This window comes from Polyodon spathula, chromosome 10 (genome assembly GCF_017654505.1).
Source record: "Polyodon spathula isolate WHYD16114869_AA chromosome 10, ASM1765450v1, whole genome shotgun sequence".
Lineage (NCBI taxonomy): Eukaryota > Metazoa > Chordata > Actinopteri > Acipenseriformes > Polyodontidae > Polyodon > Polyodon spathula.
Genome location: NC_054543.1, coordinates 20082927 through 20226651, shown reverse-complemented (window position 1 = coordinate 20226651; position 143725 = coordinate 20082927). Strand labels below are relative to the sequence as shown.

Below are 143725 nucleotides of genomic sequence, written 5' to 3'. Positions count from 1 at the left end.
ATTGTTCTGATAAATGAATGACAACTGTGAGTGTTTATATGACTAATGAAGAAACCTCCTAAAAGATCAGTAAGAAAAAATCAACCAACATACCCTTGAACTTGAAAATTATAATATTCATATAGCTTTCCCCCATAAATGGCTCAACATTATAAACATAAGCATACCAATAGTGTTTAACGTCTTCATGTAGTGTTAAATAAAAATAACACGGTGACGTTCTAATATTATGGTCATCATTAGGTTCTGTAAAATGCTTTCGATTCAAAGGGAATTGTCGGCTTTTAACTGGCCAATTATCATGCATGTTTGTCTCATCTCAATTTAAAACTTTCAAACCTCAACATCAATAGATCGAAGAACTGTAACAAGAGGGATTTTTTTTCAAACCCTACCTGAAGACACTACACTCTATTTTTATTCTTATGTGTTCATAATGTGGATCTGCATCGGACATGCAAAACTCACCTGTTTACAAATTAAAAGGTTATAATTTGTTTAATTGAAAACACTTTGGAGATTATACACACAGTACAACCTAATGGTGTGATTTAAAAGTTTAACCTGCTTTCAACTGAAATGTGTACATTTCTAGGTCTACTCTACAGTAGAGAGCCACAAGAAGATGGGACTCCCTCGGGATCACTGCGGTACGGGAAAAAACTGTTACATTTTGTGTGATGGGATGGTGAAGTGAAGTGAAGTGAAGCTCAATGGAATGGGTGGGACCGGGAAATAAAAGCCAAATAAAACTGTCAGGATGGGCAAGAACAGGATTTCAGCTTCAGAGAATGGGAAGAAACAGGACTACTCTGCCACCAGCAGACAGGAAGAGTGTTTTTTGCTCTTTAAATTCATTAAAGAGCCTATGACATGGAATTTGACTGTTCCCATAAACATAAAACATAATATTAACATGTCTCACTTGAACATATAGTCATATTAATTTTACCAAATTTAATCGCACTACAATTAATCAAATAATACCCGGCAATACACAGAGGATGATCTCCATGTCCTGGTTTAGGGCCAGGAGACTGACCTCACAAGGGAGATACCCACAGGCTACTTGCATCTGCGATTATGGCTGACAGCGACAGTGAAAGTGAGAGTAGCCTAATTTGATCAGTTTCAGACACCTCTTATGAATGTGAATCATGTAGTGATGGATCTCACGTAGAGAGAGAAAACGGATTGTCTCCAGTATCAATTTGAGCCGTATGCCTCCGAATAAAAAGGGTCAAACTCGGAGACAGACCAACAACACCAACACTGACAGACCTGAGGGACAGCAGATGTCCGCAGGGAATCAATGTCTTGGCAGCAAGGGGTGGTTAATAAAAACCCTTATGTTTAACATAAATTTATACTTAAAGTATTTCAAAGTACCCATAATTGTGTAGTTATGTCAATCCTTTAATTACCAAAATATTGATACATTAATTATTGATACTAGCAGAATAACTGAACGATGTGGATTGCTACTGGCAGGTATTTAACATATATCTCTCTATATATACATATGTACAGTATATTAAGAATGTGCATATTTTCAGTTTTTATGAATATTACCCCTAATCATAATCCGCTACAATTTGGCCATGGCAGCTACTATTTTGGAGGTTCTGCTACGGCGCTACCTTGAAAGGATATGTATAATACTATGGTTTTTAAATGATGGATACTCCCTGACTTTTATGAAATATTATTGCAATGCCATGTTTTTTTTCTTTTTCTTTTTTTTTTTCTTTAATGAATTAATGGTTTGTGATACTGAATTTCACTGACATACTGAAATCTCTGAGCTGGGTTGCTTACTAACTGGTATTTGCATTAACTGCTGCACAAAACTCTAAACAGTTTTTATATTACTGAATTAATATATTACATCATTATATTGCACATTGTGCTTATAAAGACATTATGCTTACACTGTATTTTGTTCTGAAAAAAACAAAAACTAAAAACAAATTACTAGTAGTACACTGGTAGTGTTTAATGCAAAACCCTATAAACCCTCACCCTTATACTTGAATACAAAAATATCTGTACCTCCAAATAATAGTTGATCTCTGTATATCACGGGACGGGATTGGACGGGATTTTTTTTTGACAGGACGGGACAGCACAGGAATTGAAAAAAAAAAAAAGACACATGACGGGACAGGAAAATTTGGACATTACAGGATGGGACAGGATTGGAAATGATGACTCTTTCATGGGATGGAACGGGACAGGAACATTTTTGACAGGACAGGATGGGACAGGACTGAAGTTTCATTCCTGTGTGACTGTCTACAGGATGTTACATGTTTATGTCGGCTAGTGACATCTTTCATTACTATTCTTGACACATTGACCAAGTCTTGAAAGGTTAGGGTGTTGACAGTAAGATGTGCTTGAATAGTTTCCATGCTTACTACCTTGATGTATCTCTATAATTTTTAAAACATTATTATTATTATATTATTATTATTATTATTATTATTATTATTATTATTATTATTGGAATAGGATTTTTGGGGTGTTTTACTAATTTGGACATGTTTGCTGTTTTAGTTTTGAAGTATGCAACATTGGGTTATACAGATACATTAGAGAAATGCTGCAGCACTAGTGTTTTTACAGTGCAGGTTAGCGCCTGGACCATTTCATCTGTGTGTTGTAAGGGAATTAGAGAGGCTAGAATTTGCTGTCACAAATATGCAAACCCTAAATAATGTAGAGGCAATGGAGACGAAAGACGGCACTTTGTGAATCTGAATGCTGCAGGGCAGATCCCGGGGTAAGTCATTGTTGTTCAGAATAAACACATTTGCACAGGTGCTGAATGTAATTCCCATAAAGTCTCCAATAACTTGTATGGTGAGGGATAAATAAATATACCAAACACATTCCAATTTCACACACTAAACTTGAAAAGTTCATATGGATTTTCTTAATGTAAGAAACATGTATTTATTTATTTACTTTATACAAAGTATTTGGAGCTTGTTTTACTTCATGTTATAACTACATATGTGAAACAGACTCTGGGAGATCAGGGCTGCATTCCAAACCGCGCCCTTGCTCACTCGTTACCTGCACTTTGAAGTGTTTTTTGTGCTTAAGTCCCAGAACTCATTACGTTAAAGGGGGAGACAGGTGGGAACAATTTGCAAATACGGTAGTCGCGACTGCACATAAATATAATGTAACTGTAGTTAGCTAGGAAATTGTAGATAATGTTAAGTTATTTAACAAACAAATTATTTGAGAAATGTATGTTGTATTGAGTCGCTTAGCTAATAAAATTAATCTTTTTAAATCTATGATCATGATTTAAATATATGAGTAGAAAGTACAGTGAAAAATCTTTTCAGTACATATCGATTGCTGGAATTAATTATCTATCAATTAATTAATTAATTAATTAGATAGGTACCTGCAAAACTAGGAGATGATATAAGTGAGCAATATAGTTCAGTTTTTATTCTTTTCATGAAATACGGGGAGAGGAAGAGACCCTAAAGCTGCGTGCAACAAACAATGTCCTTCCTCTTCACGGGGAAAAGATACGCCACGAAGCTGGGCTGGGAGTGACATTTGAAACTCTTATGAAGCCTGCACACTTATCATTTCCATTACATGTGCAGTCAGTGTGACGCTAGGACCATGCAGAACGCGGTTGCTGGGACTTCCTGTTAAGAGTGCGTTCTCTTTGAGGCAGGAATGATGAATGCTGGATCTGTCTTTTGTCTTCCGGGGTCATTCTGAAATCAAACTACTATCAGATAAGCCGGTTGCACTGCGGCTGTTTTTTAAAATTTTGATTGTTTTTTAGAAACGCATTTCTTTGTTTTAAACTTTGTTGTATTCGGTACTCTGTAGGGTGAGCTGTGCGAGACGTTTGTCACTAGTAGTGCAGCTTATTAATAACTACCCGTGGTATGTGTTTGCTTTTAAAATAGTCGTTATTTTGTTTTGTTGTTTTATTATTGTATTAATATACTAATAGTTATTTGATGGGGCAAACTGCAGGGAGCTGTTTCGTTTAAACAGTACACGCAGTGTGCCTGAGGTAATGTTTTATATTTTTCAGGTGTATAGTGTTTTGTTTTATAGTGGTATATCTTGTTCTTATTCTGTGTTTATTTTGCTTCTTAAGAGCTGATTATTGTTTATTATTTGTTTGTTTTGATTGCATTTATTTTGTGAAATTACCAATCCTCTCTTTCTCTATATGTATTGCTGTGTTGGATTAGGCCTACTGATCGTTTAAGTTGTCTTTGTTTATTTTCTTTTAAATATATTTCCTTATACATGCCTTGGGTTTTCAGTTAGTGTAACTTATTGTGCCTTTTGTACTTCATTTGCAACAAAGTGCAAGCCTACCACTGATCGTATAGACGCAGGGAATAGTCACGTTTGATTTCTATTTTTGGATTTGAAGTTGTTTGCACGTTTATTACGTTTCTAATTGAGTTTGCACTTGGTGTTTTGTGTGGATTTATATTGATTTCTTTCACGATTTCGTCTTTGTGTAGTATCACCTTTCCTCTGTCTGGTGTCCTCTATGCTTTCTGTGGTACGGTTGTCTTTGTATATAAATAATCCGTACTGACCCTGGTTTTTCATGAGCTTCAGTTTTAGTTGTTAAACTACAGGATCTAGATACTTGTCTGCCTCAATTTCAGATCGTTCTGATATAGCTACCTGTGGCGGAGTGTCCCGTCCCTTTATGTTTATTAGTGTTTTATGTTGCCTGTAGTGTGTTAATGTTGGTGATTATGTATAAACTACACAGGATATAAATACGGGTTACGAGCAAAAGTGTTTAAAATTTGTATTTAGGCACGAGGATTACACAGCACTTCACGTGGAAGAAAAATGTGAGCACGGAGAATTGCACTTTTAATTCATGTGCAGTTTTACCGAGACTCCAATTGAGTGAATGATTACACCGTGTAACAAATTTATGTATTTATTTTTGGTTCCTGGGTAGTAAGTGTTATTTCCTAATTGCTTATGCCTCAAGTATAGAAAATGGCTATTCCCCACAAACTTTGCTTTTGTGACCAGGACAGTGATATTTTGAAATGTACCTATTTTCCAGAACATTCCAGGTAGATTAAGTGCTGAGTAAACTTGGAGGAACTTTCTAGAACTTTCCAGTAATATAAATAGTAGTATAAATACAGGAGCCTTAAGCCCACCAGTTCAGTTTAGTGCCAGCTGCCTAAGTGGATACTTATCTGCATTTTTCTGAGATGGCATCAAGAGGCTGCAAGCAACCGGCAGACGCATTTTGCTATGTCTGCGGCCAGTTTATCAAGACAAGAGCGAAAAAGTACTTGGTGGAAACATCTGCTAAGATGTGTGAGGCCTACAAGGCATATTTCGGCATGCCTGTCAGGGATCAAGACAAACCCTGGGCACCTCATTTCACCTGCGAGCACTGCAAAAAAACTCTGGAAGGTAAGATGGGCAATTGTTGCTCGGAATTTTGTTATAAAATTTGTTAATTTAAAATTGTAAAAGTTTTTAATTCTAAAATGTTTTACAATTTTCAGTGTTATTGAAAAAATATCTTATATGAAAAATGTTGCGAGAATCTCTTACACATTAGTCATGGGTGAAATAAAAAATGTGTTTTTGTAGGATGGTACAGAGGGGAAAAGAGAGCCATGAAGTTCGCTATCCCAAGAATTTGGCGGGAACCCACTGAACACTCAAGCAACTGCTACTTCTGCATGGTGGACCCTTCCAAACGTCGGACTGGCAAGAATGCACCTGCTATCACGTATCCGGACCTTCCTTCATCCATCGCCCCAGTGCCACACTGCCATGAGCTCCTCGTACCCACTCCTCCGGAGAGAGAGCAGCCGTCTTTAGAAGAGAGCAGCAAGTCAGAGAGCGAGGAAGATGTTGTAGATCCAGATGACAATTTCAGAGGTGGAGCTGAGGAGAGAAACCCATACTACCCCAACCAAAAAGACCTCAACGACTTGATTAGAGATCTTGGTCTCACCAAGTCCAATGCCGAGCTTTTGACGTCTAGGCTCAAGCAGTGGAACTTGTTGGATGAAAGTGGCAAAAATGTCAAAAACAAACAAAAAAAAGTGTGTTGACACCAAATCTACCATAGGGCATATATGCACGAATGTAGACCTGCTTGTGCAGTTTTGCTTCTTTTAAGATTAATTGCCCAGCTGTGTATCCTTTAATCAACACCATAGAACTGGGAACTAATGCAGGCCAGCTCAGGAGTTTTTGAAAGAATTCCCTTCTGAAGGAAACTGGTGCTCTTTGTTTACAATTCTACTTGGGTCATGATGTTTTTATATTGTGGTTTTAAGGTTTCTTGTAATGCTGACTGAGTTTCAAAGCTTATTGTTCACAGAAATTAAAACAGGACAATAGATAAAAAGCTTCATTAATATGTAGATTGACAAAATTAAAAATATTCCAACAGGTGTTACATGACCAATGTAAACTGGTCTTAAAGGCTATGCTGTGCTAATTAAACTTACAATGTTAATCAAAGCTATTTCTAAGCACATATTAGAGGTGTCTTAGGAACACAAAAGAGTATGCCTTGTTGTTATTTAATTAGTTTAACTGGAGTGATTAACTTGTTGCCACGAAGATCCAGGAAACTTATTTTTGATCGATGGTTGCAGTCTTCAAACTGATACATTTAGTTGAAAGCAAAATAGTTTTTTCTCTTGAATTTAGTCATGTCAAGCAAGATTTCCATTTTGTCTTGAACAATTTTCATTTAGAAAGAGTTTCTCAATTAGGAAAGAAGTTTTCAAACTGCAGTTAAACCTCTATTATCCAAAATAACTGGGACCAGAGGAGTGTTCATATAATCAAATTGTTCTGATAAATGAATGACAACTGTGTCTATATGACTTTCCTAATGAAGAAACCTCCTAAAAGATCAGTAAGAAAAAAATCAACCAACATACCCTTGATCTTGAATATTATAATTCATGTAGCACTGAGCTTTGCATGTCAGTTACAGAGAACTGAATGACAACAAGGCTGATTTTGGTTGTTTTACTGGGCATAACTTGAAAGGAACCTGCTTAATAGAATACAATATATACAAATAATTATAAGAAAGAGTTCCATATCATCACAAGGGTAGTTCATTGCATATCTGTCTATTCAAGAACGGTAACCTCTGTTTGTAGAACAGTCCAATTTGATAATGGGACTACACATCTGAAGCTGCAAATAGTTAAAACTGCAACTGCTTTATGGACATAGCCAGCCATTGTTCCACTGTCCCTGTGTGCAGTCTTCTAAATGTACAAAAGAATAAATGCAGTTCAATGAAACATTCTGTCTTGCTCAGTCACTCTGTTGTACTGTAGCTTGAATTATTTTTTATTTGGTGCTCTGGTTGTGTATTTAGTTCTCTTACAAGATAAGTCGGACAGGATGCCAACATGCACCATGAGAGCTTCCTCAGCAGCTGTGTAATATTAATCCCAACCTTTTCCATGGATGCCTGTAGGAAGTTGTGTCCAGTGTTAAATTCCTGTTAGGTAAAGTGAAGGGATTTTAGAAAACAGCCAGCACTAAACTCTTTAAAAACCCTCCCTGTACATTTGTTATGCAAAATCATTAATTATGCTGCTAATGTATAGTAATGTGTTGACACCCCCCATACAGATTTTTTTTCCCCTTCAAAAATTACTCCTTCAAATTGTCATGAAACTTGGTATATACACTATTCAGTCAGGACCACTGTGGTAACATTTTATTATGAATGGACTCTTAAAAGGACTCTTCCCTGCATAAAGTCAAATATTTCCATCTGGTTGGAGACTGACCAATTGATTCAAGAGAGTCCACTTCATAATTTGTTGTTCCCTATCCAACATGTCAGAGGTTATTGATCAAGTACCAATTCAAATAAAAAGATAAAACAGAAAACCTTGTGTATCAAAAAGAGCATTGATATATACTGTAATGGGTAGGGTAAGTATACAAAGCAGAGCTTTCCCCCATAAATAGCTCCACGTTATAAACACATAAGCATAACAATAGTGTTTAACGTCTTCATGTAGTGTTAAAAAAAAAAAAAAAAACATGGTGACGTTCTTATATTATGTCATCATTAGGTTCTGTAAAATGCTTTCGATTCAAAGGGAATTGTCGGCTTTTAACTGGCCAATTATCATCATGCATGTTTGTCTCATCTCAATTTAAAACTTTCAAACCTCAACATCAGTAGATCGAAGAACTGTAACAAGAGGGATTTTTTTTCAAACCCTACCTGAAGACACTACACTCTATTTTTATTCTTATGTGTTCATAATGTGGATCTGCATCGGCCATGCGAAACTCAACTGTTTACAAATTAAAAGGTGATAATTTGTTTAATTGAAAACACTTTGGAGATTATACACACAGTACAACCTAATGGTGTGATTTAAAAGTTTAACCTGCTTTCAATTGAAATGTGTACATTTCTTGGTCTACTCTACAGTAGAGAGCCACAAGAAGATGGGACTCCCTCGGGATCACTGCGGTACGGGAAAAAACTGTTAAATTTTGTGTGATGGGATGGTGAAGTGAAGTGAAGCTCAATGGAATAGGCGGGACCAGGAAATAAAAGCAAAATAAAACTGTCAGTATGGGCAAGAACAGGATTTCAGCTTCAGAGAATGGGAAGAAACAGGACTACTCTGCCACCAGCAGACAGGAAGAGTGTTTTTTGCTCTTTAAATTCATTAAAGAGCCTATGACATGGAATTTGACTGTTCCCATAAACATAAAACATAATATTAACATGTCTCACTTGAACATATAGTCACATTAATTTTACCAAATTATGTTTAATCGCACTACAATTAATCAAATAATACCCGGAAATACACAGAGGATGATCTCCATGTCCTGGTTTAGGGCCAGGAGACTGACCTCACAAGGGAGATACCCACAGGCTACTTGCATCTGCCATTATGGCTGACAGTGACAATGAAAGTGAGATAAGCCTAATTTGATCAGTTTCAGACACCTCTTATGAATGTGAATCATGTAGTGATGGATCTCACGTAGAGAGAGAAAACGGATTGTCTCCAGTATCAATTTGAGCCGTATGCCTCCGAATAAAAAGGGTCAAACTCGGAGACAGACCAACAACACCAACACTGACAGACCTGAGGGACAGCAGATGTCCGCAGGGAATCAATGTCTTGGCAGCAAGGGGTGGTTAATAAAAACCCTTATGTTTAACATAAATTTATACTTAAAGTATTTCAAAGTACCCATAATTGTGTAGTTATGTCAATCCTTTAATTACCAAAATATTGATACATTAATTATTGATACTAGCAGAATAACTGAACGATGTGGATTGCTACTGGCAGGTATTTAACATATATCTCTCTATATATACATATGTACAGTATATTAAGAATGTGCATATTTTCAGTTTTTATGAATATTACCCCTAATCATAATCCGCTACAATTTGGCCATGGCAGCTACTATTTTGGAGGTTCTGCTACGGCGCTACCTTGAAAGGATATGTATAATACTATGGTTTTTAAATGATGGATACTCCCTGACTTTTATGAAATATTATTGCAATGCCATGTTTTTTTTCTTTTTCTTTTTTTTTTTTTCTTTAATGAATTAATGGTTTGTGATACTGAATTTCACTGACATACTGAAATCTCTGAGCTGGGTTGCTTACTAACTGGTATTTGCATTAACTGCTGCACAAAACTCTAAACAATTTTTATATTACTGAATTAATATATTACATCATTATATTGCACATTGTGCTTATAAAGACATTGTGCTTACACTGTATTTTGTTCTGAAAAAAACAAAAACAAATTACTAGTAGTACACTGGTAGTGTTTTAATGCAAAACCCTATAAACCCTCACCCTTATACTTGAATACAAAAATATCTGTACCTCCAAATAATAGTTGATCTCTGTATATCACGGGACGGGACTGGACGGGATTTTTTTTTGACAGGACGGGACAGCACAGGAATTGAAAAAAAAAAAAGACACATGACGGGACAGGAAAATTTGGACATTACAGGATGGGACAGGATTGGAAATAATGACTCTTTCATGGGATGGGATGGGACAGGAACATTTTTGAAAGGACAGGATGGGACAGGACTGAAGTTTCATTCCTGTGTGACTGTCTACAGGATGTTACATGTTTATGTCGGCTAGTGACATCATTCATTACTATTCTTGACACATTGACCAAGTCTTGAAAGGTTAGGGTGTTGATAGTAAGATGTGCTTGAATAGTTTCCATGCTTACTACATTGATGTATCTCTATAATTTTTAAAATTATTATTATTATTATTATTATTATTATTATTATTATTATTATTGGAATAGGATTTTTGGGGCGTTTTACTAATTTGGACATGTTTGTTGTTTTAGTTTTGAAGTATGCAACATTGGGTTATACAGATACATTAGAGAAATGCTGCAGCACTAGTGTTTTTACAGTGCAGGTTAGCGCCTGGACCATTTCATCTGTGTGTTGTAAGGGAATTAGAGAGGCTAGAATTTGCTGTCACAAATATGCAAACCCTAAATAATATAGAGGCAATGGAGACAAAAGACGGCACTTTGTGAATTTGAATGCTGCAGGGCAGGTCCCGGGGTAAGTCATTGTTGTTCAGAATAAACACATTTGCACAGATGCTGAATGTAATTCCCATAAAGTCTCCAATAACTTGTATGGTGAGGGATAAATAAATATGCCAAACACATTCCAATTTCACACACTAAACTTGAAAAGTTCATATGGATTTTCTTAATGTAAAAACATGTATTTATTTATTTACTTTATACAAAGTATTTGGAGCTTGTTTTACTTCATGTTATAACTACATATTTGAAACAGACTCTGGGAGATCAGGGCTGCATTCCAAACCGCGCCCTTGCTCACTCGTTACCTGCACTTTGAAGTGTTTTTTGTGCTTAAGTCCCAGAACTCTTTACGTTAAAGGGGGAGACAGGTGGGAACAATTTGCAAATACGGTAGTCGCGACTGCACATAAATATAATGTAACTGTAGTTAGCTAGGAAATTGTAGATAATGTTAAGTTATTTAACAAACAAATTATTTGAGAAATGTATGTTGTATTGAGTCGCTTAGCTAATAAAATTAATCTTTTTAAATCTATGGTCATGATTTAAATATATGAGTAGAAAGTACAGTGAAAAATCTTTTCAGTACATATCGATTGCTGGAATTAATTATCTCTTAATTAATTAATTAATTAATTAATTAGATAGGTACCTGCAAAACTAGGAGATGGTATTGTGAGCAATATAGTTCAGTTTTTATTCTTTTCATGAAATACGGGGAGAGGAAGAGACCCTAAAGCTACGTGCAACAAACGACGTCCTTCCTCTTCACGGGGAAAAGATACGCCGCGAAGCTGGGCTGGGAGTGACATTTGAAACTCTTATGAAGCCTGCACACTTATCATTACCCTTACATGTGCAGTCATTGTGACACTAGGACCATGCAGAACGCGGTTGCTGGGACTTCCTATTAAGAGTGCGTTCTCTTTGAGGCAGGAATGGTGAATGCTGGATCTGTCTTTTGTCTTCCGGGGTCATTCTGAAATCAAACTACTATCAGATAAGCCGGTTGTACTGCGGCTGTTTTTTAAAATTTTGATTGTTTTTTAGAAACGCATTTCTTTGTTTTAAACTTTGTTGTATTCGGTACTCTGTAGGGTGAGCTGTGCGAGACGTTTGTCACTAGTAGTGCAGCTTATTAATAACTACCCGTGGTATGTGTTTGCTTTTAAAATAGTCGTTATTTTGTTTTGTTGTTTTATTATTGTATTAATATACTAATAGTTATTTGATGGGGCAAACTGCAGGGAGCTGTTTCGTTTAAACAATACACGCAGTGTGCCTGAGGTAATGTTTTATATTTTTCAGGTGTATAGTGTTTTGTTTTATAGTGGTATATCTTGTTCTTATTCTGTGTTTATTTTGCTTCTTAAGAGCTGATTATTGTTTATTATTTGTTTGTTTTGATTGCATTTATTTTGTGAAATTACCAATCCTCTCTTTCTCTATATGTATTGCTGTGTTGGATTAGGCCTACTGATCGTTTAAGTTGTCTTTGTTTATTTTCTTTTAAATATATTTCCTTATACATGCCTTGGGTTTTCAGTTAGTGTAACTTATTGTGCCTTTTGTACTTCATTTGCAACAAAGTGCAAACCTACCACTGATCGTATAGACGCAGGGAATAGTCACGTTTGATTTCTGTTTTTGGATTTGAAGTTGTTTGCACGTTTATTACGTTTCTAATTGAGTTTGCACTTGGTGTTTTGTGTGGATTTATATTGATTTCTTTCACGATTTCGTCTTTGTGTAGTATCACCTTTCCTCTGTCTGGTGTCCTCTATGCTTTCTGTGGTACGGTTGTCTTTGTATATAAATAATCCGTACTGACCCTGGTTTTTCATGAGCTTCAGTTTTAGTTGTTAAACTATAGGATCTAGATACTTGTCTGCCTCAATTTCAGATCGTTCTGATATAGCTACCTGTGGCGGAGTGTCCCGTCCCTTTATGTTTATTAGTGTTTTATGTTGCCTGTAGTGTGTTAATGTTGGTGATTATGTATAAACTACACAGGATATAAATACGGGTTACGAGCAAAAGTGTTTAAAATTTGTATTTAGGCACGAGGATTACACAGCACTTCACGTGGAAGTAAAATAATATGTGAGCACAGGGAATTGCACTTTTATTAATTCATGTGCAGTTGTACGGAGACTCCAATTGAATGATTGATTAGCAATCGAGTCTCGGTACAGCTGCATAAAAGCAGCATGTTTCCACTCACTCGGAGTTGAGTGTTCTTGAGTGGAGAACAGGAGAGAGGAGTTTTTGAAGTGGGAAAAAAAGCAATAATAAAATGCACTTGTGTCTTCTGACTTTAATTGAAGGGACTTGTGTGAAGGAATCCATATTTTGGTCACGACTTTGAGGTCCCCCTACCTCCATATAAACAAGGGGTAGCGTAGTCACTGATTGCAAATTTAAAGATTATATTTGAAGTTTCACCTGCCCAAACTGTGGCAGATGCCACATGTTTTTGCAGTGATTTAATAAATTAGTCTAGAACCTTTAGTCTTTTCGCAGTGATACTGAATATAAAGCAAAATATATTACCTATTGGATTTAAAGTAAAGTAGGTACCTTAGATGTGACAGTTTGCATTTTATTAAGCAATATCAAAGTTTATCAAATTAAATCAAAGCTTAAAAATAACCATATACATGTAAAATGTTCTAAATACATCTTGTTCCCTCAGTAGCGCAATAGTGTGGCGAAGATGTCTTCTACTTGCTGAAATCCTTGCCACGTTTTTTTTGCAGGGGCGGTGCCACACTTGGGCCTGGGCCCACCCATTTTGCTCATGGGCCCACCCACTTATGGAGCGATTGACAATAAAAAACATTTCATGCCAACCATATCAGACTGTAATCCGCTGCAGTGAGCCTAGCTCATCCTCGTGGTTCAAAAAATATATCCGTCCCACCCACCCCAGTACCATTGTCATGCTTATGAAAAAGATGATTGGAAGACTGAGATATGAGATCTTGCGTCTTGGATAGTATAGTAACGAAATTAAGTGGCAGCAAACATACAGGAACTTTTCATTGCAAGGTATGCAAGCAACCAGCTTGTGCAGCTGCTGTTTAGTTACTTATACTGTATAAATAGGTAATTGTATGTAACAAAATAATGTTAACTTGTAACAATTGTAAGTAACCCTGGATAAGGGTGTCTGCTAACTTGTAGCTCTCTAACGTTACACAATTTGTGCTGCTATGCCTGTTGGTGGTAAATCGGATGTCTGACTGTCAATATTTTGGTAGAGCGTTCTTGGGGGGGAATATGGTGCTATTTCTGACCGTATAGTGACCTTGGTACGCATATTTGTAATTACATCATTACATAAAGTCATAAACGGCCCGTCTGTGAAAATTTGGGGCCCAGCCAGGAATTAATTCCCGCCACCCATTTAACACCTTTAGCGCCACCCTACTCCCTCGCTCACCAAAGTGCACGCTCTGATGTCAGTAAAACGTCACACAAAGTGTACACTTGTCGAAGGGTGTAGGGTGCATGGGAATGGTTTGAGACACAGCTCTCTCTACACTTCTCAAACTCCTTCTTCAAACTTACTCTGGGTTCTTACTGATTTGCAGTTAGGTGCTTTTTTTTTACCTTTCTCTCTGTCCCTCACTGTTCCTTCTCCATTCAAGTCCACACGCGCTCTTTTCTAGTGGTGGGAGCCGATTCCCAGAAGAGTAGATTCCTGATTCTTGAGTTCTAAATTTTGAGAATTGCTGCAAAGGATGAAGTGCTGATTCTCTACATGGGGTAGGGGTGCAGGGCCGGGAGTGGCATGTTTTGTATAGAGCCGACCAGCAGTCACAAAAAGTACACCCCTATTTTGGCCTAGTTTTGCTCAGGTTTTTTTTTTCTCTTGGGCTAGTCACATTTTTAAAGGCATAGGAAAGAAATGGCAGAAAGTGGAGGAGAAAAAGTGAAATCTCTTTGGAAATATTTTGTATTCGAGGATAGGAAAAAGGGGAAATGCCAAATGTGCAAGAAGATTCTTGGATATATAGAAACAACATCTCTGGTGAAACATCGGAATTTACCACAAAGAAAACACTGGGCAGGATCCACAGGTATATTTATTTTCATTTATATTTATATGTCTAATATTGCTTCCCTTATTATATAACGCTGTGACTGTAGAAGCAGTTGGGCAACTTTAAAGTGATTTGATTGGCTTTTGTAATGCAGTGAAAGCCATACTTATATCATCAATGGACAGCGCATGAAGCTCGCTTGCTCGTCTGGCTATTAAAAATGCCACTTTCAATGAAGCAGGGCGCAGTTCTGCTGACGCCATGGACTCAAATGGGGGACCCATAAGGGGCCGCAGTACCAGTACTAGATCCCACTTGGGGACCATAGTGAGGACTCCATGCCCCTTTAAGAAATTGCACTGCCAGGAAATGTGCCCCAGGAGAAACAGTCAATTTTGTCATGGCACACTGATATTGCTGCCAGGTATACCTTCAAAGTGGATGCTGATTTTCCTGCGTCACTTCTGTTGTAAGAAGTTTAATATTGTCTCAATCGGGCAAGTTACAGGAAAACTTTCCATTTATGAGTACTGGGCTCTAGTGCTCGGCGCCCTACCAGACTGTAGTGTCTCTGCTACTGCATCTGGCAAACCTCGTCTGAATAAACGGCTCTGATCAATGGCCAGAGTTGGAGCTGGGCTGGATTTGGGTGCCATAATAGCCCCTCCGCTTGGCTCAGTGGGTCCTTGCGCAGCGGGAGCTGCCACTGCTGATCCGACATGTCGAAGAGGAGAGCAAACCAGGGGCATCTCTGCCATCTGGGTGCAACCAGCAAAACCTGTGCTCTACCCAGGCTTGAAGCAGGTGCATTCTCAGTAGCCCTAGTGGAAAGATTCTTGAGGCGACTTCCATCAGCTCCAACAACCTTTGATATAGTTTGACCTGTAGGAGAGCATCCTCTCTGAATAGGAAGTGTGGCCTCCAACGACCGAATCCTGTCTTCCGACAGTGAGGCAAGCATGCTCACAGAGTTCAGTTTGATCCCCAGGAACGCTGTGGACTGAGACAGTACGAAGTTGCTATTCTGTTGATGTATTGAGAGCCTTAACTTCGTCACATGATCTATGCCCGGTTTTGTGTGTGCCTCTGTGCGTGCTTTGGAATGCGCGCAAACTAGCAATCATCCAGATAGTTCAGGATCCAGTGGAGCCAGTGCTGCACCCATGCACTTTGAAAAAGTGCGGGGCGCCAGCGAGAGGCTAAATGGCAGCATGCAGAATTTTTACACGTTGCCTTGAAAGGTGAAGCATAGATAAATTATGTGCGCGGCACCGATTAGGACATGGTAGGGTCTTGCAGGTCGATCGATGTGAACCAGTTGGACTGACTGGATGATACGCTGCGCTGTCAACATGTTGAACTTCCTCTGCTTGAGGAACAAGTTGAGAACCCTGAGGTCCATAATTGGTCTGAAACGGCTGTCCCTTTTTGGGCACCAGAGGGGTGGTCTCCCTTGGGCTTGGTAGGCGGCGGGTCATTCTTAGGCCCCGGCCTCGGTCTCCAGCCAGAGAACTGGTTACCCCTGGCCTGCAGTGGTCCCATGCTGTTGGCTCTGCCTCTGTCTTCGCCCTTCACCCCAGAGTAGTAATAAGGCAAAGTTCAGACTCTTTCACCCCGGCAGGTTGCCCATGCCACCTTTGGCACTGACGGTAAGCTGGAAGGCGCGAAAACTTGGAGGCGACCTCCATGGCCTTGTGGAACTTCTCAAGGCTCACATCAATGGTCGCCTCAGAAGTCTGCCCGGGTGTAATGGGGGGCGTCCAGTAGCACTACCTTCTTTGTCTCCACGACCTTGGCTTGTGTCAGCCACAAATGCTGGCGAGTGGCCACCAGTGCCGCCAGCGACCTCCCTGAAACCTGACCTAAATCCCCCATTAGGTCAATCATCAACTTAGCCATTGCCTGAGCTCCCCCATGTCTGCTTGTGTAGCTCTCTTCTGCAGCTTCTCGAGCATAGCATTTGGTAGAGCATAGCATTTGCTGCTTGGGCCAACAGCGCTGCCGATGCGTAAGCTTTCTTAAGCATTGCATCTGTTCTGCAAGGCTTGGACGGACAGGTTGGGTCCTTAACTGCGTGGTGAAGGTGGAACCTTGCACCAAAACCATGACAGTGTCCCCAATAGTGGGGAATATGCCTAGGCCCGCTTCTTGGGCTCTTGCAGTATGAAGTAGACTGCTGTTCTGGAGGCTGAGGGTGCAGATGCTGGGTTGCTCCAGGAGGAGTGCACTAATTCCAGGAAGTCCTGCCATAGAGGGAGGGTATGCTGTGGGTACCCTTTCTGTTGGAGGAAGCGGTTCCCCTTTCCCTCTTGTTCTGCCAGCCAGGGAACGTCCATGGCTGCAGCTGCATTACGGCCTGGAACTCTTCCCTCCCTGCGACGTGTGGCAAGGGTGTTAAGGATCCTCCCACTGTGGCCTGCCCGATAGAGGTGGCTGGGTCCGAGACGTTTGATCTGGATGCCGACAAGGTCAACTCACCTGAGACTGTTGGGGCTGGGGCTACCCGGTGGTAGGGGGCAGCCTACCTTGATTTCAGTAAGGTCTCCAATATGGTCTACTGAGCCCAGCTCCACGAAGCGCCACTCTGCCAAGCTTGGGCGGCTTCGAGGCAACTGACAGTGAACGCCTGCTTGGAGGAGGGGAGCGGTGTCTGCGTGGCAACTGCCTGTTCCCTGGTGAGCGTCCCCTCAAGTGGTACCGCCTTGGCAGGGACCATCTCATCTCCCTTGAGAGGTGTCTGTGCCTCTGTACCGGTGGTGGGGATGACTCAAATGAGTGTGAGAGCTCCCTGGTCACTGTAGCAGATGGGGTCCTGGATGACCTTTTGTGGAGGCTCTTGGACCACTGATCTCATTCTCCCCTGGTTGGAGGAAAGAGACTCTGCTGGGGATAGGGCTGCTCTCCATCGCTTAGTTCTCCTTGAACTTCTGACATGGAGAGCAGTCCAGCTCACCTGCCAGTGCTTTGGCCGTGTGTTCTAGCCCTAGGCATCTGGGGCAGGACCGGTGCTCGTCCTGCTTGGTAGTTTCGGCGCACCTTGGTCGCATTGATGGAACCCAGCGGAGGACCCAGCTGATTGGACCAACATGGTTTAGCAGATGAATTGCTCGCGCGGTCAGTGCTGGGCTGTAGAAGCTCGAGTGATTCACCGGTGCCGAATTAATCATTGCCGGTATCGGCGTCGAGTTCCAAGGTCGATGCCGGGCTGTAGATGGCCTCGAAGAGGTTACCCGGTGCCGAGTCAATCAGGATCGGGTAGGTGCTGTTTGCTCAACCTCATGATCGGCGGGAAAAACCACGGTCGATGCCGGGGTGTGCAGCCTATTCAGTCGCCGAGGGCAAGCTCAGCCGTGCTAGGAAAGCCTGAGGACTGAGAGGGGCGCTAGGCCTGAGCTGTGTTTTTTTTTTTCTTTATTGATCGCTGTGACCAATTAAATCGGTGTAGAGGACGACGCCGTGAGCCCGCGGGGTCTTCTTACAGCACCACAACAGCTCTTCACACGGTGTATCAACAACAAAAGGCCTTGTGTAGTGAAAAGAGCAATGGCCACTCGCAATCCCTTAAGAGGAGTCGAAACCAGCTCTAGTCAGAAAACTGACTCTAGAATAAAGCGAGAGCACTCTTGGACATGCTCGAATTAGTATCAGTTTTCATCAAATAAGATTTGACCTTTCTTTGGGAGAAAACTGACTTCATGTAGTGAACTTGGAGAAGTGCTTACAATGGGTGTTTCATATTAATCAATCAAAACAATAGTCTTGGAAAGAAAACAGGGTATCTGAATCCTGCTTGAGCAGGCAACTTTTAAAACAGAGAGAGGTCAGGCATAGTCCGAGAATGCCAGAGTTAAAGTTAAAGCTGGTGTACTTAACGTGTTTATTAAAGCTTAAATTTTAAATTAAACTGATTGAACTGACCACTGTATGCTTATTCAAAGGCAGTCTTTGTTCCATACTTTAACACACATTTGTATATGAATTTAAACTGGCCCATTGACAACACACTGAAAAGGTAACATAATATGCAGCAAAGAGGGACCTATAGTTTTGACCCAGGTTAATATAATCAAATAGACCTGGTGTTAAAAACATCTCATTCTCTCATTTATTTATATATAAATATACATTAAATTAGCAATTAAAAAGGAGTTGGCCAGATCCTTCTAGAAGGTATCACTAAGATAGATAGACATGTCAAGGCAGAGTAAAGATTAGATTTACTTGGGACTTCTTATATATTCAATGGAGAGGAAATCCTATATAAGTCCAGAACAAGACCCCATTTGATATTGCTCAACTTGCTAACTACAAGGTGACATGAGCCATCCTCTGAAAAACTTGCTTGGTCGAATTTAGAAGACAGTTCTTATTTTTCCTTTCCTTGTATTATATTCTACACTTCCATATGTTTTGGAAGGTAAAGAACTATTTTGAATTTACATCTCTTATAGTGATATAGTATGTGTATATATGTGTGTGTGTGTGTGTCTCTCTCTCTCTCTCTCTCTCTCTCTCTCCTCTCCTCTCTCTCTCTCTCTCTCTCTCTCTCTCTCTCTCTCTCTCTCTCTCTATATATATATATATATATACACACACATACATACAGTACTGTGAAAAAGTTTTAGGCAGGTGTGAAAAAATTCTGTAAAGTAAGAATGCTTTCAAAAATAGACATGTTAATAGTTTATATTTATCAATTAACAAAATGCAAAGTGAGTGAACAGAAGAAAAATCTACATCAAATCAATATTTGTGACCACCCTTTGCCTTCAAAACAGCATCAATTCTTCTAGGTACACTTGCACACAGTTTTTGAAGGAACTCGGCAGGTAAGTTGGCCCAAACATCTTGGAGAACTAACCACAGTTCTTCTGTGGATTTAGGCAGCCTCAGTTGCTTCTCTCTCTTCATGTAATCCCAGACAGACTGACAATGGGCTCTGTGGGGGCCATACCATCACTTCCAGGACTCCTTGTTCTTCTTCACGCTGAAGATAGTTCTTAATGACTTTCGTTGTATGTTTGGGGTCGTTGTTATGCTGCCTTGAAATTTTTGCCTGGGAGAGACCTTGCTGATGCAGTATAACTACCTTGTGTCTTCTTGCTGTGCTCAGTCTTGCCATGGTGTATGACATTTGACAGTAAACTGTCTTCAGCAACCTCACCTTGTTAGCTGAGTTTGGCTGTTCCTCACCCAGTTTCATTCCTTCTACACAGCTGTTTCTGTTTCAGTTAATGATTGTGTTTCAACTTACGTATTGAATTGATGATCATTAACACCTGTTTGGTATAATTGTTTAATCATACACCTGACTATATGCCTACAAAATCCCTGTCTTTGTGCAAGTGTACCTAAAAGAATTGATGCTGTTTTGAAGGCAAAGGGTGGTCACACCAAATATAGATAGATTTTTCTTCTGTTCACTCACTTTGCATTTAGATAATTGATAAATATAATCTATTAACATGTCTTTTTGAAAGCATTCTTACTACAGCATTTTTTCACACCTGCCTAAAACTTTTGCACAGTACTGTGTGTGTGTGTATATATATATATATATATATATATATATATATATATATATATATATATATATATATATATATATACACACATATATATATATATATATATATATACACACACACACACAGTATGTATACATTGTGTGTAATATATATATATTTTTTCAATCAAATGGTTATATTTATACTTTGATAATAATCTGTGATTTCTGACAGCTGCCACTACTGGAGGTCTACGGGAGACAGCATCCGCATTAGCATGTTGTGACTTACCCTGTGCACTACAACCCAATCATATGAGTCTAGTTCTAAGTCCCATCTGCTGCAGGGTCCTGTTCGGTCATTGTTGATAGGAATGTGTCTGAGTCCCAACAATGGTTTGTGGTCTGTGACTATTGTAAAAGGATGCAAACTAAGATACTGTCTAAATTGATAAACAACCCACACTATAGCTTCCAGTTCTGTCATATGTAGAACATCATCTTAAGGCCGCTGCAAGGGCATGGCTAGCATACACCACTACTTTCCCAAGGCCATTTTGCATTTGCGCTAACACTGCACCTACAACTGTTGGAAATCCATCAGTGTAGACAAGGAATGACTGGCTGAAGTTTGTCAAACTGATGATTGGTCGTCCACTGAAATGGGATTTTCTTCCCTGTGAGGTGATGTAGAGGTTTAGCATGTTGTGCAGAGTCCTTCATGAACCTCCTGTAATACAAACACAAGCCATGGAAGGTACGTAGATCAGTTGCTGCGCGTGCTGTCGGACGTTCCTTTATCTGCTGCGTATTTCATGGATCAGATTGGAGCCCCTGTCTTGAAATGACGTGGCCTAAAAATACAACATGGTCAAAAGCTATGACACTTTTTTAGAGTTAAGCTTCATCCACTGCTTTGAATTCTGGAAAAGACTTCATTTAAGTGGGCTTGATGATTATTAAAGGTCTTTCTGAAAATAAAGAATACACAATTGCTATGGGAGCCCATGGCAAAGTGGCTGGTGATGCAGTGCAGAAGTAAACACAAGACAATTGTAATCTGGTAGGAAAGGTGTTTTAATTTTAATCCCAGTCTGGTGACCATTAAGAAAGCGCTCCATTGTGCTGGCCGAAAAGCAACCGCTCTGGAAGGTGTTTAGCCATCTGATGATTCAACAAAAAAGACAATTACTAACACGTACAACAAAAAAACACAAATATTCTTCTCATAATCCGGTTTCTCAGGCAGTTACTACTGTGGCTCTCAGTCCTTCCAGGTATATGCACACAACCCAAGCGAAGGAAAAGATTACTGATTCTCTGGCCCTTTTGCAAACGATTGCAGCTGCTTTTATTACTTGCCAGGCTGACCGACTTCCTGACCCTGGAAATTGTCAGGCCTTTTTCTTTCACTATGTTGTGCCCTCACAGGTCGGGAGGGAGATTTCCATCCAGAACTCATATTTCCATCACATATCCCACCTCTCAGAGTGGAGCCGAAGGAACACTCTGCTGAATCTATCTTTCCCATTACTCCCCCCTCCCGGGGGAAAAATAATCCACATTGATGGTTCTCCCTGCACGGTGTGCCATGTGTTACATAAAGGGCTGCAATGCCAGATACCACAGAGTTATTCGGGCATTGCTGTCCTTCATCGTGCTTAAACACTTTAGTTGAGCATGGTATGTGACAAGATCAAATGAGTGCCCCAGCAGGTAGTATCGTAAGGAGTAAGTAGCCCATTTAATGGCCAAACACTCTTTTTAGACTACGTAATAGTTGCGTTCCCGCGGTAACATCTTTTTACCGATGTACAGTATTGGGTCCACCAGAAGAGGTGTAGTGTGACGAAGGACTGCAACGCCTCCTATCATGGAATGCAGGGGAGTCATATTGTCTTGTATCAGTCCATTGTTTATTTTCCTTTATATGTCTAACTTCAGACCTGTAAATTATCAACTTTGGCAGTAAGGTCTTCAACAGCTTTCAAAAGCTTGTTTTCTCTGTTTGAAACAGTGTGCTGACTGTGGTCATCTAGGTCCCTGACACCGTATCTGAGACTAAAGGCTGGGGTATGCCAGTCATTGGACTAGACATTTTAAGAACCTCCCTAGCACGTTCACAGCGAGCAGCAATCGAAAGAGCTTCCTCCAAATCGGTTGCTCCGAGCTCATGGCGTTTTGCCTGCAGTGCAGAATCCAAACCAGCAACAAGGCGTTTCGGTCTTAAATTGGAGAAGCTTCTAGCATAGCCTAGTGATTTTAGCTGCATAAACCTCCAAACTTTCCTTTGCTTGTCGTGGGAGAGCGGTTATACATGTTTTGAAAATAGGTTATAAACTTGTAAACGGTCACCATACACAGTTGATAGGCAACTGTACTGTCATCCCTGAGGAGATACTACTGGCCCAAATAATTAAAACTAAATAAGTCAGCAAGGGTGACTGACAGTAAAACAGGGTCGCCACAATGCGTCAGTTTCACTACACAAACACTGGTTTATTCCGAGGAACACAAAGCTTGACCAAAAGAATAAGACTACACAATTTCAGTAGAAAACAACTCAATTAGGGACAGAGTGACAAAGAAGATAATATATAGTGTAAACAAACCCAGGAAAACAGCTTATAAATGAAGATACACAGCAGAGCTTGAGAATATACCCGCAACCATTTTACAATTACTGACACAGAGGATGATTAATATGCAGAATGAATAAACAATGCAACACAAAATATAAATCAACAAAATAGTAATGAAGTCCCAACAATTAACAAAAGAAAAAAAAACAACAACGATGAAAAAGTCCATGGCCAAAGCTCACCAAACTGGTATGGAAGTTCAGATAATTAGTTGGGATGAATGTGAACAATGATGTAGAGGTCTTCAAGAGATGAAAAACATTGAGAGCGATGAAATGGATGTTTGATGTATACTGAGGTTGCAAACAGTCCAGAACAGATGCACCAAAACATACAACCACACACTCCAGCAAAACACAAAAGTAACTACCCACCTAATTAAGGAAAAAACGTTAACTAGACAATAAACTAAAGCAGCAGACAAAAAGAAAACAAAGGCTAAAGAATAATATCTAGCTAACAGTATAAAGATTAGATTTAAAAGGTAGACCAACTCACAAAAATGCTAGCTACAGAAAAAACAACCGCCACCCCAACCCCCCACAATCAGAGAAATAAGAGACAGGTGAAGATTGACTGTGTAAGAGGATTTGTAGATGAAATTTTGAATGGACCAATGGGGAGTAAGAAAAAGAAATGGATATTGGGAAATGTAGTTTTTATAGGTTGGCCTGGCCAGGCTACTGTCTTTACTTAGAGACAGGTGAGTGAAAATTACACCCACGTATGTAGCAACAGTGCTACAAACTGTCTGTGTCCAAACGCTCTGTCATAGTATCGTTGAACAGCAACAAGCAAGCTATCCCACAGCAAAAATACAGCACCATCTAAACGGGTTGGCAAAATGTTTACTAATATGCCTTCACAAACCAAAATATTGTTTGTCTCATAAGAGCACACACTGCCACTTCATAATGTCTCGCCCAACTTAGAAATGTTTGTTTGCTGTCACTCTTGAATGGTGGGGGTAGTTCAATCTTAACGTGTCAAGATTCCGGTTGTCTATTTAGTCTATGTTTTTTTTTTATTTGTATTATTACGGACCTATCTTGAAATGAAGAATACTAATAGATTCCCCTACCGGTCTTCGGTTACTGTCCTCCTGTCAAAGAACTTTTGTTTCCAGAGTCGCAAAAATGCAAAGGCAATCTTGGAAAACAAAAGCACCGCTGCCACCAATGTAGCATGATGATTAAACCGACTGGAATAAAACAAAAACAAAGAGAGACAGGCTTGCAAGATGAAATCAACAGTGGCGAAAAACTATTCTGCCCGGCGAGAACCCACACACAGCTTCTGCTTCCCCTTACTACATAATACATAATGTTATTACTCCACTAGATAGCAGAATAAGACCACGAATAGCAAGGGTTACGGTTGCCAAGTCCGTTTTTTTTTTTTTTTTTTGTAATATAGGTGACGTGACTAACGGGTCTATGACAATTTATCACCAAAAATTCATCATCAGCAGTGCTTCTAGTATTAAAATAAAGGTTTCAAAAGCAAACTTGTTGTTTTTGTTCTTTTGTTTGTTTGTTAGCTGAGTGGTCACGAACTAGTAAAAGTTAGTACTTTATGGGTTTTTGTGGCAGGCTGGCGAGTGGATAGAGGCCCAGAGACAGACTGCAGTTCAAAAAAATGACTATTTTATTATAAACACAAAAATGAAAGTGCACAAGGGCAAAATAAAGATTTAAACACAAATAACAAAACACAAAACTTACAAAATAAAGATTTCCAGGATGGGCAATGCCTTCACTGGATTTAGAAAATTCACCAAACCAAAACCAACAAACACCAACCTGCTTCCTCAGCTCCCTCCTCTCAAATGAGAATCAGAGGCCTCCTTTTATGTCAGGTGGCTGGGCGCTGATTGATCGTTAATTAAGTTAATCATTTAATCAACTAATCAACCCCAGCCACCTGAACATAAACCCAGGCAGGTAGGGGAAATTAACCCATCCCTGCCAATTTCTAAATGGCAGAGCTTTGCTCTACCACACACCTCCCCCCATGTACAACATACACCGGCCGCAATCGGCCAGCTCCCCCCTTCCCCCCCACCCCCAAGCGGGCTCATACATGAGGGGGCCCCGGATCTCCAAGGTAATACGTCGATGACGGTCCGGCTCCCTCTGGTGGCGGAGGCGGCAACGGCGGCCCGGCTTCCTCTAGTAGCAGAGACGATGGCGGCAGCGGACCCTTGGGAGGCGACGGCGGACCCTCAGCAACCCTAGAAAACAAAAAGGAGACACCAGCAGTCCCAAGCGATGCGGAGCAGCAGGCAACCCCAGGCGATCCAAATGCATCACCCCTGAGCGGAGCGGGCGTGGCATCCCTGAGCGGTGCAAGGCAGGCATCCTTGGACCATAGCTCCTCCCTTCTGGGCTCTGAGAGCAGCGGCTCCTCCCCCTCTGGCTCTGGGAGCGACGGCTCCTCCCCCTCTGGCTCTGGGAGTGGCGGCTCCTCCCCCTCTGGCTCTCAGGATGGCGGCTCCTCCCTCTCTGGCTCTCGGGTCGACGGCTCCTCCCTCTCTGGCTCTCGGGAAGGCAGCTCACCCCTCTCTGGCTCTCAGGAAGGCATCTACACCCTCTTTGTTGGAGTGACTGGGGCATCTCCCATGTCTACCGCCAGGTAATTAACCACCATGAGGGCAACCTCTGGGAAGGATGCCGGGTGGTGTTGTTCCTCCCACTTTTCCCACATCTCCCCATCTCGACGCCACAGCGTGTTGATAACTATGGGGAGATCGTGGACGAGGTCTGCCTCGGTACATCAACCAGTCCCAGATCTCCTGGGACGGTGGTGAAGGTGGTGGTGCTGGAGGTAGTGGCGTGGTCCCTGATGCCCAGGGTGAACACTGCATCTCTTCCTGGGCCTGGTTGTAGGGGCATCCTGCCCAGTTGTGGCAGTTTGCCGGTGGCATGTCTGGGCAGGACCGCCAACGATGGTCCTCCTTCCCGTACCAGGAACACCAGGGGAAAAGGCTGGCCGGGTCCTCCAGCGGTGACTGCAGCAGCTTACATTTCTTCAGCTGCTGCTTTTCCTGCCTTTGCCGCTGTCTGCTCTTCTTTCCCATAATCAAAAAAAAAAAAAATTATCCCCCCCCCCAAAAAAATGCTGCAGTACTGCTCCAAGCCTCCTGGAGGTGCTGTATCCCACTGCTGACACCAAATGTGGCAGGCTGGAGAGTGGATAGAGGCCCAGAGACAGACTGCAGTTCAAAAAAATAACTATTATAAATAAACACAAAAATGAAAGTGCACAAGGGCAAAATAAAGATTTAAACACAAATAACAAAACACAAAACTTACAAAGTAAAGATTTCCAGACTGGGCAATGCCTTCACTGGATTTAGAAAAAACACCAACACCAACACCAACACCAACACCAACCGGCTTTTTCCGCTTCCTCCTCTCAAATGAGAATCAGAGGCCTCCTTTTATGTCAGGTGGCTGGGCGCTGATTGATCGTTAATTAAGTTAATCATTTAATCAACTAATCAATCCCAGCCACCTGAACATAAACCCAGGCAGGTACTAATTAACAATGGATTATTTGAGACGTTGGTTCCAAATTAGAACCATATGTATTCTAAAGAGATGCCGTGTGCACTCTATCGCCAGAATAGTTGACAATGTTTGTAATTCTGAGATACCGTCATGTTTAGTATTGACTGGAAAAGGTTTAAAACTTTTCCAAACTGAGTGGACATATACCTGAAAGAAATGGGCCAAAAAAGTGAGTTATCAAAAAATTAATTGAAAGAAAAAAGTGGACTACATTATCCTAGGTAAGTGGTAGCTTGTAGCTCAATATTTACAACAAGGTAAAGTTGAAAGTTTCAAAAGATTTCGAAGTTTACAAAAGATTTAGAAGTGAGTAGTTTTTCAAGATTTACAATTATACTGTAAATACAGTATAATCATAAATCTCGAAAAACTACTCACTTCTAAATCCTTTGTAGTCATTTTTGTATTACTTTAGTATAAATACATGTTAATTTGGATTCATATGTTGTTTTTTTCTGACTTTATGTGAACGAAAAGACACACATTTGCCCGTTTTCCCATTGGAAATAGTGGTATTTTGAAATATCACTGTCCTGGTCACAAAAGCAAAGTTTGTGGGGAATAATAGCCATTTTCTATACTTTTGAGGCATAAGCAATTAGGAAATAACACTTACTACCCAGGAACAAAAAAAATAAATAAAAAATTGTTACATGGTGTTATGTTGTTTTTGTGACTTATGAGGTTACTGCTGTGGAGTGAGGGGAGCACATTCGGTGCACCTGCCCAAAGAGGGAGCCTGCGGCTAGGTAGGGAGAGCAGAGGGAGGAGGGTGAGAGAAATGAGAATTCAGAAAGGTGATCAGCTGTGGTGTGAGGAAGCGCCTGCTAGTGAGGTTAGGTTAAGTGAGGTAACAAATGAGGACGACTGAGAGGAAGGAACAGCAAGAGTGGAAAATATAATTATTACTCGGCAGCCAGGGTGAAGAAACGAAGTTTGTAGTCAAATCTGATAATGCTGGAATAAATGAAGTGCTAGTAGACAGAAACGATTATAGCTCAGTTCTCTAATACAATTACTAAGGAAATACTAGAAAAAGTACCAAAAAGTACCAAAAGAACATTTTTTTCTTTTTTTGCCAGCAGTCAAGAGGTGAAGGGGTACAGTGCCAAAGAGGTAAGACAGTTTTTATATAAGACTAAAGGAAAGCGGGGAGTAAATGTAAAATACTTTTTTTCCAAGATTTAGAAATGTTTTTGAGCACTTATAATGCAAAATGCTATTTTTGCAAGAGTGAAGAAACTGATGAGCAATGTACAAAATTTAGAATGGATAATAAAAAGTTTCCTTCACTGTCTTTTCTGATTTTTATTCACTCTTATCCTTCACAGTGGATGCTTTTAAGATTGTGAGTTTAAATGTAAAAGTGGCCAGAAATCCTCAAAAGAGTGGTTATTTTTTTTATTTTTTTTATTTTTACTTTTTATTTAATGCCAAAGAAATGAAATGTAATATTTGTACAACACACTTGGATGATACTAATGAGGCTGAGTGGCTGAAGGGGTAGAAGGGGGAGTTGTTTTGAAGTCACGGCACTAATGTCAGTGCAGGGGTAGCAATTCTATTTTTGAATAATTTTAAACCTGCTTTTATAAAAACAAGATGGTTAAAGGTAGAGTGTTGATGGTGCAGGTTAAGGTGGTTTTATTTTTGTAAATATATATCTCCCAGTAACAGCCAAGACAGAATTGAAGTTTTCTGCTCTGGGCGATGCACTGTCAGGCTCTGACAAAGAGGAGGTCCTGATCATTGGGGAAGATTGGAACCATGCAGAGGCTGTACAATCACCCCCAATAGTCTGTCCTATCACTGCCTGGTCACACTGCTGTATATCCCCTAGGGTATGACACACAGTGTCTACTAGCATTAACAACTGTCTTCTCCTGGACAATAATTTTAAACATTGTTTTAGTTATTTCTGGCAGGGGTGGAGAACACAGAGGTGTAGTTTTAATTCTCTCAGGCAGTGGTGGGGCATTGGTTAGACCCAGGTCAGACTCCTCTGTTAGCAGTACACTGAAGGTACCACAGGTAGTCTGAATGAGGCTATGAGGAGGCTGGAGGGGGAGATCTCATGGCTATATTTGGCTCCTAGATGGACCACAATGTCAGAATGACTAAAGATCTGAAACTCAAGCAGCAGGAGTTAGCCAGCCAGCCAGCTGGATATTAAGGTGCATGAGGGCGCTGGTGCAGTCCCGTTCCAGAGCATCACAGAGGTTGATGCTCCAGCACAGTTCTTCTTTGGGATGGAGAGGAAGACGCAGCAGAGCATGGTGATGCACTGCCTTAAGATGCCTGAAGGGCGAGTGCTGGAGAACAGGTAGATCTGTGGATTTGCTGCAGGTTTCTATAGCCGGGGGCGAGCCTGAAGCCAGGCAACTTTTCCGACAGGATCTCCCCAAGATCACAGAGGAGGAAGCAGGGGGACTGGAAACCCAGTTGACTCTACAAGAGATGACTATTGCCCTGCAATAAGGGCTGAACAACGGGCAGGCACTGTGGCTCGGTGGCTTTAATGCAGAGTTTTATAGAGGGTTCTGGGTTCTGCTGGGGCTGGGCTAGACCTGCTCTTGTTGCTGCAGGAGAGGGGCAGGCTGATGCCCCTTAGCTGTTGACGAGCAGTCATCACCCTGCTGCCATAAAAAGGATATCTGACCTCTATAAAGAACTGGTCAAGGTCCTCACCAGCCGGCTGAGAGTGGTGATGACAGTGGCAGTGCACCCCTACCAGACATTCTGTGTGCCCGGCAGGTTTATATTTGATAACATGTTTTTAATTAGGGATATAATGGCAGCTTCTAAGCTTTTTGGGTTAAACTGTTGTCTGATCTCCCTTGACCAAGAGAAGGCCTTGGACTGGGTCGATCATGATTGTTTATTCAAGGTCTAGAGGCCCGGGTTTTTAGGCCCACATACGGCTCCTGTATTGTCGTGTTTTCAGTGTACTGAAGATCAATTGTTGTCTGAATAAACTGTTTCCTGTCCAGAGAGGCATCAGGCGGGGTTGCCCCCTGCCTAGAATGCTTTATTCCCTCTCCATAGAGCCTTTATTACATAGGCTGATGCATCTGCTAACCAGCCTGCCCATCCTCACCTACCCTTTGCAAGCAGTTAAGGTGGCAGCATATACTGACGTCTTGATTGTCTGTGTGTCTGGCCAGCAGGATATAGAGGCTCTCTGCCAGTGTCAGGAGCAGTTTGAGAAGGTGTCCTCAACCATAGATAAACTGGGAGAAGCACAGCGTGCAACTGGTGGGGACCTGGAAGGGGTCCCCCCACTGCCCTCCCTGCTGGGGTTGAAGTGGACTCACTCCGGACCCAAGGTTCTGGGGGTGCTCTTGGGTGACACGGAGACCCAGAAAAACTGGACTGGGCTTTTAGAGAAAGTCCAGAGCAGGCAGAGGGCATGATGTTGGCTGCTGCCCCAGCTGTCTTCAGGGGTAGAGCACTGATTGTCAGTAACTTGGCGGCCTCTATGCTTTGGCATAGTTTCATCTGCCTGGATCCACCCCAGGAGCTCATCACACAGATCCAGAGAGTCTGGTTGGATTTTTTCTGGGACGGACTGTACCTGCCCCTCCAGGCGGGAGGGCAGGGACTTGTAGACGTCAGCAACAGGCTGGTGGCGTTCCATTTATAGGCGGCACAGAGGCTGATGTGCCCGCTGGACTCTTCTCATCTCTTGCCTTGGATAGCATTGGCTGAGGCCACCATGCAGCGTGTGGGGGGGGGCTGCAGTACAACAGGCATTTGTTTTTAATTCATTTTTAGAGGAGCCACTGGCCTTTTTTAATGACTTTTTTTTTTAAATAGACATTTTAACTTCCCAGGTTTTTATTTCTGCCTTGACCAGTGCAGGAGTTGCTAAAGTAAGGGATCTCTTAAACTTTCAACATGTTCTGTGGGTAAGTGTTGATAGCCTGGCAAAGAGGCTGGGAGTCAGGGAGTCAGGTCAGAAAGAATCGTGTCAAGGTTCATATCTACCATGCAGGAGGCAATCCCCTGTGGTGCTATAGAGAGGCTGAACCAGGTTGGCATGATAATATCCCTGAGCTCCACCCCTTACTTAAGAGCAGGAAGAGCCAGGTTGGGCATGTGGAAATGCAGAGTGTGCTCTCTGTGTAAAGACTTTAGTGGAGTCTAGGACTTTAGACTTTAGTGGAGCCTAATCTACTACATCCTCACCAAAGACATGGACACCTTTTGAGCAGGTGTGAGCCTCTAGTCTCGGACCCCTCTAGAGACACCTGGACAAAGATCATGATATTTATTATGTTTTTTTAGAGAGATCTCCCTCCTTTTTCTATTGGGAGATCAATGGCCTATGTTTGCTATAAATAAATAAAAAATCTCTCTCTTTTGAGTGTGTGGCAACTTTGCATGTTAGTTCTCTCTCTCTCTCTCTCTCTCTCTCTCTCTCTCGATTTACCCACTCGTGAGACTTATGTTTTTTGATTAGTTGTTTGATTATTCATATTTGTAATCTTAAATGGTCCAATCAAGAGTAAGTGAGGCCTATCCAAAGCCACTGTTCAAGTCAGGGGTGCCAAGCATATTTCTCACAGATCTGGGTTTCTTTTTTTGTACAGTCACTTTAATATTTGGAAGTCTCGGGTTGTGTTTTTTGAGGCTTGTTTTAATAGTAATTTTGCTTGATTGAGCACGCCACTGAGCATAATCAGTAGTAGCAGTATTTGCAAATTGATGAGAGGAATGGCAGCTCATGGCACTTCTGACAGTTGATGAAGGTGCATAGTGTGAGTTAGGTTGCAAAGAACTTAGATATATTAGAGACATCTATCAAGACGTATTCCGTTTTCTTTCAATTACTATTTACAAAAGAATGGCTTCTAAACCTGCCTTGTGCAAATGGGCTAAATGCGGTAAAAGTGGGAGAAAATTAACTGAAACCATGGATTCAGCCTGTTGCAGGGATGACAGTCTGCATGCAAATTCTGCTGAAGTACTATTCATGCTCACCATTCTGATCACCATGCAGCTTTTGAATACAGAAAAGCACAAAAAAAAAAAAATGCTGCTCTGCTTTTTTTTGTGTTTGACTAACATTGGGTTTACAGTTTCCAGGCCTGCTTCTACAATGATGCATGAGGCTGAACTAAAACTGGCCTGCTTTTTATTGTACTACACACCCATAGACAGGGAGCATTGCTGAAATACTGTACAAAATGTACATCGACATGACCAACAAATTTTACCTGCAGTTTGCAACACCTGTCACCTGGAATTCAATACATTTAATACTTTTTCAAATGGATATAGGAAATCCCTTTAGGAAGCTTGACTCGCTTTGTTTTTTTCAGAACATTGCTTGTGGGAATTCTAAAGCCCAACTGCTTGACCGTAGTTGATGCAGACCTCCTCGATATTAATTTGGAAGACAAAAATATTAATTTACCGCTTTCTGCTGTAGACTTTGGTGCACAGTTGAACATGGCAGTGGTGGAAGCAAACTCTAACAAGCAGCAGCTCCTGAAAATCAGCTGTAAAGATCTTCTCCTCAAGGCTGCCAAATGAGGTTACCTAACAACGTTGAACTTTTGGAAGACAATGTCATCATTTAGCCGCTCTGTGGTTCTTTCCAAAAAAGTCCCCATTGTCATCCTTTTTTTGCTAAAATTATTCAAGGGCGATGTGGTGAAGCTTTATATTCAGTATTGTGCAATTAACTTTACTGTCTTGCAAAACAGAGGGCAAGAATGCCCTTGAATTCTGGACCGAGGTGTTCAAATACACCGATGCAAGTTCCCAAAAACAATTTTCACAACTTGCAGAGTTTGCTCTCGCTTTGTTGGCAATACCACTAAGCAAAGCAAACGTAGAAGGGATATCTCACAGATGAACATTGTTAAATCAAAGCTGAGAAATCGACTTGGTCAGAAAACATTAACCAGTGTGTTACACGTTTGTTATAGCTTGCGAAGGCTTGGAATGTGCTCGAAGGACTTCCCACCAATGAAAGACATGCTACAATGCTTTAATGTATCAATATACAATGCACCAACAGAGGAAGCAACATGGCCGAGTTCAGACCAAAATGAGGTGGATATTCTATTGGATTGGGAATACTAAATACAGTTGTTGCATAGAGACAGTATTGGTGAGTGAGCAGCACATATTTTACCTTTTTCTAGTGTGGAAAACTTAATTACTGCCTTATACTCAGGCCATTTTAATATAGCAGATAACTAAAAATATCAACCTGTACTATGCTGTGACAGGATGACAGAGGGCTGAGGCTCAGAGACAATGTATAGTCAAAAATAAAGTTCTTTATTAAATAAAATAATCAAATAAACAGGCACGAGGGCCAACAGAAAGAGGTTCAAACACAAATAATCAAAATTAACTTACAAAATAAACGGTCAGGTTCCAAGTCTTTTAAAACAAGACACTCCTTTCTTCTAAACACAAAAACTCTCCAACACAAAGCAAACTCCCAAACAAATAAACACCTCCCAGCCAGGGCCTCTCCCCTGGCTTTTATCCCCTGTGGCTGGAGCCCAATTAATCAGTAATTACTAATCATTAATTAGAGCTCCAGCCACATTCTCACATGTTTTCCTGGCAGGGAGGAATTTAACCCCCTCCCTGCCAGTTCCAAACACATTCATATAGACGGGGCAGTTCCCCATCACATATGCTAAACCTGCTTCTATAACATGTTCTATTATGGAAGGTGTCCCTCATCCATTCAGTCATTAATATTTCACACAATGGGTGCAGAGAGGTAGATAAAGGCTATTAAAAATTAACTAGCTTTTAAATCCACAAAGGTCTCTTCTTTCTAAGAAAATGGATCCCTTCCTGTTTTCTTTTTTACAATGCACAACAGCAGCAATTCAGTGGGTCTGTTTATACAGCAGGTGCTCAAAGTTTTAGTACCGAGTTGATTTCAGTCACTTGATTGATCAACTATACAGTTTCCATCTACCTGACAGGTTTTGTCTAGAGAACACTGTGTATTCATTCAGCACAGAGAAGGAAACTGTAAGTTTATTTAATGTTTGCACTGTTTTTATTCTGTTGAATCCGCATTATCCGCTAAGGAGAGCATATTTTTGAATATATCTGAAGATCTGTCATGAAACTTAGTTTTAACATTATTTAAAGTTGTTGAAAATTTCCAATTTGTGAGATATAGGGGTGTCTGTCTGTCTGTACAAAAGGACACCTTTATGTGTAGCTACATGGGACACTCATGGGACTTGGTTTTGGTGTATGAGTATTTCACAGAAGGTCTCTGCAGCACTAGGAACACTTTGCCCATGACTTGCATACACAAGCACCCATCCCCACTGAATGTGCTCCTATCTGCTTGTAAACCTGAAACTTAACTAAAAATACTTGTTCCATTTGAGATTTACCTAGTTTCCCTTTTCTGTATCTTTTCAAGCACCCAAAAACTGGACACGGTATTGCAAGTAATGCCATGGCTATGCAGATCAATTATACTAGAAACAAAAACATTACACAACTAGCCTTGAACTTTAAATGCAAGAAAGATGTTATATTTTTTTTTTTAACCATTTTTTTTTTTTTTACTGTTTTCTTCTCCTCAGTAACAGCCTAGTACATCAATATTACAAATGGAAGTATAGAGCTAATACTCTAAAACCTGGATAAACAGGTACTTATTATTATTATTATTATTATTATTATTATTATTATTATTATTATTATTATTATTATTATTATTATTATTATTTTAGGCTGGGCCGCTGTTCTGGTGTCAAATCATTTCTTTCTCTGGTCATCTGTTTTTCTTATTAATCTCCACCTTATTTCCTATTAATACCGTACTTAATGATGCTGCCTGGTCTTTTGGTTTCTTGTGATCTCCACCTTCCTCAGTTCGGTCATGCTGCTGCAAATTCCTCTTCTCGGGGCTAGGGGGTAGAATGATTCCACCATCTCTTCCTTTTAAAAATGTCTATGCTGTTGGTGAGTTTAGTACTCATGAAATGTGATGGATAACAGACAATTGGAGATTTGTGCTTTTTCAAGTTTTTCTTTTAGTTGATAAACAGGATCCAAATTAGCTCAATCATAAATTGAGAGTACTTGCCTCTGTAAAATAATATTTCATCACAATTTGATAAGCCGTTTTCCGCATCAGTAGTCAATTATCTGATCTTTGATCAACCCCACTGTCTTATCGACCTAACGCACCTGTAATCATGTAATGAATTACATGTGGTGTATTAAGCACATGGCTTCTGTTGCTAAAAAAAGGTCCAGCAGACTGAGACAAATGAAGTTACAGAATTATTTAGACCACCAAAACCTTAGATGGAGCATTGTGTGCTTTTAAACTGTTGCAGTTAAGCAAATTAAAACAGTCACCTCGTTGTTGATTTTTCTTTTATATCATCTGTAAGGACTGGAGATCCTGTTTGTTGTTGACAGTTATGAACATTTATTTGATTCATTTAAATGTCATGTTATTACAAATTCTTAACTGCAAGTATTAAAGTATAAAAATATTTTACTGAATTGCTGAAGTTTAATAATTCCAAAAGTTCCGTAATGTGTAAAAGTTGTACTGAATTGTATTTTTTGATTTTCAAAGTTTGGTATACGATACGTTTAATTACAGTATTTCATTACCTTAGCTGTAGGTGTTTAAAGTTGTCTTTTTTTTTTAAGACGCTTTAACCATTCTACTTTCCTGCATTAAAAATGAGTAATGTAGGCTAGGTCGGCCAGTGTCTCCACATTTGTAAGTGCCAGCATCATCTAACGCACAGCAGGGTTTTGCTAGTAAAAATAAACTGTTTTTAGGTCACGTAAAATATATCTGTGGCAGTTAGCAAGAACCAAAGAGCAACTGAATGCATCAAAAAAGAAAAATACAATTTGAAGCGACTGACTCTTTAAATATGAGAATATTGATGTAAAGCACATCTGTCAATTGGATGGCTCTTAAGCCATATACTGTATGATTCAAGTCATTGAGCTCCAGTCTGGGTCTTTTGAACTATCCCATTCAGGGGTTTGGAATGGTCTTCTGTAATAGTAAATACCATCTAAATCTAGCAACATCTGTAATGAGCAGAAAACTGCTGTCATAGTGTAGTAGCTTCTATTTATTTTACTTTTGTGGTATGTGATATTGGGTATGGCTTAATTTAATTTTTTAGCCAAAACAGTTGGACTGCTCTGATATAGTATCCATTTAATAATAAATACATAAATGAATGGCTAACAAGAGTTGAAAGTTTCTCATCCAGGTAAGAGCTCATATTCTTATCTGTTTTTAGTGTCCTGAGAAAGAGAGCATGGTGCTCTCTGTAGTGCACTGAGAAGCACTGTGTATGGAGATCTCTCCAGTAAACTGACATGAGCACTGTTTATGGAGCTCTCTGTAGTATACTGACATGAGCACTGTGCATGGAGCTCTCTTTAGTACACTGAGATGAGCACTGTTCATGGAGCTATCTCTAGTACACTGAGATGAGCACTGTGCATGGAGCTTTCTGCAATACACTTTAAGAAAAACCTGGTGCTAAATTATCTCAGGGGGTGTTGAGGTCAGGACCTACTCACTCTTGCTTGCAGAACTGTGAGGGGACGCTCTCGCAGGGCCCACTGGAACCATGCCTGACTATAACCAGTGCCATTGCCCCTCATCCTTCATGAGCACTGGGAGACCATCTAAACTAAACAGTCATCTGTGTTTCAAAGGGATGATTTCATATTCCATGTATCGGAGGGTACAGGAAAAATACTTTACAGACCTGAAGGGATGTTGCCTTGTTACACTGGATACATACAATGTAAGTTCAGCAGTTTTTAAGAAACTCCTAAATTATTCTACAGAAGCAAGTCCCCAAGAGTAAAAATGTATGTGTTAACTATACATATATTTAATAATCATGATTTTTCTATCATGGCTCTTAGGGGAATGCTTGCAGTGTTATCCAGCACAATGGCTGACTGTAGTTGGCACCATTGTCCATCACAGTAAGAATGATTAGCAGAATTCGAACAAGCTTTGAGACTACTTAAAGTCACCCATATATCTTAAATATTTGTGAATCACTGTACTACGTACAGAATTTGAAGGCTACTTATTTTAGGCTAGTTGTCAAAGACTGTTGGCGACATGGCAACATCTTTCTGCATTTAAACCAAAGTCTAATGCGATAATGTCGTACGGCTTAAAAAGCTGAAAAACAAGATGATTTTTATGATTGGCTTTGCGATGCATACATGTCTGGCTAATTTTATATGGCAAGTGAATATGAATAAAAAATTTCTATACCATTATGATGGAAATTACATTCTTTTTAACAGCCTGTTTTACAACAGTGATTATAGGGTCAGGAAATCACAGAAATGATTTCCAAACAATATGTTGCAATCAAGCCTATTATGAGCAACTGAAAATGTCTTGCATCGACAAATGAATACAGGTGTGGGCTTATAAACTAGATATACAAGTGACACATTGAATGATTTTTGCTGCAATTCACTAAGCCTAAAAGGAAATGAAATATATACATTTACACTAAATTATATTTGATTGTGTTTTCAAACTGTGCCACTCAATCTTTCACCAGTGATATCTAAGATGTCTATACCAGATGCAAATTTTAAGAAAATGAGGAAAGGGTTTATCATTCAAAAAATATTTTATCTTGGGGGGCAAACATGGTGGTGTAAATCATTAAGATCTTGTATTACCTGACCTAAGGCCACAATATGTGACCTAAACATAAATAATTATATGCAGTACCTGCACATATGTCTACTATGTCCCCTTTCAGAATTTTCACCTTTTGTTGCCTTATAGCCTGGAATTAAAATGTATTCAATATATATATATATATATATATATATATATATATATATATATATATATATATATATATATATATATATATATATATCATTTATCTACACATCCTACCCCACAACTTCCAAGTGAAAAAAAATATTCTAGAAATTTGTAGAAAATTAATTAAAAATAAAAACTGAAAAAGCTTGGTTGGATAAGTGTCCACCCCCCTTGTAATAGCAATCTTAAATTAGCTCAGGTGTAACCAAACACCTTCAAAATCACACACCAAGTGGCCGCCACCTGTGTTAAATTATAGTGATTCACATGATTTCAGGATAAATTTAGCAGTTCCTGTAGGTTCCCTCTGCTGGATAGTGCATTTTAAAGCAAAGACTCAACCATGAGCACCAAGGCCCTTTCAAAAGAACTCCAAGACAAAGTAGCTGAAAGACACAGATCAGGGAAATGGGTATAAAAAAATATCAAAGGCCTTGAGTATCCCTTGGAGCACGGTCAAGGTGATTATTAAGAAGTGGAAGGTGTATGGCACCACCAAGACACTGCCTAGATCAGGCCGTCTCTCCAAACTAGATGACCGAGCAAGGAGGAGACTGATCAGAGAGGCCAATGGCAACTTTGCAAGAACTACAGGCTTTTATGGCCAAAACTGGTCAAAGCGCATGTGACAAAGCACTCCACAAATCTGGCCTCTGTGGTAGGGTGACAAGAAGGAAGCCATTACTCAAGAAAGCTCACCTTGAATTCTGTTTGAAGTATGCAAAAAAACTCAGGAGATTCTGTAGCCATGTGGCAAAAAGTTTTGTGGTTTGACAAAACTAAAATGGAACTTTTTTGGCCTAAATGCAAAGCCTTATGTTTAGTGCAAACCCAACAAAGCGTATCACCCAAAGAACACCATCCCTATTGTGTAGCATGGTGGTGGCAGCATCATGTTATGTGGATGTTTCTCACTGGCAGGGACTGGTGCACTTGTCAGGATAGAAGGGAAAATGAATGGAGCAAAGTACGGAGAAGTCCTTGAGGAAAACCTGCTGCACGCTGCAAGAAAGCTGAAACTGGGACGGAAGTTCACCTTTCAGCACGACAACGACCCAAAGCACACAGCCAAAGCTACACTGGAGTGGCTAAGGCACAAAAAGGTAAATGTCCTTGAGTGGCCCAGTCAGAGCCCCAATCTAAATCCAATTGAAAATCTGTGGCATGGCTTGAAGATTGCTGTCCATCAACGCTCCCCAAGGAACTTGACAGAGATGGAACAGTTTTTGGTCAAATATTGACAAATCTAGGTGTGCAAAGTTGGTAGAGAACTATCCCAACAGACTCACAGCTGTAATTGCTGCCAAAGGTGCTTCAACCAAGTATTATCTCAGGGAGGGTGAAGACTTATCCAATTTTGATCTTTCAGTTTTGTATCTTTTAATATATGTTTTTTTTTCTCAATAAAAACTTTTTTTCCCCTTAACAGGGTGGAGAGTGGTGTGTAGGCAAGTGGAAAAAAATCCTGATTTAAAATGAAACTCTGAGGCACTGACACAACAAAATGTGGAAAAAGTTCAAGGGGGTGTAGACTTTCTATAGGCACTGTGTGTGTGTGTGTGTGTGTGTGTGTGTGTGTGTATATATATATATATATATATATATATATATATATATATATATATATATATATATATATATATATATATATATATATATGGGCTGCTGCTGGGCTGCTGTGCGGAGAGCCTGCTTGAGAGTGTACACAAGCGTATGGGAAAGAAAGGTACTGTATGTAGCCTTTTGAAAAAGTTATTTGTAAAAACTGTTTTTTTGTTTTAGCAGGTAAACAGCTTAGCTGTCCTATTAGTTACGTTCTGTATTGTTTAGTTAGTGCTCGTATAGAGCTAGGTTTTTGTTTTCTGTTTTATTTTGCTGTATTAAAAATCTTGGCACGTAAGCACGTTAAAGAAAACTCCATCTCTGTGTCTGGGTCAGTACTTTACTTTAAAAGGGCGAAACAAACCTGCACTGCAAGTTTCGTTATATATATATATATATATATATATATATATATATATATATATATATATATATATATATATATATATATAATATTTTTGTTCCCATACCTTTTCACAATTTACTTTTTTATTGGGTTTTTTTGTCTTTAAGGTGATTTGTTCTTATCCACCATGCATACATGAATAAGAGTTCAATAGCTCCTCTTCCACTTAGATTACCTGCCATAGATTTATGTAATTCAGGCTACTCAACCAAAGTGTCTTTATATTAGTAGGAACCCATACCTTCTAGTGCACAGCAGTGTATTAGGGACAGCCAAATAATCATTTAGCGATATCAAGTTGTAGTTCAAGATATCATTGTCACGCTATCTTTAAATATTTCAAGATATCTCTGAATTATTTGTCTTGAAATGACTCAACTTACTGGGATCCATTTGAAGACATTTTGTAATTATTTGTTTGTATCTCCAAAGTGTAAACCATGGTATCAACCAAGCCAAATTGTCATTAAAAAGAATCTTAAAATGAGCATCAGGTTATCCAGTGATAACCTGGACAATCTGTGGATTGTCTTAAAAAGAAAATTGAGAGCAGAAGGTTTTGGTGGGATAAATAATTTGCCACAAACAATATGTTGGTATTGACAGCTAAGATTGGTACACCATTTAATATGATATTTGGCTTGGCAGTCATCAGGATCTGCTCTTAATCCAACACACTGTCGATCTCAAACTAGGGCAACATTGCATCAATTGTCATTTATTTAAAATACCCAGGCTGTCAACATTAACTCTAAACACTTTAGCATGGGTCTAGGGCCTGAAGGACCTCTTTTCCGACTTTTCCACTCCCACAGAACTGCAGTCTGAAAAGCAACGAGAAAATCAGTGTGAAAAACGTGTCAGCAGCACCCTCTAGTGTTCATCTGTTATATCATCTAAAATCATTGGACAGGGATAACAGTTTTCTAAAAATACTGAAAGTTAATCAATTAGCAGAATCTGCCTATGTTAACTAATATAAATTAATCTGTATTCATTTGAAACAACAGTGAGCGTTGTACAAAGAACAAAACAAATATGTTCCAGTAGTAATAATTGAGTTGAGGCAAGAGACAAACAAACTGACCAAATTCCAGTTTGTACAAGTTTAAAACAAGAAAGCAACAAGGTTAGTGTGGCTCATGTAAACTATAAGAGGTCTACATACAACTGTCTGTCCTTTCCACGCTGCAAGACCAATAACTGTGCTCCAAACTTCGGCAGGAGAGGGTTGATTTGACTGTTCTCCCAGAGGAACTTCACTTTTTGAACTTCTCCAACATCCAACTCTGTATCAATGAAGGCACTGTATGTGCTTCCGGGTTGGAGTTTTGTTCTGTAGGTAAAGACAGAAACATTAGGACCTATGTGTCTTCACTATGGTCCATGCAGCAGGTAGCCCACTGGTACCTTATTAGCTATTAACAAGTGATTTACTAACGTCTTAATACATGTTCATGTTGTGTTAATGGCTAGTTAAAGAGTATATAGATTCAAAATAGCCACCATGACCATTGTTTTTATCAGACCAAATATATAGGTTACTATTTACTAACCAAACCAGAGTTCAAACTTACTGGCTATAATAGAACAACCACTAATATTGTTGTATTGTGGAGCTCATTTGTTAGAATGCCCTGAACTAAACATTAACAAAAAACGAAACTTCTATTAGTATGTTAGCAAACCGTTTAATTGTAATGCCCCTAAAAATGAAGTGTGACCCACATTATTAATCTATTGCAAAGTTTCCTAAACTTTCTAAACTCATTACCCATTGACATTCAGCATCTTGACCCAGGACCCCCACCCAGTGAATCCATTCTTCCATTGTTATATAATGGTAGTACTGATAGCATGGGCCTGAGGAACAGAGGGATAACTAAACCAGAGTTCAGGGGGGACAGGTTAACAGTTACACTCTGGTGTACCATTGTAAAGAAACTAATTTGATATTTATAAATGAGTGTGCTCAACACCCATTGCTATTGTTATGTTAGTAAGTTTCTGTTTATCGATTTACAGTATTCAAAAGTTACACACATACAGTTTAAGCGTTATTGTTAGACACAACAATGTAGTACTTAGTCAATTACTATTGTTCTGGGAGAAGCGGTCCAGTCTGGCATCAGGAGAGGATTTCAGCTAAGCTTTCTCACTCACACTTTCAAGTGCCTGTCTTGTATATCTTGCCTAACTGTGCGTGTGTGAAGCTGAACTTTGTGAACTCTGCTTACACTCTTTTTTCCTAACAATATATAAACACAACCAGGTTCATGGTATGAGTTACAGTATTATTCCAGGCACACAACATATCTTCTACACAAGGTCAAATGTACCCCACTTTACCAATTCCTCTATATCTTGGGTTGGAGAACATCTTCCCACAACTGCCTAACTTACAACAATATTTGTTTAACCTGCATTAACCTTACACATCTGTAGATAGAGTGGACATTCAAGAGCTTTTGTTTTTTTTTAAATTTAGTCGTTGCCAAGGATTTTTACCCACTTTTCTCCCCATTTTGGAATTGTCAATTATATTTTTATTAATCGAGGTTCACCACTGCAACCCCCCCAGGCGACTTGGGGAATGGACACGCGTCCATCTTTTTTTGCACTACAGATCCACAGCAATGCTATCAGACTTATAGTGCAGAAGGACAACACAGATATGTGTGGCTCCACAGCAGACCTGCAGGAGCCCTATCAGCCTCAGGAGTTGCTGGTGTGCAGTGAACCATGGATTGCACTAGGCCAGTTGTGAGCCGCCCCCTAGGAACCCTCAGTCACGGTCGGCTGTTTCATAGCCTGGATTCGAACCTGCGATCTCCAGGCTACAGGGCGAATCCAACATTCCACACAGAGCGCCTTTAATGGATGCGCCACTCAGAGCCCCCTCAAGAGCCCTTTTGTAACCACGGGTAAAAATTACCAGGATGTGAGGATTGAACTTGTTACTGAAGTACAGTCTTTTATCCTTTTAAGCAAATGTTATCCCATTTCGAATATGATACACTTGGATTTGATAGCCCTTGGTGTAATCAGTAGAGGAATCACTCACTTGGCGATTTCATGCTGTCGTGTGTTTCCTTTTGTCCCATACAAGGATACTTTCAGAGTGCCAGACACATCTCGGTCACCGGTTATAGTTACTGTAACCTTGTAGCGCCAGCCTGCATGGAGAAAAGCGAAAGGTGCAAGTTAACAATGTAAAAATAGAAGCCATCATCCACAGCTTCCAAAATACAATCATGACGTAACAATCATAAGTCAATTATGAAAACATGAGATTTTAGTTTATAGAAAGCAAGGTGTATCTGGGACCTGTTACAGTACAGTGCATGTAGACTGGCTGGCGAAACAATCCAATTGAGCTGCTTTGAAATCATTGTTTGTGTAGAATCAGCTGTGCAGTGTCCAATACTGGAGGTTATAGTTGTTTGAACAAGAAGATGACATGCAAAGCAAAAATGTGGGCGACAGAGAAACTGTGACACACCATTTAGCAACCAGAGGGTTGTTCAATGAAGTCAGTATTTAAATAGAATTTAAGATAATACAAAACAAAATGTTGCACCAATTATGAATCGCCCTGTATAGCATGTGCTCCTGTATATTTGTAACATACTGTAGTTAATTTAATATGATGTAATTTTCATCTGATACAAGCCTTATTTGGTTGTATTGTGTCAGTATCAGGGTCTAGTATTTATTATCGAATTGTTTCTAAGGCAGTTTTATTGATATGCATACATACGCATGAAGGGCCTGGCATCGCCGGTGTTCAGATAGAACTTCAGGTTTTCAGTGCCAGCGGGTGTCTTGAATGTAGAAGAGTGGTGACCCATCACAGGACAGCCTTCAGTGGGGCACGGGAAACACTTCCCCTGGGTGTCAGAAAAGTAGCATGCTTTAGTTTATATCACTGGGTTGCTATTTAACCAATTCTGTTTCTCTAATTGTCTAAAACAACCTGCTTTGACAAATTCACCAGTATAATTGACCTAACATGAATTCCATTTTATAGGTCTCACATTTCCTGCATAAGACACATTTATTTTCTTTTTGTTTTTTACCCCAGTTTTCTCCCTAATTTAGAATGCCCAATTGTTATTTGTATCCTGGTACACTGATGCAACCCCTTGATGATTCGGGAAACGGAGGCTGGATCCTTCGAATTGTGTTCCTGTCAATCCATTATTTTTCGCACTGCGGAGCCACAGTGAGGCAGGCCACTAGACCTATAGTTGTGGAGGACAACACAGATCTAATGGCTCCAATGCAGGGGTTGCTGGTGCGCGTTGAACCGTGGCAGCGCTCGGTCACAGAAACCCCCAGCCATGGTAGGCCTGGATTCGAACCTACGATCTCCAGGCTATAGGGTGCATCCTGCACTCCACGGGGAGCACCTCCACTGGATGCACCACTCGGGAGACTCCCAAGACACATTATTTTCTTAACTTTATAACTAAGCTGTATGTTAAGATGTACTGGTATTTGTCATGCATGATTTATAATAAATAAAATGTGTAACTGTTACTGTGAAGAAGAGCTTTTTCTATTAATTGTGGATATGCTCCCAACAGAATACATTGATTTTTAAAACTATTACTTTCTAATCCTTTATCATTTGCTGTGCTGGTGATAACTTACAACCACAAAATCCTCAGTTGAATTACACTTGTATCCAACAAAGCCTCCTGGGTTTAAGATGCTATCGGCGTAATACTTATAAGATCTCAGGTGATTGCAGGCCACAAAATCCCGGGTTCCTATTAAATCAAAACAATATAAATTACAAAGAAAAAATGCTATGGACAAGAATTCAATCAACCTGTATAGGTCTTTCCACTTGAAACTGGCCACTCGAAGATAAACTAGAATTGAGATTTTTTTTTTAAACAAAAACATGGGGTAGTTAACAACTAAGGGGTAGTTAACAACTTTATTACCATTTGTGGAAATTATACATAAAAAATATTGTAGTTATCATTCAGCGTTTAAACATTATTGATGGAATGGCTATTTAGAATATAGCAAAGTGTAATGCATTTAATAAAATATATACACTTCTCCCCCCGAGACTGATAATTAAACAAATGAATTGCAGCAGTGGTGAGTGTTCCTGTCAGCTCCAAAAATGACAGCTAAAAGAAACTGTTGGGGTCCTGCCCGAATCCTTTGGCGCACATTGTGCAATGTGGGTGCAACTCTTATTCAGCTCTGCAATGTATGTGTGGAAAATTCAATAAGATCATCAGTTGTTTTGTTTTTTAAATATCCCTTGTGTCCTTGACTTTAGGCTGGGAATTGCAAGTGTCGCTTACAGAAGTCAATGAAATGTAAATGCCTTTAATGTGTAACAGGTGTGACTATTTCATTATTCAGAGTATACATAACTGCCCTTATCAAACCTGCACAGGTGGCACACCTGCCACAAACAAACATAAAACTGTACAGTGACAATCTGTCCTGGAGTCAGGCATGCTTGCTTTGATACCTGGACTACAGCAGGATCAGTTTTCCATCTTTTTTTCTTTTTTTTTTTCTACAGCCTTCATCCACAGGCACTATTGCTTGAGAAAACTTGCTTAAGATTTTGATTGTGAAAAAGATACAGCTTGGATAAAAAATAAATAAGCACAAACCAACCTTCCCATATGCCATCCAGATCTACAATTTGTGAAATAATATTCTTTTCGCATCCTGGCATGTATTCTCCTCCATTTGGATAGAAGTCAAGGTGGCCGACAGCTTGGGACATTCCCAATCCTACAATGCAGTAAGATGTGTTAGCAGATAATGTTTCACAAGGTGTCACTGTCAAACCAAATCCCTTCATTTTCTCCTTATTGTTTTTTTTCCCTTTTTGTGGGATATTTAATCCTCTGTGCCACCCTTAACTACAGGTTCAGGAGGTGTTCAAGCGGGTTATTAAGTGGTTTGAATCTCTTGTTTCCATGCTTGTGGTTTAAGTAGTTTAAATCAGGAGGTCTAACTAATGCATCCTAATATCTGCTTTTCTCTATTTTATTCTACAGGGAAATTAAGGGATTACCAGTCTGTAGAAACACATTTAAGGTGTCCCTAGTTTAAACTAAGGGAAGAATTTTATTTTTAGGGACAAATTAATGGAAAAATAAGGAGATTTTAAGGGATATACGCACTGTGGTGAGAAAGGCTAAAAAACTACACCCCTCACCAAGATTAGGGACCATGGGTGCTGAATCGGTATGGATGACATCAACAAAAACTGCATCACTGGCATCCAGTCGGACTAAAGGCGCTGCATTCTGAAAATAAGCCTCTGCAGGGTCTAGGCCTGTGGATTTAAAAATAATTTAAAAGTTAGCATATCATTATAACCCCTACAGTCCCAGTATAGGCTGACAAAAAGTCATTATTTAATACTTAATTGGATGTCCTCATTGATGGACCCAGGGTTCCATGGAGAAATGCTACTTCAATAAAAAGACACAGACACTGGTTTATGACACAGGTAAACCACTTAATGTTAGCTTATTGAAGTTCTCTATAACCAACTGTCTGTAACCAACCTATAGCGAATCGGGTTAAATCGTCACTAACAAGGGCCCACTATACGTTCATAGCCACCCAGCCACCAATCAACCTGAACAGTGATTATTAATAATTCCCATTTTACAAAAACATGAGAGCTGTCTTAGCTACTTTATATGTGTTATACATGTGTGCGCAATTAGAATTTACCAGCATTGTTTCCCATGTGTCACCCAACAAGTGGGTAAATATTGAACACTGCTGCTAAACGTTTATGAAATAATATTGGGATGATCATCTTACGCAAAGCCAGGGTTCAAGCACATGGTTTACTGATTCATGCACTTGATGCATTTTATTTAGTTTCTATAATTATTACCGTTATAATTATTTCACTGTGTGTATCTGTCTGCAAATAATTAGAAAAGCTTTCCATAGTAAAAGCATACCAAAGTGTAATAACGCACAGTGAAAGCAAGGCAAAGCATAGGTAAGCACTGTAAAACCTAGACAAGAATAGTACAACATGTACAAAAAAAATTGTAATACATTGGTATAACTTTTAGATTGCTCTGTGACAGAGTGATTGCTCCAGTTGTACTATAGATTGATGTCTTTTTAAACTATGCTACTACTGTGTTTATTTTGTGAAAGGTAACCACTGGTTGTATATATACAAGAGCTCTGAAAAACATGGCTTCTCATAGTCATACTGTACCTGTTATTCTTCCAAGACCTTTGAGTTTCCTGCCAACCTCTCCCGCACAATGGGCCCCTAAACTATGGCCAATAACATGGAAATCAGCAGGTTTCTGGTTGTAGTTTTTCTGTTTGATAAACAAACAAGTCATTTTTAAAAAGCATTACTAACAACAGCAAATAATCGGTTTTACTGAATTACTTTTTATGTATCTGTGAACAAGAATAAGTAATTCATGGGTTGCAAGTGAATCTTTTCTGTTGATCTTGTGACTACTTTGTTAATGACAGCTAGCCACCCTCTGTATTCACCTCTAAGTATTTGATCAAGTAGACAATTTCTGCCGCGACCACTCGGATGTTATGGGAACTCTGAACGTAACCGGTTTTCGACCCTCCTTGCCAGTCGACACAGATACAGTTCACATCTTCTATTTGCATCATCATCTGTGGAGTAAAGGAAGTCAGTTAAACAGCTAGGATTTAGCCTGCCAAAAAAGCATTTTAAAAACAGTAGAATACAGAATAGAAATGGTCTGATATATAAAACAGTTTATTAATACTGTTCTACTTTTTGCATCAAATTCAGATAAACCTGACCTTAAACCTGACCTTTACTTACTCTTAATGAATATGCCTATCCCAGCTTTAAAAAGCAATGATCAGTGTGTGTGTGTCCTACCTTGCACATGTCTTTGAGCCAGTTTTCATCCCCTTTGTCAATAAAACCATGGACAATGAAGCGGGTGGTTTTGTTTCCTTTGTAGTTTGATGCCAAAATGGATGATGGATTTAGTGCTGAGATTTCCTGAACAAATGACAAAGAAAAAAATGATCATTTTGTCTTAATGTGCCTGTTAGATTAATAAGAGTTTAATTGAGCAATTAAGTTATTTTATTACAAATCTAAGTTTATCAGTTAAGTTTGCTGTTGATCAGTAGTATTAATATCAGGGACTCTGAACAATGATTCAAATTAAGTGCTTCTTGATGACAATGAAAAATCAAGGGGAGAGAAACCAGGAAAGTGTTTTGGTATCATCCTACCCTTATTTTAAAATGACAGTGGTTAAAGTTTGTGAATGTAGAATAGGGATTCTGATTAACACAGTTTTTATGTTTATTTTATTGAGTTACTTTTTTCTTTTTTTTTTCTAAGCTAAAAATATCAACAGCTAAGTGGAAAAAAGGTTCAAGGTGTGCCGTCTTTGAAATGAAAGAAGACACGTTAATATTCTAATTCATGGAGAGATTCAACCTTTGCAACTATTTTGCACTACAGCAATTTTATTAAATCTAGCCCATGTTTAAAACTAGTTTGTTTACTGCTGCTCAAACTATCAAACACATTTTTGCTAATTATAGTCATCTTTATATTTTTCTTCAGTATAATTTTTATTTTTTACCTGTGTTTTCAGTCCAGTGGTTTACACTGCATCAAGATAATAGAAATGATGAAGCATTTAGAAAAATGTAAAAATAAATAAATAAATAATGAAAGATCACCATTAAGAAGGATCTTTTTGGTTAAAAAAAAAACTAGAATTGTAATTCCTTACATCCACTGGGGTAGAGTGTTGCAGGGGGATAGGTTAATGGTTACATTCTGGTGTACCAGCTGAAATGTGTATGAGCTCTATAAAGGTCACAGGGGTAAAAGTCTTCAGGGTGTGATGATTAAAACAGAAGAACACATTTGTTAAGATGACTGTGATATTTCAGATCCTTACCAAGCTGCTCTTTAAGGCTGATCTTGGTTAATAGGGTTGTGTACTAAGTTTACATTTAATTTTCTAAATGTTTAAAGGTATTGAGCATGTTTAAATGTTAACATAGTAGGGATGTTTATACCCAATCAGAAAAGCCACCATGAGAAACCCATTAAACCTCATTAAACAGTGTATTTGTATAAAAGACTGTATGTGTGCAAAATTTAATTGCATATGTAAATATTGTGCTATAATATTAAATATATGAAATAAAGTGGCCTACATTGTACACTTCTATGTTGCGTGCTTTTTTATATATACATTTTTTTAACGTTTTTCACAGCATTCTTCACTTTTACTGCTTGGGTAGCATTTAAACGCTAAACTAACACTGCTAGTTATTTCTGTTACAATAAGATATTTAAAGTTGACACCAATGTAAACAATTGAAGGCCCACAACCCTTTGCTTTACCTGGAAGGTGCTGGGGTTTTGCTTGGTGTAGAGAATAAAAGTGGTTTTGATTTTTTCTGGAGGCCAAGGCAGTTTGCCAAGAGGCCTCTCTAGAGTCCCAGCCCACGGCACAGTGTCTACGAAGCACCCCAGCCTGTCATAACAGACCTGATCAGCTGGAAGAGTACAAGAAGAGCTGAATTCAGAGACTCAAGGAGTAATTAGCTTCAAATGTCATTTTAATAGTTTATTATTAACATTCTGGCAATGAGAGTCAGAGACGTTTGTCACGAGCAATGCCGCTGTCATTTTCACAATGTGTGAGATACTTCTCCCCATTATTCTAAGATGGCAGCGTCCTCTGTCTTTTGGACTGTACACCTGCTGCATAGAATTAATTTTTTTTAAAAAGCAGTAAGATTTTCTTAGCATGCCACAAAATGACAAGGGTCATAAATTGGGAATTTTGCTTACAAGCCACGGCCAAAAATTAAATGCTTACTATGGGAGTTGCTTCACCTTTAATAGGCCTATTGTGTGTATGACAATATTGTTCATTTTATATATATATATATATATATATATATATATATATATATATATATATATATATATATATATACACACACACACAGACACACATTTTTTGTCATGTCATTTCATTAATTTTTCAAAACACAATCAAAACATATAATATTATCAGCATTGTAAACATATACTTGAAGAATCCACAATCCACAAATAGTAAGTAATCAAGACAATACATGTTAGCAACTCATGTTAGACATAATAATATATTCAATACTCATAATATAAATAGTAAATATAAAACTACGCTTCTAATCAATACATTATTTACATTTCATGAATAATCCTGGATATTACTTTTAAGCAATCCCTAGGTTCCACTGTATTTCTACATTACTAAGATAATCAATAGTTTTTTTTTTTTTTTTGCCAAAGTTGTATATAATTGTCTTTTTTTACACTCCATGGAAAGATGTATTCTTTCTAAAGATATTATATCAAATACAAAGTTCTTCCATAGAGCAGAATGTGGTGGATCCAAACATTTACATAAAAAAAAAAAAAAAACATTATAGCTTTTTTTGCCATAAGCAACAATGTTAAAACCAATATTTATTTTGTAGTTGTGTCCAATCAGTAATATTTGTGTTTCCCAGAATAGCTAATTCTAAAGTTCTGGGTTTGGAAAAATCAACTATATTAGAAATATGAAAAAACACATCTGTGCAAATTGTCTGGAAGTTTAAAGAAACAATTTTCTTAAATCAATTGTTCACAGTGATACCCAGATATTTAATATCATCCTTAGGCCAAATCAAACTATATTTGATATACAACAAAGGGTATATTTGAAGAAATTAAAAATCTATTGCCATATCCTTTAATACTATATGTATTTTATGAATTTTATGTAGAACCACTTGTGAAATTTTGCTAATTTTAAGTAAATTTTCCCTGCTTTGCATTCATTTTTGAATGTGAACTTCAGTATGTTGTTTATTATTATGAGATGTGATTAATATTAAAATGGGCCTACATAGGATTCAGTACATATGAAAAATAAATAAAAACGTGGAAATAGTTCACTACATCTAATAGTGCTGCTTATGGTTTTTTTTTTTTACCATCACTTGTAAGCAGAAACTTAGAGAGAACATTGTCCTTCCCTTAAAAACACTTTTGTAACATCACAGAAGTTTCAACAGGCATAACAAACCTTGGGTTTCATGGTGATACAGCTGCTAGAGTAAAAATTACTTTTATAATAATTGACTTACTGTAGACTGTGCTGAACAGGAAAACTGCTGCTATCCAGAATGAAAACATCTGCAACACAAAATAATCAAGATGAAAGTGTGGCTATAACATGGGGACAGACTTTCACTGAAATAATAGAATCTTTACTCACCTTGGATATGGGTTGCTGAATTAAACTCCCAGGTGCCCCTTTTATACAATGTTTTTCCATTAGCCACACAAGGGATTATTTATAGCTGAGAAGTGACCAGGTGGTAAGTAGAACGTGTACATTCCATAAATTAATATAAAAGACCATGAAACACCTGAATAGCTATACACCTTTGGCACAGATCTTGTTAGAGACCAGGGTCAGGGACATTATCCAGTACAGATGCTAGTTTACTCAAGGCAATAACTGCTAAAATGCATTGCCATTAAAAATTGCTAATATCCCAATTTGCCTTTCTTAGAATACTGAGAAAGATTTCTGGCAGAAGAGCAACATTGCTGGCAATTTTTCAAGCTCTGATGTTCTTTTCATCATCATTCTATGATGTCAGGACCCTCTGATAGACATTTTAGTGTATTTGCGCCCCATATTCTAGAAATGAGGGCAGAGATGAGATGTCGTCTTTCTATGTGTTAGTTAATACAGGATCGATCAACGATTTGCTACTATCATATCTGCTTGAAATGGAAAAGGTAAACTCACATTCAGAGATTTGGGTTTCGCAAAGCCAGTTATTCTCTTAATAGTGGAAATCCTTAGTTCATAATCAAGACGAGATGAAGATTGCAGAGATCTGAGACCGCTACAGAACCAGATAGGATGAAGAATGTGTTGCTCTGAGGCATCTGCAAAACCTATTGATTGGTCGGCAGTAGTTTATTGTCTATTGGGGATAGGAGGACATTGACTGGAACATTCATAAATCGTAGGACATGGTTCCATGACTGACTAGCAGATCTCGTTGATGAAATGATGACTTTGATGAAGCTGGTCGGATTGGAGGAGCAGCGCCAGATGAGGAAACACGAATCTGGGAACAGGAATAAGTCACAGGAATGGATGCGTGATGCAGGGAAGCAGGACGTTACTATGATGGTAGATACTGAGCATCTCAAAAACAGTTGAGTAAGGTTGCTTCATGACCAGGTCTTGAAATTGGAGAACGTCAGTTGCTACAAAAGGTTGAGGAGGAGGGGGACTTCTGTGAATCCCTCGGACTGACAACACCTGCAGGAATGTAGAAAAGCTGGAGCGTGCGAGCTTCACAGTGATAGCAAACCAGCTTAGAGACTGTATAAAATGTGTGGTGTTATACTGCCATCTAGCGGTTATGATTAGAATTAACCATTGGCTTGAGTGAAGCCGGGTATAATATATTTGGTTATTGTGATTAAAATCCTTGTCGGTGTAGAACAACAATTGCGCATTCTTTTAGATTTGAATATCTTTGTTACATGTTTTAGGACAGTTAGTCATGTATACAAATACATTAACACAGTATTTGGCGAGTTGAACGAGCCCTCGCAGATTGTGAAAGCGCAGCAGCAGCAAGCCAGAACATTGCAGTACAGTCATGCAATGAGGGCGTTGCAGTGGTAGCCACGGACTGAGAGGCGCCGGTGGAAAAGTTGCAGAACAGCAGTGTTGTTGGAGCATGTTGTGACCAGTCGAAGCCGCCACATGTTGAAATGAAGTATGAAATTGACTGGATAGGTCTTTAAAATGTTTAACGTAGCTAACAGAAATCCAGGGCAGGATCTTCTGAAGGAACGGTAATTTGTGCTGGCTCTGGGAGTGGAAGAGGGGTGCTTGATTGCAAGCGAAGAGTAAAGGAAAGTTCAGCTAACAGATCTTTATGGTGGATTAAAAAGAGGAATTATGGCAAGGCAAACGCTGACGATGGGAATGTCGATGTCTTGTTGAAGGAGCTTTAGAGGTTTTAGTGGAGGGCCAGTCTGTCTAACAAAGACGTGGATGAGTTGAGAAATGAAGCTGCAGTTTGGACAGTGCCGTTGCTGGGCTGGAGGCTGGAAAGAGCAGGAAAGACTAACGCTGGAGCTCCTGCAGCCGAATGGAGAAGCTGAATGATGAGAAGGAGCACCGGAGCAGGTAGAAAAATATCTGATAATATCTTGGGAGCGCTGCGCAGAGAACTGACCTCCAGTGAAAGGCAACGAAGTGTAGATTAACGGTGAAGCACGAAAAGACGGCGTCTGAGCGTTTGCTACAAAAACGAAACGCTAGACAGCAAAGGTGCAAGTGATCAGGGCTTAAATAGAAAATAGGTACTAATTGACAGGAAATTGGAAGCCCCCTGCTTTGCACACCCCCTGAACAACGCAGGCTAACATATAAATAACTATATTATTATTAAAGTTAAAAATGAAAGAACTTACAAAGGTATTTCATATTAATCAAATCAGTAGTCTGTTTAGAACAGACTATGCTTAGAACACATCAACATAATCTGTCAACAGTCAATCAGCTAAAAAGGAAAGGAAGGAGCTCCATGTGGCATTTCTGGATTTGGCTTATCATATCATTCGGTGCCACATGAATTTCTTTGGGCAGCATTTGATTTTTTCAGCATATCAATGACAATAACAAATTTAGTGAAAACCTATTTTGAAGATTTGCAATTTAGTTTTTCAACTTCAGAATTCAGCACTACATGGCAATGCCTAGAAGTTGGAATAAAGGCAGGATGTACCTTTTCTCCACCAGCTTTTACCATGGCAATGGAATTAATTATTAGGGCATCAAAATGGGTAGTGGGAGGAGACCGCTTGGCTTCTGGAATGCGACTACCACCAATTCGAGCATACATGGATGACATGACAACAATGACTACAACAGTAGCCTGCACTAATCGGTTATTGGGCAAATTAACTAATAACATTGAATGGGCATGAATGCGATTCAAGCCCACTAATTCAAGGTGCATCTCCAGAATTAAAGGTAAAGTAGTAGATAAATGGTTCTACATTAATGGTGAGACAATACCAACAGTGTCCGAGAATCCAGTGAAAAGTCTTGGGAGATGGTACAACCGGGAGCTAAAGAACACAGTTTGTGTGGGAAAAGTAGTGGAAGGGTTGAAGAGCATAGACAGCAGCTGAAACTCTCGTCCTTTCAGTTTGGTCTACTGCTGTGGCCACTGACTGTGTACGAGGTTTCCTTGATAACAGGTGAGAAGCTGGAAGCTTTAATCAGTTCATACGTCAATAAATGCTTGGGAGTTCCATGCTGCCTCAGCAGAGTGGGACTTTATGGTAAAGGAATACTGCAGCTACCACTCTCTGCTCTAACCGAAGAGTTTAAGTGCGCCAAGGTCCGACTGGAACTTACATTAATAGATTCACGCGACAAATGCGTAAGGGAGGCAGCACCTGTGTTAAAAACTGGAAGGGCAGCAAAGAAAGCTGTGGAAGATACTAAGGCTGCCCTTCGAATTATTGATATTATGGGGCTAGTTTAACATGGAAGAGGGAGTCTTGATCTCAGTTTAGCTCCTCCTACAGGCAAACTCAAATGGACGGAGATGCAGATGGATCACATTAGTTTACTGTAAAGCTAAGTCTTAGTTGGTGCTTATCTTGGTGAGGGCCGAGTTCAAATCAGCATGAAGTTTTAACATCTACTCTCATGTAATGGAAATCTTGGCAAGAAAACAGGGTGTCTGAATCCTGCTTGAGCAGGCAAATTTTAGAAACAGAGAGGTCAGGCATAGTCGGAGAATGGTACAGTTAAATAAGGCTATTTTACTTAACATGCTCATTATAGTTTAAAATTTAAATGAAAATAACTCAACTGACCACTGTATGCTTATTCAAAGGCAGTCTTTGTCCCTTACTTTGTTAACACACATTTGTATATGAAGTTAAAGTGGCCCATTGACAACACACTGAAAAGGTAACATAATATGCGGCTAAGAGGGTGTGGCAGGAAATGGCGCTGCGCTGACTCAGACCAGAAGGAAGCACACACAGATCAGGTAAGTGTAGTGTACCAAAAAAAAGATGCAGCGTGCACCGTTTATTAAATAACAAAAATAAATCAAATATTTAAACAAAACTAAATATTCAAACAAAAACAAATCACAAACACAAAATAAATTACACACACAGGTCAGGCTGGACAGATTGCTATCACTGATCCTGTATTATTTTAGATTTTAGATTTCTCTCCTTGCTCGCTCTCCTTCCACCTCTGAACACCCCACCACCTCGAACATGGAGAGCTGCAGGCTTTTTATACAAGTGACCATCTCCCAATTAGCAATAAATTAATCACTTAATTAATTCTGGAGAAGGCCACCTTCTGCACGGGTTTGAATTATTAACGTGGATGGGCTTCCCATCCATGCTGCACAAACAAAATACAGCCCCGTCGTCATTTATAATAAATACATTTTTAAAACAATAACAAAACAAAAATTCACGACTGTGCGGTCAATTATAAATACACAGAACGAACACAATAAACAAATACAATAAATAAATCATAATACATAAATAACACAGGGACGGAGGGGGAGACCCCGTTCTGAAAATAAACAAACAACATATATTTAAGTAGGACTTTCCTACCACCCTGCTACCAGAGGGACATATATTTTTGACCCAGCTTAATATAATCAAATAGAGCTGGTGTTACATATTAGAAGCATCTCTCATATATACACATACACGGTGCTTAATTTGTGGCGGAGCATGCCAGAGTTCAACTCCAGTACCTCTCAATTTGAGACTGTCAGTGCTCCCGGACCTCTAAGCACAGCTCCGGCTCCTGCTTGTGACATGAAAAATTAAACATGCGCGTTTACAATTTAAAAATAATTCTAAAAGACGGTCATGTTGACTCCTCGACTACATTTCCGCAAAAAAAAAAACCTGATTTGCTCACTGCAATGTGTGAATATCTTTATAGCCCAACCCATGTGTAATAGTCAATGTTGCATCATGCCCTCAACAACTGATTCAGGGCTCCCGGAGCTCCTCGCGTCATCACTGCTCGCCTCAACTTGTCTAATTGTGAAATGATTGCAACCCAGTTTATGTAAAAATGGCCAAAAGGCAGTCAAATATACTGTCTTTTTTCAGTAAAATTACCAGAACAATTTCTGATAGTGAACCTGAACCCGTGTCGAAACAAACAGAAATGAAGAAAGCCCCTTGCAGCAGGCAGGTGTGAGTTGTACTACGGATATGGTTGCGACTAATGATAATCCTCTGGCTAACAGCATGGCTATGGAAAATGAGGAGCGGGATGCACCAGATGATTCATCAAGTGAAGAAGATATGAATCTGGGTAACGAAACTCAGGCGCCACCGACCATTTGGACTACTAAACAATTTAAATTTCATCAAACCAACTACCCATGGCTAATTATGGAGAAATCGAATCTAGGCTGCACGACTTGTCAAAAGGTAGGCTCACTGGATCAGAAAAAACATCGGGCATGAAACTGGCTAAAGAGTGGGTAACATCCACTGTGACCTCCTTTGCCCCAGATGTAAAAAAAACAGCAAAGGGCACTCAGGAAAAAAGTTGTGGAACTTGCTCGAACCAAGGCGCATTTAGCCACATCTAATATTCTGGAGAAAGCTAAAGGGGACAGTTTGGTTCAGACCATCGTCCATGCTCAATCTGAAGAAATATCCACCACAGCCAGAGTTTTCCGCACAGCTTACAAAGAGGCTAAATGTCATAGACCCGCTTATGGTTTTGAACATAAAATTAACTGTCAGGAATTAAATGAGGTTGACATGGGATGGATTTTGCATTCCAATGTTGCATACTCAAATATTCAATAACACATTTCCCACCCAGGCCCACCTCTGACAAAATTTAACCCCATCCCCTATGTGAGGTCCTGGATTGCTACAGAAGTGCTACGAACACACAGAGCAAATCCAGAAAGAGGGGAAGAGAGGCAAGAGGACCCAGTAAGCCCACTACATTTTCCCTTGATTTGCACACCTGCTCATACCTTTTTCTTTTTAACCAAACATGTGTTTAAATCATGGTTTTATGGAAATAATGATGGAAATAAATAATAAGATGATAATTACATCTTTAAAATTATATATTTTTGTCAATATTGGTAACCCATGGGCATAGCTGGGCAGTATCGAAAATACATGTAATTAAAATACGTATTTTCATTACATTTGTATTTTGTAATTTTGTAATGCAAGTATTTTGTATTGAAAATATATTTCATGAGTTTTATTTTGTAATTTAAAAATACTACAAAATACATGGTCAGTAATAGTTTAAATATTAACCTGCAGCTGTATTAAATTTAGCTATAGTGATTTCGTAATTCGATTAAAAAAATGCACACACGTGTCAGTTCGTCTTGGGAGTAACTTTAAGTCAACAAGACGGTCTAGTGAAATCGTAGATGTTGGCGAAAGTTTGAGAGAGATGGGTTATTATTAGGCTTATTAGATACATACACTGAACAAAAATATAAAAGTAATTAAAGTATTAAAGTATTAATTCACGTGCAGTTGTACCGAGACTCCAATTGAATGATTGATTAGCAATCAAGTCTCGGTACAGCTGCATAAAAGCAGCATGTTTTCACTCACAATGGGGTTTGTGTGTTCGGTGAGTGGAGAATGGGATTGGAGACGGAGGTAATAGTTGTGATAGTAAATAATAATATCAGCTCACCGTGTTTGTCTGTGTAGTCCATTTTGTTTATCTCTATTTTGGCTAAAGTGCCATGTCATGTGGTTTGTTTGTCTTACAACCTTTTATTTTCTGTCTTCATTTATTAAATGCTGAGCACAAGCAAGCGCTCAGCTTCACCAGAACTCCACCTCTCTGTTTATTTTGTGTTGGTTCCTGGTCCTGGTCTGGTCTCACCCGCTGCAGCCGTCTTTGTGACACGTGGTGTCATTGTGGGATTACCAGCGCCTCCTAGAGGCAGACCAGAGCAGGAACTGCAGTTTTTGGGAAAACATTTTTTTTTTTAAATTAATAAAACTGACGTCACCCACTGCAGCCGTCTTTATGACAATGCAGCAGTCAGATTGGCTGAAGGTTTCAAGGATGCACTGCCGACCCATCCCCTGGTTGCCACACATACTCCTGCCTCCAACAAACCACGATTGGCGGGACCACCTCAGTGCTTCACCCCCACGACCCACGTACCTGCACTACAATGTCACCCCATGGGTAGCCTCCCTCCAATACAATGGAGATCAACAGCAACCCCCAGCAGGGTAAGAGCAGAGAACCCATCCCCACTGTCAAACTGGCAGCGGGACACGCAGGCTCCGTGGGTGCCCTTTTGCCCCACCTGTTACCGGTGCCAGGAGGTCGGCCACCTCACCAGGAACTGCCTGGCAGCAATGGAATGTGGCGTGACCTCTTGGGAGCAGCGGGGGAAGCGTTTGGGAACATGTTTTTGCTGCACACTGATTTATTCAATTCCTGATTTTGCTCGAAAAAAACAAAAAGAGAGTGAAGGGTTAAAAAATGGGAAGGAACGTTAATGAAACAAGGCTGGGGGAACCTCGAAATCTATCGAATGTAACGGAAAGGGGATCGGGACTTAATGTGATGTATGGGGGTGGGTTACTGAGGCCCCCAGTGCTGATGCTACTTTATCTCCGCTCAATATCTCAAAATTCTGGGACCGAGATGTTGACATAGCATAAAAAAATGATCATTCGCTGGCACACACCTGGGGCAGGTTCGGTCTATCAAGGGGAAGGATATAGAGGATAACCATATTACATATTACATATCCTCACCACATTATTGTCGGGCACTTACTATATAGAGTATACCAAGAAACGAGCACAAGTCAGACTGTAACACAATTACTCATTCCCCATTCTTTTCGATCTGCGATCATGTGGTTAGCTCACAATGTCCCATATTCAGGCCATTTAGGTAGCGATAAGACTCGGGAACAAATATTGGCTCGGTTTTATTGTGTTGGAGTTTTTAGTGAGATGACAAAATATGTAGCAGAGTGTGAGGAATGCCAGCAAGTAGCGCTAGGGCGGGTTCGCACGGCTCCACTGGTCTTACTGTCCCAGATCTCAATTCCCTTTGAATGCATTGCTATGGACATAGTGGGTCCATTGAGCCAGTCTGACTCTGGATATACACACATTTTAACAGTGGTGGACTATGCGACCAGATATCCAGAGGCAGTACCATTGAGATCCACTAGTGCTGCAGCAACTGCTTGAGAGTTAGTACAGATTATAGCGAGAGTAGGGATTCCAAAAGAAATCCTCACTAATCATGGAACAAATTTCATGTCACAGTGTTTGAAGGAATTATATAAATTGTTGCAAACTAAGTCCTTTCGAACCTCTGTTTATCACTCAAAGATTGAAGGTTTGGTGGAATGTTTTAATCAGACTTTAAAATAGATGCTGAAGCAGTTTGTCAACCAAGAGCAGAAACAATAGGCTAAACTCCTCCCCTACCTGATGTTTTGCAGTGAGATAGGTGTCTCAGAGCTTGACCGGGTTCTCTTCCTTTGAGCTGCTGCATGGAAGGCAACCACGGGTTATCCTTGATCTTGTGAAAGAAGTGTGGGAGGAGCAAACAAAAACTTCCCAAAACATAGTCAAGTAGGTAATTATGTTATTAGACCATCTAGCATTGGTTGGTCATTTGGCACAAGAAAACCTAAAACTAGCTTAGCATCGCCAGGAGCAACAGTACAACAAACAAGCACAAATTCAGACTTTTCGGCCAGGTGATAAAGTACTGTTGCTACTCCCCACATTGGAGTCTAAGATGTACGCTAAGTGGTGGGGGGTGGGGGGGCAATCAGTAATGTTCGAAAGGTTAATCAGTAATGTTCGAAAGGTTAATGCCATCTCCAAGTTCGATACATATCCAATGCCCAGAGTGGATTAACTCAACCGACTAGGTAAGGTGCAGTTAATCTCAACTTTGGATCTGACGAAGGGATACTGGCAAATTCCGCTCACTCAGAGCTTGTTTTCTCTAGTTGGCTCGTTCCATTTCAGGACCATGCCCTTCGGGTTGCATGGAGCTCCTGACAACTTTTAGAGACTAATGGACCAGGTCTTAGCATAAATTGATGATGTGGAGATTTTTAGCTCTATCTGGAAGGATCATAATATTAGACTTTCAGCCATCCTACAGTTTCTAAGGGAGGCAGGGTAAACAGCCAAGATGGGCAAGTGTGTATTTGGCAAACAAGAGACCCAATATCTTGGCTACTTTATGGGTAATGGCCAGGTAAAGCCAATTGCCTCCAAAGTCCAGGCGCTGGTGGAGACGACGATCCCAAGAACCAAGTCACAGGTGAGATCACTACTGGGATTAGCCGGCTATTATTGTCGTTTTATCCCTGAGTATGCCACCATAGTCAACACCCTGGTAGATCTCACCCAAAATGCTGCTCCAAAAATAGTTAAATGGATAGGGCAGTGTCAGGAGGTATTTGATATGATTAAGAAGCAACTCTGTCAAGCTCCTGGTCTGATTTCATCAGATTTCAGCCAGGAGTTCATCCTTCAGACCGATGCCTCCCACATTGGTCTGGGTTGGTCCTCTCCCAACAAGTTAACAAGGTAGAACACCCTACCAGAAAACTGGCTCCTAGAGAGATCAACTACTCCGTCATTGAGAAGGAGTGTTTAGCCATCAAATGGGCTACTCACACTCTTCGCTATTACTTGTTGGGGCGTTCTTTTTCTCTTGTCACTGATCATGCTCCTTTAAGGTGGTTACACACGATGAAGGACAATAACAGCAGGATAACTCGGTGGTATCTGGCGCTGCAACCCTTCTACTATAGTGTAAAACATCGTGCAAGTAAGGAGCATTAAAATGCCAATTTTTTTTCAAGGGAGGGGGGACCATTGGGGAATGTAAAATTGGCCAAGTGTTCCTTCAGCATCACTCTGAGGGGTGAGATATGTGATTGATGCTGTAAATCTCCCTCCCAACTAGAATGGGTGCTGTGTAAGGAAGGTGGTATGCTGCTTCCTAGATGGACCGCCTTGACTGTAGGTGGAAACCGGAAGGTGATCATATTAGGGGGAGTGTGTAGTTGTAAGTGCCTGGAATGATTCCATTGCAATCAGCTGCGGGGCGACCTTCTGTTGGAAAAACCATGGCGACGGGTTGATTGCAGGGAGGAGTTTGTGGGTACAAATGGAAAGCAGCTACATCAGTATGCCGCTTTGCACTGAGAACGTAACCTCGTCCGGAGTGTTGTGTTTGCCTTTTTTTGTTAAGTTCCACATATTTAGGCTACTGATAGATTATTGTAAAATATGTTTTCCCTTTTCTATTGAACATTAATGCAGCTGAACGTAGCTGGCGCCCTCTATGCCAGAAAGAAACGATGACCTTAATACTCAGCTGTGGACTAAACTAGTACGGTAACAGCGATTAGCTGATCTTCAACTCTAAAGTTTGTAGGAATTAGAACAGGTTTAAACTGCAGCTGGGGATGATCCTCAAGAAAGTATCATACTAGCTGTTCTCAGGTTAGTCTGCTAGGTGAGTACTAATTCAGAATGCTTGCTGCAATTGACCAGGTATATTTACATAATAATAATAATAATAATAATAATAATAATAATAACAAATTAATAGTGAATACATATATAAATAAAATACACACAAGGGGTGGGCACCCAAAGACCCATCAAATATTCCGGTGGCAGCCAGCTGTGCAATAATTTCAATTCCTCATTCTGAATTTCCAAAGGATGGCGTTTTTTTTACATCTGTTTCTATGGCGATGCTCATTCACATTCCATCCTCTATCTGAAGCACTCCTAAAACGCAGGTCTCTGTTGTTGGCTTCTCATATGTTATTATTATATAATTAGGCAACATATTCACCAGCTAGTCTGGACTCCAGTTATCAATAATTCATTTTGAAAGCCCTATCTCTAATAACACAGGTGATGTTCTTTCTAGTTTACAGATCGCGCAATTCAGACATCAGGCTCCCTGAGCTCAAACCTTTCCCTCTACCCCATCCCTCCACCCAGAGAACTGGTTTTCAACTAAATTGTACATTTTCAATCTTGTCTTGAGTTCATTCTAAAGCTGTTCTTCCTCCCCAATTGCATTCTCACAGTGGTGGAATCTTACATTTGCTGTTCTCTCCTCGATATTATGCCACTAAAAAAAATTATTGCTTGCAAGCCTGGAGTGGGGGCCCTCTATGATGGGCACGAGTGCTCGAATACTGAGAACTTGCCAAGGACGTTAGTATTCGTTAACATATGGAGTAATATTTTTTTTCTGTTTTTTTTTTTTTAGATAGACAACAATATGCTGGATTAATTTCATAAATTTTGTAAAATAAAACATAAAACAATGGCAATGTGGTATTGTGAAATACAAAGATAGACCATGAAATTTGAAATGATTACAGTACATTTTTAATTCAGTTTTTCCAATGGTGGTTTATTCAGAGTTGGGGGAGGGACTGTTTCAGCTAATGCTGAAATCATGTGGTTCACTACAGGCAGAATGGCAACCAGACATAGGCCTAATGATGTATGGAAATATTTCTCGAATGTGCAGTGTAAGATATGTAGTCTGAAACTTGCATATCACAGAAACACTAGTTCTATGATTAATCATCTGAAACTAAAGCACAAAGAAAAAACAGCCGAAGATGACAGTGGGCAATCTCACATCACATCCTTCGCTAGCAGTAGTACCTGACGCTGTGATCCCGCCAGAGCAGAGCAGATTACACAGCTCCTAATTAAAATGATTACTCAAGATATGCTCCCTCTAAGCTTTGTGGAGGGACATGGCTTCTGCAAACTGATGGACTTCGTTGAGCCTGAGTATAAAGTACCATCGCAGAGAACAATAAACACGAGAATGGAGAAGAGTTACGAGGAGAGGGCTGTGAAGAAAAAGTGCGACCTACAGAGTGCCGACAAGGTAGCTATTACTACAGACTAGTGGACCGCTCTCACAACCGAGTCATACGTGACAGTTACTTGCCACTTTAACAAGGACCTGGAAATGAAGAGCGCTGTGCTGCAAATATGCAGCCCTGATGACAGACACACAGCAGAGAACATAGCTGCTCATCTCAGAACAGCCACAGAGGAGTGGGGAATGTTGGAGAAAGTAAGTGTGTGTGTCCATGACAATGCCAGCAACATGGTTTTAGCTAACCAGAGCCTTCTCCAGTGTGAATCTGTCCCATGTTTTGCTCACACTCTCCAGCTTGCCATTATCAATGGCTTTAAGATTGCAAGTGTGAGTCATGTGGTAGGTGCAAGCAGTAGATTGGTGGCTCATTTTCACCACAGCACTGTTGCAACAGGTGCCCTGAAATGAAAGCAAGAACAACAGAATCTGCCCGACCATAAACTAATTCAGTATTGTTGCACTTGATAGAACTCTGTGTGTGAAATGTTTGAGTGACTCCACGAGCAAAGATGGACAGTGTCAGTGACCCTCTCGGACAGAGACATCACCAAGCTCTCCGACGCAAGAACACTGGAATTGACTGGCACTGGCAAACAATTGAGGACATTTTGCCCGCACTGCAATCGCTAAAGTGCGCTACAACAGCCCTTTGTAGCAAAACCCATGTCTGCATCTCCATGGTGCATCCAGTCGCACACAGCCTACTTACTAGGCATCTGAACGCACACAATGGAGAGTCACTCAAAGTATACGAATTCAAGACTGCACTGGCAGAATCCATGAGAAAGCAAATAACCCTTCACAGCTCAACAGATCCAGGTAAGTTGTAGATTTTATTGGTAGACTAGTTCGCCTACACAAACAACAACCTAGCCTATGAAACATTATAGCTACATTATAGCCTATGGTTTTCCTTATAGACAAGGCAGCACTTACTGCCTCTGCGCTAGATCCTAGGCATAAACATCTCCGTTTTGTGGACCCAGCACTCCGTCTGAGCATCCAAGAGAGACTGACCGAACTGCACATCAGGGTTTCTGAACTGAACACCACCAGAGCTGATACCCAGATAGAAGTGACAAGCCGCAATGACACACCCACAGCAAGCACTGCAGCGCTCAACACACTCTTTGGGGAGGATTATTGCATTGCCGACTCCAATGCCGATAGGATTGAGCAATATTTCACAGAGCCATGCATCCCACCCAATCAAAACCCATTGCTATGGTGGAAAATCAAGGAAAAAAAAAAAAAATCAGCTCCGCACTTGCCTCTCCCCTGAGCATGCAGACATGCTCATTTTTTTTTAACAAAAATTATTGATTGCTAGCAAAATATTTAGGCTATGTGAACTTTTTGTAATCTTTTGCACAAGAATGCGTCAGGTCTACGCTAAGTATTTATTCCACTCAGATTTCAGTTATTGAAATAATTTATGTTAACTTTTGACGGTTTCAGTAAAAACGGTTTAATTCTGCAATAGGCTAAATGTAGCCTGGTTACTTAGAACTGCCCCTGAAATACAAGCTCAGCTAAATGCTACTAGAAGTACAGATGTTTCAACATCAACTGTTCAGAGGAGACTGTGTGAAGCTGGCCTAAGTGGAAGAATTGCTGCAAAGAAACCATTGTTAAGCATGCAAAATAAGAGGAAGAGACTTGCCTGGGCCAAAAAACACAGAAACTGGACGTTTGAGGAGTGGAAGTCGGTCTTACGGACTGATGAGTCAAAATTTGAAATATTTGGGTCCAACCCCCAAGTATTTGTAAGACACAGAGAGGGTGAGCGCCTGAGTTCTGCATGTGTGGTTCCCACTGTCAAGCATGGAGGAGGCAGTGTCACGGTCTGGGGTTGCTTTGCTGGTGACAGAGTTGGTGATCTTTACCAAGTCCATGGCAAGCTCAACCAGCATGGCTATCATAGCATACTTCAGAGGCATGCCATTTTATCAGGATTATGGCTAGTTGGGCTGTCCTTCATTCTTCAGCAAGATAATGACCCGAAACACACCTCAAAGTTGTGCAAGAACTATCTGGCGAAAAAGGAAAGTGAAGGACAACTCAATCTAATGACCTGGCCTGCCCAGTCTCCAGACCTCCATCCCATAGAACGTATTGGACGAGCTGGACAGAAGAGTCAAAGCAAAGCTACCCACAAGTGCCCTATATCCTGGGAATTGCTGCAGAAGAGCTGGGAAGACATGTCGGGTGATTTCCTGCTGAAACTTGTTAACCGAATGCCTTGCGTTTGTGAGGCTGTTATTAAGGCAAAGGATGGCTATTTTGAGGAATCCAAGATATAGAGACAATTTACAATTTTCTTGAAGATTGCTTTGGTACTCCTTATGTTTTGTTTTGTATATTGTAACGTGTTTTCATTGTCAAGTATTTGCAGAAACGTATACGACGTAAAACATTGTCAATTATGAAAAAAAACTTAGTTTCCAGTAAGTGTACTCAAACTTTTGACTGGTACTGTATATAAAAAAAAATTGTAATTAATCAAACATTTGTAATTAACCATTAACTTTCTAACTAACAATTTTCTCTGTTTGTATTGTTGGCACCGGTGTGGACAGCCAGGGGTCCTCTTTGGTGTACTCACTTCCCAACCTTAGAGGCCGACTATGTTGCATTGTTTCCATTCTCCTGCTAATCTATTCATTTGCACCCGTGCCAGTTTCCCCCTTCAAAGAGCAGGATGCTCCCAACTTTCGAGCCAGTCATTTGACTCCTCATCGAGGTGGCTTCTACAGCTGGGTGAGAGACCCCTGGCCTTCTTTATGTGTTTATTTCTTATTCTCTCTTCCAGCACTTTTGTTCTCCATGTGTAGAGCACGAGGCTCTCCATGCGGCCTCAGAGCATCAGCCGAGTCTGACCTCTCTCAACTAGACGACTCGGTAAGCCAGGGAGACCTTCGTTAGTCTTTCTATCCTTTCTTAGTTTCCCCTTGGGGGAAGTCCTTACTTCTCAGTCTTGGAGGTCGATCGGTTCGGCCTCACCTCATCGAGGGTGGTTCTCTGAGTAGTCAAGGGGAAATCGTTTTCTGTTTCTAAGTCACAAGCACTTTGTCTTTATTCAGTAGTGCCTTACACAGGCCTGGCTCCTGCCTCATTAACAGCTTCCTCAACCATTCAGTCCCATCTGCTCAAAACATACTTGTAAACAAATAGGATATGCTTTATAACGCAGCTACACTTTAGTAACAGGGTACTTAGACATTATTTAAGACATGCACTTACAACAAAATGATCAGGGAAAATAACTTTTTGATGTGTACCCAAATCATTTTCAAAGCAAAAAATTCAAAATAAGAAGTATATATAACATAATGTATATATGTTTTTATTGTAGTAATTATATATAGGGCTTCTGTTTTTCGGTTTTTATTAATGTATTTCAGTGCTTATTTTTTTAGCTATTTTCAAGTTTCATGAAAATCGTTTTATTCGTGTATTGTTTTTTAATATACTGTATGAAATTAGTGCTTTCGGTTACTTTCTAAACTGCTTGAGCGTTTTGCTTTTACTGTCAAAATATGTATAGTAGTAACTCGACAGTACTTGCACACTTATAGGGGAACCCAAACGCCTCTACCTAACTTACTCTTTTATACATCTAAAAACAGAATTGATAAGTAGTTTTCAAATTTAGGATAAAGAAATTTTTCATTTTGAGGTTAAAAGTACATTTTTTACACTCGGGTATTTCCGTGATCAGTTGGCTCGATTACGTCACAGAGTGAACATATTTTCGTATTTCTGACTGTTACCATTGGTTTCGCAGTGTAGAGCGTGTGAGAGACAGCTAATTAAATTGATCATTATGTCCTGTCGACGAGTTGCAGGTGTATAACGATCACTGATGAAGCGCTGTCCTGTTTTGTAGATGTAATGTAATTATGTATGCAATTGATCGTGATTCGAGCCACATGAAAATGTGTGGATTAATTATCACCCCTATATAGGCGAGAGAGTAGAGAGAGATGGGAGAGACCAGACAGGAAGTAATATGTAACAGAGCAAGTGAAGAACAGAGAGACTGTTTTCTCAAACTGTACTGTCGGCGAACTTGGGCAAACTTGAACATAAGAACATAAGAAAGTTTACAAACGAGAGGAGGCCATTCGGCCCATCTTGCTCGTTTGGTTGTTAGTAGCTTATTGATCCCAAAATCTCATCAAGCAGCTTCTTGAAGGATCCCAGGGTGTCAGCTTCAACAACATTACTGGGGAGTTGATTCCAGACCCTCACAATTCTCTGTGTAAAAAAGTGTCTCCTATTTTCTGTTCTGAATGCCCCTTTTTCTAAACTCCATTTGTGACCCCTGGTCCTTGTTTCTTTTTTCAGGCTGAAAAAGTCCCTTGGGTCGACACTGTCAATACCTTTTAGAATTTTGAATGCTTGAATTAGGTCGCCACGTAGTCTTCTTTGTTCAAGACTGAACAGATTCAATTCTTTTAGCCTGTCTGCATATGACATGCCTTTTAAGCCCGGAATAATTCTGGTCGCTCTTCTTTGCACTCTTTCTAGAGCAGCAATATCTTTTTTATAGCGAGGTGACCAGAACTGAACACAATATTCAAGATGAGGTCTTACTAGTGCATTGTACAGTTTTAACATTACTTCCCTTGATTTAAATTCAACACTTTTCACAATGTATCCGAGCATCTTGTTAGCCTTTTTTATAGCTTCCCCACATTGCCTAGATGAAGACATTTCTGAGTCAACAAAAACTCCTAGGTCTTTTTCATAGATTCCTTCTCCAATTTCAATATCTCCCATATGGTATTTATAATGTACATTTTTATTTCCTGCGTGCAGTACCTTACACTTTTCTCTATTAAATGTCATTTGCCATGTGTCTGCCCAGTTCTGAATCTTGTCTAGATCATTTTGAATGACCTTTGCTGCTGCAACAGTGTTTGCCACTCCTCCTACTTTTGTGTCGTCTGCAAATTTAACAAGTTTGCTTACTATACCAGAATCTAAATCATTAATGTAGATTAGGAATAGCAGAGGACCTAATACTGATCCCTGTGGTACACCGCTGGTTACCACACTCCATTCTGAGGTTTTTCCTCTAATCAGTACTTTCTGTTTTCTACATGTTAACCACTCCCTAATCCATGTACATGTGTTTCCTTGAATCCCAACTGCGTTCAGTTTGAGAATTAATCTTTTGTGCGGGACTTTGTCAAAAGCTTTCTGGAAATCTAAATAAACCATGTCATATGCTTTGCAATTATCCATTATCGATGTTGCATCCTCAAAAAAATCAAGCAAGTTAGTTAGACACGATCTCCCTTTCCTAAAACCATGTTGACTGTCTCCCAGGACCCTGTTACCATATAGGTAATTTTCCATTTTGGATCTTATTATAGTTTCCATAAGTTTGCATATAATAGAAGTCAGGCTTACTGGTCTGTAGTTACCTGGTTCAGTTTTGTTTCCCTTTTTGTGGATCGGTATTACGTTTGCAATTTTCCAGTCTGTCGGTACCACCCCTGTGTCAAGAGACTGCTGCATGATCTTGGTTAGCGGTTTGTAAATTACTTCTTTCATTTCTTTGAGTACTACTGGGAGGATCTCATCCGGCCCAGGGGATTTGTTTATTTTAAGAGCTCCTAGTCCCTTTAACACTTCTGCCTCAGTTATGCTAAAGTTATTTAAAACTGGACAGGAACTGGATGACATGTGGGGCATGTTGTCAGTATCTTCCTTTGTAAAAACTTGTGAAAAGTAATCATTTAACATATTTGCTATTTTTTTTTCTTCATCTACGATTTTGCCATTTGTATCTCTTAAACATTTAATCTCCTCTTTGAATGTTCTCTTGCTGTTGTAATATTGGAAAAACATTTTGGAATTGGTTTTAGCTCCCTTAGCAATGTTTATTTCTATTTCTCTCTTGGCCTTTCTAACTTCCTTTTTGACTTGCGTTTGCAGTTCTGTGTACTCTTTCTGCGTACTTTCTTTTTGGTCCTTTTTTAATGCTCTGTAAAGTGCCTTTTTTCGCTGAATATTTTTTTTTATTGATCTATTAAACCATTTTGGCAATTTAGTTTTACATTTAGATTTGTCTACTTTAGGGATATAATTGTTTTGTGCCTCTAGTACTACATTTTTGAAGAACAACCATCCTTCTTCTGTGGGTGTTTTCTCTATTTTACTCCAATCTACTTCTGTTAGTCTCTGTTTCATACCTTCATAGTTTGCTTTTCTAAAATTGTAAACCTTAGCTTTAGTCATTACTTTTGGGGATTTAAAAAACACTTCAAATGAGACCATGTTGTGGTCTGAGTTTGCCAGTGGTTCTCTGACCTCTGTTTTAGTTATTCTATCTTCGTTATTTGAAAAGACTAAATCAAGGCATGCCTCCCCTCTAGTGGGTGCCTTCACAAATTGTGTTAGGAAGCAGTCATTTGTCATTTCCACCATTTCTATTTCATCCTTCGCGCTACCCACCGGGTTTTCCCATTTTATTTGGGGGAAGTTGAAATCCCCCATTAGTATGGCTTCTCCTTTGCTACACACATTTCTAATGTCATTGTATAACAGATTATTTTGCTCACCGTCTGAATCTGGCGGTCTATAGCATGCTCCTATTATTATGCCTTTTGAATTTTTGTCCGTTATTCTGACCCATATTGATTCGGTTTTATTTTCTTTGTCCAGGTTTAACACCTGGGCTTCAAGACTGTTTCTTATGTATAGCGCTACCCCTCCTCCTCTTCTGTCCTGCCTGTCTTTCCTATACAGTGTATACCCACAAATATTAAATTCGTCCCCATCACTCTCAGACAACCACGTTTCTGTAACACCTATCACATCATAGTTACCTGTTAGTGCAGTAGCTTCAAGTTCTAGAATTTTGTTTCTGATACTTCTAGCATTTAGATAAATACATTTAATGGTTGTCTTACCTGAGTTGTTGTTCTTGTTTTGATGCGGTCTCCCTTCTGTTTTTTTGTTGATTTCTCCCCCCTTCCTTTCTAGTTTAAATGCTTCCGAACCTGCTCGAGGATCTTTTCTCCGAGTAGACTAGTTCCCTTGTTATTTAAATGCAGTCCATCCCGTCTATACAGATAGTCCTCGTTGTAGAATGGTGATCAAGATAGGTGAAGCCTTCCCGTGTGCACCACGTCTTCAGCCATGCGTTTTGATTAATTATTTCCAGCTGTCCATATGGTCCTTTGCAAGGTGCGGGTAGTATACCAGAAAATACCACAGTTTTGGTTTTCTCTTTTAATTTCCTTCCTAGCTCTCTGAATTTGTTTTGCAGGGATTTTGGTCTGTCTCTTCCAATGTTGTTTGTACCAATGTGGACGACTACTACCGGGTCGTCTCCTGTTCGTTCTAGGAGCCTGTCCACGTTCTCAGTGATGTGCTTGACCGAGGCTCCCGGAAGGCAGCACACTGTTGTAGTAAGGGGGTCCAAACTGCGAATTGAACTTGCTGTGTTTCTCAATATGGAGTCCCCAACAATCATGACCTCCCTTCTTTTTGCTGTCTGGTCACCACTGTCAATGGGGTCCTGGATGTTGTTCCTTTCATTCTCTTGTTGTTGGTTCTGCTCATCAAAATTCTGAAGTGACTCAAATCTGTTGGTTGTTTTGATTTCTGGTGGTTGTGTTTGACGAAGTTTCTTTTTTTCCCTGCTTCTGCCTACCTGAACCCAGCTGTTCTGACCTTCTATCTCCCTGGTGGCTTTCAGTCTGTTAGGGGTGATGCAGACTTCCATGAATTGTGGGTGTGCCAGTTCCTCAAGATCCTGTTGCTGTCTCACTTCTTCCAGCTCCATTTCTAGCATACTTACTAGTTTATGCAAATCCTGGATCGCGCGGCACTTTACGCACACTTGGTTTAGCTCCGCTGGGTTTTCTCGGATTTCCCACATCAAGCAGGTGTCACAGATTACTGGCTTGAAGACCATGTTGAGTTTTTTTTTTTTTTTTTTTTAAGTTTAGTTTCTTCTGCAGCCATCAACCTGCTTTTAAACTGCTTCGAAACTGCTCTGTACTTTTCCACGCCTGTACTTCTCCCCCTCGCTGTCGCTTCCACTCGCTGTCGCTGGGAAGACTGCCTGGTTTAACTGCGTTGTTCTGCTGTGCTGTTGGCTCCTCCCCTCGCCCGTGTCTCAAAACGGCGCTGAATTTGAATCAGCTGCTCCGAGTTTCAGCTTGTTTGTTATCAGAAAAACACACGCGGCTGTTTGACTTTGAGCTGCTGCTGTGTTTCCCCAATGTCCTCTGTTTTCTGATTAAAGCAATTCAAGATGCAATTTCTCCTTTCTGCTTCGAAACTGCTCTGTACTTTTCCACGCCTGTACTTCTCCCACTCGCTGTCGCTGGGAAGACTGCCTCGTTTAACTGCGTTGTTCTGCTGTGCTGTCGGCTCCTCCCCTCGCCCGTGTCACAAAACGGCGCTGAATTTGAATCAGCTGCTCCGAGTTTCAGCTTGTTTGTTATCAGAAAAACACACGTGGCTGTTTGACTTTGAGCTGCTGCTGTGTTTCCCCAATGTCTTCTGTTTTCTGATTAAAGCAATTCAAGATGCAATTTCTCCTTTCTGCTTCGAAACTGCTCTGTACTTTTCCACGCACAGACCCTGTGTCGGTACAGATAACGTGACGGCCGGTGTAGGCATCATTATTATCAACAAGTCGGAATCCCTGTGGGACGTGGAGTGCAGTACGGGTGTGGCAGGTTCTCTCTCTCTCACTCTCTAATTCAATTATTTTGGTTTGTGGCAGCATATTTGTTTGGTTTCACCCACCTACTAATAGGTTTTCTGATAGCTCTGCATTTTGTCTATTCTACGCTTTATTACATTCTGCCTTAGGCTTTTCTGTTGTGTGTTCCTCCCTCCCCCCTTTCTATCACCTATTAGTTTCTGGGTGGTGGCAGCGGCGCGCTACTGATAACTAGTGGTATTCCAGGTGCTTCCCCTCCTCAGTAGTCCTGGGGTAGGGTGCATCCCTGCTAGTTAATGTGATCCAGTGTGGTCCCTCAGTAGTCTGGTGAAGGGTGAACCTTTGTATCTAAGGTCAAGTAGTTACCAAGGAGGTTCGCTACAGGTAGTTGTAGCAACACAAACGTAGGCAGATTTAAACTGCACTAGTGGCCAAAGGTTGCCAGGGTCTGGACAGCATTTGTCCAAAAAACGAAAGCCTTCTGGAGGAAGCCGACAAAATGGTCGCATTTGTGCTCAGCCCATTTTGAGTAGCAGTGCTACAAACAAAGATTGTTTGGTCCTGTGGTATCCTGCTTCGACTTAGAGTGGATGCGTATCCTACAATTAGACCAAAGAAGGCATCAAAGGTAGCAAAATCAATATCATCTCATCATAAATGTGTGAGCCTCTTGGCAAAACACGGCGTGCTGAGCGGGTCTGATTGATACCAGTGAGGGCTTGTCTGTGGGTATGCCTGCTTATGTCACCGTTAGATTTACTGGCTGCCGTTTCTGTGACCCACGAAGAGGAAGACAGTATGAATCTGGACCCCAGTTTGTCCACAGTATTCACTTCGACCCCCAAATTAAAAAAAGTTACCAGATGGAAGATCAGCATTTTGAAAGAGAAAAAGGGCCAGTTACTGTATTGCCCCTTGCATTATGTATATTTATGTAATCCGCATATTATATATTAATTATTGTAGCCTATATTCATTTTTATTTTGTTTTTTTATGTTTATTTACAATATTTGTCAGCAGACCCAGTGCGTATATTATATTCATATTAGGTAAGGATACGGTATGCAATGCACAACGTTAGAAAACAAACAAGCAGAAGTACAGCACACTGTATCACCAGATTGCAATGTAAAATGTACTATTTTAATGGAAATACATTTTCATTACACTTTTTTCTTCTATTTCTGCATTTGGGTTATTTTCCAAGTTTAAAAAGATGTTTGTCTCCAGACAGAACGTGTTTTACAGAATAAGCGTTTGTGTTTCTCACAAAATATGTGATCATTCAGTGCAGTGTGCAGTGCTTGCATCCTTCACCACGAGAGTAAAGCGATCAATTATCTTTATATAGCTAGACAAAAAAAAAAAGAAATTGTTTTGACATCACCAGATATCCTTAACTTAAGAAAAGGACATGGATTAACAATGCTAGTTACAGTTTTAAAGGGAGGTAGAGGGAACAAAAATAAACGCTGGAAAGTAACAAACCTATAACAAGAGTATTTAAAAGAAAGACATTTAACGAACTATGAACCTAAATAATAATTATTTATTTTGTAATCCACCGTAATAGGAAGGGTTTTATCCAAAGCTACTTAGATTTGTACCAATTTATACAGCTGGGAGTTTTTTACATACTGAGCAATCTGACTCAGTGATGTAAGCGGCCTTGCTCAAGTGCAATAGCAGTGCACCCAGGATTCAAAGTACATAGTGTGTGTTTTAGTTTTTTTTTTTTAATAACATTTAAAAAAAAACGAATATTCAGATCAACTGGTATGCAGTTAGTTTATACACATTGTAGTATTAATACAAATAAAATAAAAACATATCAGCCTGTGTTATGTAGGCGGTCATCTTCATCGATGTCTGACTCTCTTTCGTCAGATGCTTTCGGTTTCATACTGCTCAAATTGATATGGCTGTATGCCACACACACCAACAACGAGCCCACTGTCATCAAGAAAACTGTCCTCCCCATTACACATCACTTTCATTAACTTCTGAAGTACAGTCAGTGAAATCACAGCTTCTCGCCTACATATTTTCAATAATATTCACCATCTTTTCCCCCACAGAGTTCACTCCATGACATCACAAGTCAGATTTCACCATCTGTTCCTTGTTGGAAAGAGAGCCACTGTAACGCTGTTTGTAACCCAGAAAGGAGTCATACAAAATCCAATATTTATATTTTTATATCAAATCAGTATAGGAAGAACATTTTTTAGTGTTTTTTATAGAACAAAAAAAAATTTGGGGTTCCCCTTTAAGTTGTACATTCTTTCCTTTCCTGTCTTCCACAATGAAATCCTTATGGTTAGAGGCAGAGGGTTTTTGTGTGTAGGCATTTTTGTACATTTCACCACAATTCTGTTTTAAATCCTCTGTATGATAACTGTAATACAGCTTTAAATCCTGCTAACAAGCCTCCATTCCTGACCGTAATCTCATTTTATATCTTGCAAGCGGAGTCTCCAGTAGAAATGTAGGAATGTGCTGTCATTCAGTAGTTGGAGCTGATTAAAAAAATACTGTGTCAGTGCTTGATTAAACTTCCATTTCTAGGTCCTGGGTCCTGCTTTGAAAGGGGCAATGAACCATGGTGAGGTGCAGTTATGTTACTATATATATAAATTACTGTTCCTGTCTTCAAACCGACTACAATTGATTTAGTGTGCACCACCTCATAGCTCCAGCTCAGCAGCTTATCGCACATTAACCCAGCGTATAGCACTTTGTGCTTAGCATTTTGGGCCTTTTTTTGGTCGAACATAGCACTCCCGTGCATAGTACCCCATACATCCATCGGTACTCTGTGCCCCGAGCATTATCCGGTGCATCCCGTGCATCCCCGTACACTTCCTCAGTGTCCCCATTCCCGGTACACCACTGTACTTAGCACTCCCATGCAGAGCACCCCACATTTTTATCCATCCATACAATGTCGTTCCATGATTGTGTGAGACGTGGCACCAGCCTCCCCCTAGAGGAAGGCTATAATTTGTGCGTCCAATGGCTGGGTCCTGATCATGCCCGGCGATCGCTGGCAGATCCCACCTTTTGTGCTGTGTGTGCTAGATTTCAAAAGAAGTCCGGGGCTTAGAGGGCAGACCATGCTGAAGGTCACCCCACCTTATCTGGCCGCCACGGCCTTTGTTGATAGTCTGAGACCCTTGCATGATCCATCTGCGAGCCGCAGTGCTCGGTCTGTGTCTCGCTTTCTGGATCACAAGACCAAGAAAGCGAAGAAGCGCAGGCACTCGCCCAATGCAGATGTATCAGTCTTACTGGCATAAATGACACAGCTAGCAAGTACAGTTGCAAATCAGCAGTCGTTGTTGGAGCGTCTTGTCAATTTGACAACTCCCCATGCACCCTCTCCTGCTTTTGGGATATGGAGACCCCCTCAGCTCTCCTGCAGTCTTAGCTGATTGTGGAGGAGCAGGACAATGTGGTGTTCCTGGCTGCCTCCATGGAGGAAGGCAAATTCGAAGGGGAGACGGAGGATAAAGACTTGTATGGCTCCTCACGGTCCGCTGGCAGATCAGCTAGCAGCCCTTGTGAGCAAAACTGCTGCTTGGGTCCAGATCCTTTGGACTGAGGAGACCCAGGTCTGGTTTTTGAAACCTCGCTGTCGACTGCACAGCGCTGTAAGCCCCTCCTGGATTTTGTGGAGGAGTTACAGTCTTTGTGGGGCAGCCAAGCATCAGTGCCCACTTGCTCCAGATGGGTGGAAGCATTGTATGCCCTCCAGGGTGCAGAGAAGCTGGGGCTACAGCATTTCCTGCCCGTTGATTCCGCGGTGGCTGTCTTAGTGCAGACACCAACTATTTCAACACTGTCCCATGACTTCTACTGCCCAAATAAACAGTGTAGGGTCACCGAGACATACTTACAAAGGGTATATAGCGCGGGGGCACTGGCAGCAAGACTAGCAAACACCGTTTGACTGTGTACCAATCGCAGCTGCTGCAGGAACTGTCTGCTCAGTCTTCTCCTCATATTATTTATGAGCTGAGGCTGGTGAATGACCAGCTGCTCCGCATAGCTCAGCACAGTGGCCAAGCTATCGGATGTAACCTGGGAGCCATTGTGGTTGCACAACTCCAGCTTTGGCTCTCCCAGGCCAGGGACCCGGACATGGACAAAGCGTCACTGCTCAACGTGCCCATCTCCCCCAGCTATACCTTTGGGCCAGCTGTGGAAGAGATACTGCAGCGGTCTCACTGGGCGAGGGAGTTGTCAAAGCAGCTTGCAGAGTTGCTTCTGCGACCCACACAAACCCAGCACCAGGGGCAACAGTGATGGAGACCCAGAGCAGCTGATCAACAGACCATTGTGCGCACTGTCCCAGTGGCTGCTCCACCTGGGTCAAGCAGGCAGCACGCACCCCCAAAACCGACCCTCGGCATCGGCGGGCAGTGCTTGCCAGAGACCCCAGCAGCACCCTCAGATGAGGCAGCGGCAGCCGAAAACAGCCCAGCAGGCTCAGCTTTCCATAGAGAGTTCTGTTTGCGCTTTGCCAAGAGCGGTGATAACATTATTTTACACACTAACCCGGCTTTTCTGACTAAGGTGGTTTCACTTGAACCAGTAGGTGGAATTGGAGGCGTTCCACACACCCCACTTCTCCTCTGAAGCAGATCAGAAATTTAATACACTCTGCACTGTCAGGATGCTGAGGTGTTACATTGATAGGCCTCAATCATGGCGACAGACAACACAGTTACTGGGGTGTTATGGGTCGCATACTCAAGGTCAGGCACTATCCAAGCAGCGTTTGTTGCATTGGATAGTGGATACAATCCAGCCTGCTTATGAGCTGCTAACCTACCTTCTCCAAGTGATGTTACAGCTCACTCCACTAAAGCGACTATGACGTCTTGGGCAGTGTTTCATAGGGCATCCCTACCTGACATATGTAACACTCCGGCATGGATCACACTGCACACGTTTATAAGGTTTTACTGACTGAATGTGGCTACTTCAGCGGCACCTTCTGTGGGGTCCAGAGTCCTTGATGCAGCTTGCCCTCTTGCACAGCAGCTTTCCGGTTAGGCTCGCACCAGGGCAAGGCTTGTGTCTGCATTGGCTCACTGTGACAGCTTCAGTGTACATTTCCCAACTCGTACTGGTTGATATTTCGAGATTGAAAGGGAGCGCTAGGTTACTTACCATAACCCTGTTTCCCTGAAAAATAAATGTCAACCAATAAATTTGTGAGGTCACTAGCTCGCCTTCACTGCCATACAGAATCAAATGGCGAAGGTTGCTGTGTGACGTAGCGTCCTGTACCAGAATGCAACAGACAAGTGGTCACACCGGGCCTATCAGGCAGCTTTTTAAATATGTGCTCATGTCATGTGACACGAGGGTCATTTCCCAACTTGTAGTGGTTGACTTTTCTTTTCAGGGAACCTGAAAAGAAAAGTCAACCACTACAAGTTGGGAAATGGGAAATGGGAAATTACGTCTAATGCTGAAAACTAGATTTTAGCAACTGTAGTGACTTTGGTATACTATTTATTTATATATAAATTAGTCTCTAGGCTCACTGTTTAAGAACGTCCAAATGTTAGTAACTGAGACATACCATAATAGTTTGGTGATATCGTGTAGAACTCAGATTCCCTTGACAACAATTGACATCCACACAACATGTCAGAAATATAAAAAAATTGTTTAAGGGAAAAAGGGGTGCATAACTAATATTACAAAAAGGAAAGTCTGTTGGTTAGAGATATGCGTGAATAGTAATATGCAGTTCATTGATTCCATAGTCAAATGATTACAACGACCATAACATCATTAGCATACACAGTTAATATACTAATATTGAATATGTCTTATCACAGTGTCTACTTTGCATTAGTATTTAATACTCCTTTTGAGTTGCACATTTCAAACAAACCTAATACATTTCTTACACATTCTAAAACAGGAAGTTATATTCTATTTCTAGAACAGTTTCCACTTAGCTTGATAGCATTTGCTTCAGTTACTTTCTCGAGTCATAAAGTATTTAATATTAGACATGTTGAATATTTATCGATTTCCATATAAGATGTCAATCTGTGTCGCTGAATACTGCAGCTTTCCAGATCCGCTGTTCCAACGAAGACGGTACTCTGCCGTACACATTGCATTGCGTAGGCTCGTAATAACCATAGTTCCTTTTCAAATGAAGATCAGCTTGCTGATCTCCAAGGCTTGCAACGTTGTTTTTGTTGTTGGCAGTTTTCCCACTGGGAATAGTTCCGTTGATCAGACATAACTCAGTTCAGCTAATGCGTTGCAATTGCAAAGTTATATAGTTTGTAAGTTTTCTTGTGGCGATTCTCTCGGAATCTTCCAAAAATATAACTGACGGCTTCGCTTCAGTTCGTTTCTTGCAGATACGTGGAAACAAAGACCCGCTTTCCAATTAATGCAGTATCCCACTTACTGATCCAGTCTCTCGTAGGACAGATGGCAGGGCCCTTCCTCAGAAGACAATTCTAGCCATTATTCAGAACATTGTTCTTCCTTGCCTTCTGTGAATTCAAGCACGTGTGCTCCCATGAGCAACTTTGTTCAGAGCAGTGTAGCATCCATTTTGCCCCTCCGAACTTCAAGTCAAATCTAGTGGGTGGACACTACTTGTGCACACCTCTTCTGTGGTCATGACTGGAAGACAGCAGCACACTCTAGAAGCTTGCTCACACTTCGAAAGTCTGCGGCGTTTGTGATTCTCTTTTCAACCCTGTGACTGGTTAGTCTGGTTATTTTGGGCAGTTCCCTAGTCCACGTTAAGTGTCTTTCATTGGTTGTTCTTGTATCAACGCGCCCCCTTGTCCTCCATTGGTTCTCTATTTCGCCCCCTGTCGGCTGGATTTACGACAAGGGCTGTTTCTTGTCTTACTGTCAAGGTACTCAGAATTGTCTGGAAGTTGCCCTCAGCAAAACACTACTGGCGCCGAAATGACTCATTCAGTGATAGGTAGAGAGAAAACTCTTGTCCAGCAGTTAGACTCTTTCTAAAAACATTCTTTGTCAGTGGGGGAGTTGGAGACCAGAAACCAAGAAGACACAGAGAATTGTTTAAGACACCCCCATGTATATTCCAATTCTGTTATTTTCATGCACAGAATGATATGATGACCCCTCTTCTGATGCTGCGCAACCTAACTCAAAACAATGCAGCACTGACTTGGTCCCACCTGCTATGTACAGTACAGCAGGTCACAGAAAAGCCAGTACAGATGCACTGATAGGATGATTAAAACATTGTCATCTGAACAGTAAACAAAGTTAACTGCTTTGGAGTATTTTTTTTTGTTTCTAAGTTTTTGTTTTTGCCTAAGTGCAATGCACACAGGAAGGCGAAGGAATAAAAGAAAACAATGGGAAACAATGCTGGCAAATCCTAACTGCGCACACATGTATATAACACATTGGGAGAAAGGTGGTTTCTATTGTGTTTTATACAGCTCTACTTGCTGTTTTAGGTGTTTTCTCATGTAGATCCTTAGATGAGACATTGCAGTTTTCAATACTTTAAACAAGCTCCCACTTAACCTGCTTTGCTAAGACAGCTCTCGTGTTTTTGTAAAATGTGAATTATTAATAATCACTGTTCAGGTTGATTGGGGGCTGGGTGGGTGTGAATGTAAAGAGCCAACATTCTGACATCTGAATGTATTAGTGGGTCCTTGTTAGTGATGATTTAACCCGAATCACTATAACTTGGCTACAGGCAGTCGGTTATAGAAAACTTCAATAAGCTACCATTAAGTGGTTTACCAGTGTCTGTCTTACTGAAGTAGCATTTCTCCTTCGAACCCTGGGTCCACAATTAAGTGTTAAAATTTTTCAGACTATACTGGAACTGTAGGGGTTATAATTGTATGCTAACTAACTATTAAATTATTTTTTAAACCCACAGGCCTAGACCCTGCAGAGGCATTTTCAGAACAGTGACTTTAGTCCGATTGGATGCCAGTGATGCAGTTTTTGTTGATATCATCCATACTGATTCAGCACCCATGATCCCTAATCTCAGTAAGGGGTGTAGTTTTTTAGTCTTTCTCAGTATGGTGCATATATCCCTTAAAACCTCCTTATTTTCCATTAATTTGCCCCTAAAATAAAACTCTCTCCTTAGTTTATACTAAGGACACCTTACACATGTGTTTCTACAGACTGGTAATCCCTTAATTTCAGTTTTGAATAAAATGGAGAAAGGCAGATATTACCATTTTTGTTATCTGCACTCTGCGAAATGAGGATTTGACTTATAAAGATAGGTAAACTCATTGTTCTGAGGAGGATGCATTAGTTAGACCTCCTGATTTAAACTGCTTAAACCACAAGGTATCGAAGTAAGAGATTCAAACCACTTAATAACTCACTTAAACACCTACTGAACCTGTAGTTAAGGGTGGCACAGAGGATTAAACACCCCTTAGAATTGGTATAAAAATGGGAAAAACCAATAAGGAGAAAATTAAGGGATAAAACTTTAGCTGTTATAGGATTGAGAATGCCTCAAGCTGTCGGCCACCTTGACTTCTATCCAAATGGAGAACACATGCCAGGATGTAAGCAATATTATTTCACAAATTATAGATTTGGATGGCATTTGGGAAGGTCAGTGTGTGTATTTATTTTTTATCCAAGCTGTATTTTTGCAACAAGACTTACTAATTGGGTTTAAAATGTACTGTTAGGTTGGATCTGGTCATCCAAACGGCCAGTTTCCTCCTGATACATACCTGAGTAACTCTCAAATGTATTTTAAAAACAAACAACCACTCAATACTTTGAGTACCTTAAGGGGTTAAGGTCTGTCCAAAATTATCAAGATTATTTTCTATTTTCATTGTGGTAGTTTATTTAAAAAAAAAAAAAAAAAAAACTCTCTCTATCCTGCTGTAGTCCAGGTATCAAAGCAAGCATGCCCGACTCCAGGACAGATTGGCACTGTACAGTTTTATGTTTGTTTGAGGCAGGTGTGCCACCTGTGCAGGTTTGATAAGGGCAGTTATGTATACTCTGAATAATGTAATAGTTACACCTGTTACACATTAAAGGCATTTACATTTCATTGACTTCTGTAAGCGACACTTGCAATTCCCAGCCTAAAGTCAAGGACACAGGGGATATTTAAAAAACAAAACAACTGATGATCTTATTGAATTTTTCACACATACATTGCAGGGCTGAATAAGAGTTGCACCCACATTGCGCAATGTGCGCCGAAGGATTCGGGCAGGACCCCAACAGTTTTTTTTTAGCTGTCATTTTAATCAGCTAACGGTACTTTATTTGCTACACAATGACAATGAATATTTAGACTCCCATTTGTATCCCTCCGCTCTATTTCAAACTTATAAATCATGTTACTAGCATTTTGGCTGACTTTGTATTTAGACTTCCTCCTGATACTGTTTTTATACAACAGATCAAGGTTGTTAGCATTTAAAGTGTTTTGTGTTAAAACTTCTTACCATATTCATAGTACAGACCACTTGCTTTCAGTGTCTTTAGCTGTATTTTACAATTCTCTCAAAGTTCCATTACATGGTGGTGTCCAGTAGAAGTGAACCTCTGGATATATAAATTATACAGATTAGAATTGTTCTATTTTTATACTTTTATTTTGTATTACTGTTTTAAGTGTTTTGTCCAGTTTTAATGATTTGTCTACTTTTGTCATTGTTTTTATAACGTTATTTCCTTGCCGCCTTCTCCTGCCAGGACACCCTTATTTTCACATTTCCATTTTTGCTTCATGCTGACAGTTCGATGCTTACAGTATGCTTTATTTTTGTTAAAAGAAAATCTCAATTCTAGTTTATCTTCAAGTGGACAGTTTTAAGTGGAATTCTTTTCCATGGCATTTTTTTGTAATTTATATTGTTTTGATTTAATAGGAACCCGGGATTTTGTGGCCTGCAATCACCTGAGATCTTATAAATATTACGCCGATAGCATCTTAAACCCAGGAGGCTTTGTTGGATACAAATGTAATTCAACTGAGGATTTTGTGGCTGTAAGTTTTATCACCACTGAGCTGACTTTCAGCACAACAAATGATAAAGGATTTGAAAGTTTTAAGTGTATTTTGTGGGGAGCATATCCACAATTGAAAGAGAAAGAAAACAAAAAGATATTCTTCACAGGGACAGTGACAATGATAAGCCTGACACATTTTATTTATTATAAATCACGCATGAGAAATACCACTGCATCTTAGCATACAACTTAGTTATGAAGTTAAGAAAATAATATGTCTTATGTAGTAAAATGTGAGCTCTATAAAATGATAGTAATTCGTATTAGGTCAATTATAGTTTAATTAATTTGTCAAAGCAGGTTATATTAGACAATTAGAGAAACAGAATTTGTGAAATAGCCACCCAGTGATATAAACTAAAGCATGCTACACCCAGGGGAAGGGTTTTCCATGCCCCACTGGAGGTTGTCCTTTGATGGGTCACCACTCTTCTACATTCAAGGCACACGCTGACACTGAAAACATGATGTTCTATCTGAACACCAGCACTAATGAAATAATTCTATAATAAATACTAGACCCTGATATTGACACGATACAACCAACTTATTTGTATCAGATGAAAATTACATCATGTTAAAAACAGTTGTTTAATTTTTGTTATTTATTATAAAAAGTATTTATAGTTTAGGGTGCTGTGTCAGATACAGGCTGATTTTGATCCACTCAAAGTCAGAGCCACCAGTAAGCATCACCCTATATACAATATTAAGCCCTGCTATGATACAGGAACACAATCTTGTCTTGCATCAGTTTTTATCATTTGGAAATGTCATCATATTGAGTTTATCTGTACTATTAAAATATTGTTATTAACTATAGAGAACTATAGTCTACAGTGCTTTAAGATATAACTAATTTCCATATATATATATATATATATATATATATATATATATATATATATATATATATATACACACACACACACACACACACACAGTGTTGTGACAGGATAGCTGGGTGGACAGAGACTCTGAGACAGTAAAACTGCAGTTAAAGCACTGCTGTACTGTTTAATAAACAAAAGACAATCAAAAAACATTGCTCACAGAGCCATAAATAAAAGGTTAAACAAAAACAAATCTCGCACACAATAAACCCTTACAAAATAACTGGTACAAGGGCAAAAACAAAAGTTTAAACAAAACTGTTCAGGCTGGGCAGAGCCTTCAGTGAACTTTGTCACACCAAACAAATGTAGTAACACACTGTTCACTCACCCCAAAACACTTCCCCCGAACAAACGGATTTCCCCTTTTTTATAACATGTGGCTGGAGCCTAATTATCAATTTTCAATTAGCTCCAGCCACATTCTCACATGTATTTTGGCAGGGATAGGAAATTAACCCCATCCCTGCCAACCACCACCAAAACACCACACAACAATATTATTATTTACAGACAGGGCCCTGCCCTGCCACAAGTGTGTGTGTGTGTGTGTATGTATGTGTGTGTGTATATATATATAATTAGTGGCTTGAAAAAGTATTCAGACCCTCTCACAGTTTTATTTTGTGTTTATGTATAATTAAAGCTTTATTTTTTGGACTGCAGTCTGTCTCTGGGCCGCGATCCACTCGCAAGCCTGTCACTGATACAAAAAAATATCAAAGTCTCTGCATATCCCTGTGAGCACAGTCTACTCAATCATCAAGAAATGGAAGGTGCATTGTACCACCCAAACACTGCCTAGATCAGGCCATCCCTCCAAACTGAGCAGCTGGGTAATGAGGAAACTGGTGAGAGGACAACAACAACTTTGAAGGAGCCTCAGAGTTCAATGGCTGGGATGGGAGAAAATGTGCATTAGTCAACAATATACAGAACACTTCACAAAAGTATCCTGTATGGCTGGGTGGCAAGAAGGAAGCCATTACTAAAAAATAAGCAATCTCAAAGTCTGCATGAAGTTAGCAGCATAGCACCTGAGTGATCCTGCAAAAAATGTGGCAAAAGGTGTTGTGGCAGACGAGACCAAATTGGAACTTTTGGTCTAAATGCCAAAATTGGAACTTTTGGTCTAAATGCCAAGCGTTATGTTTGGCGCAGACCCAACACAGCACATCTCCCAGTCAACACCACCCCTACAGTCAAGCATGGTGGTGGCAGCATCATGATATGGGGATGCTTCTCCTCAGCAGGGACTAGAAAGTGTGTTAGGATTGAAGGAAAAATGGATGGAGCAAAGTACAGGCAAATTAGAGAAAGACCTGTCACAGTCTCCTAAAGATTTAAAACTGGGGTGAAAATTCACCTTTCAGCAGGACAATGATCCAAAGCACAAGGCCAAAGCTACACTCAAGTGGCTTAAGAATAAGAAAGTGAGTGGCCCAGTCAAAGTCCTGATTTGAATCTTGTTGAGAATCTGTGGAAAGACTTGAAAACTGCTGTCCATAAGCGATCCCCAAGCAACTTGAGAGAGCTTGAGCAAATCTGCCAAGAAGAATGGGCACAAATTGCACCAAGCCGGTGTGCAAAGTTGGTAGAGACTTACCCAAAAAAAATTGAGGCTGTAATTGCTGCCAAAGATGCCGGTTTCTCTCACTCCCCAGCCATGATAATACGTTAGTTGTATAAAGTTAAAAAGAGAAATCAAAACGATTGTAATGACATTGAATAGAATGGAAATCTTCAGAAGTCAAAACTTATTTTTATACTTCGAATTTTTTACACATGTGTTTCCCAAAGGGCACCATTGGATATATTATATATATATAATATATATATATATATATATATATATTATATATATATATATATAATATATATTCGGGATATAAAAAACATTAACTACAGTATGTTCCAAATATAGAGGGGCACATAATATACAGGGTGATTCATAATTTGTGCAACATTTTTTTATTTGTATTTTAAATTCTACTTAAATATTGACTTCTGAACCACCATCTGGTTGCTAAATGGTGTCAGTTTCTCTGTCATAGACATTTTTGCTTTGCATGTCATCTTGTTGCCCAAACCACTAGAAACCTCCAGCACTGGACAAAGCACACTTGGTACTACTCAATGTTTTGAAGCAGTTCAATCAGAATGCATTGTACTGTAGGAGGACCCAGATACACCTCCCTTTCTACAAACTAAAATCTCACAAGTCAAAATGTTTGTTATGTCTGGATGATGCATTCTTGTTTTTACATTGTTAACTTGCACCTTTCCCTTTTCTCCATGCAGGCTGGTGCTACAAGATTACAGTAACTATTACCGGTGACCGAGGTGTGTCCGGCACTCTGAAAGTGTCCTTGTATGGGACAAAGGGAAACACAAGATAGCATGAAATCATCAAGTGAGTGTTTCCTCTACTGATTTACACCAGGGGCTATCAAACCCAAGTGTATCATATTCGAAATGGTAACATTTGCTTAAAGGATAAAAGACTGTACTTCAGTAACAACTTCAATCATCACATCTCAGTGACTTTTCAAAATGTTTAAAACACCCCTGTGGTCTCAAGTTAGCTGTCCAACTACAGATAAAGGTCACTAAAGGTTAGAAAGATATTGTGAGCATACCTGCGAACACTGTGCTCAAGCACTGCTGTAAGGTAAGCAGTTGTGGAAAGATGTTTTCCAACTGAGCCAACTCAGGACACAGAGCAACAAGGAATTGGTAAAGTAGGGTACACTTGACCTGTGTAAAAGAGATGTTGTGTGTCTGGAATAATACTGTAACTCATACCATGAAACTGGTTGTGTTTATATATTGTTAGGAAAAAAGAGTGTAAGCAGAGTTCACAAAGTTCAGCTTCACACACGCACAGTTAGGCAAGATATACAAGACAGGCACTTGAAAGTGTGAGTGAGAAAGCTTAGCTGAAATCCTCTCCTGATGCCAGACTGGACCACTTCTCCCAGAACAATAGTAATTGACTAAGTGCTACATTGTTGTGTCTAACAAAAACGCTTAAACTGTATGTGTGTAACTTTTGAATACTGTAAATCGATAAACAGAAACTTACTAACATAGCAATAGCAATGGGTGTTGAGCACACTCATTTACAGATATCAAACTAGTTTCTTTACAATGGTACACCAGAGTGTAACCTTTAACCTGTCCCCCTGAACTCTGGTTTAGTTATCCCTCTGTTCCTCAGGCCCATGCTATCAGTACTACCATTATATGACAATGGAAGAATGGATTCATTGGGTGGGGGTCCTGGGTCAAGATGCCGAATGCCAACGGGTAATGGAAGATTTGGGAACCTTTGCAGTAGATTATCAGTGTGGCTCATACTTCATTTTTAGGGGCATTACAATTAAACGATTTACCAATAGTTTTCTAACATGTTTCATTTTTTTGTTAATGTTTAGTTCAGGGCATTCTAACAGATGAGCTCCACAATACAGCTCTTTTGTTTTTGTTTTTTATTTTAGCCAGTAAGTTTGAACAGCTCTGGTTTGGCTAGTAAATAGTAACCTCTCTCTCTCTCTCTCTCTATATATATATATATATTTATATTATGATCTGATAAAAAACAATGGTCATAGCGGCTGTTCTAGCCTTTGTTAGTTCTCTGTGTGTCTACTGCAGGCAACTACAACTGAAGAGCAGATTCTAAAGTCAAGCAGAATACAAAATACAAAAGTAAGCATTTTGAAGCTACATTCTCTAACTAGCCATTAAATAACCATAAACATGTATTAAGATGTTAGTTATTAACAGCAAATACACACAAAAAAAATGGTTGATTGCAGTTGATCAATACCAGTGGGCTACCTGCTGCATCAGTAGCACTGTGCCATATTTAAACCACAGTGAAGACAGATAGGTCCTGATGTTCAGGGCATTCTAACAGATGATAAGCACCACAATACAACAATATTAGTGGTTGTTCTATTTTAGCCAGTAAGTTTGAACTCTGGTTTGGTTAGTAAATAGTAACCTATATATTTGGTCTGATAAAAACAATGGTCATGGTGGCTATTTTGAATCTATATACTCTTTAACTAGCCATTAACAAAACATGAACATGTATTAATATGTTAGTAAATCACTTGTTAATAGCTAATAAGGTACCAGTGGACTAACTGCTGCATGGACCATAGTGAAGACACATAGGTCCTAATGTTTCTGTCTTTACCTACAGAACAAAACTCCAACCCGGAAGCACATACAGTGCCTTCATCGATACAGAGTTGGATGTTGGAGAAGTTCAAAAAGTAAAGATCCTCTGGGAGAACAGTCAAATCAACCCTCTCCTGCCGAAGCTTGGAGCAGTTATTGGTCTTGCAGAGTTGAAAGGACAGACAGGTGTATGTAGATCTGTTATAGTTTACATGAGCCGCACTAACCTTGTTGCTTTCTTGTTTTAAACTTGTATGAATGGATTTGGTCAGATGGAACACATTTATTCATTCTTTATACAACACTCATGGTTGTTTCATCTGAACACAGATGAATTTAGATTGATTTAATGAGGGCAGATTCTGTTGATTTTAACTTTTGCAGTATTTTTTGATAATAACTTTTACATTTTTTTTTATCCCTGGCACATGATTTTGTCTGACATAACAGATGAATACTAGAGGGTGCTGCTGACACGTGTTTGACACACTGATTTTCTCTTTGCTTCTCAGACTGCAGTTCTGTGGGAGTGGGTCGGTCTGTAAGGTCCTGCAGTCCTTAGATCCATGCTAAAATGTTTATAGTTGATGTTGACAGCCTAGGTGTTTTAAATAAATGACAATTGGAACAATGTTGTCCTACTGTTGGATTAAGAACTGATTAAGAACTAATCCTGATGCCTGCCAAGACACATATCATATTAAACGGTGTACCAATCTTAGCTGTCAATACCGACATATTGTTTTAGTGGCAAATGATCCCTTCCACTAAAACTGGCAAATTACCCCCCCTCCCACTCTTGTTCTCAAAATGATGCTCATTTTAAGATACTTTCTAATAAAAATTTGGCTTGGTTGTTACCATGGTTCACATTTTGAGATACTTAAAATAATTTCAAGATATCTTTAAACTAATTTTAGATATCTTCAAAAGGATTCCAATTAGATATCTGTGATTCATTTCAAGATAAAGGATTTAGAGAGCGTGATGTTTTTAATGATATCTGGAAATGTAACCTGAAATATCTCTAAATGAGAATTTGGCTCTCCCTAATACATTGCTGTTCAATAGAAGGTGCAGGTGCTTACTAATATAAAGACACTTTGGTTGACCTAGTCTACATTTCATAAGTCTATGGCAGGCAATCCAAGCTGAAGAGCTATTGAACTCCTAGTCATGTACAGTATGCATGGTGGATAAGAGCCATAACTCACATATAACAAAAATCAACAAAAATAAGTAATCGTGAAAAGGTAAGGGAACAAAAATAATAAGAATAGATTTTTTTTTTTTTTTTCAGTCACATACAGCATGGCCTTAGGTCAGGTAACACAAGATCTTAATTATTTAAACCAGTATGCTTGCCCGCAAGAAAAATATGTTTTGAATGATAAACCCCCTATGTCCATATGAATTGCCTTGGTAGAAACACACAGAAGTGCTGCAGCACATATTTACTATGGTGAACAGCTGATGTGCAATAAAAACAAAATTAAAACATTACTTTGAATATACGTCGGCATCTAACTTTACTCAAATAGTTACAATAACTTTCAAAATGGATACTTCTAATTGATCTTGTTATATAAAACAGAATACTCCATAAAGATGAAGATGACAATAAACAACCCATAAGCCATCTTCTTTATCCCTGGAATAACTACAGCACTGAATGAATGTGTATAGTGTAGCTTGTAGATACTTGAACTACATACGGGTTCAAGAGGTCTCAGCAAAGACAAATACCTCACTGTATAGGATGTAATCCTAGGAAAAGTGCTAATGGAATGTAATTGATTTCACAGTACACAAGGGAGCCAGTAGTGTTGGGGAGCAGCAGTATAGAAGGGTCTCTCTCCAGCTTGTTCATACATGAGGTTACAAATGAGAGAGGGGCTCTTTTAGACTGCTGCTCCCTGACACATGTTGGTCTGCTCTCAGGCATACTGTGGTGTTGAACCATTAGCTTTATTTATCAGGCTCTAGTTACTTAAAAGTTTAAAAAATACTTTTGCCAAAAAACAAACATTGGAATCTTAGAATCAATTTTCATGGAACAAATGTTGTAATTACCTTTTACTAGAATAAATTGATTCAAAAAATAATTTAAGCCAATAGAAGAGAAGTAAAATAAATATTTCAATATTACTGTAGCAGGAAGGCAAAAAGTAAAGTGTAAAAAGCTTTGAAATACATTTTTGGATTCCTATTCTGAGGTCAGAATGTATTCTTCATATTTCACAGGCTACACCAGCGGGTTCCTTTTGTGCTCCTAACAATACAGAGTACTGGAGGTGTTCACTTGGTGCCACTGAAGAGCATTCAAAGCAACTTTAATTAAGCCGCTGAAGATTGAGAGTGGGGGGAAAAAAGCCTTGCCAAAAGCACTGCGTGTCCTTGTGAATAGGAAGACTATGACATTATGGCTTCACACAGAACTACTGAGGGTGTGTATGTGTGGATATCTACAATTTAGAATTTTGAAACTGTTTACTGAGTCTGGCAAGACTTTATAATATACATAATTTCATTATAAAAAGTGTATCAGAGGTAGGAAACTAAACAAGGCACATTAACACAGTGACCGAAGATGATAATACATATTATTCTGAATATTACTCTTATAAACAAGTCACACAAAATGGATCCTGTGTTTCCTTTAAGTGTGTTGTTTGACTAGCAAGGTAATAACCTTTCTCAAGTTATCTATAAATTCAGATACATGTCTCATTTCAAGGGGGTCCTGGCAAAACTGCTGTTTGACTGTCTACTCAGTGAAACAGTACTCAGTAGTAAAAGTTACTGTACACTAACAGTAAACTCTATACAAAACATCCAAAGAGATTGTGTTGCTTTAAAGTTGCAAGACTATACAAGAAATCTGCTGAACTTATGTGGTATGTATCCAGTGTTAAGAGGCAACATCCCTTCGGGTCTGTAAAGTCTTTTTTTCTACACCCTCTGATACATGGACTATGAAAATATCCCTTTGAAACACTTAACATATTGTAGCAAACTCGGTTCCCACAGGCAGGCGCATCACACAGGACGAGGCAATCCACACACAGGCGGAGGGCAGGCGTGAACCCGGGACCTCTCGCACTGAAGCATAGCGCCTGCTGTACCATATTACTTTTTTTTCTTCATGCCATAGAAGGCTAAAGAAAGTAGACACATTAATATAGTTAAGTTTATCATTAAAATGGGGAATTAAACAACTTAAACAAAATGTTTTGGTTATTTTTTAATTGATTTGTATTGAAAGGTGTAAGATGTTACATTGCTTTGTTATATGTGTTATTACTGAAAATAAAACAGTTAAAAAAATTTGTTTGAAAAAAACAGGGATATACAGTTATTTATACACATCTAAAATAAATGGATCAGTATAAATGGTTGAAAACAAAATAAAACATGATTTTAAGAAAAATAAAAAATAAGTTTGAAAAAACAGGGGTATACAGTTAGTTATATTCAAGAAAATAAATGGATCGGTATAAATGGTTGAAAACAAAATAAAACAGCTTGAAAATGGGAAAAACTAAAGATGTATTTAGTGCTGAAAAATAAAGCAAGTTTGAAAGAGGTGAAATGCTAAAGCAAAGAACAGAGAAGGGTGTCTGTTGAGGGTGTTTTTGGGAGTTATAAATATGCGCAAATTCTTAATGAAAGGTCTCGTACAAGAACGAACTACTCTTTTTTGCTGCTGTTCTGTAAGGCCTGTTGGCTTTGCATTTTGTTTTAAATAATGGCTCTTCAATTGCAAAATGATGAAGAAAACATTGAAGTCTTACCCGTGATCATTGGGAAGGCTATCTATCTCACACCTGTGAGTGACGAACCAATGATTGATAACAATCAGGAGGAGGTTGAGGTAAATATTTAACAATGTACAATGACTATTTTAGATTAAGAGAAAAATACCCCTAGAGTCTGCAATAGTGGGCACGGAAGATGGCTCAACGTTGGATAACACGGTTAACAACTTAGGAACGGAAATGGATATGAGAATGGAGAGTACTTCACAAAAGACTAGTTCAAGATCTGCAGTTAGCAAAGACATGGAACTTCAGGTTTGTGTCTGCGGCTGGAGGAAGGCGACAACGGTCAGGGGTTTGAAGATTCATCAAGGGAGAATGAAATGCTTGAGGGAGAAGGGACAAGGGCCTCGCATTGATCAGTACTTCTTACTAAGTCAGTCAAGTCAGTTGAATGAAATCCAGTGACAGGAAGCAAACCACAGTTCGCAGGATATCAGCACCACTGTCATAGACATGAGGAGGACTTGCGTGGATACAATTAGTGATGAACCTAATGATCCTTGAGAACCTGGTCAGACGAACCAGCGTAAGAGAGAAAAGAACCTCAACGGGCACAAGCCTGGAGTTAAATGGCCAAAACCTTGTAAGATAACTGCGTGGGACACAGTAAAAACGGGTCTCTGTTTTACTTTGGAAAGGTTAAATGGAACAGTTGAAAAGAAGCTGGATAAATTTGGGGGCATCTTCTATGCATATAGAAGTGAGAGGTTTGGAATTGAAAAAAGGAAGGAAAAAGTACAAACTATTCCTGGAAAGTCTAGACAACAGCAGGAGACTGAATGCTTAGTTAGAGAAAGGAGGCAGTTGAGGAAGCAATGGAGAAAAGCAGAACAAAGTCAGAAGGAGGGACTCCATCTGTTACAAATGGTCATAAAAGATAAGCTTGCAACATTGCGCAGAGCTGAGCGCCTACGGAAATGCTACAAAAAGAATGAGCGTGCGAGAATTAACTTTTATAAAGATCCATTCAAATTTGTAAAGAAGATATTCACCGGTGAGAAAAATGGCACACTAAAATCATCTAAGTTTGAGCTGGAGAGATATTTGGAAGAAACATATACAGATTCAAAAAGGCAGGAGTTTATGTCAATTCCTTCAGACATCCCACCTATCAATCCACCCAAATACCAAATGGAGGACAGTGCACCTAAATGGAAAGAAGTAGAGCACACCGTGAGAAAAGCAAGGGCATCATCATCTCCAGGGCCTAATGGAGTTCCATACAGAGTGTACAAGAGTGCTTCTGGAATTCTACGAATCCTGTGGAAATTGATGAAAGTGGCATGGGAAAAACAGGTTGTACCAAGAGCATGGAGCCGAGCAGGTGGAGTCTTTATACCAAAAGAAAAAGATTCTACAAGCATCGGTCAGTTTCGTCCTATTTCCCTATAAACGTAGAAGGTAAGATTTTCTTCAGCATTATTGCCAGAGATTGTCAACTTACCTATTAAAGAACTGCTTCATTGACACTTCAGTACATAAAGTAGGCATTCCAGCTATCCCAGGATGATTAGAACACATAAGCATAATCTGGCAACAAATTCAATCAGCAAAAAAGGAGAGGAAGGAGCTTCATGTGACATTCTTGGATTTGGCTAATGCATATGGTTCAGTGCCACATGAACTTCTTTGGGCAGCATTTGATTTTTTTTGCGTACCAATGACAATAACAAGTTTAGTGAAAGCCTACTTTGGAGATTTGCAATTTAGTTTTTCAACTTCAGAATTCAGCACTACCTGGCAATGCCTAGAAGTTGGAATAATGGCAGGATGTACCATTTCTCCACTGGCTTTTACCATGGCAATGGAAGTAATTATTAGGGCAGCAAAATGGGTAGAGGGAGGACAGTGCTTGGCTTCTGGAATGCGACTACCACCAATTTGAGCATACATGGATGACATGACATCCATGACTACAATAGTCTGCTCTAATCGGTTATTGGGCAAATTAACCAATAACACTGAATGGGCATGAATGCAATTCAAGCCCACTAAATCAAGGAGCATCTCTATAATTAAGTAGTAGATAAAATGTTCTACATTAATGGTGAGGCAATACCAACAGTGTCCGAGAAGCCAGTGTAAAGTCTTGGGAGATGGTATGACGGTGATCTAAAGGACACAATTAGTGTGGGAGAAGATAGACAACAAGCAGTGGAAGGATTGAAGAGCATAAACAGCTGTGCTTTACCGGGAAAACTGAAATACCTGATAACAGGTGAGAAGCTGGAAGCTTTAATCAGTTTGTATGTCAGGAAATGGTTGTGAGTTCCACTCTGCCTCAGAGAGTGGGACTTTATGGAAAAGGAATACAGCAGCTACCTATCTCTGCTCTAACCGAGAAATTTAAGTGCGCCAAAGTCCAACTGGAAATGACATTAGTAGATTCACGTGACAAATGCATAAGGGAGGCAGCACCTGTGTTGAAAACTGGAAGAAAATGGGTGGCAAAGAAAGCCTTGCAAGATGCTAAGGCTGTACATCGAATCTGAGATATTATGGGGCAAGTTCAGCATGGAAAAGGAGGTCTTGGTCTAAGTTCAGCTCCTCCTACATGGCACAAGGCAACCCCAGCTCAACGGAGGAAGCTGGTAGTCAACGAGGTGCAAAAGCAGGAGGAGAGGATCAGGTGTGTAAAGGCCGTTTCTCAGGCCAAGCAGGGAGAATGGATGAGATGGGAGAGTGTGGAACAACGCAAGTTCGGCTAGCAAGACCTATGGACAGTGGAACAGACCTGCAACATTTAAGGCACATTTTAACAGGATGTAAGGTGGGTCTTGGTGCCATGAACAAGTGCTGCGATGTTTAGCCTTAGCATTAGAAGACAAGCGTAATCTGACCAATAAGTTGCCTCCAGTTCCATCAAAGCATTACACACAAAAGACAATATTCAGGAGAGCAACCACCAAGAAAAGGTGTTGAAACCAAGCCTCACCCAGGACAACTGGAAGCCGCTAGAGACTGGAAGATGCTGGCAGATGTTGGTCAATGGCTTATTTTTCCACCTGAGATTGGCACTACTAACCTTTGACCAGGCACTGTCTTTTGGTCTGGATCAGCACGCCTTGTTCATCTGGTAGAGTTAACAGTGCCATAGGAGGATGCTGTGGACGAGGTGTACGAGAGGAAGAAACTTTTATGTTCAACTAGCTGCTGAAGCGGAACAGCGAAGATGGAGAGTCAGAGTTTACCCAGTGGAGGTGGGTTGTCGAGGATTTGTGGCACACACTACAACTCGGTTTCTCAGAGATGTCGGGTTCAGTGGCCAAGAGTTGCGTCGCACAGTGAAGAACTTACCTGAAGCAGCAGAAAGGAGCAGCAACTGGCTGTGGTTGAGACGGAAAGATTCTGGATGGGGATCTCAAGCACAATAGAAAGAAAGCAACGCTGATATACGGGTAAGTAAGCTGGTCTGAGCTGAGTGGAGGATGGAGGGGGGTGATGCTGGGTTGCCAGAATCACTGTTGAGCCCTCTTGAGGTGTCATGGTCTAGTCGATGAAACACAGAGGACGGAAGGTGACCACTTGAAGACCCCAAAGATGTACCCTACTTAGCTCAATCCAGACGGTTGTCATGCTGATGCACTTGGGAGACCGCACTGGACTTAGTTGGTGCTTATCTTGGAAAGAGCCGAGTTCAAATCAGCATGAAGTTAACATCTACTCTCATGTAATGGAAATCTTAAATTTTTCTGTATTTCTTTAAGATTGCACATCTAGCTGCTATTGGAGGATCACATGTCGGAAACCTGCAGAAGAATGAGAGGAACACTTGCAAATAACCTAGCAATCCAATTTAATTGGTTAGGGAAAGGAAGAAAATGAGTCTTCTCAAAACTGAGATTAAGCGCTGTCAATATTAGTCAATATTGATTTTATTTAAGTGATTTTGTATTTGTACTTAGACTAACACATTTATAGTTGTTAAACACATTCAAGAGAAGCTACACATTATTTGAATTAATGACACACAAGGCTACAAATTAAAAAATGTGACTGAACTTGAATATCAATATAAGTGGAATAGATGCTTATTATTAATTCAACAGGAAATTAATGGGAACAAAACAATTTTAAAGGTAACATACCATTAAGCATTAGAAAAGCATATGGCAGACTCAACCTTACCTGTAAATGGCAAGCCAAGAATTACTTCCTTCAACCAGGAATTACTTGCTTCTATCATATTTGACAATTCATCGTTGTTTAATAACACAAATCAATATTACATTACTTACAAAGTATATCACAAAACAACATGCTGGTAGATTGCGTATTCAAATGTATTTCATATTAAAAAAAAAAAGTAATTTCGGTTGAGGTATCTCCGTTTTATTGTTAACTCACAAATGTACTTGTGAGTTAGATATAAATGTATCTAAATACTGCATTCGATTTTCTTGTTGAAATGCATTGAGAGCATGAAAATGAAAATGATTATTATTATTCGTTCTATTCAGAATAATAACATAACGTTACATTTTGGTGAAACTGTTTGTTTCTTCTAGTTTGATATGAGTACAACTGTTTTATATAAGAGAATATCCCTTTGCACTTGTTAGAAAATGTGTTCAATATCTAATTAGGAAAACAGCCGCCAGCTACTTTAAACAGAAACTATTCATCAGAACATTCTGAAATAATCAGACAGGCACGGCCACGCCTGAAGCAGGACAGGGCTTGTTAGTAATGGAAGTGAAATAATAAAATAAGCATTTACAGAACAATATTTTATTTTAACAACTAAAGTGAAATATATACCAACGTTGACTCAGTTTCCAACCCACAAAAAAACAATGTTGTCCCAACATTGGCCCGACCTACAGCACTTTACATAATGTTGGCCCATCAGGGGATATATACATTGGCCCTTCATCAATTGCCATCGTACTGCCAACCAAACCGCCGACGTAAACCCAACGTTGGAGCAACTAAAAATTGCTGTCTGGATTACTAGTTAGGTAAGAAAGGTAATTAAGAAACAGACAACCCACACAGTGCACAAAACAATTTCCTCTGAGCAGGTGTTCAATAGCAGTTTTTTGTCCCCACCTGCGTTGTTTTAGGTGACACAAATTTTTCAGCAGCACGATAATTGCTAGATGAATCAACTTTTCTGATAACCATGACCTTAAAGTGCATCATAACTTCTTCGTAATCCCTTTGATACTTGACTCATTTTAAATCCACTCTTTTCCACATGATCACTGCAGCTAGTTTTATCCACTTTTATTACTGTTTCACGTGCGGAACAAGGCCAGCTGCTGAGATGTTTTAGGACATAAAGTTAATAACAAATAACATATAAAGAAAGGCTCTGCCCTTCAAAGGATCTACACATAAGAGGAGATCCGTCATTGAGGAAACCCGACAAACAGGAGGGGGGGGTCACCATCTCTGAGATGACCAGATAAACAAAGACGGGTCACAGTTTCTGAGATGACCTGATAAACGCGAACTGATAAGAGGCTTGCGAACCAGAAAGGAAAACATAGGTTAGTAATATTAACACATAAAAGAGGTTCCGACTCTTCAATGGCTCAACATATGCAGTAGGGGGGTTCCGTCGCTGAGAATACCGATGACATACAGGAGGGGGGCCACCGTCTTTGAGGTGACCCAATATACAAAGAAGGGCACCGTCTTTGAGGTTACCTGACATATGAAGAGGCTTGCGAACCGGAAAGAAATCAAAATTAGAAGATGTTAATAAACACAGAGTGGGGTGTTCCGCCTCTTCAAAAGCCCAACATAATAGAAGGGGAGTTCCGTCGCTGTAGAGACCCAACAAACAGGAGAGGGGTCACCGTCTTTGAGGAGACCTGACAAACAAGAGGGGATCTACCACTTGGGATCCTCGCATGAACAGAGGCATCAGAGCCTGAAAGAGAAGTAGACAAACGATCATACATGCTAAAGGAGGGGTTTAGCCGGGGGTCACCCGTGACTCACAGAGAACCCTCCTCTTAGGTAAATGAAGCGACGCTTAACAGAGGGTTGGAGAATGGAATCACTAGCCCCCCAAAAGATGGACCCCCGGCTCCCCGCTGAAAAATTTTATAGGAAGAAAAAGAGAGACCTGCCAATGCATATAAAAAGAAAAAGAAAACATTTAACACAAAAGAAAAAATGCTTAAAGTGACACATGGGGTTAGTAACTGTACCCTACTGACTATATGAAGACCATCCATTTTATTTAATTTTAATTAAAAAATTAATTTATTTTATTTTAATGGAGGAAACCTTCAACAGGTCAGGTAGAAAGGTCGTCCCCGCTCCGGACATACTAGCAATGGACTGATGGGCAGATGCTATTTTGGCTGGTGAAGACGAATGCAAGCTTCGACTGCTAATAAGGTCCAGCGACCCATATTTTTGATTAGATGCTGGTTAAACTTCGCACCTGCTGCTGAAGTGGCTGCCCCAATTCTGAATGAATGCAGAGTGTAGAATTAGGGGGGAAGACCTTCTCTGGAAACCAAAGCCATGAAACAACAGACCCGCTTGCATTACTGAATAGGGTATCGGAAGAAGATTTAGGTTTACGTTCTGTAATGTATTTCAGCATAGCAGAATATGGGCATAGAGGAGAGTCAATTTTTGAAAGTTGAATTCATTGTCCTTCCTGAAGCTGTTCAGTTTTTGAAATGCGAAGAAAGAAAATAAAATGAGAATCCAGAATATGAGTAAGGTCACTGCGGCGAATACCCAGAGTGGGAAAACTGGAAATAGAAGGGAAGGTATATTCAGAACATCTCAAAAAATGCAGAAAGACATAATATTTTGTTAGGTCATCAATTGGAGAAAAACAGCCTTGTCGGATAATTGAAATCATGCTGCCAAGAATGTCAACAGAGATAGGCAAGCGAATGGTAGAAGCAGCCGGCGAGCTCTTGAAAATTCCTCACAGGAGGAGATGAATGGCTGGGATTGACAGTAAGGTGGGAGAAGAAATAGACATCAAGTGAAATTGGTGTTGAATTCCTGACAAATAGAATTTAACTGTAACTGGTGCCAGCTGCAGAGAATCCTTTGCATGAACTATAAAAGCCATGATCCAATTCTGATTGAAAGAAATAGGATTGATCCTATTTTGAGAGCAGAAGGATACATAACAAGCCCAACCTGTAGAGTAAGAAGATCTAGTAGAAGGAGCAAGTGCTGAAGCCATGTAATCTTGAGCTGAACTAGCTTATTGCTGGTTGGATTCAGTTGAAAATGAGCTGGTTGAACTGAGGAATCAATCTGTGAAATCTGGCTATCTGTCAACGAGAGAGCATGAGCTGCATGATTATATATGCCCGGTAGATTGTGAGCTTGTATTAGAACATTTTTGGATACTGAAATCCATACTAGCCGCCACAGTAATTGCATGATAAGAGGGGAACTGGAATAATCTTTATTTATAATATGAACTGCAGCTACATTATAGCAATAAAATAAGATTGATTTTTTTGACTAGAGATGACCCCATAGCTGGGCTGCTGCAACTATAGGATAAATCTGAAGAAGAGCTGTGGATTTTAGCTGTGGAGATAGATTTTCAATTTCCAGGGACCATATACTGGAAAACCATTCATTCTTTAAAAGACCTCAGAATCAAAGAGATGATGCGTCTGTAAACAAACCATGTCGTGCGGTGCTGAGATGAAATCGTCATAAAACACGGATAAGCCGTTCCAGTGCTGAATAAGAGCAGAACTCATTTTAATATCTTTACTAGCTTCTGATGAAATATTAATGTAGGAGTCAAAGTTTTTTGCTGTTGATGCAAGAGCAAGTATATGAGATATAAATATCCTCCCTTGGGGAATAATGCAAATTGCAAAGTTGAAGTGACCCAGCAATGAAAGCACGTTTTCTGATTGTTTTACTAATCTGAAAGTTCTGAATAAGAAATCGAATGTGATTGAGTTTGGACTCGAGGAGGCTGGCTTTGAATTTTTCCGTGTCCAGAATGATCTTTCCTCTGAGACTGAAACGCCAACTTCTGAAAACAAACTCTTGAGTTTAGTAATTGCTTCTGCTGGTGGATCAGAAGGAGGGGAGATCAATAAAAAATCACCAAGCAGGTGAAGCAGAAATGGAACATGGTAGGCATTGAGCAGTATCCAGCATAATGCTTTAGACAGAGTGTCAAGTATTTTCAGGCTGCTGCAGCAATCGAAAGTTAATTGAGCAGCAAAGTAAAACTTTCCTTCCCAGCATATACCAAACAGGTGGCGAAGAAAAAGATGAATTGACATTACCTTACCTTTAGCAAGCCTGGAACCATGACCTGCTAATTTAATTGAATGAATTGCATCTGAAATAGTAATGTAATGAAGAGAAAATTGATCTTGGGGAATAAGCGAGTTGATCCTGCTGATGCTTGAACTCCGCAGTGCTGATAAATCAATGATAAGACATTTTTTCCCTGAAATTTTCCGGTTGCTATGCCAATAGGATTAATTCTATAGAGTGGAAAAGGAGGAACTAAAAAAGGGCAGACTATAAATCCTTTTTTAATTTTATTTTCAATGAGAAATTGAACTGAGACTGGATCTTGATTAGCAGAGTGAAGATTTTTACTTTGAAATGAGGAAGAAGGAATTTGGGTGAGACTGGTTGAAAACCTATTTTTTAATCCGTCAATTAAGTAATTGGTGAAACTGATCTCAAGATGATTTTTTAATTTATTATATAAAGCCGGAATGTTAATGGGAGTGGAGACTATGAGCATTGGGGAAAGTCACTTGCGATTTAAAGGGCAGACCGAGTTGGCGTGAGCATCTCCACAATTGCTGTACATATGAATGAAATTGCATTGCCTGTTTGAACAGAAACCAGTGTTGAAGTTGTTACAAATTTGTCTTCCTCCTGCAAATTTAATTCTGCACCTGTGTTTGTTTTGTCTTGTAGATTGATCAGGTAGAGCTGAAGAATGTATTGGATTGGGAAAGGAAGATCTGTTTGAATAATCAGCGGTGGCACCAGGTACTGCTGTAGAAGTAGACACTATAGCGGCCTTAGGGCAGAGGGAAGCTGAATGACCCGTAGAAGCACAGACCCCGCATGCGTTAGCTCTGAGGCCGCCAAAAATCTGGTTAAATAAATCTGGATTGGGTTTAGCCCAATTGGCATCTAACAATCATTTAATCAAAGTAGCTGCTGCTTTTACTGAGAACGCTTTATGATAGTCAAAGAATATAGTCCCTCCGTTTCTGACAGACAAGTCCATGATATAATACTCTGTATTATACAATACACTGTAGAATAAGCTGTAGTGGGTGACATCAGACCAGAAACAGGAACCAACACAGAATAAACAGAGAGGTGGAGTTTGGTGAAGCTGAGTGTTTGTTTTCGTTCAGCATTTAATAAATCGAACCGGCAGTAAATAAAAGGTTGTAAAGACAAACAAAACACAGGACACGGCACTGGCAGCCAAATTAAAAAGACAAACAAAAACAAACTACACAGACAAACATGGTGAGTTGCTATTATTTACTTTGATTATTATAACCTCTGTCTCCAATCCCATTCTCATTTCACTGAACACACAACCCCGAGTGAGTGAAAACATGCTGCTTTTATGCAGCTGTACCGAGACTCAATTGCTAATCAATCATTCAATTGGAGTCTCGGTACAACTGCACGTGCTTGCATATTATTACATTTTACCTGCACGTGAAGTGCTGTGCAATCCTTGTGCCTAAATACAAATATACATTTTAAACACTTGTGCGCATATCCCATATTACATCCCGTGTACCAATGACTATACACCAACATTAACACACTACACATAACATACAACACCGAAATACACACAGGGGTGGGGCAACATTGCCACAGAGTCTAATTCAGCTCTGCGGTTAGGATAAACAGAGCATAGCACATAAATATGGAGAAAACAAGGATGAATTCCCTCAATGTTAGATTTTTAAGTAATCTGGGATCTCTGGATTTTAAAGTAACTGACAGATCTCCACAATCCACTACTCTGTGATCTAGGAATTCTGATGTTGCCATAAGTAAAGAAACAAGATTAATGTCCATGCCTTCGATTATACTGCGCCAAATATGCAGAGATATTGAATGTCGCCTAGCTTTGGTTGGGGAGGAGGAACCAAAAGCTAGAGCAGTGGCGATGTTGAAGACGGGAGGATCTACTGAAGGTGCCAATGATAGAGCGGAACGGGAAGAAACTGTAGCTGCGACTGGAGTAACAGTAGGAATAGAGGAGAAAACTGAAAGAGCTGAAGTTTGCATCTCTTGTTCAATATTAGACACCCTTTTAAATAAATCACTCAGTTGGGTAGTGACTGAGGATAATGAGACCGAAAATGGCTGCATAAAAGATTTAATCTCCTGAAAAAAATCAAGGAGTGCTGTTGTTGGATTGATCTGGCTGAAGCAGGTTCCTGCTGTTTTGAAGTGCTGGCTGTCGGGATGAATTGTTTCGACGCAGACTGCCTTATGTCTGGTTGGGGCTGCTGAACGGCTGAGCGTAGCTGGGAGCATTTTTAGGAGGGAAAACAGGTTCTGCAGAGATGGATTCGCAGTAGAGAATAACTAGAGATTCTCGATCGCTACCTGCTGGAATCACGTTTCTGTTTGTAAGAAGGGACTTTATAAGTTTATTAAAAGTCCAGTCCTTCCAGTATAGTCGCTCTGGAGGTGCATCCTGAGCCCAGAGTCACTCCTTGGGAAGATGTTAGCTCCTTGGGAAGCTGGAGTACTGAGAGAATCTTGGTTTGGAGGCAGCTGTTTGGATGTCACAGAGCCACTGAACGGAGACTGGAATAGAGGCGTGATTTGACCCTGATTTTGAAGCTGCAGGGGAATGATCTGCTACAGACAAAAAATCCTGGGAGTCCTCTAAATCCGAAGATAGTTGCTGTAAGTAATCAATTTTTGCTCTTTGCTGTTTTAACAAAAAATCAAAGGGTCCACTTTGGACTAGGAGGAGGTGACCTAATCTCACACACACACACCTCTCTCTCACTCACACACACCTCTCTCGCTCTCTCACACACCCACACACCCCTCTCTCACTCACACACACCCCTCTCTCTCTCTCACTCACTCTCACTCACTCACTCACTCACTCACTCACTCACACACACTTAGTATAACTGTATGATAAAAGCTATTACCTGCGGGGCTCCAGTAGTGCCTCCAGCTTCAGCAGTTTCTCCAGTTCAGCTGTGGTTGGCGTGACGATGTTGGTTTTTTGTTGTGCCAGAGTATCCCTCAGTGGTTGTTGATTTCTTTGCACACGGTTGAGCATTTCCAGAGTGGAATTCCATCTTGTTGTGATGTCTTGTGAAAGTGACTCCTTTTGCACATTTGCAACTTGCTGCTGTTCTAGCTCTGCAGCGTTTGGTGAACTGTGTTTGAAATACCCAACTACTTTTTGGCAGCGTTCTGTAGGGACACTGTGACTGACCTTTGCAAGGCAGGTGTTCAAAAGGCAGGTATCTCGCAGCTGCAATCATGTTCCGTGCACTGTCTGATCCAAGTGTGTTAACCTTCTGTTCAATGTTCCACTGCTTAGCTATAGCCATGAAATGCTCAGTGTACGTTTCAGCATAGTACGTCTTCTGTTTTCATGAAGGTCAAAGCAGGTGAATGCAGTTTTGAATTGTCATCGATGCAGTGTGCTATAACCCAGAGGAAGTTATGGTTACTCATCAATGTCCAGTGGTCTCCAGTGAGGGCAACAGCCTGTGTATTTTTCAACTCCTCCACTTTCTTAGCCCTCTCGTTTTCGTACAGCTCATGTATCTTTGTAACGATAGTGGCTCTCGATGGTTATTCATATGTTGAGTCGTTGCTAGCCCTCTCACTACTGCTGCCGGCGTCAACTCTGTGTTTTGCTTGTAAATGATACTTCAGATTCTATGTACTTCGGTAATACACAAATTCACCCTTACAGTAGCTGCAAATAACTTTGCTTTTATCCAAAGACCCATCTGTAAGGGTTTTGTAATAAAACTGGCCGTTTAAAAGCCCTTTAGCAGCTTTCTCCATCATTCAAGCTTGCTTCGTCAGGAAAGCTATATCTATCAAGCAGTCAGTCGACAAACAAGCGCAAGAGCGTGGAGTTGTATTTGAACTATGGATGGTTCTTAGGCTCAAAAAAGAAATTTTTAATTTAGAGCAATTTCAATTTTCAATTGTGTGAGTTTATCAAAACATTCATGTCAACTAAAGTGGCAAATCTTTTTGATTACAGGCCTTTTACTGCCTTGCTGTTAAACTAAATTCCACAATAATTTTGCCAGCAAAGCATTTCTTAAAAGCATGTAAATGAATTTTAAGGGAGCATTTTATCATTTATTTTCTTTCAGTGATGGCCCTCTATTGGAGAAACCATGGCAGTGGGTTGTTTGCAGGGAGGAGTGTATGGGTACAAAGGGGAAGCAGCTACGTCGGTACTCTGCCTTGCACTGAGAACGTACAATTACCAGCCGGAGGATTGCTTTTGTTTTGTTGTTTGCAGAGGAGGAGTACAGATCCAGCCTGCATCACCACAGCACTACCCTCACCACACAACACCAGCACCACCTTGCGGATTAAGAGCACACTTTCGTGCACAGGATTATTGTGGAGTGTTGTCCTTTTGTTTTGGTCTGCAAACCAACAGTGTTCCCCCCCCCCAATACCATTGCTGGTAGAGGGGTGGTTCTTTGTGTTTATTTATTAAAACACAGATATTTTTGGGAAACGTAACTGTTTGGACATTGTTTTATTCACCACACCACTCACACTGACCACAACATCCCAATTATTTGCTCTCAGATCAGTAAAAACATCAATTGTGAATTTAACTCTTTAAAAGCATGTCTGCTGTATTCCATAATGTACTGAGAAATACAAAAACATATTTTTAGTCAATTATTTTTATAGTATGGAAAACTGCTATAATGTACGAGAATGCTTATTTCACTGGTACCAAATTATTTGGTAGCCAGGTAGCTACAAATATCATGTGCTGCTGGCGTTTTACCTTTTTGTGATGTTGGCAGCACTTTGAGTAATTGTTATTGCAAACTTTCTTTTTTTTTTTTTTTAAATCTATGTAGTCCGAGTTCAGATGCTTTTCAGTCCCAGTTGCCTGTAACATATAACACGTGCTAGATCTGCTACTCCTCATTGTGAGAGTCACCATCATTTATTAATCAGCTGCTTTGGAAGTTTAGTATTGTACGCAGCTGTGCACTAAATTAATTTTGAAACTTAATATACATATAAAAAGTAGGCTACATGGTTAGCAACTTAAAACAGAAGAACATTTACTGAGCTCAGTAAAATAAACAACTTAGTGTTCTTCTAACAACTACTTATTGCAACAACAGAAAAGTATTTTCCACTTGCTGATTTGGCAATTGAAAAAACGTCAATTTTCATGACTTGCTTCATACAGCTGGAATAAATAACCTTCCTGTTGGAATAATTTATTCATGCAACAAATGCTAATCAGGGTCTGTGAAACCACTTGTAAGCAATCCTCAGCGTGTTACGTATGGGAGTTTTAGTTTAACATTAGCTTGTTGCATAAATGGGAGACAAAATGACAAACACTTACTTAGGGATGCTGTTATAGTACAAGAAGCAGAACATAAAAAAATGCATTTTTTTCTTGCTGCACTGGTAACATTTTGTAGGTGTATAATTTCCACATGGAGCAACCTACACCCACATTTCCATAATGCAGCAACCTACAACGCTCCCTCTTTACTGTGCTACTTGGCCTGCAGAAACGACTGTGAAATATTGAAAACAATGAATTAGTGAAGGGACTTATACAGTAAAATACAGGACTGGTACTTTAAATAACATAACCTATCCGTGAATTGACCAAATTAGTGTATTATTAAACAGTGAAATATTGAGGGGATGCAATTTGTAAATGTATTCACACACTGTTTAATGTAGGGCTGGGACAATGCATCAACTCATTAAATAGTTCCTTTAATTAATAATAAAAAAACCTCCCCGTCCACGACGCAGCATGTACGTTTTAAGAGTAAGCGTGACAAAAAAAAAAAAAAAAAAAACTTGAGAAGAGACTAGGATGCATTTCACAATCAGATTTTGCTAGTTAAATTGTCGATTTAATTTTAAATAATGCCGTCAGACGTTTGGAAGTTTTTTTTTTTTACAAAAGAACACAATGGAAAGGTAAAATGCGTTGTCTGTGGAGTTTTAATGAACTTCTGTGGCAATACCACCAACCTGCGAGATCATTTAATAACACAACACCCAACAAAATATGACAGCGCTAACACAAGTAAAAAAAAAAAACCTAAAGGAAGCAACACCTTCAGTGACAGCTTATTTTGGGAAGAAAGTTGATCCAAAAAGCATCAGTACAAAATAAATAACAGGCCTGACAGTGGATGTTGTCACACAAGATGTCAGACCTGTTAGTATAGCAGAGGGAGCTGCGTTTAAAAATCTGATTGCGAATCTTGTTATGAAATGCCCTGTCGAAAGACAATTTCCAAATTAATTACTCTGGATCACGAACGTGCAAAGGAAAAGCTTAGACAGGATTTAAGCCAGGAGTGTAATTCAGTTTCCATCACTATCGATGTATTGGCAAGCATGGCACAAGAAGCATTTTTAACAGTCACCTTCCATTACATTAAGCAAAGCTGGGAACTAGAGTCAAAAGTATTAGCGACATGAAAATTACACGAGAGTTTGAAGTGGCTACAGAAGTAATAGCTTATGTTCATGACAACATGGCCAACATGTGCAGAGCAATGTCTTTGCTTTCTGCAAGTGAGCGTGCTGTGTTACTTTTTTGGTAGCATGGCAAGAGTGGGCTGTGCAGGGCACAATATAAAATCTCTGCATTCAGAAAAGCATGGAGGATGTACAAGAAGTTCATACGTTGGTGGCAGCAGCAAGGAGACTGGTTGCACATTTGAGAGAAAGAGTGAGATGGCAACAAGTGCTTTAAATAGGAAACAATCAGAAATGTTGAACACAGAGAACACCACTCCAGTTAATACAGGACGTACAAACAAGGTGGAACACGGTTTATTATATGTTTTGAACGCCGCTTGAATTAAAATGGTCAGTTATTGCTGTTTTGTCAAACCCACATTTGACCAAAATGTCCCCCCGATTTGGTGGAAAAATAAACAAACACTCTTTCCCAACCTAGCAGCCTTGGCAAAGAGCATGTTAAGTATCCCTGCAGCATCGGTCCCGAGTGAGCGTGTGTTCAGCAAAGAAGGGATGCTTGTAAACGAACTCTGTTCTTTGAAACTGGAGAATGTGGATGCCATAATATTTCTGAATAAAAACAGAAAATAAGCTCTGGAGAGAGCAAGGACTTTGTTACGCTGGACATAAATAGTTATTCTTGTGTTCCCCATTGGCGTTTTTTTTTCTTCGCTAATCCGGTTGCTTTTAAGACATTTTAAAGTAAGACAGTAATATTTGTAATATTTTGTTAACATTTTTGTGGGGAACCTCAATGACAGTGTGACTAGACATAAATATTTAGAAATGTGTAGTTTTAAGTTCAACTGGAGAAGCATTTACTTATCATGATTAGATTTGATGAAAATATATGTACTTATTATTTACACATTTGTTTTGCGTTATGAAAAAACACTATCGTCCCAGCCCTAGTTTAATGCTACATACATTTTATATCTTATAATCTAAAACTGATCTTTTCAAAAATTCTCCTTGACAACACACAGATTACAAAAAAAAAAAAACCTGTTATGTGCTGTATCAAATTCATTTACCCTCAGAGAATGTGAATGCCCATTGTGTATTCTGCAGACCTTCAGAATAAATACTTTCCAGTGTAAATCTCACAACAGTATGCTAACCCTGTCTTCTGCTGCAGGTAACAGGCACACAAAAGGCACAGGACGAATGCCTCAAATGCCACAGTAAACAACATCCTGTTATTTTTGACCCAACCTTGTTTAATGTAAAGACACGACCGGCTTTAAAGATCTTTGAACATCAAGATTTGCTGTATAGGCTTTGGGAGTGTAGAAATTAAACCGACTCTTGGCCTGGATTGTGGTTTTCTCTTTGGCTTTTTTTTTTTTTTTTCTAAACCAACTTCTGAATGTTTCATGATCTTTGCCATGTCAACAGTCTTCCCAGCGACAGCGAGTGGGAGAAGTACAGGCGTGGAAAAGTACAGAGCAGTTTAGAAACAGAAAGGAGAAATTACATCTTGAATTGCTTTAATCAGAAAACAGAGGACATTGGGGAAACACAGCAGCAGCTCAGAGTCAAACAACCGCGTGTGTTTTTCTGATAACAAACAAGCTGAAACTCGGAGCAGCTGATTCAAATTCAGCGCCGTTCTGAGCACGGGCGAAGGGAGGAGCCAACAGCACAGCAGAACAATGCAGTTAAATGAGGCAGTCTTCCCAGCGACAGCAAGTGGAAGCGACAGCGAGTGGGAGAAGTACAGGCGTGGAAAAGTACAGAGCAGTTTAGAAGCAGTTTAAAAGCAGGTTGACAGCTGCAGAAGAAACTAAACTTCAAAAAAAAACCTTCAACATGGTCTTCAAGTCAGTAATCTGTGACACCTGCTTCATGTGGGAAATCCGAGAAAACCCAGCAGAGCTAAACCAAGTTTGCGTAAAGTGCAGCGCGATCCAGGATTTGCATAAACTAGTAAGTATGCTAGAAATGGAGCTGGAAGAAGTGAGACAGCAACAGGATCATGGGTCAGAATAACGGACAAAAATTCAAAGGGCATAATAATAGGAGCATGCTACAGAACGCCAGATTCAGATGGTGAGCACAATAATCTGTTATACAATGACATTAGAAATGCGTGTAGCAAAGGAGAAGCCATACTAATGGGGGATTTCAACTTCCCCCAAATAAAATTGGAAAACCCGGTGGGTAGCGCAAAGGATGAAATAGAAATGGTGGAAATGACAAATGACTGCTTCCTAATACAATTTGTCAAGGCACCGACTAGAGGGGAGGCATGCCTTGATTTAGTCTTTTCAAATAACGAAGATAGAATAACTAAAACAGAGGTCAGAGAACCACTGGCAAACTCAGACCACAACATGGTCTCATTTGAAGTGTTTTTTAAACCCCCAAAAGTAATGACTAAAGCTAAGGTTTACAATTTTAGAAAAGCAAACTATGAAGGTATGAAACAGAGACTTACAGAAGTAGATTGGAGTAAAATAGAGAAAACACCCACAGAAGAAGGATGGTTGTTCTTCAAAAATGTAGTACTAGAGGCGCAAAACAATTATATCCCTAAAGTAGACAAATCTAAATGTAAAACTAAATTGCCAACATGGTTTAATAGATCAATTAAAAAAAAAATATTCAGCAAAAAAAGGCACTTTACAGAGCATTAAAAAAGGACCAAAAAAAAAGTATGCAGAAAGAGTACACAGAACTGCAAACGCAAGTCAAAAAGGAAGTTAGAAAGGCCAAGAGAGAAATAGAAATGAACATTGCTAAGGGAGCTAAAACCAATTCCAAAATGTTTTTCCAATATTACAACAGCAAGCGAACATTCAAAGAGGAGATTAAATGTTTAAGAGATACAAATGGCAAAATCGTAGATGAAGAAAAAAAAATAGCAAATATATTAAATGATTACTTTTCACAAGTTTTTACAAAGGAAGATACTGACAACATGCCCCACATGTCATCCAGTTCCTATCCAGTTTTAAATAACTTTAGCATAACTGAGGCAGAAGTGTTAAAGGGACTAGGAGCTCTTAAAATAAACAAATCCCCTGGGCCGGATGAGATCCTCCCAGTAGTACTCAAAGAAATGAAAGAAGTAATTTACAAACCGCTAACCAAGATCATGCAGCAGTCTCTTGACACAGGGGTGGTACCGACAGACTGGAAAATTGCAAACGTAATACCGATCCACAAAAAGGGAAACAAAACTGAACCAGGTAACTACAGACCAGTAAGCCTGACTTCTATTATATGCAAACTTATGGAAACTATAATAAGATCCAAAATGGAAAATTACCTATATGGTAACAGGGTCCTGGGAGACAGTCAACATGGTTTTAGGAAAGGGAGATCGTGTCTAACTAACTTGCTTGATTTTTTTGAGGATGCAACATCGATAATGGATAATTGCAAAGCATATGACATGGTTTATTTAGATTTCCAGAAAGCTTTTGACAAAGTCCCGCACAAAAGATTAATTCTCAAACTGAACGCAGTTGGGATTCAAGGAAACACATGTACATGGATTAGGGAGTGGTTAACATGTAGAAAACAGAAAGTACTGATTAGAGGAAAAACCTCAGAATGGATTGTGGTAACCAGCGGTGTACCACAGGGATCAGTATTAGGTCCTCTGCTATTCCTAATCTACATTAATGATTTAGATTCTGGTACAGTAAGCAAACTTAAATTTTTGCTTAATTGTTAAATTTGCAGACGACACAAAAGTAGGAGGAGTGGCAAACACTGTTGCAGCAGCAAAGGTCATTCAAAATGATCTAGACAAGATTCAGAACTGGGCAGACACATGGCAAATGACATTTAATAGAGAAAAGTGTAAGGTACTGCACGCAGGAAATAAAAATGTACATTATAAATATCATATGGGAGATACTGAAATTGGAGAAGGAATCTATGAAAAAGACCTAGGAGTTTTTGTTGACTCAGAAATGTCTTCATCTAGACAATGTGGGGAAGCTATAAAAAAGATGCTCGGATACATTGTGAAAAGTGTTGAATTTAAATCAAGGGAAGTAATGTTAAAACTGTACAATGCACTAGTAAGACCTCATCTTGAATCTTGTGTGCAGTTCTGGTCACCTCGCTATAAAAAAGATATTGCTGCTCTAGAAAGAGTGCAAAGAAGAGCGACCAGAATTATTCCGGGCTTAAAAGGCATGTCATATGCAGACAGGCTAAAAGAATTGAATCTGTTCAGTCTTGAACAAAGAAGACTACGTGGCGACCTAATTCAAGCATTCAGAATTCTAAAAGGTGTTGACAGTGTCGACCCAAGGGACTTTTTCAGCCTGAAAAAAGAAACAAGGACCAGGGGTCACAAATGGAGTTTAGACAAAGGGGCATTCAGAACAGAAAATAAGAGGCACTTTTTTACACAGAGAATTGTGAGGGTCTGGAATCAACTCCCCAGTAATGTTGTTGAAGTTGACACCATGGGATCCTTCAAGAAGCTGCTTGATGAGATTTTGGGATCAATAAGCTACTAACAACCAAACGAGCAAGATGGGCCGAATGGCCTCCTCTCGTTTGTAAACTTTCTTATGTTCTTATGTTCTTAACAAGCTTCCTTCTTACACATGGTCTTATTACATCATGGGTCAACACTTAATGCCGTGACCATTGCTGAAGATCCGAGCATGATAGGTAGTAGGTACTACACACCGAGAAGCACAATGCTATTCTCCCCTAGAGTGGACAAGGGGCAAAGCCCAGTCTTGAAACCCCCTATTGTATCAAGTTGAACAGATGATGCTAACCAAGTTTCATCACATCTATATAAGCAGTTCTGTAGATCAGGGCTGGTCAACAGATGGGTTCTGAGCCATATATAGCTCATTGAGCTCCTCAATATGGATGTCCTGATTCAGAGGTGAAGGCTAGACAATGTGTAGTTTTTGGTGGAAGCAAGTCATAATCCAAAACAAATGTTGTGGCTTTGTTACTATGTTGGGCATAGTAATACTTAAGCTGTGTGCAGACCAGTTAAACATTGATCCTTTGCTGTTTCTTATTACTGTTTAAAAGTATTTTAGCTAATAAAATAGTTACATAAAATATGCCTGCCATGCACATCCATTCATAATGTAGTACACATATGTGCAGTTTTGAAAGAAACACATGATGTTCTTTTGTGTACCACGCCATGTGCGGTACATAAATTAAAATTTTTTGTGTTGTACAATACTGTATGATCCTGTTTTACAAATGTTCGGTACAGTAAGTCTTACAGAACGTGAAGGGCATTTCACCTAGAAAGCCCCCCCCCCCCCCCCCCCCCCCCCCCCCCCCCCCCCCCCCCCCGCCTTTTTCCTGACTGTTCTCCTGCCAATAAACAATCAGATGCTTCCTCTATTGACAGACATACTTTGACCCAGAATACATTACTGAGGTTAAATGACCCAGGAAGTGCAAGTATTCACAGATAACCCGAAAATAAGGCATGCAAGCTTCCTGTAACAAAGTAGTTCCAGATATCATGTTGTGTTTTCAAATGAAAACACACAAGTGCTAGACCTTGTTTCTTTTAAAACTGCTCATTTGAGACCAGTGTAGCTAATGGAAGTGCAAGATGGAGAAGATTTATGGAATTTATTTGTTTTTAGCTACAATAACTTTAAGAAATTATTGTCCGTTGATATGGCTCTTTCAGCCAAAAACGCTGAACAGTTCAAGTTATATATATATATATTCAAATGTATCTTATAGTATGTATATGTATGAGCAGGTTAAAAAAAAAACTAGAGACGGTGCAATATTAAATCACATTACACTGAACTTCCCCTGCAAGTTAAAAGTGATTGATTGTCTCAATGCCATTCCTCACTAATCAATCACAGTACCGACAAGAGCTGGGATAAGATCCAGTTTCTACAACATATTTGTAACACCTACAGACTCCCAGCTTCAAATTTCAGTGTCCGGCCGCAACCTTTTCAAAGGTGCTGTGATAGTTATTATTGCATGAACAATTATTATAATTATTGAATGTCTACAGTCACAACATTGTAAAGCATGCTATGGAAACAGAAATAACCTATGTTGAAGCCATTAGAGATAAAAACAGGACCAAAACTATTTCTTTTTTTAGAAGTAGCATTGGACACTAACTTATGTCAAAGTAAATTATTTCATCTCTGAACCTGATTTTGACCAGAAAATTAATGGAATCCTTTTTAATTTTTAATTTTTTTTTTAATTTTTTTTTTTTTTTACACACTTGGAACTATGTAAATATTTAAGTATTATTTTAATTGCCTAATGTGTGATATGCCATTTAAAAGAATGGTTAGCTCCTCTTTTAAAAAAAACAAAACAAACGCAACATTTTGCAAAATGTGCAGTAACCTGCAGGGCTCTTTCAGTTTGTTTTCATGTTCCATGGCATTGGGCACAACCAGCATTCCCTTGAAGGCTAAAATGTGTGCATTTTTCGCAGTAACTGGCAACAACCTTCGTACTCAGTTTACTAACTTTCGCAAGTTATTATCATAAATATCAACCTCAATTGAGACTCCAGTTTCTCGAGGTAATAAGCATATTTGTGGCTGTCTCGCATCTGATTTCCGTCTGTAAAAATGTACGTCACATTAGTGCAGAGCTCGCTCGGGCGCCAGCGAATCTACTGGTACAGGGTGTATGAAGCAGGTGTCTGGCGACTCTGCCTCGATGGAGAGTGCTGCTCGGTGCTGCTCATGAACTTTACAGTTTGAACCAGTCATATAATTGGATACAAGCCAAGAAAGGCCTCATGAGCATTAAGCACACATCAGTGTATCTAATAGATATCGATTCATGCTCCTTTCCAGTGACGTCCTGTGTGCCAGCTACAATAACAGGAAAAAAACTGGGAGCTAGTGCGAGTGGTCTGGCAGATTGCACGTATTACAGAATGAGCTGCAACAGTAATATTTCATTCTGAACATCGCTTGATGTCATGTTCGTTTTTCTCATTATCCATTGTTTTAGTTGTGGTTCATCTTCACATCGCAGCTGAGATTCTGTTTAACAATTGTTGATATCGCCAGCTGGTTTGGATTTTGCGGCAAAACGATTCTTGCATTCCCTTTGCTACAAATTTCAGTAACCCTATGTAACAAAGTGCCCGCCCCTGTGTATATTATCTGTTATGTGTTGCGTGTGGTGTGTTTAAATGTTGGTGTATAGACATTGGTACACGGGATATAAACGGGTCTGTGTAACACGAGTGTTTAAAAATGTATATGTGTATTTAGGCACGAGGATTGCACAGCACTTCACGTGCAAGTAAAATGTAGTAATATGTGAGCACGGGGAATTGCACTTTATTAATTCACGTGCTGGGATTCAAGTGAATAATTAATTGGTAATTGAATCCCAGCACAATAGTATATATAGATGCACGTTGGCACATACTGGTTGTTGGGTGTTCGGTGAGCGGAGAACGGGATTGGAGACGGAGGAAATTAGTAGTAGTAGTCTGTTTTCGTTTGTCTATTTATTTTGGCGTAGAGTGCCGTGTCCTGTGTTTTTCGTGTTTGGGTAAACCTTTTATTTTGTAATAAACCGGCGCCAACAGGCGTCTTCATCATTTCATTTCATCCGTCCTGTGTTTTGTATATTTCATTACCTTTCCTGGTTCTGACGCCGCCCACTTCGGCCGTCCCTGTGACACCCTAGCATTTGCTTCTGCAGCAGCGGATACCTTAGAAGTAGTAGGCCGACCCTATAAGAATAAATAAATCTCTTGATTTATACGGTTCTTTATTAAATAGTTTATCACCACTTTCTATAGGTACAGTACTTGCAAAAGTTGTAGGTAGGTGTAAAATCAAACCTGTAACACAGTTATTGTACACATCGACTAAAGCAATGAAGTGTGCATGCAATGATAGGTGTCACGCTCACCGGACCAGTTCATTGTGTAAAATAAGGAGGGGTGGAAAATCTGCTGTCCCCCCCCCCCAACCAAGGATCTGCACCTAAGCCTGTCTGGAGACACGTCTATTTTTAAATCTTGCAAATAACACTGCAGAATTAGGAAAGAAACATGATTAATTATGTATTTCGATTAAAAGGGGCGCTATTCAAATTACAATCAGGTAATACATAGCAGTGAACTTGTTTTAGAGCAATGAGTCAGTCAACACGCCTTTATCAGTGTTTCATATTTTATCCTGGTTATTATTAAAATGACACTAAAACGCTAAACTTAATTTGTGGCGTACTTTACATAGGATTACTCTCACAGGACAGTGCTGAACTGTTATTAAACTCTTTTGCATTTTTTATTGTATTGTAAATGACAGCAATACACTTGCAGGTCTTTTCAAAACACCTTTATTTGTAGACTGAAATACTGGGTTAGTGAAAGACTGTAAATATGATTCTTACCACTGTGCTGGACATTTGGTTTTCTGAACTGTTGTAATATAATTCTTAGGTTTTCCTGCTTATGCTAGCCAGCAATGAGCCAAATCATGTCTATAAACATTATGACAGGTTTGAAGTGTCTTCAGGTTCTTTACATACTATTACAGCAACAAGAGTCTGAATGAAAAAAAAAAAATAATAAAATAAAAAAAAGAACTGCGGTAATATTTGTTACATTTACTAATTTTAACTAGTAACATTATATTTATGTTCAAATGACATATTTAATTATTAATACATTGATAAACAGTAGGAATAAATGGAATTGGCCATTTTTGAAAAACAGAATTTGGTATTCCCAAGAATGGAACAATTAGTAGCCCTAAAGATGGCTACAATTGAAGGCAGTGCAGTCGCCAGTGTTTTATGCAGCTGTATAAAGCAGTTTTATGCAGGCCACCAGTTAAGCAGGCAGTCTATATCTATGATACCAACCGACATGGCTGCATAGGATCAGAGGATGATTCAAAATCAGAGGCAGAGCCACAATAATTGTCATGTTTAAATTTAAAGTAAATTGTAAAATTGTTGAGATACTTGTGTTGGAATATTGTTTCAAAATTGTATAACGCAACAAAAATATATTAAAAGGGTTAATGCTTGGCCGAAGGTTTCTCATTGATAATTTACCCTTTCTCAGTCAAAATGACAAGTTTCTCACTATCTAAAAAGCTTAGAGGGAACGCTGCACACAACAACACAGAAACACTGAACAACTGTACCATCGAGACCAGAACTAAAGAATGTGTGCAAGACAAAGCAGAGTTTTAAACTTTAAATACATCACCACCAGGGAGAAAGATAACTTGTTATTTGTTTATTGCCATTTTCAATCATGTGCCACTCCAGTCACATTCCTTGTGAAATGCTTCTGTTCAAGAAATATATTTCTGCATATGCTTTGCCTATGTCAGTTCAAAATGACAATTCATTTAGACAATGCATGTGCAAGTTTACAGTTTGCTGCTCCCTATTACTCATGTATTCCTATGTGTAATGTGGTTATTGCATCTTATTATTATATTATATTGATCTCAATGCGTATCAAAAATTGGATCGTCTGCATACAAGAACTGCTCAATTATTTTTATTTGAACCTCGCTAATGTTTTATCACTTATAAAAAAAAAAATTACATTAAATTCAGCATGACTATCAATTTGTGTTTACAATCCACTGGGAATCAGATTCTTTAGGGGAGGATAGTAACTGTTTGTAACGAGCAATACATGTCAATGTCTGTAAAACCTGCACGCTGATTGGCTAAAAAAAACACAGTATATATTCCTGGTAATCTGACTAATACCTCATTACCAGAAGTTGAATACAATATCCGTACACACCACAAAGATTACACGAAACTAGATTTCTTTAAGAAAGGTCACTGCTGTGATTTTCTTCTCCTGAGGTGACATTTCCATTGGCATGCAATACACTGAGCTAAAACAAGTATTTTATTCTACATGTCCTCACCTGTGGTAGAAGAATGCCAAGCAGAATTCCTGCCACGATGTTGTAGTTATCCAGAAACCAGATGAAGACTGTCTTTGTGCACCCTCGCACATGGATAACGTAGAGTAAATCAAGGTGCTGCAGAAAAACAATATTTTGTTGGTGCTCTGGTTCAGTTACGACTACATGTCCTATTCACAAAGCTTTTATTCATTAATTGTTTTAAAATGTTTTGGTGGATTGAAGGGTACTGCAAGTACCTTACTACTGTGTGATGTTTGCTATGGTTCTGTTAGCTATCATTGTGTATGATGTTGTTCCAGTTCCAAGGTGCACTCTGCTTCGCCTCGTGACTCACAACACACCCGAGATAGGGCACTATCTGCAGTGTTGATATCTATATTGCTTATTGGTTCAGAAAAAGAATGCTTGGTTTATTTACAATATTACAAAACATTACGGAAACGATCTGTCAGGTTATTTTATTTTAATACCATTTTTTGGATGATTTTCAAAATTCTAATTTTGGGTGGTCAAAATTGTGCTTAGATTAAAGCCCTAAAATCAGATACCTTTCCTATACTACTGTATACAAGCAACCTAATGAGAGAATACCACTCTGGAATACTATTCTGCCATCTCCGATCAAGGATTTTGTATCCACACATTGTGTTGACAACTGTGTTAGACTGGAACAGAAAAATAGGCTTGAGTTAATAGTAACGTGTCACTTTAAAAAAAACAAATAAAAAATCTGTTTGTTTACTGATACAAAACTAGGAGTACTCTGTCCATTTTAGGACATCCTCAGACCTCACTCTCCTTCAGTCAATCCTCACCCTTTCTCGACTCAATCCTCACCCCTCCTCGACTTAATCGTCAGACATCAGACTTCACCCCTCCTCAACTCAATAGTCAACCTTCCTTGAGATAACTCAATCATCAGACATCAGACCTCACCCCTCCTCGACTCAATTCTCACCCCTCCTCAACTCAATCATCAGACTGCTTCAAGCCATACTATCCCCTACCCTTTTTTGTGGTTGAGTCGAGATTGAGTCGAGGAGGGGTGACGATTGACGCGAGGAGGGGTGGCTCTGAACAGGTAGTCAAAGGAAATGTTGGGGAGAGGGGTGAGGGAGATGTCGACACTCGGGTCAGTGAGCAGGGGGAGAGAGTGACTGGGGTTTTGGGAGAGGAGGTTACTGAAGTAGAGGTAGGATTGATGGACAATACAGAGTTTAAAATACCTAAGAGAAAGAGATCAACAAAAGCAACACACATTGATAGTTTAGCGAAATGCAGTATGAGAGAGAAGAGGGAGGTGTGTCAGAAATGGAAGTCTCCAGTTCTAGTAAATGTGCAGCACCTCAGAGTGAGGTGAACACAACTGAGAGTGAAAACAGAGACAGTAATGTGGCAGGCACTAGTGACACAGACTCCTCGTACAGCTGTGAGTTCTCTGTTAGCCAGCAGGTTACAGGAGGGTATAGTGCTCAGAGCATATAGGATTTTTTTTTAATTATAAAAGGAAAAAGAGGGTTTAGTGTGGTAGAATACTTTCCTGATTTGGTGCTGTTTTTAAGTTCTGTTCAACAGGTGATGTGGGATGCTATAACACTGAGGCTTAAAAAGAAAGAAAAAGATAGGTTAAAGAATCTTATTAGAGGTTCATTTAAAAAAAAAAGTAATAATGGTTAAACTAATAAAGGCTTATTTTTATTATCTTGATTATCTGTTTTTTGCAGACTGGTTTAATGAATGGAAGGGGGAGGTCATTTTAAGTCATGGAACTCATTTCAGAACAGGGGTTGCAATGTTACTTGCACCAGATTTTAAACCTGATTCTTTTTCTGCTACTGAAGTGGTACAGGGAATATTGTTACAGGTAAAAGCATGTGTAAAAAAGAAAACTTTTATATTTATTAATGTGTATGCTCCCATCGATGGATAAGAGAGAGTGGATTTTTTTAAGACTCTGAATAGTGTCTTGTCACAGTGTCAGCCGGAAGAGGTTGTTTTATTAGCAGGTGAGCCCCACTCGCAGTCAGCCAGGGAACTGATTTCAGTTTTAACTGCAAATTATCTTGATGTCTTGTGGAGGTCACCACATAATAATATCAGGCAGTACACATGGGTTAAAGGGGGCACTGGGAGTGTTTATTTAGCCAGGCTGGATAAATTGTATGTTTTTAATCACTGTTTAAATCTGTTTATCAAATCAGAGATTATTCCAAAAGGATTCTCAGACCACAGTATGGTTCTTTTAGAAATGGTTATTGCACACGTGAAGATTCATTGTTCTTGCTGGCATTTTAATAACAAGTTGCTGCAGGATGCCCACTTTTTAAAATGCTTAAGATTATTTTGGAAAAGGTGGAAAGGACAAAAATTTTTTTTTTCTTCCATATGAAAGTGGTGGGATGTGGCCAAACTTCAGATAAAGATATTGTCAGCAATACACTAAAAACATCTCACAGAGCACTAGTGTAGCAACGGAAGAGCTGGAAGCAGGTATCACTGATCTACATAGAGTTCTGGAGTCCAGCTACAGCAATAGGCTGTTTGAGGACCTGAAAACAAAGAAAAAAAGATTAGCTGATCTGTTGGACACACAGGTTCAGATTTCAGAATCTTGCCCTGATGGATGCACTAACAAAACATTTTTTGCACTTGAAAGAAAACTGCACAAGGAAAACTAATGCACTGTCTGCAGACAGCGACAGGTCAATTGTTATATGAGCCTGGGGAGATCCGGAGATGCGCTGTGGATTTATTTTCGGAATTGTTCACTGTGGAGACGGTGGATGAGTCGGAGGAGGCACAGCAGTTCCTTGAGGGGCTGCCTGAGGTTCGAGAAGAAAAAGAGAAACTCAAGGGAGAGCTGACATCGCAGTAACTGTCTGAGGCTCTGGCTGGGTTGAATACTGGAAAGGCACAGGGATCAAGCAGGTCAATTTTTGATGATATATTTTTAGTTAGAGATCTTTTAAAAGCTTCCAGGCTCTTTGGTTTTAATGCAGGGCTTATTTCCATAGATCAGGAAAAAGCATTTGATAGATTAGACCATACATATCTATTTAGAGTAATTAAGGCATTTGGCTTTGGTCCCAGTTTTCAGGGACACATTCAGTTGTGTTTTTAGTGCATTAGGGGTGCTTATCTCTCCTTTCCCAGTGCAGAGGAGTATCCGTCAGGGCTGCCCCCTGTTTGGAATGCTATACTTGCTTTCTATTGTACCCTATGTGAATAAATTACACACTTTACTAACTGTTTTATCTATTCCAGGTATATCTATGGAACCTGTAAAAGTGGTGGCTTATGTGGATGATATCACAGCGATTGTGATAAACACTCGGGATGTGCAAGCATTAAAAGACTGTGTTTGAAAGGGTTTCCTCCTCAAAAGTAAACTGGGCTAAAAGGAATACTTTTTTATTGGGAGACCAGGAGGGTAGTAGGCCACCAGACTTGCCAGTAGACCTGCAGTGGAATCTGCAAATTTTTAAACATCTGGGTGTGTTTTTAGGAGGAGAGGGGGTGGTAACGGAAAACTGGAGTGGGGTCATTGAACAGGTAAAGGAAGTCTGCAGAGCTGCAGTTTATTAGAAAACTGTCCTTTTAGGAGTAGGGTTTTGGTTATTAATAACTTGTTCACTTCAGTGTTGTGGCACAAGTTCAGGTGTGTGGACCCCCCCACCATCACTAGTAAAAGAGATCCAAAGGCTTCTAGCACAGTTTTTCTGGGACGGTATTCATTGGGTTAAACAGACTGGGCTGTACCTGCCTGTAGAGGAGGGTGGGCAGGGCTTGGTGGGTGTGTGTAGCAGGGTTGCAGTCTTTAGACGCCAGTCTCTGCAGAGGCTGCTGTTTGCCCCTGAATCTCTCCATTGGAGAGCTCTGGCATTACTCAGGCAGATGTAAAAAATTTGTATGAAAGTCAGAAAAATTGAGAGAATTTCATCAGCTAAAATAAACTGGGCAAAAAAGTGAAGCTTTTTTAGTAAGAGATTGGCAGGGATCTGGGCAGCTGAGAAAAACTGGGAGAGAATTTTAGAGAAGGTGAAATGGTACTGGATTTTACCAAAGCTCTCTTACAAGGGAAGGGTTTTAATTATAAATAACTTGGCAGCCTCTATGCTGTGGCATAGACTTACATGTGTGGAACCTCTGCAAGATTTTTAACAAAGAAATACAAAAGGAATTCTTGCTTTTTCTGTGATGGGTTACATTGGTTGAGGCAGAGTGTGCTGTACCTGGCTCTGCAGGAAGGTGGGCAAGGATAGACTGACCTGTCCAGTAGAAGTATAGCATTCAGGCTGCAAACTTTAAAGAAGCTCCTATACAACAGTGAGAAACCTCCTTAGATAGACTTGGCTTCACTTTTAATTCATCAGACTGTAAGGTTGGGTTTAGACAAATAGATTTTCCTCATGGACACTGCCAAGGTTGACTACTCTAAACTGCCCCCTTTCTATCAGAGTCTGCTGAGGTGAAGGAGCTGTCGATTTTTACTTGTTGTTAGAGGATCCAGTCATTTTTAATCCTGTTTTTAAAGTACAGTTGTTCGAGTCTGAGAGTTTCATCAAATTCATGGTAAAAGCTGGGTTTACAAAGCTGTGTCAGTTCATGTGGAGAATTATAAATGGAGAAGTCCACAGGATCTCAACTCTGGGGTTACACTCCGTTAGAGTGGCTGGGCTGTTACCTGTTTGAGACCCTGTGGCGGAGTGTCCCGTCCCTTTGTTTATTATTTATTTATATTATAATTTATATGTAGGGGTCTACTTAAATTGCGGTAAATTTGCATATTTTTCACGGGTAGGTTGCAGAATAAAATTAGGATTTCGCGGACATTTCGCGGACCTGTTAAAACATTAAGTAGACAGTATTTCAGAACACTATAAAGCCTAAAAATAGTGGTGCTTGCTTCCTTACTAAAACAGAGTGCTGTCATTTGTTAAAGGCAAGCATGCAGCATCCCCCTGAAGTTGTCTTGCCTATACATTGAGACTGCACATCTGCAACCACTGAATTGGTTGGACGTGTAAGGCAAAGCTTTGCCAAATTATACTGATGTGGAACTCTATTAGAAACAGCCCCAAAACTCAGTTACTGAAGGGCATCTGGCATACTTTAATAAAGGCAATGTATGCAGCATGTTTGTTGTCATGTTATTTGTCCCATCTAATAATTTATTTTATTTATACTGAGTCAAAACAAAGAAAACGTGGCTATTCGGGTCTAAAATTCCAACTGTGAAAAAGTAAGCAGCAGGTTGAATCAAGGTGGCAGTGCTTGATAGTACAGGTAAGTAAGCTGGGCTGAGTTGAGTGGGGGGGCGGAGGGAGATGATTCTCCCTCTTGAGGTGTTGTGGGCTAGTCGACGAAACACCAAGGATGGAAGTTGACCACTTGAAGACCCCTGAGATGTATCCTATTTAGCTCAATCCAAACGGTTGTCATGCTGATGAGCTGGGGAGACCGCACTGTGGTTGATCCCTGGAGCCAGCATCGCAGCCTTTGTGTGTGCTGATGCTCTGGGGAGGCAAAATAAGCTGATCCCTGGAGCTAGCATTACACTTCACCCAACAATACCAGGCAGAAGGATATCTGCATCATCAGATGGAAAGACGCAAATGGATCGAGATACATATGGATCACATTAGTTTACTGTAAAGCTATGTCTTAGTTGGTGCTTATCTTGGCGAGAGCCGAGTTCAAATCAGCATGAAGTTTTAACATCTACTCTCATGTAATGGAAATCATTTAGTACTGATTTAACTTGCAGACAGGAATATTTTTTGTCTGGGCTGACTTTCCAGTTTGGTTTTTGAAAGCTGTTTATTTGACCTTCTGTTCAGCGGCCTCTTTAGTAGCCTTTTGTTTAATGTGTGATTCTGAAGCTAAACAGCCATCGATCGTATTTTTTCCAAAGTCCCATTAAGATAGGCAAAACAATTACCTCAATCTGCATGTACAGTTTCTTTGGGAAATATCTTGAAACGATCATTAGCCGAAATATACTTTGCTTCTTCTGTCGTCCATTTCTACTATTTTACCTCCAATGCTGAAAACTAGATTTTAGCAACCTAAATGAAAACAATGCAGCATCAACTTTTGTCCCGCCCCCTACTGCACAATAAGGGGTCACAGAAAAGCAGTAAAGAGGCTCTGATAGGCTGATTAAAACTTTGTTCTCATTTAATAAGTAAACAACAACATTATCCACTTTGGAGAATTTTTTTTGTAAATGTTATTTGTGGACATTTTCTGACTGTTTTTTGAATAAGTGCAATGCACACAGGACGGCGAAGGAATACAAAAGGGCTATCTGCAGAAGGAAGATGCGTAGTTTGCATCTCTTGCGTTGTGCAGTAGTTCATTTAAACGAGGTTTCTTTTTTTTCTCTCTGTACTTGTCCATATGCATTGGCCCCTAAAAGCGGTGAATTTCATGGTGACCCCTCAATTTCATGATTTCCGCAAAATCGCAATTTAGGTACATTCCTATTTATATGTATATATGACGGTGAAAGCCAATATTTTGTATTTTATGTATTGTTTGGCTGGATGAGAAAGACACCATCTGGAAGGTTATTGTTTTGTGTTGTTTATATTTTAAAATCCTTGTGAGGATGCGTGACTGATCAGCTACTGATTGTTTAACTAGCTGACAATCACAAATCCTTATTAAACTTCTGCAGACTATGACCGAGGGGTAATAAGATAATTAACCTGTTAAACCTCCAGCCTCCCACAGCCAATTTCCGCCTGGAGGGCTATGACCTTAAATAAATCACATTATAATCCAAAGTATAGACAGCACAGGCATGGTTCAGGGCTTGAATTCAAGGTAACCCCCTGGCCATTAGGACTAAAACTCAGATTTGATATAAGTCTTACTAAGTACCACACTGGAAGGAGATAACCAGAAAAAAAAAAGAAACGCTTTTCATTTGTTTATATTCTATTGTCATTTTTTCACCTTGTAGCACATGACAAGAGCCAGATTAAATTTGAAACTGGTTGAATAAGGGATCAAATTCTACATGAGTTTTTACAAAGCTAGGCCCAAGGGTCCCCAGACCTCTCCAAAAAGTAATACTGTGTTATCTTTATAGCCAGTCATACACTAGATTCTTGAGCAAGATCTAAAAGGGAAGTTACCTTCTGGCACATCACATGCTATACATTGCCACATGAATTAGATTTTGTAATCCTCTTTTTTACTTATTTGTCCAATATTTCATTCAAAAGGTGGCCTTTTTGGAGAGCTTTGGGGTGCCCGAAATGTATCCATGATGAGTATGCATGACAAATACTCTCAGTTCATATGCCACAACTGTCAGGCACATTGCTCTCACATAACTGTGTGTTTGTGCAGGAGAATGTTGCTACTAAGATTTTTTTTGTAGCTCTGAATTTTCAGTACTTGACTGTATTTTTGTTACTCACTTGCTTGAAAGTATGTAAATGTGAAGAAGCAAAATAATGAGTTTTTTTTTTTTCCCAAAATAAAGTGGTTACACTCATTCAAGCACTGATGACACGTGAACATATGTTGATTATTGGATAAAGGCATCTGCTAAATGTCTATAATAATAATAATAATAATAATAATAATAATAATAATAATAATAATAAAATATAAATATAATAGAGATTGCAGACATCTTTGCTGCTCTAAATCAGGCTGCCAGACTGAAAACACCTCAGTTACTTTCATCTTTACTTTGATTGACATGTGGCAAACAAAGGAACTGAGTGCGTGATTGTTGGAGCAGGCAGACAGCTTATCTTGAAAGGCTAAGAAACCTACACTGTCTCTAGGTGAAATATAAAAAAGTTTGCTAAACACTCCCATGCAATAATCTAAATCAATGAACATCAATGAGAAAATAATAAAGACGGCCGGGAAGCAACAATTACTTCTTGCAACTTGTATTGCATCGTAAAGATCAGGGACCGTATACAGCAGCACAGCACAGATGAGACATGGTGTTGCTCTTTACTATGCAATAAAAATTATTTTAAAAAATGTTATTTTTATGTGCCCCTTGAGAGTCAAATGGTTGCATTTTCTAATACCATTTACAGTAAAAAATGCATATTGAAAATTACGAATAATAATAATAATAATAATAATAATAATAATAATAATAATAATAATAATAATAATAATAATAATAGTGTGGATCCATTATACTTACAAATCCTGAAGAGGCTCCAATCCATCTTCATATGCGCTGAATCAGCACTCTTCAACCCAGAAAGTCATTTTCGCCATCACTTTCACTATTATCCATCTCCTCCAAAACTTCAAAAAGACTGAATCGACTTCTTTTGAGATTCTTTGGAACACTGCTCGCCATTTTGTTCGATTTTATAAATTTTACAAATTGAAAAATGATCAGAAAACGGTAAGAAACCTTGATCCTCTGTGCGTAACGTACCGCTTGCAAATGTGTCTTGTTTACGTACGCACATCGATTACTCTTCAATGGATTAGGCTACAAACAAAGTCAAGGTATGAATGGACTGCTTGTGACCTCCCCTACAACGTGATCACTGAGATTTCACCATCAACAGATACGTGTAAGACCAGAGCAGCAAAACGCACAGCTAATCGATCAGAGTTGTTTTTGAACCGTGAGGTAAAGACACATTGCGAAGGGAATATCTCAGCGGTGAAATGGCGAATTCAAAAAATTCCTTCGGTGTTTGACGGTAGGAAAACAACGTTTTTGATATTGAGTCAGTTTTTTTGCTGTTTTGCTTTTGTAATAATATTACAGATTGTTTTTGAAATATAATGTGTAATTGCAGTATCGATGTTCCGCCCGCGGAACAGGGGGGTGTAAGAGGTTAATAGCTAGTTAACCCCTCGTCCAGAATATAAAAGCCTGCAGCTTTCCTTTTTCAGGGAAGGGGGTTCAGATTGGAGAATGAGTGTGGAGAGGAGGTAATGAAGTAAACACAGAGAAATAACAATTGCTAAACGTGCTGGTCAATAAACCAGCAGGATACATATTATTGTTTATTGTTTGTCTGTTTGTCCAAGGTGGTTTTCGATTTCAAAAAATGTTTTGTTTTGTTTAAATCTTCTGGTTTATATTATGTAATAAAAGCAGAGTGCCTTAGCATCAGTTTCACCCACCAGTACTGCCTGTGTGTGTTCCTTTCTGGTCTGACGCCACCCTTGCAGCCGTTATGTTCACAGACCCCTAGACAGCCTCTATAAGCCTCTGCTGCCTCGAAGATTAGGAGACCTGCAGTGGAGGCTCCTGCACACCGTTCTGGCTGTCAACTCATATCTTGAATCCAGCAGTGTCCGTTTTGTACACAAAGGGAAACTTTTTCATGGTTTTGTTTTTTGTAACCAATTAACTCCACCTTTTGTTTTAATGAAGAGCCTTTTTGTTAAGTTGGGGTTGAACTTCTGGCTGTTTTTTTTATTATTATTTTGTGGTGTATCGTACATTAAAAGAAGGAAATGTGTGTCAGTTGGCAAATTTTCTTTTAGGGCAAGCCAAGCTATCTATTTTAAAAAGTAAAAAGTTTAAATTGCTAATGTTGGTGATGGTCTAATTTAAGCACATTTTGGTCCAAGAACAGAAGCAACACACACTGGTATCACAGTTAATCAGGACAGTGCCTGTTGGCTTATTATCTCCCTGGTCCCTGGCAGATGAGTTGTTGAATTGGGTCGCAAAGTTCAGTACACAAAGCAGGTTATCATACAAACAGGGTCTCGCTGCCGGCAGAGTAGTCCAAACAATCCAAGTCATCCACAGGTATTCAATATTTTCTTTGTTCTCCTATCTCAAACCGATCCAGCAAAAGCTGTCTCACCTCCATACACACACTCCCTTTAATGAGGTTTTAGCTGTCCTTTAAATACAGGTGGCTGGGGTTTGAGTGCCCTATTAACAACCCATTAACAACCCATTAGCACTTCATCACATTCCTCCCAAGACACCTGTCTCCAGGTAGTTTTACCTATCAGCCATTTTGTGACAGTCGGCCATTTTGTGTTCAGTGTTCGCCATTTGGTGTGAGGACACAACCCAGACAAAATGTCTGCCTGCACATACCTTCCATTGATTACCTCACCCCTGGGATTGACACTATATATATATATATATATATATATATATATATATATATATATATATATATATATATATATATTTTTTAGACAGTGCCGAGAAAAAGTTTGTGAACCCCAATGATAATTATGGAAATTCCATAGTTGTACCATGATAGCCATCTTGAATGTGTTCATAAATATCCAATAGGGTTTATATTAACAAATTCCATGTCTTCTGAAACAAAATGATGTATGAATTAGACAAACAATGAGTAATTAAGATTTGGGGTATGTGCAAAAGTAAGTGAATCCCTGGTTTCATCAGCTCAGTTAAGGGGCTAATTAAAATCAGGTGTTTAAATAATTAGATAGATCTTCAGGGGTGAGTTTGGGAGGCCTCACCCTATATAAAGATCAGAAACTTTGCGAGTTTGGTTTTCCCCATACAGGTATGTGGAAACACATCATGCCACGGTCAAAAGAACTCTCTGAGGACCTCAGAAAAACAGTTATTGATGCTCATCAGTCTAGAAAGCATTTCCAAAACCATTTCTGAGGACTTGGGGCTCCACCAATCCACTATCAGACAGACAGTCTACAAATGAAGAAAGTTCAAGACCACAGTCACTCTACCCAGGAGCGGTCGTCCTACCAAAATCTCTCCAAGAACAAACCAGAAAATCATCAAGGAAGTCACAAAGAACCCCAGACTAACATTGAAGGATCTGCAGGCCACTCTCGCCTTGCCTAATATGATTGTTTATGACTCAGCTATCAGAAAAAGACTGAACAAGTATGGTGTTCATGGAAGGATAGCCAGGAGGAAACCACTGCTCTCTAAAAAGAACATTGCTGTCTATCTAAAGTTTGCCTAAGATCACATAGATGATCCACAAGACTTCTGGAACAATGTTCTCTGGACAGACATTAAATAAACTAAGTAGACAGTATTGACAGTTTTACAGAACACTGTAAAGCCTAAAAATAGTGGTACTTGCTTCCTTACTAAAACAGAGTGCTGTCATTTGTTAAAGGCAAGCATGCAGCATCCCCCTGCAGTAGACTTGCCCATACATTAAGACTGCACGTCTGTTGCCAAAAATATATGCCTAGCGAAGAAAGAACATCAGCCTATCGAGAAACACTGTCACTCAGTGCACTGAAGACATGTCCCCTGACATTTCACAACAGCTGTGTAGAAAAGCTAAAGATTTTTCAGTGTTCTCTCTTGGTCCTGACAAGAGCACTGATATATCCGATACTGCACAGCTTTTAATTTTCTTAAGGGGCATTAATGAAAAATTTGAAGTGACACAAGAATTGGTTGGGATGCAGAGCCTTCACGGGCATACAAAGGGAGCTGATCTGTTTGAATGCGTGGCACGGGTAATTGATGAGTATGGACTGGCATGGGAATAGATGGCTGGAATTATCACTGCCGGGCACCGGCAATGGTTGGCAAGGGAGTGGACTTGCCACTTTAGTCAGTCAAAAAGTGGAAGAAAGCGTTGGTAAAGTCTGCATTTTGCACCAGGAGCAGCGATGTACAAAATCAGTGGGATTAAAGGAGGTGATGCAAGCAGTCATTAAAATAGTGAATTTCATCAGATTAAAAGGACTGAATTACCGGCAGTTCCGAGCGATGTTGGAGGAAGTGGATGCAGAATATGGAGATGTGCTTTATCACCAGGAAATTCAGTTGTTTAAATCGTGGCAAAGTGCTCAAGGAATTTTTTGACCTCCGAAAAGAAATAAAACAGCTCATAGAAGAGAAGGGGGGATGAAAAATGGCTTGGAATCTTGCTTTCTTGGTCGACATCACCAGTCTCCTTAATACATTGAATTTCCAGTTGTAGGGAAAAGAGCATCTTGTGTATCAACTGTATGACAACATTAAGGTCTCTGAATAAACTGCAGCTTCTTAACGTCATCTAAAAGCTGGCAGTCTCGTTCACTTTTCAAGCCTTAAAGAAGTGAACACTGGTACGAACAGCGCTGCAAGTGGAAAAAAAATGCAGAGTATGCAGCATTCATCAGAAACCTGTTGCAGGAATTTCAACCCCCTTTTTCAGATTATATATTTGCTGTAATCTCCACACCGCCTTTCTGCATAGGGCACAGCTGTTTAATTTTTATTGCACTTGCCAACCTGGCATTGGCATCTCTTGCAGCTCTCAACGGGGTTGCCAGCTTCAGCTGTGAGTACACACTTGGCAGTCTCCCTGTGTTCCAAATGCTTCTTGCGAAGTTCCTGTGCTAACTGTAAAATATATTCTCTGCTTGGTAAATTCTTCTCTGTGCATTATTTTTAAAGTACCCAGGAGTTGATGGCTGCTAGGTCTAAGACATTGTAAAACACCTGAACAGACCACCGATGGGAGCCAGCTTTCATGGAATACTTCTGTGCCATCTAATCAAACATCAACTCCATATTTTGTTGCATAGTAAAACTCCACGGTCTCTGATATTTATTTTCACTAGTCCTAATGCTACTCGACGAGGTATGACAAAGGCCCAGTTTTTGGGCTGGAACCGCATAACAGTCTCACCTTTTGATTGGTCCATGTCTGTCACATGAATATGTCGTCACAAGTGGAATAGCTTGCAGGTATTTTTAACATTACGATCAGAGAGAGAAAAAGGGTGAAAGATCTGCTTTCCACAACCTTTCAATTAAAATATAACGTGGTATTTTGCTGTACTAATATAACAAACTATGGGTTATTACTTTATATGAATTATCGTGTTATGCACGAATGTAAGAATAGTTTTTTTCTGTAGTGGTGTACTTTCTTTCAAATAGCATATCTGTAATCGTTTGCGTGATGTATTTTAATATCAAATATTACACTATTGCAGTTTTGTTACAGGATACATTAGTTTATTGCAAATGTAATCACAGTTTTAAATATAGACTGCTTATGTTATTATTTACATCCCAAATTCTGGGCTGCTTTGGTTTTTAGATAACGTTATTTCCACAACTTTTCAATTAAAATATAATGTGGTATTTTGCTGTAATAATATAACAAATTATGGCTTATTACTTTATATGAATTATCATGTTATGCACGAATGTAAGAATAGTTATTTTTTCTGTAGTGGTGTACTTTCTTTCAAATAGCATATATCGGTAATCATCTACGCAATGTATTTTAATATCAAATATATGCACTATTCCAGTTTTGTTATGGGATACATTAGTTTCTCCAGTTTAATCACAGTTTTAAATATAGGCTGCCCCTGTTTTCATTTACATCCCAAATTCTGGGCCGCTTTGCTTTTCAGATGACATCATAAATTCTGGGCCGCTTTAGTTTTTAGATAATTTTTTAATTCAGCCCAGTTTTTGGGTCTCAGCTGACAGCCAAGTTTCTAAGCACACACCACCATGCAACCCCTGCACGCACCCGCCCACCATGCAACCCCTGCACGCACACACCTAGCCATCACTTTTAGTGAATATTTCTGCATAGCACCTAGAACCACCATTCAAATGGTTCTAGACTCAGAGGACCAGCCTGAATATAACATGTCATGAATCTGTAGCAATTCTTTGCAAAAAATATTTTTAGGGTGTTCAGCCTCATTCATGTCTATGTCAGGGTTGAAAAACACATTTTCATGCATATCTCTTGAACCCAAGCATGTAGAACCACCATTGAAAGTATTGTAGACTCAGAGGAGTGCCCCAAACCACCTCCTAAAACGGCACAGTGGTTCACCCACAAAATCAAGTTCCTAACCTCCACAGAACCCGAGATATGCCCTGTCGCAAATATCCAAAAACGACTCTTCTCTGGGTCATATCTCAATGACCCCGGGGTCTAGAACCTGGGTTGAACTTCCTAGGGTCATATCTGGGGCCCCTGTTTCACTGGGAGCCATCTGTTTTCAAATGCTACATTTTCAACAAATTTTCACATTTTCAGCATGATGGCATGTCAAGGTTGGATTTCCAATAGCTTTTGAGCTCCAGGTTGGCAAAAAAAATCTAAATTGGGGTCCTTTCCAGTTTGGGACACGTTGCTTGGAGGGATCGACGGGGGCCTCGAGGTGGACCCCCGTACCGATTTTCAAGTCTCGGGGACCTCCAAAACCCAAGATATAGTACCCTGAAAAATGTCTATGGTAAATCCCATTATAAAACACCTTTGGGGCAACGCCTGTCATCTGGCAGCAGGGTGCCGTACGAACCCTTGGCCGGTGATTTTCTTTAGCTGAGAGTCATGTGCACATGAAAAGAGTGCTCCCTAGTTCCTTGCCTAGGGGTCGTGGAGATAATGGGGTACGATGAGACCACCCCCTCTCTATGGCAAATCCCATTATAAAAAAAAACAAAAGCGGCCCAGGATGTTATCTGCAAACCAAATCGGCCCAGAATTTGGGAAATGAAAACAGGGGCAGCCTATATTTAAAACTGATTACATTAGAGATAAACTAATGTATCCTGTAACAAAACTGCAATAGTGTATATATTTGATATTAAAATACATCGCGCAAACGATTATAGATATGTTATTTGAAAGAAAAAAGTACACCACTACAGACAATTCTTACATTCGTGCATAACATGATAATTCATATAAAGTAATAACCCATAGTTTGTTATATTAGTACAGCAAAATACCATGTTATATTCGTACAGCAAAATACCATGTTATATTTTAATTGAAAAGACCAATCAAAACATGGGACCTATGCGATTCCATCCCAAAAACCAGGCCTGTGTCATACCTCTAATTGACTGACCAAAGCAGTGCAGCTGGCAAGCAGGTGCCAGCATTCATGAGGCTGATTGAATATAATACACTGTCAGTCATTCACTCAGGAAGAGAGTAGAAACTAATCTGAATACAGCTAACTACATTGCAGACTGGTAAATAAAAATAATAAAGTATAATACCATTCTGTATAATCAAAATACAACTATTTTCTGTGTGGCCATCAATGCTCCCGGGGCTTTTAGGTATAATGTAATATATCGCCTTTATTTCTACACTCCCGCATTTCATGCTTTGTGAGAATATTTAATACATACGGACAGAAAGTTACATGAACGCACAGCCCCATATGTGTTACATGACTGGAGAAAATTACATTTTAAAACCAAAAACTGCCAAAATTACCACTGCTGGGCTTCTTTCTAGTGTTAAACTTTTTTGTTTGAAAAATAAAGTTGTTTTTTTTGGAAAAAATAAAGTATCTATCTAGCTATAAGATTACACTTAATTTAATGTTCATAGCCCCTTAAACAGACCAAGACACGAGATTTGACGTGTTTAAGCATTTTCGTACGACTTTAATAATACAGAAATAAAAGAAAATAATCAAAACAAAAGAGTACCAACTAAACTTTTTTTTTTTTTTTAGAACCTAACTAAAATCAGACTGCTGTTTACAGATTAAAAAAAAAATAATTATAAGCACACACAATACCTTTTGATAAAACACACCAGTCTCTTCACAATGACAGCCTCTCTCTTCACACAGACTGGAGACTGCCTGGAACAAACTTTTTGTCCTGATTAAGTACCTGCTTGTTAATCACAGGCAGGTGGCATTCATTCATAATCAGAGCCATCTGAACCTCATCCTGGTTCCTTCCCGTGGCAATCTGGGGATGTAGTCCCTCAGCCCCTCTTGGACTACATTTTTCTCTCCTTCCCCCTAGCCTTATATATATATATATATATATATATATATATATATATATATATATATATATATATATATATATATATATTATCTATATATAGCCTCACTCTATTCTCAGACATAAGGACACAGACAGTACCTGCAGTAACAAGGTAACAGAATAAAAAGTGTTAACTGTGCCAAATCCTTCAGTAAACTCATTTGGTATTACGGTGAGTAAAGTCAACTTTGGGGTGTGCTTGCATCAGAGATGTGAGAAGGAGCTCTCATTTCACCTGCCATTGCCATTGCCATCTTTCATGAGCTTTACATACACAAAAAAAGTTAATTAAAAGTTGTAGCAGCTAAATCCATTTCACAATCTTTAAATCTCTAGTAGCCATTAACTGCTATTTTTTCAACATTGTTGATTGCAATCCCTAATAGAAGTTTACCACTGTAAATCTGCGTGGTCATTTTCAGTTTTCCTATGCTTTTCTATAGTTATATTATACCGCACAAGGAACACTACTCTCACTAAATCCTATACAGTCAATGGGCTTGACAACAGATGCGATCTGTACCTTAGTAATGCAGAAATAGAGATTTAGTGGCGCTTTGTTCCTCAAATCCTACTCAACCAGGCACTGAACTCTCTACATCTACATTGCATGAGTGAAGATATTGAAAAGCTGTTCAGCTTCTCCATGCAGACATGACCTGGTAAATGAACATTTTGTTTTCTTTAGTACTCGTACAGCACACGTTTCAAAACTGCTGAGCTAATCCTGGCACACGATACTTTTCCTTAATCAAAAGGTTATTTATTAGGGGTTTAATAATACACTTGTGTCACGATATGTATCACTATATGATTGTCTTGATGTGCTACTGTTATGATGCATAATATGATCAAATTAACATTTCATGATGCACTAGGGAGAGTATGTATTTAAAATCACCTAAAACACACATATTGGTCTTCCAAGAACCACTTGGTGGACTGTAATGAGCTATGTTGTGCTCTTGGTGTTGTATTATGCTACATAAGGTAATAACCTTTATTATGATACAGTATAATCATGTCAAGATATATAATGAATTGTTACACCCTTACTGTTTATACACAACTTTACATTTCTATCTACCTGGCTGCGTCAAGAAAAACGTGTGAAAAATTCAACAAACTCTGCATGCCTTGCATTTTCATATCGTCTGTCCAGTTCCTTGTCAGGAAAAAAAAAAAAAAAAAGCACACAACAAAAAAAAAAAAAAACAATATATCAGCTCGAGATCAAAGAAGGGCTTCATCCCGAGTCATCAGATTATAAAAGCTTTTTTTTTATTATTTTTTAATTAAACTATTTATAAGAATATATCTTCTTAAACACATTCAACTTCCCACATATAAAAAGGGCACACCTGGTGGGGAGCATGACAGCCGAAATTGAAACGGTAGAAATGACAAATGACTGTTTCCTAATGCAATTTGTCAAGGCCCCAATTGGGGGCGGGGGCATGCCTAACAAAGACAGAATAACTAAAACAGAGGTCAGAGAACCATTGGCAAACTCAGAAAACAGCATGGTCTCATTTGAACTGCTTTTTAAAACCCCAAAAGAAACGAGTAAAGCTAAAGTTTACAATTTTAAAAAGGCAAACATGAAGGAATGACATACTAAAAAGTAGGTTTGGAGTAAAATAGAGAAAACATCCACAGAGAAAGGAAGGTTATTTTTCAAAAATGTAATGAGAGGTGCAAAAGAAATAGAAAATCAAAAACAAATAAAACTTAAAACAAAATGGTCACAATGGTTTAATAGATCCATTAAAAACATATATATATATATATATATTATATATATATATATATATATATATATATATATATATATATCAGAGAAGAAAAGGCACTTTACAGAGCATTTAAAAGGGACCAAGAACAAAATACACAAAAAAAGTTTACTTGGAACTGCAAGCGTAAGTCCAAAAGGAAGTTAAAAAGGCCAAGAGAGACATAGAAATGAACAGCCAAGGGGGTTAAAACAAATTCCAAAAAGTTTTTCCAATATTATAACAGCAAAAGAACATTCAAGAAGGAATTAAAATGTCTAAGAGATACAAAGGGCAATGTCATAGATAAAGAGAAAAAAATTGCAAATATATTAAAGGATTACTTTTCACAAGTTTTTACAAAATTTAAATAAATAGCTTTAGGACAACAGAGGCAGAAGTGTTAAAGGGACTAGGAGTTCTTAAAATAAACAAATCCACTGGGCCGGATCCATCCTTCCAATACTAGTAGTATAGCATCTAGTACTAGTAGTATTCAGGCCATCAACATGTTCGTTTTTAACCAATGTGTATGTAATATTTGGTTATGACAGGTGGTGTCAACCAATTAGGATCGACTGGAAGTCCCTCCTTATTGTTCCTGTCATGTGTTTGTAATCTTAAAGGAAATCTGGAAGTCGCACCCGCATGTCTGGTCATATTTATGTAGTTTTAATACAAATATGGAAATCCCCCCACCCCCCCCACCAGTCATGTTTATGTAGTTTTTATTGCACTTTTGGAAACCGTGTTCCATGTTTGTAGTTTATCTCATTAAAATGTGAAATTAAACAAATTAAACAATTGTTTTGTTTTGGTTATTTTTTTTATTGATTTGTATTTGAAAAGGGGTAAGATGTTGCACTGCTTTGTTATGAGTTATTACAGAAAATAAAACGGTTAAAAATAAGTTTGAGAAACAGGTGTATACAGTTAATTATATACATAATAAATAATAAATGGATTGGTATAAATGGGTGAAAACAAAATAAAACTCAATTTTAAGAAATAAAAAACAGGGTTATACAGTTAGTTATATTCAGAAAATAAATGGATCGGTATAAATGGTTGAAAACAAAAAGCTATATAATGCGGAAAAATAAAGCAAGTTTGAAAGAGGTGAAATGCTAAAGCAGAGAAGGGTGCCTGTTGAAAAAAGCCATCGAAACAAAATAATACAAACCACGGCTCTCTGCTGCTATTGAGGCGATGTTAGACTCTTAAAGTTGCTTAAAGAAAAAAACATTTTTAAAATGCAGCAAACCTTAAACACCCCTGCTCTTGAAGGAGTCTGAGGCAAATATAACTATGTACAACAACGTAAGCTAACCCTTGGACCGCTGTATGGGGGAGGGGGGTTTGTCGGCCGGCCCTCCTGTTTACAAGATATCCCTAACCAATGGGCTTATGGGTCCTGTTTGAAAATGGTAAAGAGAATAAATGATCAAGTAAAACAGTGTAAATGTATGTTTCTTGTTTCTGCATAAAAAAAAGAATGAAAAGACATATTTTATTTAGGGGATTTGTGCAACCCTATATGTAAAATAACAAAGGTTTCAAAATAAGTTTGCAATGTTTTACATATTTGTAGGGTCCCCCTTCCATATATTAACACACAAGTGCCGGTGAGTACATATATTTTGGAATCCATTGTAATGCGATGTGTGATGGTCAATATAAGTGAAGACAATCTATAAAATAAAAGCTGTGTTGTTTGTTTAACAGCAATATCATGCACCGTGGTCGAAGGAATTGCGAAAAAAAGATCGGAGATTGCCAAGAAGAGGAGCGTGGATTCTGAAGAAGACAACAGCTTTTCAAAGAAACGGCGTAAGACTTTTATAATTGGCGGCAAATCTGAAGACAAAATATTTGAGACAAATAAGAAAAACAGCGACTCAAAGATACAGGAGGTTGATCAGCCCCAAAAAGTAAAAACGAAGTTATCAAAACAACCAAAAGGTACGTCAAGGTGAAATCCCTCTAATGTATTGTCAGGCTTACAAGAAACCAAACGTACACACGGTAATGGTCGGAAAGTTTGTAAAGATGTTAAAGTTGGTCATGAACCAGTCTCGCAGGGAGAAATTAGTGGCGCTGGTCAGATAATGAGTAACTGGTGGTTAGCAACAGGTGCTTCCTTCAAAAGTTTTGATAGTATAGAACAAGCACTTCAGTTTTCGACCCATCTTTTGCAACTTAACAAATTTTATGAAAAACTCAAAAGTGATCTGTTGAGACCTTTCAGAATTTAGCAGTTGGTCAAACCCGAATATTTGAGTGTCATTAACAAGTGGGTAGAAAGCATGAAATATTTGGAAGTTTGTTTTGGCTGTTAAAAAGCGTGTGTGACCCTTAAGGATGAACCCCCTAAAACATAACAATTAGAAATCTTCCTGTTTGTTAAGATCACGTTTAAAAAAGAAAATTAATGCCGCTAAACTAACACTGAGAAAAAATAAACAAACCCTTGCTAGATCCCGTTTTGTGAAGCAACGAGCTGAACCTGCCAATGAGGTTAGAAATGTTGATCCTCCAATGAATATTGCCGAACCTGACGACGAGGTTAGAAATGATGAACATGAAATAAATATTGAGGAACCTGTTGCTATACAACAAATGGACGTAGAGCAACCAGATGTTAATGTTGTGAATGAGGCTGCTGTTGTTTTTTTGCAGCTTTTGAGACATTATGAAAGAGTAATGCGCAGATTCAGGGCTGCAGAATATTATGAGGAATTTCGTTTTGTAAATCGAGACAGAATAGAGTCATACGCTTAGGCTACACAAGCCATACCTTCTGCGATACAAAGTATTTTGGATGAAGTAGCGCCTCTTTTAGGTCCAAATGACTTTGTGCAGTTAAGATTGAGTTCTGGTTCATTAAACAATCCTTTGTATTCACTAAGAAGACATGCCGGCGATCTAAACGCTGCAGAGTTTTTAGATCACATTTCTGCTATGTTGCAAAGTAATGCAGAGGTTTTAACAAACTATTATTACCGTGATTAGGGCTATGGACGGTGGCACCTGCCGAACACTTAAAAGCATAGTGTAAAATCATTGAAAAGAAAAGAGTGGTGTTGATCAATTTAAACAATGCGGACAACAATTTGTGTTTTGCTGGCGTTGTTTTTGGTTTACTACAAGATCGTTTTTGTCGTGACTCTAAATTGTTAGAGGGGGTAAACAATTGCATAGAGACTTAGTCTTTTCTGAACAGAAAAAGATAAGTTTATCGGATGACAAAGAGTTTGAAAACCAACTGAGTGTCACCATTAAAGTGCTTTACAACAGCTAGGGGGAAAGGACGTATTTTGTAACAGGACCGCCGGCTCATTTGCAAATTGTGTTTGTACTGCTCCACGTTGATCACTATTACGGCATTTTAAACAGTAAATTGTTTGTAGGGGCCAGCTATTTTTGTGAATATTGTCATGGAGTGTGTATAGTCACAAAACTGATCATTGGTGTGCAAAGATATGTAAAACGTGTTTGGACTCGAGTGTGTAGAAGTTAAGGCTGAAATATAGAGTTGTCCTGTCTGTAGGATGTTTTGTAGATCGGGTGCTTGTCTAGAAAGACACAAACTGAAAACATCTGCTGGAGGTATTTCATGTGTGAAAAAAATATTTTGTGAAAAATGTGCGGTGTTCATGCCTGCAGACCACAAATGCATCGATCGAGAGTGCTGGCGCTGCGGTGCTGAAATTGAAACTCCAGAGGAACACTTGTGTTGCATTGCCGCAATGCACAACCCCAAAATATCGTACAATTACATTTTTTTCGATTTTGAATGCATGCAAGAAACAGGTACTCACATTCCTAACTACGTATATGCGTTACATATAAATAACAAACAGAAATGGGATTTTTACAGTGAAAACTGTTTAGATGATTTTGTGAGAACATTCATAGACGTTTCTTTTAGAGATTACACAGTTATATCACACAATGGTAAGGCTTATGACAATTATTTAGTTATCCATCAGTTGATAGAAGAAAAAATGGATGTGGATTTTTTGAAAAAGGGTGGTAAAATAATGTGTATGACTGTGTGACAGGATAGCCGGGAGGACAGAGACTCGGAGACAGTAAAACTGCAGTTAAAGCGCTGCTGCAATGTTTTAATCAACAAAAATAAATCCAAAAAGTCAAACAAAACACTGCTCACAGAGCCAAAAATAAAAGGTCAAACAAAAACTGTTCAGGCTGGGCAGAGCCTTCACTGAACTTTGTAACACAAAACAAATTTAGCAACACAGAAACATTCACCCCAAAACACCTCCAACAACAAAGGAATTTCCCTCTTTTTTTATAGCATGTGGCTGGAGCCTAATTAAATTACTCAATTAGCTCCAGCCACATTCTCACATGTATTTTGGCAGGGATAGGAAATTAAGACCAGGCTACCACCTGTGAGTCACCTGGGAGTCAGGCCCAGCGACCAGAGGTCCAGACATGCAGCCTGGGTGTCTGGGAGCCCAGGTTGAGGGAACCAATCCCCAGGCACCGATCTATGGCACAGGGGTGGTGGTCGGGGCTGTGGTGGAGGTGGTCTCCTCACCCCCCCCCCTTCTTTGTAGCCAGTAGTTCCCCTTTGTGCAGCTCTGGCCACAGTATTCCCTGCTGCCATGAAGGGCTAGCAGCGACCCCAAGCAAAGAGAAGCCTGCAGTGACCCCAGGCAACGGCGGCAGCGGACCCTCGGGAGGTGATGGCGGGAGGGGAGCCCCTGGCCATGAAGACGGCAGTGGGAGCTCCACTTCTCTTTCGTACCCTGTAACCTCTGGCTCCCCAGGTGCTGCGGAACAGAAGGCAATCCCAGGCAAAGCAGGACCTTCAGCAACCCTAGGAGACAAAAAGGAGACACCAGCAGACCCAGGCGATGCGGAGCAGCAGGCAGCCTCAGGCGATCCAAATGTGGTATCCCTGAGTGGAGCGGGCGTGGCATCCCTGGGCGGTGCAAGGCAGGCATCCCTGGGCGGTGTGGGCATGGCCGACAGTGCAGGAACCTCTGGCCAGGGTGGCAGAGGCCAGACTTCCTCCTCACTGTCGGCCAGTGGAGGCAGTTCCAGCTCCTCTGGTGGTGGAGGCGGGTATAAAAACCTGTCCGACAGCACCCTCATAGTAAGTGGGGCAGATGGCCACCATATGCCCATATTCCCCACAGCCGGGGCACAACTCTTCTGCGAGTCTCTTTTTAAAAAAACCTCCCAGCTGTCATCTGCGTCCTCCTGGGCCAGCTCCATATTCAAAAATTTTAACACTATCTCACTGCAGACACCACATGTGACAGGATAGCTGGGAGAACAGAGACTCAGAGACTGTAAAACTGCAGTTGAAGCGCCGCTGCACTGTTTTAATCAACAAAAGTAAATCAAAAAAGTCAAACAAAACACGCTCACAGAGCCAAAAATAAAAGGTCAAGCAAAAACTGTTCAGGCTGGGTAGAGCCTTCACTGAACTTTGTAACACAAAACAAATTTAGCAACACAGAAACACTCACCCCAAAGCACCTCCAACAGCAAAGGAATTTCCCCCTTTTCATAGCATGTGGCTGGAGCCTAATTATCAATTACTCAGTTAGCTCCAGCCACATTCTCACATGTATTTTGGCAGGGATAGGAAATTAACCCCACCCCTGCCAACCACCACCAAATCACCACACAACAATATTTACAGACAGGCCCATGCCCTGGCACAGACGGTTACAAGTTTAAACATTTGGTTTATAGACTCTCTGAATTTTCTCCCTATGAAACTTGCTAATATGCCTCATGCGTTAGGTTTCAAGGAATTCAAAGGCTTCTTTCCACATTATTTTAACAAGATGGAAAACCAAAATTTTGTTGATTTTAACGGTGTAAATTACATGATGCCTAACGAGAAAGCCGAGTTTTTGGAATGGTACAATTCTAACAAAAGTAAAGAGTTCAATTTCCAGCAAGAGTTGAAAAGCTATTGCAAACAGGATGTTAATTTTGAGAAAAGGGTGCGTAAGATTTAGGAACGAAGTAATGAAAATGACAACTCAGCAATGCATGAGCAATCCTGGGCAGATAAACGAGAAAGTGTACACTGTTGCATTAGATCCTTTCCAGCACGTCACAATCGCCTCTGTCTGTATGGCGATGTACCGTTTTATGTTTCTGCAGAAAGAAACAATCGCTTTGATCCCCCATGATAATTATCAGAAACAGCAAAAGAGGTTTTCTACACCGAGTATTCAATGGTTAATGTACGTAGAACACACCGAGAATATCAATATACAGCACACGTTGAAAACCGGGGGTGAGTTCAAGGTTGGGCCGTATTTTCTAGATGGCTGTCCGGTTATAAATGGTGTAAAGACGGCTTTTGAATACAATGGTTGTTATTTCCACGGCTGTCAAAACTGTTATTGCGAAAATGATTTAAATTCTATGACGTTTGGTTGGCTTTACAATAAGACGATGATAAAAGCTAATTTTCTAAACTTACAAGGGTTTGATATGCAAGGTTTGTGGGAACACAAATGGAAAGCGATGTTAGCAGCAGATCAGGAGCTTCAAGCTTTTCTCAGAGACCGTAGTTTGCCCGAACCTGTGTCCCCTAGTGATTCGTTGTTTGGTGGTAGAACAAATGCTATCTCTATGTATTACAAACCACAACCAGGTGAAACAATTCACTGCTACGATTTTACCAGGTTGTATCCTTTCATTAACAAAATCAAACGGTATCCTATGGGACACTGTCACAAAGATGGCTGCAGTGGGTGATGTCAGACCAGAAACTAGGAACCAGGAAATAAACAACAGAGTGATGGAGTTTGGTGAAGCTGAGCGATTGGTTTCACTTAGTGTTTAATAATGAAACAGACAGAAAATAAAAGGTTGTAAAGACAACACACACAGGACACGGCACTTTCGCCAAAATAAAGAGACAAACAAAAACGGACTACACAGACAAACACGGTGAGCTGAAATTTAACTATTATTATTATTATTATTATTATTATTATTATTATTATTATTATTATTATTATTATTACCTCCGTCTCCAATCCTGTTCTTCACTCACTGAACACACAACCCCGAGCGAGTGAAAACATGCTGCTTTTATGCAGCTGTACCGAGACTCGATTGCTAATCAATCATTCAATTGGAGTCTCGGTACAACTGCACATGAATTAATAAAAGTGCAACTCCCTGTGCTCACATATTATAACATTTTATCTGCATGTGAAGTGCTGTGCAATCCTTGTGCCTAAATACAAATGTACATTTTTTACACAGACCCATTTATATCCCGTGTACCAATGACTATACACCAACATTAACACCCTACCCGTAACATACAACACAAATAAATAGCCCAGGCGCGGGGCACTTTGCCACAGACACCCTAAAATAATTGAGGATGGTTTTGAAGATCTGAGTCATTACTTTGGTTTTGCTAAGGTTAAAGTGTATCCACCACGGAGTCTTTTCTTCCCAGTTCTGCCTGTAAGGATTGATAAAAAGTTGTTTTTCACCCTTTGTCACACGTGCGTGCATGAGAGACAGAGTACCCTGTGCACTCACAGTGATGAACAGAGAGCGCTGACAGGCGCCTGGTGTACTCTTGCAGTTTCTTTTCAGAGTATATCAAATTACATCTCAGAGGCAAGCAAGAAGCATCAGGTTACCCTGAATGGTGTACTGACAATGCAAAACGCGATCGGTATATACAAGATTACTACGAAAAAGAGGGGGTTCATTTGCGCACTGTTAAAATTAACAAGAATCAGGCTAAAAGACAAATTTCAAAATTCTGTCTCATGGGGGGAAAAAACGCTTTATGGGGGAAATTTGCACAGAGATCCTATTTAATGTGCACATCCATAGTGAGAAACCCAGACCAATTGTTTCATTGTTTTTATGCCGTACTATATAGTTTCAACGTGCAAATCAGCATGCTTAACGTGGAAATACACTACAGACCATTATACAAGGCATTCTAACATCAACATCTTCATTGCCAGTTTTACGACAGCCTATGCAAGACTAGAATTGTACGCTCTTTTGAACGGTTTACAAGATAGGTGTTTGTATCGCGACACCGATTCTGTAATTTTTGTGAGCATGAAGGGGCAAAGGCACCTAAAGCTGGGTGATTACCTATGCAAATTGACCAGCAAACTGCCTACTGATCAGTACATTACAGAGTTTGTAGCAACAGGACCAAAATCATACAGTTATAAACTCTCTGGGGGAGACGTTTGTTTAAAAGTGAAAGGTATCACTTTGAAAGCTGAAAACTGGAAGAAAATTCATTTTGAATGTTTGAAAGATTTGGTTTTTGACTTTTGCTAAAAACACAGATGAAATAGAGAGGAATTTGAAAGAAATTAACTAAACAGCAAGGGATAGTTTGGGTTAAGAAGAAATGCAGTCTAGAAACAAGGCCTTTAAAAAAAACATTCAAGGTTGTGTACGATAAAAGGGTGCTTACAGAAAACTTTACATCTTTATCCTATGGGTATTAGACATTGAGTCATGGATATTAGACTGAAACATCTTTTTTTGGGCATATTCGCAGGACCTTCTAATTGCGGAAAAGGTATTTTATAAAACAGTTGTTGGAAAGAGGAGAATATATGTTATTTTGCAAGCCTGATAATATTGTGTGGTGTTATAGTTGTTGGCAACCTCTCTACAAAGACTTATTGCTAAAATTCCCTTTTATTAAGTTTATAGAGGGTTTGCTTGTAATATTTAATGATGACGAATTACTACCTCCTCCTAAAGCGAACCTGATCGTTATAGGTGATTTGATGGAAGCGGGGAGTGACAACAACGAAATAGAAAAGGCTTTCACAAAGTATGTTTATCATCGAAATTTCAGTATTATGTACATTGTGCAAAATGTTTTTTTCAGGGAAAAAAAAAAGCAGAACGATAACATTAAACACAAAATCTCTTCCTCCCTGTCTTTCCTGTAGCTTACGTCTTTAAAAAACAAAATTCTAAAAGGGCGCTGATACGAAAGTAACCTTGTCTTCACGTGCTTGCTGAAATTTAACCCTCTTAAAACTATTGATAAGCTCAAAACCTCAACAGAGGAAAGCCATACTGTGCTCAGCTTCTGACAATCTAATAGAAACTATAACTGAAATTTGTCTGAACACGCTCAAAAGTAACATACCGCTGACCATTAAGCAATTTGGAAGTTTTAGGAAAAAAAGGAAGACTATAAAGGCTCTGAGTAACAAGTCAGTGTCTGCCAAAAGAAAAAGACTTTTGATTAAGCAGTCAAGAGGGTTCATAGGCTCCCTGTTGAATGCGGCTGTACCGCTGTTAAGCAGTCTATTTTCACAAGGTTAAAATGCTGGAGCACTCTGAAAAAATGTATCTTGTTCCTCAAAAGCAGCTAGACATGCTTAGAGGGGGTTCTAACGACAGATCAGACGTTCATAAATTGGCAACGCTCAAACTAGACGAGGAAATGAGAGACGCTCTACAAAATAAACATCATAGCGAATATGTACATTAATATTTATCAGTAAACAACTGTTCACAGCCGCGAACACTATATAATAAGTATACGTTTTTTATTAACATTTTTAATCAAGGTTAACAGTCATGACACACTTTAAATTCACAAAAAAACAATACACGTCTGAGAATGCCCGTGTTCATTAGGGTTAAACAAGCTTTGAGGCGAGTGTCTCTGCCTGGACACGCTTTGTACAAATTGTTTAACCATTTTCACCAGAAAAAACATTCTGGTGAAAAACCATAGGAATCAAAAAATTCAGCGCATCCGTCATCTGTCAAGTAAATAGCTAGCCAGTGCTCACCGGGTAAGTAGTTAGGGGGGTGTGTGTTAATCACTAAACACAGTGGTCTTTGTGTTTGCTTATCTTTTGGCGACATGTTGCATGGAAAAACACCTATAAATGCATTTCTGGTGGGGGTAGCGGCTGATAAGATATTATCCAGCTGTGTCGTGTCCATGTTGGTCTTTTTTTCTTGTTTTAAAAAGATGCAACTAAAGTCATACAGGACTTGTCGTCTTATGTTGATTTCCAACACATTATCAAAAATAGCGTATATAATCATATTCACAGTGTTAGGTAATGGTACCTCAAAGCGTGTCTCGGCTTAGAGGTTTCCTGTTTTAATAAGGGAGTAGTGACCTGTACATTCTTGATCGGGAATGCAAATAATGTATACCCCTTTGCAAATTCTTCACGATCCACCAACAGCTACTTGTCTATCAATCACTTGTCGGCTGTTTCCACAAACTGAAAGTATTCACATACGCAGTTTCCATTTTGAAAATAAGGCTGTAAAGGTTTCATTGGTTGCTGCTCACCATCAACTTACAGAGCAAAAAAAATAAATGTTGTAATGTTTAAAATTGAAGGGGTTGTGTGTGTAACTACCGCTGAATGCTTCGTTGTCAACAAAACCAACCACCACGATTTTTGGTAATTGTCCAAAGAACAGGTTTTCCTGATTTACATACACGACTGACTGCGGCTAAACTAAATACTTTCATTTGAACCTGATCAATACGATATTTGGCATTAGCTGTCAACAGAGCCTCTACATGTCCAAGCCTGACACTGGGGGTTCACTCTAACCCGTTTAACGAACAGCGATGCATTGAGAATAACCAACTTAAAAGCGTTTGCGTTGCTCATTAATCTCTATTACAAGTGAGTTTAAATTTTATATCGCCGGCATTCAACATTAGTTTGTTTTGAAAAAACAGATTTGCGTGTAAGTGTCCCAAAAACCTTTGTTGGCTCCAGTTAACACTGTTATTTTTGAATGTCCTGCTGTAGCTTTGTAAAACAGTCCTTTAGAAAATTACGTTTTCAGTGTATCTTCTCTGTAATTAAGAACAGCTTCTATAAAAGCTCTGTGGGGATAGCTGTTGTTTGATTGACTGACAAGACGATCCCCCACAGTGATATCGACTTGACTAAAAAGAGAGGTTATGGGACAATTTACTCACTCGTTCATCAGCCGCTATATCTCCCCGTCATCTTTAATTATTTTTTACAGTTCAGGTACAGTAACGTGTTATTTAAATCAAAATAATCTTCGCCGTTCCCGGCTATGTAAAATTCCAAAGTGGCATTTTCCGAAAGAGCTGTAAGCGGCAGAATTTCAACGTACATACTTATTTCGATGCTAGTTTGAGTAGGGGCCATCTGAAAGATATCCAGTTCAGGTTTTGCACATTCATCTGAACATCCATGAACAAATGCCATTGTTAAAAAATATCCATGCCGATCTGTCTATACTTGGTCAGCTTCTTAGACCCCCATTTTCTTTTATGAATGTTTTTGCCTTTAACGTGTCTTTTAGAAGCCACAGGGGGGGCCCCTGAGAGAGTGATGTGACGTATTTCTCTTTCTCTTGATTCCCCTTCTGATAAACAGTAACCCCGAACCTTCTTGTTGGGGTGTCATAGCCCTATTCACTACAGCGCTGATACCCTGCCTCATCACATCTTTGGCAATGTTTCTAGCAGCTGATTTCACATGCGGTTTTACAATTTCTAACCCCCACTTTAGAA

At 39.5% G+C, this 143725-nt stretch overlaps 1 protein-coding gene across 1 annotated transcript; it reads right to left on the bottom strand.

Moving 5' to 3' along the window:
- Positions 1 to 39977: 39977 nt before the first annotated feature.
- On the bottom strand, positions 39978 to 122914 carry LOC121321594 (pancreatic triacylglycerol lipase-like). The gene is made up of 14 exons (XM_041260600.1): positions 122822 to 122914; positions 114631 to 116235; positions 50463 to 50511; positions 48679 to 48833; positions 47179 to 47304; positions 46809 to 46943; positions 46516 to 46624; positions 45481 to 45600; positions 44931 to 45050; positions 43932 to 44050; positions 43036 to 43165; positions 42340 to 42451; positions 40444 to 40611; positions 39978 to 40099 (listed from the first exon to the last, which is right to left on the bottom strand). The coding sequence occupies exons 3-14, from the start codon at positions 50509 to 50511 to the stop codon at positions 40036 to 40038; spliced, it is 1407 nt and encodes a 468-aa protein (XP_041116534.1). The 5' UTR covers positions 114631 to 116235; positions 122822 to 122914; the 3' UTR covers positions 39978 to 40035.
- Positions 122915 to 143725: the final 20811 nt, after the last annotated feature.

What these genes read in the sequence shown, in the direction of transcription:
- LOC121321594 (XM_041260600.1), bottom strand. Translation starts at nt 50,511, where the DNA reads ATGTTTTCATTCTGGATAGCAGCAGTTTTCCTGTTCAGCACAGTCTAC. An exon ending in CAACTGAGGATTTTGTGGTT is followed by an intron (nt 43,166 to 43,931) that starts GTAAGTTATCAC and finishes TCTGACACCCAG; the next exon opens with GGGAAGTGTTTCCCGTGCCC. An exon ending in CGTGGAAAGGACAGACAGTT is followed by an intron (nt 40,100 to 40,443) that starts GTATGTAGACCT and finishes GTTGCTTTTCAG; the next exon opens with ACTGCAGTTCTGTGGGAGTG.